The sequence below is a fragment of the Elgaria multicarinata genome, chromosome 13 (genome assembly GCF_023053635.1).
Source record: "Elgaria multicarinata webbii isolate HBS135686 ecotype San Diego chromosome 13, rElgMul1.1.pri, whole genome shotgun sequence".
Lineage (NCBI taxonomy): Eukaryota > Metazoa > Chordata > Lepidosauria > Squamata > Anguidae > Elgaria > Elgaria multicarinata.
In genome coordinates, this window is record NC_086183.1 from 28,925,664 (window position 1) to 29,038,261 (window position 112,598).

The 112,598-nt window shown below is 48.4% G+C and overlaps 1 protein-coding gene across 2 annotated transcripts; it reads right to left on the minus strand.

The window, feature by feature from the left end:
- Positions 1–22,436: 22,436 nt before the first annotated feature.
- BCAM (basal cell adhesion molecule (Lutheran blood group)) lies at positions 22,437–82,408 on the minus strand. 2 transcript variants are annotated; one of them, XM_063140453.1, is made up of 16 exons: positions 82,295–82,408; positions 52,728–52,855; positions 52,264–52,477; positions 47,210–47,280; positions 45,570–45,666; positions 44,156–44,338; positions 40,658–40,782; positions 39,019–39,184; positions 37,663–37,778; positions 35,010–35,151; positions 33,322–33,449; positions 30,553–30,688; positions 27,813–27,848; positions 25,561–25,708; positions 23,950–24,067; positions 22,437–22,690 (listed from the first exon to the last, which is right to left on the minus strand). In XM_063140453.1, exons 1-16 carry the CDS (start codon positions 82,368–82,370, stop codon positions 22,685–22,687), a joined length of 1,890 nt encoding a protein of 629 aa, XP_062996523.1. In that variant the 5' UTR covers positions 82,371–82,408; the 3' UTR covers positions 22,437–22,684. The 2 variants fall into 2 exon arrangements, with proteins under 2 accessions (XP_062996523.1, XP_062996524.1); XM_063140454.1 differs by lacking the exon at positions 27,813–27,848.
- Between the last annotated feature and the right edge of the window lie 30,190 nt (positions 82,409–112,598).

Below are 112,598 nucleotides of genomic sequence, written 5' to 3' on the forward strand. Positions count from 1 at the left end.
TTAAAAAGCTCCTTGTTTATTATGGATCCCAATGGATGTAAGGATCCTAGAAGAAAGAATAAACTCTGGCAAGCTGATACTTGCCATTAAAAGTTCATTGCTATTAAATATTCATCAAGAAATGTTGGGGTTTCATGTGACACCTAAATTTCAGAAGCAACATCCAAAAGGTTTGCAGGTTTAAGGTCCTCCATATTTTGGACCGCGCCTCTTCCTGTGCCTTTAACAGCAACCTGAGATGGGGAGATTTGTCGGGCGAATCGCCTGGGGCCTGCATTTTCTCTCCCCCCCCCCCCCGATCCACATGGAGGAGGCTCCTCCTCCGCCCCCCCCCCCCGCCCCCCAAGGCTTGCTCCCGCCTCCCTTAGCAAATATATCGATCCGTCTCCCCTGGGCGGAGGTGGCTTATGCCTCCGGATGGGTTGCTGAGATCAGCGCCTATTCCGGGAACTGCCGAGAGCTCAGCTCAGATCGATGTTCTGTGGCGGAATGGGATACAGCAGCCATGCAGAGCTCCGGGAGGTCCGGAGAGTGGGGGCGGAGAGCCCCACAGGGTGTAGGTCAGACACAGAGAGCGGTGCCCGTGCAGCCACACAGGCACACAGGAGGTCTCCGTGGTCACACGGCCCTGCCCAGGGTGGCAGAGGGCGACTTTTGTCACGAGGCAAGGTCAGGCAGCGGGTTTATTTAGCTTTTATTTATTATGACGTTTATATCCCGCCTTCTTTCCTCCTTGAGGAACCCAAGGCGGCCTGCAAAATCCTCCTCCTCTCCATGTTATCCTCACAACAACCCTGTGAGGTAGGTTGGGCTGAGAGTCTGTGACTGGCCCCAAGTCACCCAGTGGGTTTCCGTGCCCGAGTGGGGACTAGAACCCGGATCTCCCGACTCCCAGTCCGACACTCTAACCACTACATCATACCGGATTTGATGCGCTACGTAGGGCAGCAAAGTGGGAGACAGGCGGATCTGGTCCATAGGGCATCGGCAGCGGAGGCTGGTGGCTCCGATGTCAGTGGGGCAGAGAATCCGCTCCAGGTTTCACTCAGAACCCTAAAGGAGCTATCCAAGGCGGGGAGCACAAATGCCATCGACATGCAAGTTTGCTTTTAAAATTCAAATAGGGAAATGAGGCCAGAGGGGGGGCAGGAGGGGGGATTTAACCCTTCCCTCTCCCCCAGCTAAGGCCCTAATGATAACTGCCTGCCATCCCCAGCTGCTATTCAAAGGAAGCTTCACATGGTACCAAAATAGCGGCAGGTGTCTACAGCTCACCTCAGCACCCCATCTGTGGCTGAATATGTGCATTTAAGGGGGGCGGTTTTCACAGCTCTTGCCCCTTCTCCCTATTCCGGCGCTTGTGTTGTGTTGTTCTTTTTTCTTTAAATCCCCCCAGGCGTCCTACGCCCACCCTGCAGACAACTGAGCCAGCTGTAACCACGCTCCATTTCCCATCCAATTTCCCCTTTGTGAGAGCTGGAAGCAAAGAAAGGGGGGTGGGAATCCGTTTGGGAGAAATAGACGATGGATGGAAGTGTGGGCATCCCAAAATTGCTTCCTCCCCCCCCCCAAAAAAAACTGCCCAGCCATGCATCAGCACAGGAGTGGCAGCCGGATCTGAAAAGGTGATCTTCAGAATCTGGACTCAAAGTCTCCCACCTTGGCATGAAATAGGCCATGCCGCAGGATGGAGGGGAAGGTTTCTGGCCTGCAGACTGCAAAAGAGACCGTGATGAGAAAGCTTTGAGGGGGGGGGGCAGAGTCGCTTATCTATCTCCCCCCCACACACACAAAAAGTTTAAACTAGCACCCTCTTGTGGGCCTCATACTAACCACCCTTGCCCCTGAGTGCATCGGTAGGATTTGGTCCAGTTGGCAAGGAGACGGGAGGAAGGAGGTGGTTTCCATGGCGACAGATGAAGTGTCTGGCTTGGCCAGCTGATTTCAAGGTTGGGATAGATGGGGCTGAGAGGAAGGGAATCGGAGGGGTAACATTGCCAGGGGGGGAAACAGCACAGAGGAGAGTCAGTGAGGGGGAAAGACGGCGAGTGACAGAATTGGGGGTGGGGGAGGTGGCCATCAAAGAGAGATCACAGCCCCCGGGCTGCTTGCCACGTTCAGCACAAGTTTCCAGATGACCCTCAGTCATGCCTCACACAGACCACCTCCTCTCCCGAGGAGCAACCTCCAAATTTCCCTCTCCCTCTTGTCTCGTAAACTAGAAGAAACCCGGTTGCACGCTTGTGAGGCGTCCCGCCAGGGATCTGTATATCGACCTTGTTCATAAATCACTCACTTTACCGTCACCTGTTTGGATGCTGAATTCAGTGGCCAAGTTTCAACGAATTTCAATTGCCTCTGCCAATGGGAAACAAGCCCCTCCCCCCCCGGCATCCATCTTGCGTCCTTCCCGGAAGGAACAGAGATGGCAACCCTCATTTCTGAACTGCCAGTGAGGCCCACACTCTAGCCACTGGGAAAGACTGCCTCCCACCCATTTGCCATTGCTGGATCAGACCAAGGGTCCATCTAGTCCAGCGTTCTGTTCACACAGTAGCCAACCAGCAGCCCACAAGGAACCTATAAGCAGGACATAAGTGGAACAGCACCTTCCCGCCCATGTTCCCCAGCAACTGGTGCACACAAGCATACTATATTGTGCGCTGAAAATGGAGGCAGCATATTGCCATCAGGGCTAGTAGCTAATGATATCCTTCTCCTCCAGGGATTTGTACAATCCCCTTTTAAAGCCAGCCCTACATCTTGTGGAAGTGAGTTCCATAGTTTGCCTTTGTGTTGTGTGAATCTCCCACTAATCAGCTTCATGGCACGACACCATTAGGTTCTAGTACTATGAGAGAGGAAGAAAAACATCTCCCTTGCCACATTCTCCACACTGTGCATCCTTCCGTACACTGGTACCTCCCATTACTCGCTTTTCCTCTAAACGAAACACTCCCAGCCTTCGTAACCTTTCCTTATAGGGGAGTTGCTTTGGCCGCTTGATCATTTCAGTCGCCCTTTCCTGCCCTTTCCCCAACCCCCCTCCCTTGCGCCCATGCACAAAGGCGCACAAATCCACGACCTGAGAAGCGGGGCCCTTCTCCACACATGCCCTTCAGTGCCCCCCAAACGTCAACACCAGAGCCTGAGTTTTGCATTGGCCGTTGCTGTCCAACCTCTTGGTGGCTCCTCATGCTGGCTCTGGGCAGAGGGGGCCTTGCGGCTTGGCCCCTTGCGAAGTCGGCCCTAGGAGCCTCTCCACCGCCTCTTTCTCTCTCTCGTTGTCACACTCGGGCAGCCCCATGTGATGCTGAAGGGCCGGATGCCCGCCAGCGTTTATGAGGCCTTAATCGGGGTTTGGCTCCGTTCGGCGGATGCTTTCTTTCTTTCAGAGTCTATTAAACCGAGCTGGCTCATTACCCACGTTCACCAGCTTCCCCTGCCTGCTGGCCCAGCACGCAGAGCGAAGCCGCCCACACCTCTCCAAATCCACCTCTCCAAATCTCCCCCTCTCCAGTTTGCTCCCCTTCTGCTCTGGCCCAGGGACGTCCCCAAAACAAGAGCCGGAGAGAGGCGAGAGTGAGGCTTGCTGATGTCCTGCCTCCTGCAGCTCCCCAACACATCATGTGCCTTCCCTCTCTGCTCACCCGCCGCGCCTGCCCTGTCTCCAAGGTACCAGATGCCCATGCATCACGGGTGCCAGGGGACACCCCTTTTAGAAGCAGGTTGCGTGCCAGAATGAGCAGGCTTCAGCCCCGGTACTCTACTTTTTAAAACAAAAAGATCAACGTGAGTAGTTTCACCCACTGGTCTGGATCTGGCTGAGTTCAAAACATGTATCAGCCCTCCCCAAGCTGGGCCCCTCTGGTATGTGTTGGACTACAACTCCCATTATTCCCAGACCACACATCTGGAGGGACCCCGCTTGGGGAAGGCTGAAATAGGTCAGGTGTATTAGCTATCCCTCTACCAGACGAGGTTCAAAACTCGCAAACAAGCGGTCAGCAGGATCCAGGATCCGGCTTCCAGAAGAAGAAGGTCCGTCTGTGCATTTTGGGGGGGATCCCTCTCCCCCACAGCTCACCCATTCAGCAGAATCTTCTGAGGGGGGCTGGAGGGTCTGCTGTGAGAAGGAAAGGACGGGGAAGTCTATTTCCACCAGCTTAAATCCAAGTCAAGTGATGGGGGCAGGGGACACACACACACACACACACACACACACAGAGAGAGAGAGCAAGAACATTTTGCAAGCATCTCTAAAGGGAATGCCCTTTATTATATGTCTATTTTCTGTAGAGCTGTGATGTTCCGGGGGGGGGGGGACGGGGACAAGGGGGGGACATTGCCTTGAAATGAGCCATGCCTTTTCAATGAAGGGACATCTGGCAATCCTCCTCCCCTTGGGGCATAAACCTGACCTCCAGAAGAGCATCTGGGAGGGGTCCCTCACCCAGTATCCATTAACCTGACTCAAGCGCCTGCCTGGATGGGTTAGAGCAAAGGTCCATTTCTAGGCCACGACTTTGACTCCCAACAGCTGCCCCAGGGAGGGCCAGAGACAAACGCCTCCCTTTCTCTTGCTTGTCTGGAGCGTCTGGTGTTCAGAGGTACACTCCCACTGACCATGGAAGTTCTATTTCTAGGTCCGCCCCCGGTGATTCGCCACCAGCCCTCCCTGCCATTAACTTAACCTTTCAAAAATGCAAACTGAGCGAGCGGCTGCCATTAGGTAGTTGGCTTTTGCAAACATTATCATCCACAATCCGTACCCTTGTGGTATGTAGATCAGGGCTGGGCGACAGATACCGCCTCCCGTGTCCTGCATCCTCTGGTGTGGTCTTCTTTACCAACCGCCCAAAAGGAAAACGAGTCGACTTTCTCCTTTTTAATTCCCCGTGACTCTTCACTGCCGAAATTCGGTGGCAAACCGCCAATTTGGTTTTCTTTGGTTTTGTTGCTGACTCCGTCGATGCACCACCGAATCTTGGCGGAATGTCAGCAGGAGTGCAGCTTATGGGGCTGGGGGTGTTCAGGGGCAGAAATTGCCCCTCATGGACCCACCAAAGTTGCCCACCCTGTGGTAGATAAAGGGCCTAAGCCCACTAGCTGGAACACTGGGAGGAACGGCGAGGCGCTGCAAAGGTTTGGCTGTTTTTCAATTTGAAATAGTGGCCCCGTTCAGAAGACACCTTAAACCACGGCTTTAACCACGGTGGTTAAGCTAGAAAGCCGGGCTGTGTTCAGAAGACACCTTAAACCACGGCTTTAACCACGGTGGTTAAGCTAGAAAGCCGGGCTGTGTTCAGAAGACACCTTAAACCATGGCTTTAACCACGGTGGTTAAGCTAGAAAGCCGGGCTGTGTTCAGAAGACACCTTAAGCCACGGCTTTAACCATGGTGGTTAAGCCAGAAAGCCGGGCTGTGTTCAGAAGACACCTTAAACCATGGCTTTAACCATGGTGGTTAAGCCAGAAAGCCGGGCTGTGTTCAGAAGACACCTTAAGCCATGGCTTTAACCACGGTGGTTAAGCCAGAAAGCCGGGCTGTGTTCAGAAAACACCTTAAGCCACGGCTTTACCATGGTGGATAAAGCAAAAACAAACAAACTTATTCCCTGTGGTTAAAGCCGTGGTTTAAGGTGTCTTCTGAACACGGCCTGGCTTTCTGGCTTAACCACCATGGTTAAAGCCATGGTTTAAGGTGTCTTCTGAATGGGCCCTGTGAGTCCCATCTCAGGCTGTCGGGCTTTGGCAGTGCTACACACACACACACACACCGTCCCCCCTGACCATCATGAAGGGGAAGTGTTCTCTCTCACACTCTGCCCCCTCTGTTGGACCTTCGCACATGCCCCAAAGCCTCCGCCGCCCTCCAGCCTTGCTCATGTTCAAAGGTGCAACACCCTGCACACGCTCCTGGTTGCTAGGGAAGGCAAGCCAGATCCAGGGGAAGGAAATGAGCAGGCCTTCCCGCCCAGGCCCTTCCGCCCAAGGGGGAACCTGGATCAACTCCAGCCCATTGCTGCCCTGACCATCAGGAAAAGATCTCTGTGTGTGTCTGAGTGCACACACACTCGGAACACACCCAATTTGACCCTTTCACTGGCTTTTTGTGCTTGGGACTGGGATACTTGGAAATGTTGTAGGGAGGAAAACATGAATTACTCCACACCACATCACACCCCACTCCTATCCCTACTTTGGGGGCGGAATTCTAAGCTCCATGTGTGATTGCTATGTGGATCACCAACTTTTTATTATTATTTTTGGTACCAGCTCTGCGCCTGTGCTTTTGAGTGGAAGTCCACAACGCAAACAGTAGCTCTGCCCCTCCACTTATTGCCACACTAGGCAAAATTTCACCTACGAAATTTTTGTGAGTTTGGCTTCCATTAAAAGCAGAGGACTGGAGCCCTTGAAAAAAATGGCAAACCTAATTGTTTTGGGGGAGGGGGGAGGGGAGTGATGCCACCTTTTTCCAGGTAAGGCTCCCGTGCATTTAACACAGGGGTGGGGAACCCTTGGCCTGTGGGCCGGAAGTGGCCCACGAGGCCCTTCAGGCTGGCTTGCCTGCCTATCCTCCACAGCCCCGCCCCATCTACACTCCATTGATGGTTTCTCAGCAGCAGTCACAACTGCCTGCTGTCCCTGTGTAGCTCTGCTTCTCCACATACCTCTTCAACGTGGATTCCTTCATTCAGCAGGGGATTGGACTTGAAGGCCATGGCAGTTCCACCTTCCAAAACTTCTGGGCATTCATCACATGTGCCTTCAGGCACAGCAGTCAATGTCGGCTCCAGGTTTCAGGGGAGCCATGGGTGAGCCCTTGCTCCTGGTGATTCCACATGGACCTACGGCCCAATTGGAGTCCACCAGGAGAAGAGCCTTTAGTGTGGTGGCTAGGGTGACCATATTTGGGAAACCAAAAAAGAGGACACCTAGTGTGTGTGTGGGGAAGCAGCTTTCTGAGTCCTGCAGAAAGTACGTGATTCCCCCGCCACCTTAAAGAACCCGATTGGAGAGGAGGAGGGGAAAGGATTTCATTCTGCACCACCACCATCCACTCCAATTGGGGCCTTTTCTATAATGTCCACGAATGACCCACTTTCCCCTTTAAGACCTCAATTGGAGCTCGGGGTGGGGGAATGATGTGCCTCAAGAAAGCATGTCATTCCCTCCTGCCATGCTAATGGCAGCCTTAAAGGGGAAGGTGTGTCATTCCAGGACATTATTGAAAATTATAGAAAATCCCCCCTGACACAATGGAAAGAACAAAAACCAGGACAAATCCGGGGAAATCCTGACAGTTGGTCACCCTAGTGGTGGCCCCCTTCCTATGAAATTCCCTGCTTCTTTGGAGGTCAGGCAGGAGCCAACATCGTGCTGCTTCCGGCACCTCCTAAAACCAGTCCTGTTCCACGAAGCGTTCCTTAAATGACCAGGCACAGTCTTGATTGGTATTTTTAATCATTAATCATTTTAAGATGGTGTTTTCATCTTTCAACCTTTGTACTAGTGTAGCTTTTATGCTCATCATTCTGGAATCTGTATAGATGTGGAGCAGTATACCAATGTTGTCCATAAGTAAATGAATAAACAAAATAGGACACCCTCCATGGGGGCACTTCCTCAGTGAGTCAGCGTTCCCACCACCATCGTCGCCAGTCGCTATGGCTCTTCCACAACATGGCTTCCACTTGCTTGCTTAACAGGCAGAGAGACAAGGAGCAGGTAGGCTGCCGCATCCATGGCTCCTCCTCCTTCTCACCACCATCTTTGCCTCGGCCGAAGCGAGAGGCAGAGCAACAAGGAGGTTGCAATGGACAAGAGGGGGAGCAATTCCAAAGCGCTCTTGTCAGCAGGGCCTTGTGAGGTGTGGGCCCTCGGCACGTGCCCGACCACGCTTACCTTTGAACACCACTAAAGGTAATCGCCATGCCAACTTCATCTTGGCTGGCTGAGGTGAACCCCAGGTAGATGGATGGATAAATAGAGTGGCAACCTCCCCAGGGGTCCTGCTGCCACTGAAAGACCTGGGCATGTTAAGACTGGAGGAGAGAAGATTGAGGGGAGACATGATAGCACTCTTCAAGGACTTGAAAGGTTACCACACAGAGGAGGGCCAGGATCTCTTCTCGATCCTCCCAGAGCGCAGAACACGGAATAAGGGGCTCAAGTTACAGGAAGACAGATTCTGGCTGGACATCAGGAAAAACTTCCTGACTGTTAGAGCAGTACGACAATGGAACCAAAGACCTAGGGAGGTGGTGGGCTCTCCCACACTAGAGGCCTTCAAGAGGCAGCTGGACAGCTGTCTGTCAGAGGGATTCCTGCATTGAGCAGGAGGTTGGACTTGATGGCCTTATAGACCCATTCCAACTCTACTATTGTATGATTCTATGATTCTTTCCTGCTCCAGCCCTATTACTCAACCCAGAACCAGGAACAGAACCCCCAACTCTGATGGCGATGATCGCAACGTGCAATTAAGCATGCACAGGGTGCCGTTCACTCAGGCACGAGTGACCGCAGACAGGATTCCCGAAACTTCCACGGCATCCTTTTATGGGCTGGTTCAAACATCTCCCACCCCACCGATTTAGTCTTCGTTTCTCTCCGCTCTCCCTGGAAGGGATAGCAAAAGATGCCACACGCAGCGCATGGAAGCGAAACTCCCCCGGGGGGATGGAACTGGCATCTGCGTGTGCCATCTGCGCAGGGCGTGTCAAGGAACTGCACTGCACTGCGGCACAAGGAGGGATAATCCGCGATGATGAAGCAGGGGAGATGTCTGCGGGGCAAAGCCAAAGGGAGTCGTGAAATGGCCTGTTTGCACAAGCCTATGGCTCGCACGGGAGTGCTCCAGCGTCAAGCATGGCTGATGAAAGGGGCAGGCGCAGGTCCAAGGGCCCAGAAAGAAGCCATGCGCGCCATCTCAGAGCCAGGGTTTTCAAGGGTGCCAGCTCATACCTTCACCTGCAAGTCAAACAGGGACGAGATATTATCTCCACCTCACTGGAGAGCCAGGGTGGCGTAGTGGTTAGAGTCTTGGACTGGGAGTCGGGAGATCCAGGTTCTAGTCCCTGCTCACTGGGTGACTTTGAGCCAGTCGCTAACTCTCATAGAATCAAAGAATAGCAGAGTTGGAAGGGGCCTACAAGGCCATTGAGTCCAACCCCCTGCTCAATGCAGGAATCTACCTTAAAGCATCCCTGACAGATGGTAGTCCAGCTACCTCTTGAAGGCCTCTAGTGTGGGAGAGCCCACAACCTCCCTAGGTAACTGAGTCCATTGTCGCACTGCTCTAACAGTCAGGAAGTTTTTCCTGATGTCCAGCTGGAATCTGGCTTCCTTTAACTTGAGCCCGTTATTCCGTGTCCTGCACTCTGGGAGGATCGAGAAGAGATCCTGGCCCTCCTCTGTGTGACAACCTTTTAAGTATTTGAAGAGTGCTATCATGTCTCCCCTCAATCTTCTCTTCTCCAGGCTAAACCTGCCCAGTTCTTTCAGTCTCTCTTCATAGGGCTTTGTTTCCGGACCCCTGATCATCCTGGTTGCCCTCCTCTGAACACGCTCCAGCTTGTCTGCTTCCTTCCTGAATTGTGGAGCCCAGAACTGGACGCAATACTCTAGATGAGGCCTAACCAGGGCCGAATAGAGAGGAACCAGGACCTCACGCAATTTGGAAGCTATACTTCTATTAATGCAGCCCAAACCTAAGCCTAACCAGCCTAACCTGCCTCACAGGATTGTTGTTGTGAGGATAAATTGCAGAGGAGGAGGAGGAACATCTAAGCCACATTGGGTTCCTTCCAAGAAGAAAAAAAGCAGGATATAAATGGAGTAAATAATATTATGCACTGGGGGAGAACATCAGCCCAAAGTCTCCTAGAATCATACATGCACATGGGGCCTTGGAGACCAGAGTCCACCCCACTGCTCAGGAAATCCAAACCAGGGCATGTACAACAACAAACCAGCTTTCGTTTGAAGAACTCCAGAGGGCCCATCACTCCTCTGGGTATTCAGTTATATTATCAAACTCCTCTTATCATCACGGTGTTCCTCCTAATGTTCCACCGAAATCTACCCTCCTGTATCTTAAACTCATTCGACTGAATCCTGCCTTCTGGAGCACCATCAGCAAACAAGACTTTCCCCTCTTCTCTGCATCCCCAGCCCAAAGTATCTGGGACCGCACCAACCTGGCTGAGCAGACAGCACACGTAACGGAAGCAGCAGTTTGAGACTTGGGTTGGAGGGTGGCGGGGACTGGATTAATGCGCAAATTCACTGCCACTTACCTACGGCCCTTTCTGATGACATGATGCTGAAACTGGTTCCTAGTTCCTTATTTGTGCAAAATATGTTTGTTTTTGTAAAAAATCCATTCCATTTACATTTCACCGATTGTCAGGTGCCTTTCGTTCCAGTATCCACTCAACGATAGAATCAAATTTCTTCCTATTTCCTAAACTTGCACAAATTCATACTTGTGAAAATGCACAAAATTTGCAAATCCCTTCCAAAATGTGCATTTTGCCTATAGGGGAAATGTGCATTTTCTTTCATCATCATCATCATCATCGTGTATTTTTCTATGACGAAATTTGCACAATACAATGAAATTTGCGGATTTCTCTGACATCTCTGGCGCAGAACTTTGAAAGAGAGCTCAGTCGGTCCACTGAATAAGGACCTCATCTCATCTCTCTCTGTGATCAAGAGACTGTCCCCTTGAAGATAAACAATGATTTTCTCCAATCAACGCAAACATACTTCTTTTTTTACGCAAAACACATTCATGGTGGACATTTAGACCTTAGTTTATTGACTAGGCTCTCTTTCAAAGTTTTGCGCAACTAAGCTACCGATGCTGTTCCTGCCGGGTGTTATTTCTGATGGCGGGGACTCAGCGCCACACCTATGTCATCCAAGGAAAAGGGAGCGGCCAGTTTTGCTGAGCTCTGCACTTGATCGGCAGCCTGGGTTGGCAGTAGAAGCTGGTGGCTCTTCAGCTTGGATAACTCTGTTAAAGTTCTGACTGGTACTGGCCGAAACGCGGAGCGGATTCCCTGCCCCACTGACATCAGAGTCACCAGCCTCCACGGCAGATTGGGGAGACTATTTCTCCACATGACCTGCTGTCCTCTTCTCTTGCTGGGATTTTGGCCAAGAACTTCACCCCTGTCTGCTAAGTGGGATTTCTTTGGCTGGGGACTGATTCTGGGACCTTCTCAACTCAAAAGCCTGTGTTTTACTACTGAGCTACATCACACCCACACCCAGACCAGCTTCAGAGTTATTTCCAAGGTAAGTTGCCAATCGCCATTGTGTATCTCTGACTTGGCCAGCTCCATATATGCCACATGGAAACAGCCATGTAATGCTATCCAGGGAGCCAAATAATAAACTTTAGCATCCTGTCCGGAAGCACCCATAGAGTTCAGGAACAGGCAGAGTTACTGGGTACCCACCCTTGCATGCTTTCTTTCTCTTCCTGGAAAGCCTCCTCTAACAGGCAGGAATACAACCAGCGAAGCTTCCCCTTCGCCTTCTTTGCTGTTGAAAGCTGCACCAGTGGCATTTCTGCCCATGCCACCTTCCGAAAGGCACGGGAGCTCTACCGGGAAGAAACACTGGCAACCCTACATTCGGAGATGTCGTTCCTTAATGATCTTACCATGTTCTCATTTCATTTCTGCCTGTCAAAAGAACTCTGTGTTATACCGAAGCTTGTGTGCTTGTTTCCTGGCAGACATTGGCTTGATTTATTTTTTAAAAAATGAACGTGTTGCTTATAGGATCTCACATTGCAGATTGCACACACTGCATTATTGAACGCTGTAAAGCCAAGATCATAAATGTTCCTACATTATTTACTAGATTCTGGCTCCCCTGATAACTGTTAGGTAAATGTAATACACAGAGAAAGCTTTGGATTTGAGCATGGCTCTCTTACACTAGCAATTTTGCAGACACAGGGCTTACCCATAATAGGCTGCCACTAACCCACTGAGCTAGGAAACCCTGCAATTTAGGCCCCTAATGTTCCTCTGTGCCAAGGTTCTGCCTTGGAACACGCTATGTAATAAGCGCATTTAAGCATGTACGAAGTGCCGTTCTCTCTGGGTAGCCGCAAGCAACCCTCACCTATCCAGGATTGCAGCAGGAAAGGATTTTAGGCTAGAGAGGAGCCCTGCCAACTTCTTTTTTCCTGCCCCCACCTCCGCCCTGACTTTAATGGCTGGACAACACAAGGGAATTCAACGGGTCCGGTACAGAAACCTGGTGACGGAAACGCAGTTCACTTCTGAATTTCTCTTTGTGCAGCTACGAAAGGCAGAAACACTGTGCCAAAAAGAAAAGGGGTAGGAGAGAGAAAGAAGGCCGCAACCTTAATTAAAAATCCAGCATGAAACTTCAGAAGAGCAATGTTGTTTTAAAAAATAAAAAAATGTATAACCCTATGCAGTGCATTGGTAGAATTAGCTGTTCTCCCATCAGAGCTGGGGGAAAGTACATGGGAGCCCCTTCATCCTATAAACCCATCAGCATTCATAGAATCATAGAATAGTAGAGTTGGAAGGGGCCTCTAAGGCCATCGAGTCCAACCCCCTGCTCAATGCAGGAATCCACCTTAAAGCATCCCTGACAGATGATTGTCCAGCTGCCTCTTGAATGCCTCTAGTGTGAGAGAGTCCACCGCCTCCCTAGGTCACTGGTTCCATTGTTGTACTGCTCTAACAGTCAGGAAGTTTTTCCTGATGTCCAGCCGGAATCTGTCTTCCTGTGACTTGAGCCCGTTGTTCCGTGTCCTGCACTCTGGGAGGATTGAGAAGAGATCCTGGCCCTCCTCTGTGTGACAACCTTTTAGGTATTTGAAGAGTGCTATCATGTCTTCCCTCAATCTTCTTCTATCCCAGAGGCCCTCCAGAAGTTTTGGAGTAGAACTCCCATCATCTCTGTGGCTGATGGGAGCTGTAGTCCAAAACATCTGGAGGACCACATGTTGCCCATCCCTGTTATATGTCCACCACTAGGAAACACACACACACACACACCTCTTCCACCCTCCACATATATAGGAACTGTCTCACCCTTGTCAATGTCACTCAGTATGGTCAACACAAGGGGTGGGCAACTTCAGCCCTCCTAGGGGCTACTTGCCCTCCCTGGACCGCCCCTCCCCAAAAGGCCGCACTCCTAATTATTGTTTCCAAGCTAAACTCCTCGAAGCTCTCTGAAATTTCTATAATTCCCCCACCTTCCACGTCGTGCTTCCTATCCACTATGTTCATAGCACAAGACAATCCGTTGTAAATCATCTCTGCAGTCTTCATTACAAGTATGTAAGATTTGAATTGGTTTATCCTATTTAAATATATGCCTATGCCTTGCTGGCAATGTGCCCTATTAACTAGGGTGACCCTATGAAAAGGAGGACAGGGCTCCTGTATCTTTAACAGTTGTAGAGAAAAGGGATTTTCAGCAGGTGTCATTTGTATGCGAGCAGCACCTGGTGAAATTCCCTCTTCATCGCAATAGTTAAAGCTGCAGGTGCCCTCCTCTCTTTTGTATCTGGTCAAGAGGGCAGGACTCCTGCACCTTAGACTGTTATGATGAAGCCAAAATTTCACCAGGTGCTACATGCATCCAAACGACACCTGCTGAAATTCCATTTTCTATATAACTTTAAAGATACAGGAACCCTGTCCTCCTTTTCATAGGGTCACCCTACTATTAACCCTTTGTATTTAGCATTTAAATTGTTTATTGTTTACATGCCGGCACAGGCCTTGCTTGCAATGTGCTTTTCTAATTGCGGTGAGTGGGTTTTTTTGGGGGGAAAACCTGTTGTCTTATTCATGTCCTAGGTACGTTTTATTACAGCCCTTTGAAGAAGGCCTAATGAAAAGCAAGAGGCCAAAAAATTGTTCATAGCATCCTGAGACTATTCTCTCTCTTTGCGCAGTCACACCTTTGGACAGGGTTACTCACTTGTCTACACAAAGGGTGGGCAACTTCAGCGGTTCTAGGGGCTACTTGCCATCCCTGGACCTTCCCCTCCCCAATGGGCTGGTTGTTTCCAAGCTAGGGTGACCCTATGAAAAGGAGGACCAGGCTCCTGTATCTTTAACAGTTGTATTGAAAGGGGGATTTCAGCAGGTGTCATTTGTATAGATGGAGAACCTGGTGGAATTCCCTCTTCATCACACCAGTTAAAGCTGCAGGTGCCCTGCCCTCTTTTGTATCTAGTCACTCTAGTATAGCTCCTGCAGCTTTAACTGTTGTGATGAAGGGAGAATTTCATCAGGTGCTGCATGCATACAAATGATACCTGCTGAAATTCCCTTTTCTATGCAACTGTTAAAGATACAGGAGCCCGGTCCTCCTTTTCATAGGGTCACCCTATTCCAAGCTGAACTCCTTGAAGCTGTCTGAGATTTCTATATTTCCCCCACCTCCTTTCCCTCTATGTCCCATTCCCTCTCTCTCTCTCTCTCTCTCTCTCTCTCTCTCTCTCTCTCTCTCTCTCTCTCTCTCTCGTTTCACTGTCCTCTTCCCCCTGTCCCTATTTCCAGCCAGTGATGCTTCTCTTTCTGGCAGGGAGTCAGACTGAGTAGTGACATCTCTGGGACAGGTGGGTGGGAGGCAGGAACCCACCCACCTACGCTGCTTTCTTCAGCCCACCCCCGGGCCTCAGCCACCCCAAGGGCCTGTGGGGGAACAAGAAGGCAGGAGAAGAGCCCCCCCCCCCCCCAGCCACAGAAGGCATCTAGTGATCTGATTTCCATGCCCAGCAGCACCCTTTCCAGCCCCTTTCTCCCATGCCACCGACTCTAGGGATTGAATGGCTGCTGCAGGATCCTTCTGGGAGGTGCCAGGGGCCAGCGGTAGAACGCATGCGTTGCAGGGCACAAGGCCCCATGTGCTATGGCAGGTATATCTCCTGTTCCCAAAGGAGCAGGTAGGCAGGGGGGGGGGATGACAGGACTGCCGCACAAGAATCGCCCCAAAAGAGGAAATGCATCATCCGAAAAGAAGACAATTTGTACAACATGTGGCATGTGCTGCTCTACATGTGTAGATGCAAATCTAGAGATCATGATTGCAGCGCATCTCACCACACTGCAGACGACTGCGACCAGGTGACCTGTATACCTGCCTGTTTCCTTTGCTCTCCAGGTGCTAGTTGGTGTCGGACAACCATTCTTAGGGGGCAACCCTATTGATTGCACCCTTGATGGCTTGGAAAGGGGGTTGTATGAATTCCTGGAGGAGAAGGCTATCAATGGCTACTAGCCCTGATGGCTAGGTGCTACCTCCAGTATCAGAGGCAGCAAGCCTCTGTATGCCAGTTGCTGGGGAACATGGGTGGGAGGGTGCTGTTGCACCTGTGTCCTGCTTGTGGGTTCCTCCTCAACAGCTGGTTAGCCACTGTGTGAACAGAGTTCTGGACTAGACGGACCCCTTCTTATGATGATCAGGTGCCCCAAAACGATCATCCATGCAAGGTGGGAGGAGCAGCAGAGGTGATTTTTGCTCCCTGTTCTCCTTCCCTGTATATTTTACTAGATGGGCTTTTTAGCCCGTCTAGCGATGGTGCTCCAGAGAGGGAAGGAAGGAGGCTGGCAGGGACGCGGATAACTCATACCTTGGCCTCTCCAGTCTCCTCCCCTCCCTGCCCACTGGAACACGCCCTTCCCCCCCTCCAAGGTTGCTTTTCCAAGCTTGGAGAGCAGCCGACGTGGTTCTACAAGGTGGAGGGGGTGGATCTCCAACCCCCCCTTCCAAGGATGGAAGGCTCTCTCCGACCTCAGAGGAGGGCACTCCCAGTATCCTATGACCCTTCAGACAACGTCTAGGGGCCCTGGGATGCTCCCTCTGGGTTCTTTATCTTTAAACTGGAATTGGACAGGCCAGGCCTTCAAACAGAGGACAGTCCTTTGTAAAAGAGGGCAAATGGCCACCGTAGGTAGGAAAAGCCCCTCCATCTCCCAGGGCCCCCCAAAATTGCTGACAGTCAAAGGAGGCAGCCATACTGGGCTAGGTGGATAAGGAGTTCAGCCTGGTAGAAGACATCTTCTCTTGTTCTTTCGTCCCCTCTAACCCTGGCGACTTCCAACCTGGCAGACGTCCTGCCAAGCACACACGGTCACACCCTTATCCTTCCTTCTCAACTTGCCAAGTGCATTAATAGATTTCTTTCCCCTTTCCCAAAAACAAAGATGCATTTTTTTTGTTCAACAAAAAACAAAATGTATTCATGGAAAGTTCAGATTTGGGTTTTCTTTGATTTCAAACACGAGTGTACGTTGCTTTTCCAGAGAAGGCGAGATATTGACTGTGGCTAAAGGTATGAGCTGTGAATAAATCAGGATAGCGCTTGATGGAAGTAACATCTCTTTCACAAGCAAAGCATCCTTGCAAAATGCACAATCACACTATCCCAAAAACCTTAGGGAAGAAATTATGGTATGGTTGCCAACTGCTCAGGAGAAAAGAATAGCCTAGCCTGCTCCTGTGCCTTTATGCCGAAGCATGACCTGTAGAAACCAGCAGGTTGAAACTTTCCCCATCATGAAGTATGGTCGCTGGCTAATATCTGCAGAAAATTCCAGAGGGTTTGCCTGTTTAGTGGTTGCAGCAGAACAAGGAGTTTTGTCGATAGGGTGACCTTATGAAAAGGAGGACAGGGCTCCTGTATCTTTAATAGTTGTATTGAAAAGGAAATTTCAGCAGGTGTCATTTGTATATATGGGGAACCTGGTAAAATGTCCTCTTCATCACAACAGTTAAAGCTGCAGGAGCCCTGCCCTCTTTTAAATCTGGTCACTCTAGTATAGCTCCTGCAGCTTTAACTGCTGTGATGAAGAGGGAATCCCACCAGGTTCTCCATATATACAAATGACACCTGCTGAAATTCCCTTTTCTGTGCAACTGTTAAAGATACAGGAGCCCGGTCCTCCTTTTCATAGGGTCGCCCTAGTTTTGCGGCACCATAAAGCTGAACAAATTATTATGGCATAAGCTTTTGTAGACTGCGGTCCATTTTATCAGATGACAGAAGTGTTATCCTGAGTTACAAGTATACACACATGGTTGGAATTGGGGATTGTAAACAATGAGATCGGAGAGAAATGAAATGCAGGAAATACTGACAGTGATTGACAACCTGCTGCTAACAGTGACCATTCACGAAATGCTGATAACACAAACATAGGACAATTGATGTTATAGTGTGCTTTTTAAAAAATGAAACCTTTGTCTTTATTATTCAGTCCTCTGCATAATGAGTTACAATTTATCAAGAGATTCAATTATCTGAAAGACCGTATTCTCCCTTATGAGCCTGCCCGTGCTTTGAGATCTTCTGGAGAAGCCCTTCTTCCGGTCCCACCATCTTCACAGGCGCGCTTGGTGGGAACATGGGAGAGGGCCTTCTCGGTGGCTGCTCCGGTGCTTTGGAACTCTCTTCCCGGGGAAGCTACGCTGGCTCCCTCCTTGATGGGCTTTCGGAAGCAGGCAAAAACTTCTTTGTTTCAGCAGGCCTTTGGCGAATCATCTGGACCTCCATCTGTGCCAAGGACTTGTAAAATTGTCATGTATTTTAAATGTTGAATGTTTTAATATTGTAATATACATACATATATTAAAAAAAACTTTTGTATATTTCTTTTTATAGGTTTTAAAATGTATATGTTTTAAATTTGTAAAGCCACCTTGAAGTGATGATGATGATGATATCTCCAGAGGCTTGACTCAGGATAAGTGTTTTGGTTTTGGATTTTTTTTTAAATCACACTACATGTGTTAATTGGCTTACCCAGTGCTGGATGTTTGTGTTATCAGCTACAACTGTTTTGTGAACAGACGCTGTTAATAACATTGCCTGTTTACAATCCCACGCATTCACACACACCCTCAACCAAAGGTATATAGACCTGAAACACAGGATAACATTTTGTGCCTCTGATGACGAAAGTTGATGCCATCACAAATGTATTAGCCTTGAAGGTGCCACAGGACCCTTCGTTGAAATAGCTGCAGATCACTTCGCTTTTAAAAGCGCAGGAGCCAGGGCCACTAAGAAAGTTGGCAGAATTAGCAGAAGGAGACGTTCCTGGTCATTCCTTGGAAAAGAATAGGGAAGGGAAGGAGCGTGAGGAGCCCTTTGGGGGAAATGAGGAAGGATGCGGTGACTAATGAACAGTGCAGGAAGGAATTGCTCTAATTAGCACTTTCTGGGTTTTCCAGAGGCTGCGAGTCCCCAAGGAGCTGGTGCGAAAGATGGAAAATCTAGAAAGCTGCTCAGAAAACCCTGCACAGCTGCAGCCGTCGGGCCTCTGCCTCAACAGACCTGAACCCTAAGAATGCCGCACCTGACCCTACTTCGGTTGCAACCCCAGGACTTGATGGCAGCCCAGAACAGATGCACACAGGCATGAGCGTCCCTCGGGGAGGGCGGTGGCAGGGATACGCTTGTGGCAATGCCAGAAGGGAAGAAAAGGCAGATGAGAACCCTTTCCAAGAAGAGCTGCGAGCCGTTTTGCCCATCCTGGTCCTGCTCATGATTCAGGATGGAGCGCCCCCTCCCTTGTAGCTCACTTGCCCTGACTTGGTGCCTTCCGGATGTTCACATGGGACTTAGGATGGGGAAGTGCCAGCGACCATTGAGCGTCATCACACGGGGGGGGGGGGAGAATAGCGATTGGCCCATCAAGCATCTGCTGAGATACTTGCAAAAAATGTGGAACCAACTGGATCTTAGATCTCTGATCCTTGTTTTTAAGCAACAGTGAATATTCAAGGAGGAACAGTTAACGCAGGTTAATAACTGTTAAAGAGATCCGTAATTGGCACTCCTTGGCTTTTAAAAAATTTAATACACAGCAGCGGACCATCGGGAATCTAGAACCAAAATTATGTACGCCGCGCAAGGTGGAAGCCAGCCCACCCCAGATCATACTGACCACCTTGTGGGAGAGAAACAATAAAATAAACATAAACAACTCCCTTCTCGCGCTCAGCTGACATTTCCTTCCCTGGAGGAAGGAAGGCTGAAAGTCTCCCAAGCCAACGCCAAAAGGCCCCGGGAGCACCATGTCTGCGTGAGAGAGAGAGAGAGGCTGGCTACCTCCAACATTTCAAAAGCTCTGAATGGTACATCTCACGTAAGAAAAAGGTTGTATTTCAGAAATTCAGGGATAAGGGGTTTGTGGAAAGAGGGCACAACTCTCTACCAGGAAGCAGAGGAAGCAGAAGAAACAAACTCAGGAGCCAAACAGAGGTTACAATATTTTTAATTGCTAATGTACAGTGTAACCCAGGGGAAGGACAGCAGGCACCAGACACATCTGAAGGGCGGCACTGGAGCTATGGCCTTGGTGTGGGGCTGGCGGCATGACGGAGGGATGCAAAACAGCTAGGGTTGCCAGCTGACCTGCTCCTGTGTCTTTAACAGCAGCTTGGTCTGCAGGGGGTGGGGGTGGGGAATCTGTAGGCAAGCTTTTCATAGACCTGGTTTGCACATAAGAAACCTTTCCCAGAGTTTACCCATGATTTGTCTGCCAGATGATCACACAGAGCACAAGTTGTTGTTTTCAATTCCTGGGTTGTTTAATTCCCTACTCCTTTGCCGGCTCCCTCACTGTATCCAAATGCCTGTGCAGTGCTGTAATCCTGCATATAAAGTGACTGAATTTATTTATTTATTTTTTAAAAAAATACCACTCTTGCCCACTGCCTCTGTAGCCTGGCGAAACAGCCCATGGTACTCCGTTCACATGTAACGACAACCCATAATTAAAAGAACCCAGAGTTCCCGACCAAACAATAAACCATGGCTTCTTTTCTTGGGTTGCTTGTGGTTAACAATCCATAGCTAACCCATAGTCCCATGTTCCTGAGTATCGAGAACCCAGGACTCAACAACCCATACTCTGGTGGTGGTTGTGTGTGAACCAGGTCGTAGAATCATACAGCTGAAGGGCTCTTGGAGGCCCTCTAGTCCAACCCCCTGCTCGATGCAGGAAATACAGAACTAGAGCATCAACATGGGCCATTTCTACACCTGCCTTTTTCCCCTGGATCGTCCCCAGATCTTTCCTGTGCATCCAAATGCCGCACAGGGGATCCTGGGAGCAGGAAGGACGATCCCTCCATTTTCCTGGGATAACCCTTAGGTATAGAAAGGGCCACGATGGCGAGGAGCATTCTCAGCACCAAATGGCCTGCAGATCAAACTGCTGTGAAAGGCACAGAGAGCTGCAGGGTCTAGTTGTAAAATATATATATATATATTAAAAAAATGGTGGCAACCCTAAAAATAGCAGCAGGCAGGAGCAAAAAGGGGAATGGCAGGAAAACGGGGCGGGGTTTAAGGGGGGACGTTTCGGCCAATGAGGTATGCGAGACGGACATGACCCCATCCTTTATTACGAAAATACGGCGGAAGGAGAGTAAAAAAAAGACCGGGGGGGAGTCAAGGGGTTTTCCCAGCTGCCGTTCAAGGAGGGGAAGGGTGGCCCCCTCCCTGTGAAAATGCTTCTTTTTAAAAACATGGAGGCCAAGGATTAGCCCCACCCTTTTCCTGCCCTTGCTGCCCCCCCGCCCTCACCCCCATGCTCTGCCATAGCTACGCAGCTTTGCCCTGTTCTCTAGGATGCAACACCATTAAATATACTACACCTTAAAAAAAAAAAGATAGCCCCCAAATCCCCCCCCCCAATAAGCCAGTGTCTTGACCAGACAGTGCAAGAGAGAAAGGAGCAGAAACGCCACAGGGATTAGGGGAGGGGAGGAAGGCTGCAACACCCCCAAAAGTCTCTTTTTCCGGACAGACAAAAATGCCATGTAAAAACAACACATTTCAACGAAGAGAGTCGAAATACTGGAAGGGGTGGGAACAGGCCGCCCCCTGAAGGGGTGTGTGTGTGTGAGTGAGTGATCCTGGTCACAGAAGCATCAAGGAAGTGGCTGGACTAAAATGCATTAGCTGCCTATTGGTGAGACATGACGTTTGGGAAGGGAGGGGGGAATCCCGTAGGGCGGGAGGGATGCCGCTGGGCGCGAGCCTGCCTCGAAGCCCCGCCCCTCTGACTGGGAAGCCCCGCCTTCTAAACCCCAGGAGCTAGAGCTGGCTATACGGCGACGAATGTCGAGGGAAGCACATCGTGAACACGGGGCGAAGAGAGGCATTCCTCACCAGCCAACCATCAGGTAGAGAGGGATGAAAAGCATCGCCCTGCGGTGACATATTAGGAACCTGCACTCGAATTAAACCTGAACGGGTGCTGGTTTGTGTACGTGGCACATGGGTGCCAGAGGGAAAGATGAATGAGTCTTTTAGGGTTGCTGACAGGATGAGGGGAGAAAGCACATCCACACACATGCCCAAATCGACCTGGGCCGTTTCTACACCTGCCTTTTTTCCTGGGATTGTCCCGGGATCATCCCTGTTCATCCAAATGTCACACAGGGGATCCCGGAACAATCCCTCCATTTTCCTGGGATAACCCTTAGGTGTTGAAAGGGCCCTGGTCTGCTCCGGTGTCTCTAGACCTACAGGAATCGGGAGGAGAAACTTTTTTCCATGAGACCGTGACAGCGTTACCACTTGCTCATTGCAGCAGATCAAACAGCTGTCGGAAGTGACAGCCACAGGGACCCAGGACAAAAATGGGCCATACGTTGATGGACGTGTGTGTGAAAAGTGGGGATCTGTAAATGGACTGGGAACACAGATATGCTTCCTCGCTGGAAAAGGTACATGGGTGGTAGGTGTTCCTAGGATGGTGCGTGCACATGCATACAGACACACACACACAGAGCAAATTATCAGCATGTGTGTACATGTGGGTGTTTGGACGGGGCATATTCACACATGCATGTTACTGTGCACACATATATAAAGTACGGGCAGCCGTCTTCACTTCCATTGTATCCTCAGGTCAACCAGCATGAGTGCTTTCGTGCATGCATGGTGAGGAAGGGCATGCCGGCATATGTTCACTTTCGGTGCCTGTTTTACATTGAGGATACGGACGCTATGTGAACACGCATAAACATGGGTGCGCCCATGTCTTTGCGCAAGCTTGCCCAGCGGCCTGTGGCTGGCGAGAATCGCCTCCCAGTGACCAGACAGGAAAGATTTACAAAAGTTGGCTCCTTTTGGAGTGCAAGTGTGCTGGCAGAGAGGTGGCAAAAATAATAACCGAATTATTAAAGTAAGAAGGGATGAGCCAGTAACATTTGTGAATTGACCGTGTTTGCATGTTACTGACGTAAGTGCTTGCGTGGGCCGGTTCGCATCCACAGGTAGGCAACAGGCCCACAGGGACAGCAGGTGTGGGGATCCGTAAGAACCTCTGCGTCGACAAGGTGGCGTCGAAAGGATCTGGACACGGGTCAGTTTCTTTTTTAAACACAAAACAAAACAAAACCAGGCGTTTTTAAGGAGGAGGAAGTCATGGCAGCCCAACCCTTGCGCTTCACCCTACTTCCACAGCCAAAGTCCAGATGCAGGGGGATGTTTCCTGCCTCTCGCGGAAGGGAGGGGCTGGAAGGACTGCCTCCCCCTCGCACAATCCAGCCAGGGCATCCTCTTCATCCACGGTGGGTGGTGCAGAGCGGGCAGGGGGGTCTCCTCGGGAACAAGACAACTCCGGGCCGGCTCTCAGCACTGCAGGGAGAAGGCAGGAGATGAAAGAACAGAAGGAACACGTTCACCCAGCTGACCCTTCCCGAAATACCAAAACCAGTGTGGTGTAGTGGCTAAAGTGTCAGGCTGGAATTTGGGAGATCCGGGTTCTAGTCCCCACTCGGCTATGGAAACCCACTGGGTGACTTGGGCCAGTCACAGACTCTCAGGCCAACCCGCCTCACAGGGTTGTTGTTGTGAGGATAAAATGGAGAGGAGGAGGAGGAGGATTATGTATGCCACCTTGGGTTCTTTGGAGGAAAAAAGGGCTGGATATAAAATGTAATAAATAAATAAATAAATAAAAAGGAAAGGGCAGTGTTGCATCAAATATAATAATAATAATAATAATAATAATAATAATAATAATAATAATAATAATAATAATAATAATAATAGAGAAAAATATACACCACTGGCCATGGAAGTTAAAGAACTATGGCAACAGGAAAAGGTCACGATTATTCTGTTAGTCACCGGCATCACATCGAAAAGCTGCACAGAAAACCTTCAGAACCTGGGCCTACCAAAATACATCCACCCCAACATCCAAATAGCAGCCATACTTAAAACATGCTCAATTGTCAAGAAATCCCTGAATCTGTAAAAGAGATCATGGCCTGGTAAAGCCTGTCATGTCATGTCCATCCTGAAAAACCACCATGAGCGGGAAAGGGATAGAATTATTATTATTATTATTCAATACCACCCCGTAGCAAAAGCTCTCTGGGCAGTTTAATTATTTATTTTATTATTGCATTTATATCCTGCCTTTTTTCCTGCAAGGAACCCAAGGAGGCGTACATAATCCTCCTCCTCCTCCTCCTCCTCTCCATTTTATCCTCACAACAACAACCCTGTGAGGTGGGTTGGCCTGAGAGTCTGTGACTGGCCCAAAGTCACCCAGTGGGCTTCCATGGCCGAGTGGGGACTAGAACCCGGATCTCCCGACTCCCAGTCCAGCACTTTAGCCACTACCCCACACTGGTGTACACCACACAGTTGACAAAATTAAAAGCCATTAAAAATACAGTATACAAATTTTAAAATCCATTTACATAAAAACACACACACACAGACAACATATATCTAGAAAAAAACCACTTCCGAAAGCCCACAGCTTCATCAAGGTGAAACACTCCCCGAGGAAGCCCCAGATGACTTTGGGCATCACCTCAGGCTGCTAGCAAGAGGGGACCACCCACCCCTTCCCAACCACTCTTCCCGTCTTCCCCCCTCACCTCGTTTGTCCCTCCGCCGCCGCCACCACCTCCGGGGCTCAGCAGCCCCGTCTGCTCGTTCCGCTTGTCTGTCTTCATCTCCACCACCGTATCATCGGGGTTCCCTTCCCTGGGAGTCCTGGCAGGAGAAGGAAACCGACATCTGAGCACAGCATTCCCGGGACAGGTGGGAGAGAAACTCGATGGGATGGGGTTACTTGCCAGGCGTTTTTTTCATAATGTCCCCCCACTCAACCCCAAGCCTGGCCAGCAAATCCTTCATCCATGTATGGCTCTACAGCTGGAAAGGACTGGGCACAAGTTACATATTAAAAATTAAAACCTGGGATCAGAGACCGCTGGGACTCTGGACTACAGCTCCCAGCATGCTCCAGCATAAGAGAGTAGGAGCTGCATAAACCTCTGAATGGGGAAGCTAATTCTCCCGAGGTTGTGCAACCCTGGCGTAAAACCGCAGCAGCAGAAGTTTATACCGAGGAGCTGAAGTGATGCCTTCCACCACGCCGGTCTTCAACTTGTTCCCCCCCCCTCCCCACCCCCACATTCCAAGAGACTTCCTCTGGGAAGCTGAAAGGTGGGAGGAAGGCGAGGTTCTAGCATGGCAATAGTACGCTTTCAAATACTTGAAAGGTTATTATATATATATTTGTTCTGACTCTATACTGTTAGCTTCACCCTACCCGGTGCCTGTTTACACTTCCCTGTGCCTGTTTGCATTCTCTTCCCTCCTTATTGTTTACTGCAACTTTATTAGATTGTAAGCCTATGCGGCAGGGTCTTGCTATTTACTGTGTATAATCTGTACAGCACCATGTACATTGATGGTGCTATATAAAATAATAATAATAATAATAATAATAATAATAATAATAATATAGAGGAGGGCCAGGACCTCTTCTCAATCATCCCAGAGTGCAGGACATGGAATCATGGGCTCAAGTGACAGGAAGCCAGATTCTGGCTGGACATCAGGAAAAACTTCCTGACTGTTAGAGCGGTACGACAATGGAACCAATGACCTAGGGAGGTGGTGGGCTCTCCCACACTAGAGGCCTTCAAGAGGCAGCTGGACAGCCATCTGTCAGAGATGCTCTGAGGTGGATTCCTGCAGTGAGCAGGGGGTTGGACTCAATGGCCTTGTAGGCCTTATAGGCCCCTTTCAGCTCTACTATTCTGTGTAAATTGCATTGATTCTATAATTCTATGACCTTGCTCACCTAGCCATGTTTTTCTACAAAATTTAATGTGTTTCTTCCCCGTTCAGTTTCTCCACAGCAGGAGAATTCTACTAGACTCAATTCACAAGATGAGAGCAAGGAGACAGGTCATACACGAAACATTGGGGATTTTCTGCCATTACTGTGAAGCACAGCGGCTGACTTCTCAGTCACTGCTCAAGTTCCAAATCCAGGGCTTATTTAGGAGAGATCTTGCGTTACCGCAAACACCCAGGAACGTCAGGTTGAGGCAGATTCCTGCATCGAGCAGGGAGTTGGGCTTGATGGCCTTATAGGCCCCTTCCAACTCTACTGTTCTATGATTCTATGACTGGGGAGGTGGAAGGCACCGGGGCCGTGGGTCGGGTAGCTTGGCACCCAAGCGGTCACTCACAACGATCTCTTCTCGCCCCCGCCGCAGGGCAGCTGGCCACGGCGCTGCATGAAGTAGAAGAAGCCCACGATCAGCAGCAGCAGCAGGACGCAGACACACACCGCGATGACCGCCACCGTGCTGCCGCCCTGGCTCTCTTCGCTGTCCACTGTCGGGGAGAAAGACACAATGGTGAAGCGGCTGTTGACGTCCAACATCCAAAATGACTTGGCCCTAGGACACTGAGCTGACCGCCTTCCTATATAGACACCCAAGTCAACCCCTGAGACCTTCTGCGGAGGCCTTACTGGTCGTTCCATGGCCAATGGAGTACGGCCAAGTAGCAGTATGTAAGCGGGCCTTCTCAGTGGTGGCACCCACCCCTTGGAACATCCTCCCACTTGTGGTTCAAGAGGCCGAAACAGTGGAAGGTTTTAACACCTCTTGAAAACACACCTGTTCACGCAAGCTTTTCCTGACCTGTGAGGGACTCTGTTACCACCTTCTTCTATTGTTATGAGGTTGTAATATTGTTTAAATCTTCTGAATGTTTTTATTTATTATTTTTAGCTGGTTTCTACATTGCTATGTTGTATTTTAATGTGAACTGTATATGTTGCAGAGTTACGGTTCCTATGGTTACAAAGTCAGAGGAGATTCAAACCTATCTCCACCCTACTCTAAAAGAGCCAATGTTTTTAAAGAGTTTGCAAATTTGGGATGTCTTTATTTATTTCTCTTTCCTTCTGGCTGGAAGTGGGAGGGGGGAACATATTCCAGCTGGACATCAGGAAAAACTTCCTGACTGTTAGAGCAGTACGACAAATACTTCAAAGGCTGTCACACAGAGGAGGGCCAGGATCTCTTCTCGATCCTCCCAGAGTGCAGGACACGGAATAATGGGCTCAAGTTAAAGGAAGTCAGATTCCAGCTGGACATCAGGAAAAACTTCCTGACTGTTAGAGCAGTACGACAATGGAACCAGTGACCTAGGGAGGTTCTGGGCTCTCCCACCCTAGAGGCCTTCAAGAGGCAGCTGGACAACCATCTGTCAGGGATGCTTTAGGGTGGAATCCTGCCTTGAGCAGGGGGTTGGACTTGATGGCCTTATAGGCCCCTTCCAACTCTACTATTCTATGATTCTATGATTCTAACTGAAATAAGAACAGCTTTTACTTGAACTTGGGTAACTGTCCTCCAAGCTCTTCTTTTACGTACAGCAGAACCGTGTGACCGTATCACACGCATGCAAAACATCTAGGAAATTAATATACTCCATTCCCGATGGCGAAGCGGGATTCCATGGAGTGCATGATTGATTGATTGATTGACTGATTGATTGCATTTATATCCTGACTTTTTTCCTTCAAGGAACCCAAGGCAGCATACATAATCCTCCTCCTCCGCTCCATTTTATCCTCACAACAACAACCCTGTGAGGTAGGATAGGCTCAGAGTCTGTGACTGGCCCAAAGTCACCCAGTGGGTTTCCATGGCCGAGTGGGGGCTAGAACCCAGATCTCCTGACTCACAGTCCAAGACTTTAGCCACTACGCCACACTGGCTCCTTTTGCATTTCCCCCAATCTTCCCCGTTTTTTTCCTACCATGCAGGGTCGGGGGGCATAGGCGTGCGCAACGGATGTGCTGGATGTACCCAGGCACACCCTAATATCTCAAGCAATAAGCACTGAACTGAGGAGGCCATTGAGTAGGGGTGAAAAAGGAATCGCTCTGCTGGCAGCCTCTTTGCCGAGAGCCGCACTTCAAAGAGGCCAGTGCGGGGGGGTTTGAAGAACGTCCTCATTCCCACCCCTCCCACCTGCAACGGCCCTCCTGCGGTCAGGCAAGCCGTATGTAGAGTAGTGCATCAGTGTCTACAATGTTTAATAAATAAATGAATTAAAAATGTCCTTTTTGATTGAGTAATTGATTGCCTTAAAAAAAAAAATCCCTGGGTACACATCCTGTTGAAATGTGCTGCGCACACCTATGTTGGGGGGGGGGGGGGGAGAGCGGGGGTTGGAAACAGCAATAAACCAAAGCGAAAATGTTCCCTTTACAGAATTCCCAAGCCATTATCACCCACCTGTCCGGAGCTCAGGGTTCCCTGAGGCAGCATGCAGGAGAGGGAAAAAGCGGTTAGTGGGTAGAATCCCCGGCTCTGTCCTGCCCGCAAAGCCCACCCAGTCAAGTGCCACCCACGTCGCCAGGCCCTGCACATCCACCGTATTAGCAGCACCAGAGTCTGGGGAAGTGAAGGGAAGGACTTACCTGCTGGCCCCGGGGAAGAAGATGCTGTTGGGGAAACTACAGGGAGAGACAGGTCTATTAGACAAGGTCCATGGCGAACGCTTGCCAAGAACACCAGGTCCTTATTCCCAGAAGACTCCCAGGGCTGCCTGGATTCTACCATTTTGGAACTGCACGGCACAGCAGTGCTTGAATTACAAAATTGGTCGGGGGACGGGGAAAGGATTTCCCTTTTGTGATAGTCCCTTCATAGCTGGGAAACCATTTTGTCTACTTGTATGATTCCAGAGGGCTTGAAACAGGTTGGACATTTAAAGATGAATATCCCCCAAATCACTGACAGGCACTTTTGGGTGTCCCCTTTTTTGCGGGGAGGCGTTATTGAGAGGAGACCACATGCAATGAAATCTTCGAAGCAGAGGGATGAAGGGGCTGGCGCTGAGCACCATTTTGATTGCTCATTGCCCCGCTACAGGCCTAAGCAAGGCAGGACGGGGCAAAGGTGGGACTTACTGCCATGGAAAGGTGCATAGGACTGAAATAGAAATGATCCGAAACAAGCAAATGTACTCATATCTCTAGGATTTTCATATCTCTGTCTGTGCACATTGTGGGGTTGTGCAGAATTCACACAACCAGGGAAAAGTCTAGGACAGGGGTGCAGAAACTCAGACTTGGGGGCCAAAACCAGCCCCCCAGGGCTCTGAAATGGCTACACACCCATCCCTGGCTCTCCCCCAATTTGCTCCAAACACCAATGCTTTGATGCTCCCCAGGTTCTGTGCAGTTCCCTCCCCCCCCGGCTGCCCCCTCCCATTCAAAGAAAAATGAAATGCCTCTCCTAAGGTTTAGTTGCTGGCAGTCAGAACTTTAAGCTAAAATAGACTGGGATTATTTGGGATTTTGGCCCTGCCCACCACGAGAACGTGGAATTCAATCTCTGAAACGGAATTCGGGCCTTGGGCTGAAAGAGATTCTGCAGCTCAAATCCTCATCCACCCACCCCCATATCCTCGCAAGATTAACCTCCAAAATCAGAGCATGGGAGAAACAAGATGCTCAAAACGCATCAAGGAGTCCTCCTAAGCAGCTAGATCCATAGTCGCTCAGGCCCGTAGCCAGGCTTTTTGCGCTGGAGGCGCCAGAGTAAGCCACGTGAAACAGCAAAAAGCTAAACATGCGGTCGACCACATTTAACATAAACACAATTAAAGAAACGCTGCACGTCTGAGGATTAGGCAGGCCCAGCCAGCGATTTTACGGGATCAAGCAGAGGGACGGGAAATCAGCCTGCAATTGCCAGGAGCTGCCCGCTGCCACCTATATGCCCTAGGCAGGTGTGTTGAGTTGGGTGCTGGTTCTGCCAAGTCCAAGCCAGAACCTGATTGGCAGAACCAGAACCCCACACAACACAGCAGGCATCCTGTGGTTGCCCAGCAGCGGCTGGCGTGGGCTTCCTACCCCAGCCAAACGGCCTGCACCTGGCCAGCCGGGGGAGAAGAAGGCCGTGCAACAGCCAACACGCCCACCCCCCCTCCAGGTACGTTGCGCTTCATAGCTGGCTAGAGGACTGCGGGAGTTGAAATCCAACACACCAAGAGGACACCAGGCTGAGGGAAAGCCGTCATACATGCTGCACCCGGGCCAAACATCTCACCTATCCCAGCATTTCATGCATCCCCCGACCCAACTCCAAGGAGGCCCAAACTAGACGTCACATTAATTGAATGATTGCAATGCGTCGTGTCTCGTTTTTAAATAGCAGCTGCCAGGGGAGGGAGGGGGGAATCTGGACTGGACGGCGTCACGTGGGGAGGAGGGGTTGAAGCCTTTTATCTTGTGCTGCAGTTACACTGAAAATCCCCTCTCTCTCTCTCTCTCTCTCTCACACACACACACACACACACATACACACACATACACAGAGCTGCTATTCGCCAGACAAGGGAATCTCCCCCCTGGTGCCAATGCATGCTTCTCTCCTTGCGTGAATGGCAGCTCAGAGAGCAGAGGGAGATTTTCACTGGGGTCATAACATGTACGGGAAGGATTAAGCTCCTTGCTCCTGCATACTACAATCCACATCTTGGCTCTAGTGAAGCCCGTCGCTTGGAAATCTGACCCTTTGGAGGCCCGATGGCGTTCTGTTGCCTGCCCAACTCGGCTTGCATTCATGAGCCAAACCACGGGTTTTCCCAGCACCCCTGGGGGCTTTTCCCCAACTTAAAGCTGAAATTCGTGTGTTTTGCAGAACTTGCGGCCGTACTTTGCACAACGTGCGCAAATTACGCAAATCTGCGTAAACGGCGCCGGTCGTTTGGGCAATTTGAAAAACACGGAAACTTGCTGCAGACCGAGTCGGGCAGTTAGCAGAAAACAGACTGAAGTCTGGGGTGGGGTGGGGGGGGAGTCCGAGCCAACAAGGGTTCGTCAAGCTCCATCCCCCACAAGCGGCCTCCTCCGTCATCTATACACCTACACACACCCTGCAGTGAGCTACATTTTTAAAACTTAAGACACATTAAACTGCAATCGTGAAATGAAGGTCACATCAAGTTTGGCCATTCAGTGTGGTTTAGCCACAGGCCTCGCTACAAATCAACGGTGGTCAACAACAACAACAACAACAACAACAACAACAAATAATAATAATAATAATAATAATAATAATAATAATAATAATAATAATAATACATTGGCAACCTTTGCCCTTAACAGGAAAGGCATGAAAGATCCCTTGCTTCCCTCTGTGGCCACTCACCGATCTCTAGCTGGAACGTCTGTTCCGCAGAGCCGTAATTGTTCTCTGCCCGACACTTGACCCCGCTCTGAACCAGCTCGGGGGTGACCTCCACCGACAGGTCGCCAATGACTTTGTTCCCAGAGTGCCTCAGAGCCTGGAGGGAGAAGCAAAGAAGGAGGGGGACATTCGCATGGGAGGGGGCCTCCGTCCCCACCTGGTCCAGGCTTGCCTCTGGACGTCCCCTGCATTTTGGGGAGGATGCTGCAGGCATCCGGCATAGTAACACCCCTCCATGTGGGAGTTGTAACCAATAATAACAATCAAGAGCACTGATATAAATGTGTTGACTTGCAGTGGGCAAATGCAGGAGGGCTGAGGGCCATTTTTGCAACACTCAGGGCCGCATCGTCCTGCTCCCCCTGATTTCTGTATTTCGAAAAATCTGGCAGCAAACCAGCATGGAGCATTACAGAATGCTACAGGAGTTGAATTTAGCTTGTTTGCAAGCCCAATTTGACCCTTGCAGTGCTCCGTAGCAACTATGGAGTGGCAAATGGGTCAAATCTAGCTGGCAAACAAGCTAAATTTGACCTTGGTAGAACTCTGCAGTGCTATGGGTGCCATATTTTTCTTTGGATAAAATGGGGGGTGGGAGGGTTGCCAGTGCCGAATTTGGCAGCGTGGCGAGGACCAAACCAGGAAGGGGGGGGAGGGCAAATGAGACCGAGCTGTGAACTGGGTTTGAATTCCACCTCTGCCCAAAACTTGTGCTTTCTGCTTCAGCCTCCCTGCCCCGCCCCTCCATCTGTGTTGCAGGAATAAATACACACTGTCCTACCTTACAAGGTTGTTGTAAAAGTGTCAGAGAGCAGAAATAGACCCTGTCTTGGCCAGTGTGTGCCCTTACACCTACATTTGCCAAGACAAGGCCATATGTGGGGTGGAGGTGGCCGGTCTACTGCCGTCAAGAATTAACAGGCAGGGAAAGGGTCAAGCTGCACTCTCTCCTGCCAGTTCTCCACTGCAAATTCTTCCCCAGCGCTACATCAGAGTTATAAGACAAACACAGGGTTTATCTCAGAAGAAGTAGTTCCACCCCAGAGATAAATAGGAAGTGCTTTCTGAAAACTCTAAAGCCGGTTCTATGAAACAGGATTGTTGTTAATGAACAAATATAGTTCTTGGCTATGTGCATGCGCTCTTGGAAGGATTTAAAACACTGCCCCTTCTGATACACTGCCGATGGTGTACAGGCTGGAAGGAAGGAAGGAAGGAAGGAAGGAAGGAAGGGAGGGAGGAAGGAAGGAAGAGGGAGAAAGGAAGGAAGGAAGGAAGGAAGGAAGGAAGGAAGGAAGGGGGAGGAAGGAAGGGAGGAAGAGGGAGGAAGGAAGGAAGGAAGGAAGAGGGAAAGGAAGGAAGGAAAGAAGGAAGGAAGGAAGGAAGGAAGAGGGAGGGAGGGAGCGAGGGAGGGAGGGAGGGAGCGAGGGAGGGAGGAGACCTGGGAGAGAGACTGGGGCAAGTGGAGCTTGTCACACAACAAGGAGAGAAGCTGCACTGCCTAGATTCCCTCCTATTCTGGGCAACGGTTAAAAGCTACAGAAGCCCACATCCTCCTGTGCACCTGGTTTATTAATTAATTAATTCCATTTTTATACCGCCCAACAGCCGAAGCTCTCTGGGCGGTTCACAAAAATTAAAACCATAATAATTAAAACCACAAAAATTAAAACCACAATGACAGGACTCCAGAGCTGCATAGAGCACAGCCTTCCCCAGCCTGGTACCCTGCACTTGTGTGGTCCATGCTGGCTGGGAGCGATGGGGTTGCAGTCCTTAAGAACATCAGAAGAGCCATGATACTGGATCAGACCCAAGGGTCCCTCTAGTCCAACACTTTGCTCACACAGTGGCCCACCAGCTGTCGACCAGGGACCTACAAGGCAGGACATGGGTACAAGAGCACCCTCCCGCCCATGTTCCCCAGCAACTGGTGTAGATAGGCTTGCTGCCTCGGATACACGTGGAGCGAGCTAGGCGTGGAAGACTGAAAGGACTGCAAGCGCCCTTGGAGGGAATTCTCGGTGCTCTCTTATAAATTGCACTCGGTGGAAGAACGTGGGTGAAGCCGTGGCAAAGAGACAGAGCTGGTTCCGCTAGGTCCACCCGTGACCTTGGCTTCTTCTCGCACTCCCCGCCCCTCCCTTCATCTCCGCGCACAAAGAGACCACCCATGAAGCACTCTGCATGCTGCCCCCCCCCCATCTCATTTCAACAGCTTGAAAGCAGCTGGAGTTCAGAATGGCAAGGCGGGGCGGAGGCGGTGGAGGGAAGAACCCCTAAGTCAGTGGATGGCTTGGAAAGGGGGCTTTGTAAATCCCTGCAGGAGAAGGCTACCCATGGCTACTAGCCCTGAGAGTTGTGTGCTACCTCCAGTATCCGAGGCAGTAAGCCTGTGTGCACCAGTTGCTGGGGAACATGGGCGGGAGGGTGCTGTTGCACCATGTCCTGCTTTGTGGGTCCCTGGTCGACAGCTGTCTGGCCACTGTGTGAACAGAGTGCTGGACTAGATGGACCCTTGGTCTGATCCAGCAGAGCTCTTCTGATGTTCTTAGTGATGCTCACATTTTCTTCCTCCACGGAAGACTCTGGATATTGGTTCATCTGCTGAGGATCCCCCGTGAGCTTGCCAGGGAACCCACGCAGAAGATTTACAGATTTATGCAGCCCTGACTAATCGCCCCCTCCCCCTTTGTTTTCCTCGACCAAATCTCTCGCCGCTGCCCTCACCTCCTTGCCAGACACGCTCCACCTAATCTCCGGCTGAGGATGGCCCAAAGCTGAGCAGGTAAGCATCACCGTCTGGCCCAGACTGTGGTAATGACCTATGGGCTGATGTTGCTCTATCTCCGGCTTTCCTGTTTGTGGGAGGAAATCGAGACGTTACCACCAGGCCCATGTGGACCCTCTAACCAAGAGCTTTAAGTAACGCGACAAGTTGACGCCGAGTTGCTTCTCCCGTTTTGCAGAATACGTTCTGTTAGGGATGCAGAGGTTAAGCAGAGCATGGATGGCTGGGGCATGCTGGGAGTTGTAGGCCTTTTCTCTGCAGAGGACTGCGCCTTAAATAAACAAACTCGAGTTACCATCTGTGTGAACATGGCCATGTTCTCTGCAGCTATCTCCCGCCGCTAAAACTAGTTTGCTGCTTTAGGTGAAAATTGTTCTTGCTGTTGCAAGACAACAGGATCTGGGGCTGGGAACCATTTTTCTCTACCACCCCAACTGTTCCCAAGGACAGCTGCTTTCTCCTGCTCCATACACTTTTGCTTCGTTCCCTTAGGTCAGCCTTCCTCAACCTGGGGTGCTCCAGATGTGTTGGACTACAACTCCCAGAATGCCCCAGCCAGCTGAGGCATTCTGGGAGATGCAGTCCAACACATCTGGAGCGCCCCAGGTTGAGGAAGGCTGCCTTAGGTGAACTGAAGAACAAGAGGGATGCTGTCAGGAAAACCACAGCAGGGAAGCCATTGCCCACCCCCCTGCCCCCCACCCCCCAATTCAGACGCTTACAGGCTAAGTGTCTGCGGCAGGGGAGAGGGCCGGCCCAACCATTAGACAGAGTGAGGAGGCAGCCTCCGGCAACAGGTTTGCGATGTCACAAAAGAGCAGCAAATAGTTATCTAATTTGTTATTTGTTCTTCTATTCGGCACTGGTTAGGCCTCATCTTGAGGACCGTGTCAACACTTCAAGGATGCAGACAAGCTGGAGCGTGTTCAGAGTTGGGTAATGAGGGTGATCAGGAATCTGGAAACAAAACCCTACGGGGAGAGACTGAAAGAACTGGGCCTGTTTAGCCTGGAGAAGAGAAGAGTGAGGGGAGACATGATAGCACTCTTCAAATACTTAAATGGTTGTCACACAGAGGGGGGCCAGGATCTCTTCTCGATCATCCCAGAGTGCAGGATGCGGAATAATGGGCTCAAGTTACAGGAAGCCATATTCTGGCTGGACATCAGGAAAAACTTCCTGACTGTTAGAGCAGTATGACAAAGGAACCAATGACCTCGGGAGGTTCTGGGCTTTCCCACACTAGAGTCATTCAAGAGGCAGCTGGCACAACCACCTGTCAGGGATGCTTTAGGGTGGATTCCTGTATTGAGCAGGGGGTTGGACTCGATGGCCTTATAGGCCCCTTCCAACTCAACTGTTCTATGATTCTATTTTTATTGCAAGGCACGGGGAGACACACATATTTTTTGTTCCATGTGCCGACTTGATTGGCTTTAGATACTATGCGCCTTCACCTGGGGAGGGGCAGTGGAACGCTATTCATTGATGCCGGCTAGCAGGTTGGACCAGCCCTGTTCCCAGCTGCCCACCCAAGCAGCTCAAGCCTCCGCAGAGCCCCCATGATCCACCTCCGCCAGCCAATTTCTATGCCCACCTAGCTAGCTCTTCACGTTCCCCACCATACCTTCAACAACGACCTGGACAGATTCGTTCTGCTGCAGCCCTGGGATGCTGGGCACAGATGCCTGGCAGGTGTACGTGCCGGCCTTGTGGTAGGTCAGCGAATCCAGGACCAAAGTCTCCCCACTCCCCACCGGCTCCTTGCCCTGCAGGAGGAATGAAACACAACACAACATGAGTGAGGGAGGAAGTAGCAGCCAGGCACCTCTCCATCATGCCTGGGTCCAGCTCCAGCTGAGAGCCCCCTCCCTCCTGCTACCAACTCTCTCTGCAGAGACCATCAGTGAGGGAGGAAGCAGCAGCCAGGCACCTCTCCATCGTGCCTGGGTCCAGTTCCAACTGAGAGCCCCCCTCCCTCCTGCTACCAACTGTCTCTGCAGAGACCACCAGTGAGGGAGGAAGCAGCAGCCAGGCACCTCCCCATCGTACCTGGGTCCAGTTCCAGCTGAGAGCCCCCTGCCTTCTGCTACCAACTGACACTGCAGAGGCCACCAGTGAGGGAGGAAGTAGCAGCCAGACACCTCTCCATCGTGCCTGGGTCCAGCTCCAGCTGAGAGCCCCCTCCCTCCTGCTACCAACTGACACTGCAGAGGCCACCAGTGAGGGAGGAAGCAGCAGCCAGGCACCTCTCCATCATGCCTGGGTCCAGCTCCAGCTGAGAGCCCCCTCCCTCCTGCTACCAACTCTCTCTGCAGAGACCATCAGTGAGGGAGGAAGCAGCAGCCAGGCACCTCTCCATCGTGCCTGGGTCCAGTTCCAACTGAGAGCCCCCCTCCCTCCTGCTACCAACTGTCTCTGCAGAGACCACCAGTGAGGGAGGAAGCAGCAGCCAGGCACCTCCCCATCGTACCTGGGTCCAGTTCCAGCTGAGAGTCCCCTGCCTTCTGCTACCAACTGACACTGCAGAGGCCACCAGTGAGGGAGGAAGTAGCAGCCAGACACCTCTCCATCGTGCCTGGGTCCAGCTCCAGCTGAGAGCCCCCTCCCTCCTGCTACCAACTGACACTGCAGAGGCCACCAGTGAGGGAGGAAGCAGCAGCCAGGCACCTCTCCATCATGCCTGGGTCCAGCTCCAGCTGAGAGCCCCCTCCCTCCTGCTACCAACTCTCTCTCCAGAGACCATCAGTGAGGGAGGAAGCAGCAGCCAGGCACCTCTCCATCGTGCCTGGGTCCAGTTCCAACTGAGAGCCCCCCTCCCTCCTGCTACCAACTGACACTGCAGAGGCCACCAGTGAGGGAGGAAGCAGCAGCCAGGCACCTCTCCATTGTGCCTGGGTCCAGCTCCAGCTGAGAGCCCCCTCCCTCCTGCTGCCAACTGTCAACTAACTGCTGAACTTTGCAACTAAGATTGTAGTGCCTGAATTTGCTTTCCTTTTCCCCCTCCTTCTCCCTCCCAATCCCCTTTCCTTTTGTGTCATGTCTTTTAGACTGTAAGCCTGTGGGCAGGGACTGTCAAGAAATACTTTTGTAAGCCGCCGTGAGAGCCTTTTTTGGCTGAATGGCGGCATAAAAATCCTTAAATAAATAAATAAATAACAAGAGAAGGCTGCTCTGAACAGGTCTGGCTTTTGAAAATGTTGCCACCTGCCTTGAGTTTTCAAAAAGGGGAGAAGGTAAGTATCTAAAAAATAGAATAAAAACCAACCATGCGTGGGGAAGAGGCTGTTCTTGGCCTCATGGTCCACTGCCTGATGCAAAGGGAAGCATTTTTCATTAAAACTGGCATCAAGTTTCTGTCCCTAAGTGTTGCAACAGCATGTCTGAAAACCTCCAGACAGTGTTTTTTTTAAAAAAAGGGCTCTAGGATTCAAGGTTTAGCGTTTCTTCGCCCTGTGAGGGGACCGGCTCCACCCTTCTGGCCTTAGATGGTCAACAAATACACCCTCTTTTCAATTCAGCAGGAAAGATCTCCTTGCACAAGCTTTGTTAATACGAACAGGTGATATGCTACAGCACAGGTAGCACTTTTGCCCGGTTTCCGATCACACCGGTCAGGAGCGAGCAGCTGCAGTGACATAGAAGTTCTGAGATTTGGCCAATAAATCTGCTTCTTTGAGTGGGAAGCTGTAGGATTTTTTTGCTTGCTCTGCACATCAAGTTGAGTGAAGTTTCAGCTTTGTATCTTTTTAAGTTAGCCACTCGCAATTATGTGAATAAGATAAGGCTAGCAATAAGGAAAGTGGTATAATGGCAATAGGCAGGAAGAAAGAGAGATTGAGAAAGGGGAAAGCAAACTTTAAAATTACAGCCTGCCAAGGATGTTTGTGGCATTCCTGCTTTGCAAGAGAGCAAGGACGTGGGGCGAAACGCCAGCAATGTTTCAGAGAGATCCTGATAGCACAGGCAGGCTTTCTTTCGGGATTAAAAATGGGAGGCGCGATTCCGCTTCACTCGCCCAGCAGAAATGATTCGCTTTGAGAGAGTAAGAGCTGCCCGCTGTGTCTGCGCATGAGTCCCTGAAGGCAAGCCCAGCGCATCGATTCATGAAGAGATGCAGCAGTCAGCCTCTTTCAAGGATGGGTAAAATCTTGCCTCTCTGTGCCTCGAAAGCAAGGACATAGTAGAACGAGACAGCAGGAGATTCACAACTGGAAGACCCCCATGCACACATCCCTCTCCAGCAGAGATTTCATTGACACAGGCAGCGTTCCACTCACCTTCCACCACGACAACATGGGCGCCTGTGAGCCAGTACCCAAGCAGGTCAGTTTGAGGTTTGCGCTCAAGTTTGCCGTCACCATTTCGCTCGGATTCATGACCAGTGGATCCAGATCTGGGGGAGACCGGGGTGGGGTGGGGGGCAAGAAGAAGAAGAAGGAAGCGGTTGGTGTAGAGATGTGAAGGCCCAGAAAAGAATGGGGGAAATGTTGCTGATTTTTTTCATTTTTTCTTCAAGGTCTGTTTATGTTTTGTTTCAGAAACATTGGAAAAAATTGAACTGCTCTGGATTATGAAATACTTTCTTTTAGAATTTAACACAAAGTATTTATATCTTGTTATACAGTCTTTACTCCTAGCAAAATCATTTCTAAGAACTATGTAATAAGAACACATTTATAGAAAGACTAGAGATGAAAAAGTCTGGAAATAATGAAGCCATAGGGGGATTTTTTTTTAAAAAAAAATCCTCTTTGCAAGATTCCCTGTTAGTTCTTTCATTCCATCTTAAAATTATTGACCTAAAGTATATTTTACTGATAGACATTTATGGTCAGTTTCCCGACATGTGAGTAGAGTCACTATTTTGCATACTTGACAGTTTCTTGACTATTTTGCATACTTGACAGTTTTGTTCTATAGAACAGCCTTCCTCAACCTGGGGCGCTCCAGATGTGTTGGACTGCATCTCCCAGAATGCCCCAGCCAGCTGGCTGGGGCATTCTGGGAGTTGTAGTCCAACACATCTGGAGCGCCCCAGGTTGAGGAAGGCTGTTCTATAGAGTCCTGTGTTTGTGATGCTGTAGCAGTCATTTAATATAGTTTAATCCATTCAGTCAATAATTACAAATTTACTGAGTTTACTTTAATTTTTTTAAAAATATAATGATAATTTCATGAGCAAACTAAGTTATACATAAAATAACTTCAGGAATAGAAACGCTGCTTCATGTTCCTAAAGCAGCCCTCCCCATCCTGGGGCCCTCCAGATGTTTTGGACTACAGTGCCCAGCATTCCTGACCATTGGCCGTGCTGCCTGAGGTTGATGGGCGCAGGAGTCCAAAATAAAGTGCACCGGTTTGGGGCACCAGGTTGGGGAAGGGTGTCTTACAGCAACAAAGTGACTTTAGAACTGTTAAGAGCGCTAATAAAATAAGTACTGCTTATTTTTTAAAAAAAATCCAATTTCCCCCCCAAAATTGGGGGGGAAATGGGCTTTTCCCATGGCCTCAAAATGTTCAGAAATTTTACATTTCTAGGTTGCTGATAGAGAGAGTTTGCTCTCCAGCTCTTCCCCTGCCTCGCCCAGGGAGGCCTTACTGGCCTCTCTCCCAGCAGTCTGTGGGGCACTCACAGTTGACAAAGATGGTCACCTCCTGCTCCAGTTCCACCTCATCAGGACTGTCGAAGTCAAGCACTTGACACCGGTAGGTGCCGCTGCTGTCCTTGGTCACGCTTGGAAGGTGCAAGGTACCGGTGGGGCTGGAACCCATGTCCTGCTCAACTCCAGGAGTCAGTTTCTGCGGAGATGGGCAGAGGAGGCAAGAGGGAAAACGCCAGAGGGCAGAGGTCAAGAGCTGGGCCACCAGGCGCCTGCTCTCAGCACACGGGAGCCAACCCAGGCAGGCCGCGAAATGGACTCTGGAGAACGAGCTGCAGCCCCTCCCAACTTCCTGAAGGATACGCCTTTTCCGCATCGGCCATATGCACACCTGTAGGTGTGTCCTGAAAGCAGGGGTGGGCAGCCTGGTTGGGTAACTTCCCTTTGCCCGAACGGAAGGTGCCCAGGGCTGCAGCTATTACCAGCGTTGCCAAAATTTCCTCCCCGCTGCTGCTAATATCACCCCTGCTGAATTCGCTACAAAAACAGTGTCAAAAAGGCGTCTGTTTCCCTTTAAAACCGGGCAAAATCCCCCTCGGTGGAGGCTTCCAGGAGCACGCTTCTGCTTTCTGCACACCGTGCTTTAAAGAGGAATCGGGGCTTCCTTTTTTGCTGCTGTGGCCAATTATCGGGGGGGGGGATCATGTTCCCATCACCGACTTAAAGCATCTTCCGGCTTTTGCTGGGGGAGGGTCAGCAACTGGAGGCCCAGTTGCTGACCCCCATTGGGACCAAAAGGGAGCAGATATTTGAAAAGAGAAAGGCAAAGAATCAATGAAACGTGGCAACTGAGGCAGAGGCTATCTGGCCCTGCAGCTGCCATTCCAGAGGCTGAAGGAGGGTCAGCATGCCAGGGCCAAGGAGGGTCAGCAACTCCAGGTTTTCCAATGCATGGTCGAGAGGCCTCGGTCCATACGCATGGGCTGGGTAGAGGCTTGGTTTCTCTCTCTCTCTCTCTCTCTCTCTCTCTCTCTCTCTCTCTCTCTCTCTCCCACACACACCGCCTTCAGCTGACTCAGGCAAAGGCCAGGGCCCAGCTTCAAGGGCTCCGATCAGATGCCCCCCTCCCACACACACCCGGTTGGTGTGTAGGGCCTGACCGTGCCTCCCGGTGCTGCCAGACCTGTGGTGGAGGCTGCAGGACTTGTTGGAGTGTCCTCTGTAAGGCCTTAGCTAGACTAAAGGTTTATCCCGGGATCATCCCGGGGTCATCCCTGTTCATGTACATGACACACAGGGGATCCCGGGAGCAGGCAGGGATAACCCTGGGACAATCCCAGGATAAACCTTAGGTCTAGCTAAGGCCTAAGACAAGACAGGCTCCTGTTCTTAGCCAGGAGGACAAAATGAACCTCTGGAAGTCAGAGGCAGCTGTTGTCTCTCTGAAGCCCAGGATTCCTGGAAGCCTCAGACCGGCCGTGGTTGTAACACAGAACACCACTGGATTCCATCCAACGCAGCAAGCCTCAGGCCTCCACAAGGGTTTGGCCATCAACCGTCGAGAGAACGAGTAGTTTGTCCTCAGCTCTTTCCACAACTCAGGTGCCAAACCGACCGCCCACCCAAGAAGGAAGAGGCTGGGGCAACTGGCAGGGATTGAGACCAGCAGTACCTGCAATTTAGTAAAGAAGTACTCGGGTTCAGGGAACCCATCAGCCTTGCACTGCAGCCGCACGTCGTCGCCTTCCTTGATGACCTTTGGAGAATCCAAAGCAAAGTGCACATTCTCTGTGTAGTCTGGGGAGGGCAGGGGTAGAATGGGAAGAAAGGAGGAGGAAGGGGGTCACACTGTGGCACAGGATTGACACTTTATCTACACACCCCGCCTTTCTATATTTATTTATTTACAAGGTTTTTATACCGCTCGACTGCCGATAAAATACCCCCTGCGGTGAGCAACAGAAAGGGGAGAAATAATAAGAATGATAATGGAAATACATAATTAAAACCTTTTAATACAGGCTGGGCCAATAAAAAGCCTCATGTGGCGCAGAGCGGTAAAGCAGCAGTTTCTGCAGCTGAAACTCTCCCCACGGCCTGAGTTCGATCCCAGCGGAAGCTGGTTTCAGGCAGCCGGCTCGGGTCGACTTAGCCTTCCATCCTCCCGAGGTCGGTAAAATGAGTACCCAGCTAGCTGGGGGAAAGGTAATAACGGCCGGGGAAGGCAACGGCAAACCACCCCGCTATAAGGCCTGCCAAGAAAACATCAGCGAAAGCTGGCGTCCCTCCAAGAGTCAGTAATGACTCAGTGCTTGCACGAGAGATTCCTTTCCTTTTTCTGGGCCAATAAAACCATGGTTGGTTAATCAGGAGAGACTATAAAGTACAACCAAAACAGCTTTCTCACACACACTCCATAGGCGTTTGCGTGTGTGTGTGTGCACAAGCGTAAAGAGACACAAAGAAAATGTGTGTTTGTATGCACACACATTTTCTTTCTCTGTGTCTCTTTATGCACACACACACACACATAGGCCTATGCCTACGGAGTGTGCGACTGTGTATGTGGGGGGGGGGGGGCATGCCTAGACCAGGGGGGTATAGGGGGAGTATCTCGCAATATGCTGATCGCGAGATCCTCCCCCACAGTCTACATGTGGAGAGCGATGTCCCGGGAGGAAGAGGACATCACGCCTGCCATTTTGGGTTGTTTTTTTTTTTAATGAAAAAGAGCGCACGAGTGCTCGATCGCAAATGTAAATCTTTTTAAAAAACAAAAACAAAATAAAACCCCATGCTCCCCTCTTCAGGAGCTCTTTAGCTCCGTGCCCCGTGCCTAGTTCCCGGCTCTTCACGTTTACTCGCAAGGAGCCGGGAAGAAACCAGGGCGGCTGCCCACACGTCCCGCGGTCTCGGGACGGTCCCAAAACCACGGGAAAAGTCGGGATTAAGCCGTCCCGCTTATCCCGGGGAAAGGGAGGGATCATCCCTCCCTGCCCCCAGGATCCCCTGTGCGTCATGTGGACGCACAGGGATGATCCCAGGGCGATCCCCGGGATAAAACCTCGTCTAGACATGCCCAGAGAAAGAGAGGGAGTATCGACACATAAATTGCATCACATTGTAAAAGATAAGTTTGAAGCATCACACTAAAATGAAATATCCAACACCCAACAAGGCACCAGAAGAAATAGCAGCAAGTCATCAACCAAGATCACAGCAAAGCCTGCTGAAGGACTTCTTAGAAAGAAAGAAAGAAAGAAAGAAAGAAAGAAAGAAAGAAAGAAAGAAAGAAAGGAAGGAAGGAAGGAAGGAAGGAAAGGGTCCTCCCCTGCATCCCAATAGGAATCCTGGAGCAGCTCACAAGATCTAGCTTTTTAAGAAATAGACAAACAATTAAACTGTAACAAAGATGGCAGCAGCAGCAGCAGAAAAACGAACATATAAGCCGTGTTCCGGTTATACCACTAAAGGCTGATGAAGAGAAAGCCTGGCAGACAGACCCCTGGAAAAAGGCATTCCACTGTCTAAGAACCACACACACACACACACACACACACACACACGCACACACCTGATGCTGAAGATGGAACACGCTGGAAGGCCTCCGAGGCAGATCTCAAAACGTGGGCAGGTATGTACACGTTCGGCAGCAAGAACACTAAAAACCATTTCCCTGATCCACCACAATAGCGTTTAAGTGCCAGTGGGATTCCCTAACTTAAATGCTTTTATTTTGGTGATTTGCATTTCTGGAATTGCATGTTGATTTATCAGGATTGGTGTGTGTGTGTGTTGCATCTTGGGACATATATTGGAATGGCCATTGGCTGCACACAATAAATACGACCGTACTATATTCAGTGTGGAAAGAGGGATAGAAGATACTGAAACAGGCTCAGCCTCAGCACCAGGCACAATGGGGCCCTATGCCACGGCCCACCAGAACTGACACCAGCCTCACTTTTTAAATATATATTCTGCAAACAGAAGCAAAGCGGCTGACGGCTGCAGCTGCCGCCATCACAGAGAACGCCCAGGAGCACGGGGGGGGGGGGGGGGGTCGTGAAGATGACGGTGGCAGTTGTTGTGCCTGGCGCTTCTCCGCACAGCGCCACCAAGGCTAAGGGAGTGCCAGGCTGCAAAACCTGCACTGCTTTCAGCGCTGCAGCCCATCCTCAGCACCGCCCGGCACTACCGTCCGCCCCCTCTGCACCTAGTAAGCTTTCAGGGAGCTCACCGTTGTGGCACGGGGTGTGGGAGTGGCTTGGGACCACAATACCTGACAGAACGCCTCTCCCAATACAAACCTACCCATACACTGGGCTCAACATTTAAGGTCCTCCTCCGAGTGCCTACTCCAAGGGAAGCTCAGAGGATGGCAACAAAGGAAAGGGCCTTTTCAGTGGTGGCCCCCCCAATTATGGAATGATCACCCTGACGAGGCTCGCCTGGCGCCAACATTGTTATCTGTTCAGCGCCGGGTCAAGACTTTTCCCTTCTCCCAGGCAGTTCACAATATGTGCTGAGTTTGTTTGTTTTTAACTGACCCCAGAATAGCTGTTTTAAAAGGATATTGTTGTTTTTATGCTTTTGATAATTTTTTATATTTGTTTTTAATGTTCACTGTTTTTAACTTTTGTAAACTGCACAGAAAGCTTCGGCTACAGGGCAGTATATAAATTTAATAAATAAATAAATAAATAATTTATTATTATTATCATTATTATTATTTATTTATTTATTTATATAGCACCATCAATGTACATGGTGCTGTACAGAGTAAAACAGTAAATAGCAAGACCCCGCCGCATAGGCTTACAATCTAATAAAATCATAATAAAACAATAAGGAGGGGAAGAGAATGCACCAAACAGGCACAGGGTAGGGTAAAACTAACAGTATAAAGTCAGAGCAAAATCAAGTTTTAAAAGCTTTAGGAAAAAGAAAGGTTTTTAGCGGGGCCTACAGTTCCAGGTTGAGCTGCGGGCTCTAGTGAAGCCGGCGACAGGCCGCGACGGACCAGGCAAGACCCCCCTCCCCGACCTGGCTCTGTCGCCCCACGGGCAGCAGCGGCAGCGGCAGGGCCAAGCAAATAAATAAATAAATAAATAAATAAATAAATAAATAAATAAGACCTGCTCAAACCAGGCCCCGGCCCTCTACTCACAGTGCACCTTGAGCTGGAACGGTTCCGACTCGGCGCTGCCAACTTTTCCGTACGGCATCGAGTAGCTGACTTTGCAGAGGAACGTGGAGTCCTTATCGGCCTTGTTCACGCGCAGATACAGTGTGCTGGAAACGGATTGGAGGCCCGAGGCCTCTTTCACAGTCCGCGACACCACGTACAGATCTGGGGAGGAGCACAGAAATATGGGAGAGGGTGAAGAGGCGGGCGGCAGACCAAGGGGGTCAGCAGGAACTGGAGAGCTCAGGAAATAGGGTCAGAACGGAGGATATTCAACTCCTACTTTGGGTCATTTCAAAGAGATTCAAACCATGCCTTTAAAGGTCGTTTAAATTAGGATTTAGCAGCTACACAACAATTTTCAGCTGTGTGTCAGTTTTGTATTAATGCATTGATGGATTTGATTTGATTTGATTTATACCACACCTTTCCACACCCACATCCAAAAATGGCACGAACAGTAATAAGAACTAACACATTAAAATAAAAAAATGTGGTTTATGTTCTACTGTAGGCCACTATGAACACAGACATGCTTTAATAAGTACTGTATTTTCTGGCGTATAAGACTACTTTTTAACCCGGGAAAATCTTCTCAAAAGTTGGGGGTCGTCTTATACGGCCACTATAAGATGATTTTTTAACCCAGGAAAATCTTCTCAAAAGTTGGGGGTCGTCTTATACGCCCAGTCGTCTTATACGCCAGAAAATACGGTACTTTGTGACGATTCGTTAGATAGGCCTACATCGCCGGACCCGATCATTCCAGAGTGCAGGACATGGAATAAGGGGATCAAGTGACAGGAAGACCGATTCTGGCTAGAAAGCCTATGAAGAGAGACTGAAAGAACTGGGCATGTTTAGCCTGGAGAAGAGAAAATTGAGGGGAGACATGATAGCACTCTTCAAATACTTGAAAGGTTGTCCCACAGAGGAGGGCCAGGATCTCTTCTCGATCCTCCCAGAGTGAAGGACACGGAATAATGGGCTCAAGTTACAGGAAGCCAGATTCCGGCTGGACATCAGGAAAAACTTCCCGACTGTTAGAGCAGCACAACAATGGAACCAGTGACCAAGGGAGGTGGTGGACTCTCCCACACTAGAGGCATTCAAGAGGCAGCTGGACAACTATCTGTCAGGGAGGCTTTAAGGTGGATTCCGGCATTGAGCAGGGGGTTGGACTCGATGGCCTTGTAAGCCCCTTCCAACTCTGCTATTCTATGATTCTATGACTGTGATTTGAATTCCAAATTAGATTTTATCTGGAGAAGGGAGATTCACGGTGTTTCACAGCCAGAAACATAGAGACAACTGGTGTCTTTAAAGGTAGCAACAGCATGCTTAGCTCCTTATTTATGTATTTTATAGGCATGTAAACAATACGTAGTTTTCTTACCCTTATTACGCTCAGTGGAGGCATTCAGAAGACGGCCATCTTTGTACCAGCTGACGGTGGGCACCGGGTTGGCATTATTACTGTTGCACGTTGCAATCTGGGGAGGAAGGTAAGGCAGTGAATCGCTGCTACGGTTAGCACTGACAACTCTTCCCCACCCGCCATACAACTCTTGTCAACCCTTTCGTACCCTGGGATACTACCAGCCCTTATAACTGCTGGGCCCTCCGAAGCTCACAAGGTGGGGCTGCGTGTGTCGTGTGCTATGAAAACAAACAAAAAACCACCCTAAATTCTGCTTGGCGAAAACCTGGATTCCGCAACCCTGGAGAAGTAATGCAAATTAAGCAAATGTATTGTGATTCCTTATTTTGCATACCTTATTCTTTTTCTTAATAATGGGGGAGAGGCTAAGTTCTTACAGAGCCATGAAGGCCCACTCCTGACCCCTGAATGTCTTTCTCAACCATTTCTCTCGAGATTCAATAGGAATTCTTGCCCACGCTTCCTGAAACGTAAGCTGCTTTAAAGAAAATAATTAAACGTTGTGATTCTCAATCACCTGTGACACATGCCCTATTTGGGGTCTTTTCTGCATTCCTCGTGATGTTATTAGGGAGGCTCACATGAAAGAACATGCAAAGGTGTTGAAAGAACATGTGAGGGGGGTCCACGGAGCCACGCAGGCAAGCCCTGCATCTGTGTGGCACTGCAGCCATGCTCCCAGCCACCGTGGCCTGCAGGGGAAATGCTTTCCTGCCGTCCGTGTGTTCAAATGATGCGGGGAGAGGCTCTCCATGACATACTGAGATCCGGAGAGAGCACTTCTCCATGAGGAGGGTCCCTAACTGGGCAAGTTGAAGTTCCTTCCTCACCTGGAGGAGCTCTCTACATGCACATCGTTACACACGGAGATCCCTTTGTCAAACATTTTCCCTACAGGCAACAGCAGCAGGGAGCAGAACTGTAGCAGGGCTAGTTCCCGTGGGCCCCCTCACATGTTCTGTCAATGCATCTCCCTACTGGCATAGAGAACGTCCATCCTATGCCCCCCGCTCCTATGGAACTCCCTGCCTCTGGAGGTCAGGCAGGCGCCAACTTCGTATTCCTTCCGGCGCCTCCTGAAAAAGTCGTTGTTCCAGGAAGCCTTCCCTTCATGACCAGTCACGGTTTATTTTGCACTTTGTTTCTTTTAAAAATGTACTTTGAATGTGTTTCTACTCTGTTGTCATTCTATTTTATTTTGTCCACCGCTCCGAAATTCTGAATGGGGAGCGGTACAGAAATACTGTAAATAAAAATTAAAATAAATACATAAATAAATCTCGCCCTTGTATATCTCCTATCATTTTTCTTCAGTACCAGGAGCATGGCTGGAGAAGGGGCAATTCCTCTAAGCATGTACAGAGTGCCTTTCCCCCACACACTGCTAAGGGGGAACCCCCAAGCTCCAGCGGTCGGGAATCAAGGCTTCGAGGCAGACAGAAGCCCTGGCATTTCTCAAGATACATAGAAGTCTTTTTAAAAAAACAAACGGTGAAGCCGAGGGTAGATTTAGGGTGGATTCCTGCATTGAGCAGGGGGGTTGGACTCGATGGCCTTATAGGCCCCTTCCAACTCTACGATTCTATGATTCTCACCTCGGACGCATGGTCCTGGATCACCGAGACGGACCCGGAGTTTTGCACGAGCTCTGGGGGCTCAGGTGGGTCTGTGGCGAGAGGAGGAGGAGGAGTCAGACAGGTCTGCAGACAAGGCAGGAGAATCTCACAGAAAGCACACCGACATGGTTCACTTAAGGACCGCTTTCTCCAGCTGAAATGTCACCGCTTATTCAGTCTTTTCAACAGTGGCATCCAAATGGTGGCAACACTTTCTAAGGAGGTCTGTCTACCTCTACCTTCATTGTCAGGCCACAGGTGGAGGCCATTCTATTTCAGAGAGAGCTTTAGGGAGCTGTACTAAGCAACCATCGCTGATGCAGATGTTTCTAATTCTGCTGCTGGTTTGGGCTTTGCTGCCATTTCTGTTGCTGGTTGGTTGGTTTTGTGTTTTCGGTTTATTTCAATTCGTTAATCTTGTGGATTTATAGCAGGGGTGCAGAACCTGAGGCCTGCCGGCCAAATCTGGCCCACCTAGACTCCCTATCCAGCCCAATGGGGTTCTCCAGATTGCCTTGCCCCACTTCCCCTGGCCCCCTTCCCCCCCCCCCGCCCCTCGCCCACTGTTCAACAGACTGAACGGCAGGATAGTTTTACAAGGGGGCGGGGGTGGGGGTGGGGGCTTTTGCAAGAATCCCTGTAGTCAACCTGTGTGTTTTACACTTACAAAGCAAGAGGACACACTCATGATCTCTCCATCGCGATGGCATAAGTATTCTGTGTTAACTGATCCAGAGCAGCTACATTTGCTTTACTTTAAGTGCTATGCTGGGTCAGGCCAAGAGCTGGCTAGTCCAGCATATATATTTTTAAAATCCAAGTAAAGAAGAAGCACTTGTTGGGCCATCGAAAATTGGGCTGTGCTTTGCTTTCTGCTATTTCTGCTCTGCAAAGTAAGGTCCCGGTAGAACTGGGGGAAGGGGTGCCCCATTTTGTCTTAATCCATTGTGTTTGTGCATCCACTCTAGAGGCACAATCCAGCAAAAGGTTAGTGGCCCCTGAGGATGCAATCCTAGGCGCACTGGTGACGCTATGCCAGCAGTAAATCTCCCTGAACAAAATGAGATTTGCTTCCCAGGTAAACATGCATAGGATCAGACTTTCCATCTCAAATGAAATCAATAGAACTCCACTCACAATTAAGTCCCATTTCATTGCTTTCAATAAGGCTCACTGGATTCTGCCCAAGGGCTGCAAGATTTCAGCAGTACATTAATCAGCCAAATCTTTAGGCTGACTGACCGGGTGTGGGGAGATATTAATGGCTGGGTCTGAGAGATAATGGCACACGTCTGGAATTTTATGCTATTTTGATTCCAGTGTATTACTGTAATGGGGAATTAAAGACAAAGAAAACACTTTTAAAGACTATCTTCCCTTCTAACTTTTGTTCATTGGATGCTAAGTTCTCTTGTGCTTCCTGCAGTATCTCAAAAAGCCAGCTTCATCAAGGTTTTGGTAACCCGACGATTCATATAAATGTCATCAATTAAGTAAGTTAAAAGGCAGACCCACAAAAGAACAATTCCGTAGACCACTTCAACACACACCAATTTGTATTTGAAGTATAGGGGAGGAGAGTGATGACTTTCTTTCCCAGCACTTTCAGAATCAAGGGGGAAAATGAAGGGATTAGGACTGAGAAAATTAACGGGGCGCTCTGGGCAAAGTAAAATTCAAAACAATCTCAATCCAAAATACAAGCCCTTATCAGTGAAGCAAGGTTCAAAAGGAAACAAAACCCAGCAGCAGCGCATCAATCTGTGCTAGATTCCCCTGTTTTTCATTTATGGGGGGGCGGGGGGGGCGGGAATGAGCTTCCCGTTTACTAGCAAGGAAAGTGTAGAGACAAACACAGCTGCTTTCCCCTTCTGTTCCCATTTTGTGTTTGCAGCTGTGTCGGTGGAACTGAGTGTTGCTGCAAGTTCTGTGTACAACCAACCTGGCCCCTACGAGAGGGCCGCCCACGGTAGGTGCTGCTCTCCAGGTGTTTTGCCGCAGGCAGGGAAACCATTTCGCAAGCAAAGGAGTGACGTATCACGAGGCGAGGCAACGCCTGGTTGCTTGCGGGGGAAGAGACCGGTGGCCCAGAAGGCCTGCGTTGTGAGGGATTGTGGGAAATCTATACGAACGGACAGGGGAAATAAATGAGGGAGTATGGGCATTTCTGGGTAATGTGGAACAGCAGATGGGCTCAGGGACAGCTCCGGGCTTGATTGAGGGGGTCCCATCCGTAGAAGGCGGCAGCGCTTGGAGTGGCACTACAAGAAGCACCAGATGGCAAAGTCCGGCCGCCATTTTAATTTCCCACAATCCTCGGAGTGATGCTATGTCAGGGGCATAATGGGAAATTAATACATGCCAGTTGATGGCTCTGGGTTGAACTACCTCCCTGCAATGCTAAAACCTGATCCTCCGATTTCCCTGGTATTCTGATCTATTCCATGTATACCCTTATTTGTCTTTCTTGAGCAGGGCCAGCCCTAACCATGGGTAGGGTGATGCCGAGTTTGGGCAACTAGGAAAACCGCCTCGCAAATTAGTCCACCAATGTTTTACTAGCCCACTTGCCCATTATGTAACTCAGCTTTTCTAGGAATGATCATCAAAGCAGTGCAGGCAGAACAAGTATATGACAAATTACAGCACATGTTAATAAATAAATAAATAAATAATAATAGGTGGAAGTATAATAAAAACCAAGAACAGCAGAAATGATAGCAGCAGGTCGCAACTGCAAATTAAAAGCCTGCTATTGGCTGCATGTCTCAAAGGAGATAGAGGGGGAAAGCCTGGAATATCACCCCTGTCCAACAGACTACAAGCCGCCACTGAGAAGACCTACACTCTTATGCCCACCTGCTGAACCGCCACTGAAGACGGGACATGGAGAAGGGCCTCCAAAGCAGATAAGAAAACATTTTCGTGTCTGAGCTACTAGCAAATATGACCAGAAGCAAGGCAGGTATTTAACAACCCAGTGTTTTTTCCCTCCACTTGGCCTTAGTTTCTTCATAGGTCATTGTGGAGGAAGCAACCTATACAGGGGCAGCCCTATCATTAGGCAAGGTAAGGGTTAAGAAGTCTGCCTTAGGCGGCACATTTTACGGTACCATTAAGCTGTCAGTCATTTCATCTCATTCTTATGTAGTGGCTAAAGTTTTGGACTGGGAGTTGGAAGTTCTGGGTTCTAGTCCCCACTCGGCCATGGGGTGACCACATTACACCAGTTTTAAAATCTCTTCACTGGCTGCCAATTAGTTTCCGGGCGAAGTATAAAGTGCTGGTTATCACCTTTAAAGCCCTACATGGTTTGGGTCCAGGCTACCTGCGGAATCGCCTTCTCCCGTACAATCCGCCCTACACACTCAGGTCCTCTGGGAAGAATCTACTTCAGTCAACCAAAACTAGGCTGACGGGTATTACCCAGAGGACCTTCTCTTCTGCTGCTCCCAGACTGTGGAATGGCCTGCCGGAGGAGACTCGTCAACTTAACAGCCTTTTAGCATTTAAGAAAGCTATGAAGACTGATCTATTCCAGCAGGCCTATCCAGTGAAATTTTAGAATGTTTTAAGGATGTATTAATCATGTGTGTTTTATATTAGCTGTTGTTCCCCGCCTCGATCTAAGTGGAGAGGCGGGTAAGAAATAGATGATGATGATGATGATGATGACGACGACGACGATGATGATGATGATGATGGAAACCCAGTGAGTGACTTTGGGCCAGTCACAGACTCTCAGCCCAGCCTACCTCACAGGGTGGTTGTTGTGAGGATAAAATGGAGAGGAGGAAGATTATACGCGCCGCCTTGGGTTCCTTGGAGGAAAAAAGGCAGGATATAAAAGGTCTCAGACACTGGGAATGACACCAAACATGCCTTAGGACCACTGTGACCAAGGACAGTCATCTAGCTGGGATTATTGTTATTATTGCTATAGTGCCATTGATGTACACGGAACTTTTACCATTAACATAAGCAGGAAGGAACTTACAATCTAGACTTCAACCCTGGGGACTTAAATAAGCTGTTTTGATTAAGGAGGTGGACTAAGGATTTAAATCAAGGGTGGGCAACTGTAGGAGTTCTGGTAGGCTTTTTTGCCCCCCTGATGGGCCATAGTAGGTAAAAAAAGAAATTAATTAAAAATAATTTGGTGGCAAATTGCTCCGTAGCAATAAGTAGTTCTAAAATAGGGTGACCACAGGGCTTCTGTATCTTTAACAATTGTATTGAAAAGGGAATTTCAGCAGGTGTCATTTGTATATATGGGGAACCTGGTGAAATTTCCTCTTCATCACAACAGTTAAAGCTGCAGGAGCCCTGCCCTCCTTTAAATCTGGTCACTCTAGTATAGCTCCTGCACCTTTAACTGTGGTGATGAAGAGGGAATTCCACCAGGTTCTCCATTTATACAAATGACACCTGCTGAAATTCCCTTTTCAATACAACTGTTAAAGATACAGGAGCCCGGTCCTCCTTTTCATAGGGTCACCCTATCTAAGTTAAATTTAGCTCAGTTACAAGCTAAATTTAACCTTTTTAGCATTCTGTATTGGCAACTGCATACTAAAATTGATAAATGTAGCCTGCAAACAAGCTAAATGTGACCCTCCTAGAATTCTGTAAGAGTGTGGAGCATTATTTTATTTGTTTAAAAATGAACGAGGGAGTTAATTGGGGGAGCAGTGGCGAACACATGTGGCCCACTCTTGAATTAAACTAAATACTTCCTGAAGAAAGGGTGAAGGAAGGAAGAATATCAGGGCAGAGAAAGGCAACAGTTCCAAGCACAAGGAAGAGCCAGAGTGAAGCCATTTAAGCCAGCAAGGGACTCTGGGGCAGGCAGAAGGAGATGCAGGAGAAAATTTAGAGGCAGGGATGTATAGGGAAATAAGGGCAGAGAGATCAGGCAAGAAGGGCCTACAAAGAGCTTTAAAGGCAAGGGCAAGAAAGTTGTGTTGGTCCTGGAAAGGGACAAGAAAGCCGCTTCACGGTCTGAATGAGGAGAGACGCGACCGGAATCTCACCGTAGACCTTGAGTTGGGTCACTCCCATTCCATTCCCCGACGTGCTGGTCACCTGACAGGAGAAGGCTCTCTCGTCACTCACGGCAGCGGCTTGGATGACCAGGCTGTGGCTGGGGTCCATCGAGACGCGGTCAGTGTATTCCGTGGCTCTGTCCACCCCCTGGCGACCCTGGTCGCTGTAGGCCACACGGCGCTGCTCCCCATTCTTGTCCGTCTGGGGGATTTTTGGAGGGTAGGTAGGGAGAAAGGGTTGGTTACTACAGTGACCATCGGTGATCAGCGTGTGGCTCTCCAGACGGTTTGGCCTACATTTCCCATCAGACCTACCCAGCATAGCCAATGGTGAGAAATCATGGGAGCTGTAGGCCAAAAGATCTGTAGGGCCCCAAGTTGCCCACCCTGGCCCAAAACATTCCAGTTACCTCAATCACCACCACCCTCCTTCCGCAACCTCACATACTCACAATGAACCACTCCACCAGAAGGTAGCCGTCTCCCCCGGTCACAGTGTGGGTGCACAAAATGGACACCGGGTCACCTAGGAGAACATCCATCACAGCTGGGACAGATACCTGCACGTCTGCCTGGCATTCTGTAGCAAGGCAATGGGGCAGAGGGGAGAAAAAGAACAGAAGACGGTCAGGTGGGCCCACAAAACATCAACCGAAGTTGCTATTTTTGCCAGACGCTAGGATGACCCTATGAAAAGGAGGACAGGGCTCCTGTACCTTTAACAGTTGCATAGAAAAAGGGAATTTCAGCAGCTGTCATTTGTATATATGGAGAACCTGGTGAAATTCCCTCTTCATCACAACAGTTAAAGCTGCAGGTGCCCTGCCCTCTTTTAAATCTGGTCACTCTAGTATAGCTCCTGCACCTTCAACTGTTGTGATGAAGAGGGAATTTCACCAGGTTCGCCGTATATACAAATGACACCTGCTGAAATTTCCTTTTCAATGCAACTGTTAAAGATACAGGAGGCCGGTCCTCCTTTTCATATGGTCACCCTACCAGACGCCTACTCTGAGGGGGAAAGGTAGACCCAAGGCCTAGTTCCTTCCTGCCTGAGGGCCTGGCAACAGTTTCGTTACCACGGCCAGGGCACCTTCAATATCCCTCCTCTTGCCTCCAAGCTGAGGGGTTTCTTTCAGGGGGGCAGATTAGAGTAGGGGACAGCCGTGCTGACATGAGCAGTTCCTTCAGAGTAACCCTTACAAAACGTCCAATGCTGCTTCTCCCCTTCTGATGTGAACACAACGTCATGCTCAGCAGAGGAACACGGGCAACCTTGCCCTCGAGAAAGCTTGGCTGTGCAACCAGGACAGCCCCCTCTTTCCTCGGCTTTTCTAAAAATATCCGTGGCTGGTTCTGTCACTCCGGTGCTGTGCCTTGGAAGAGGGCAAGGGAGGGTCCGAGCGGCTCGGTTTTAAATGGAAAACACAAATCATTTGATTCTGCACTCACTCCCCACCAGAGGTCTGCCTAATGTTTCTGGCCCAGAAGCCACATCCTTCGCACACATCCTGCGGAGCAATCTGAAATTCTAAGTTTAAAGTCCCAAACGTATGTGGTCACAATCCCCAAGTTTCACTGTTTGAATAAATCCGGCGACGCGGAGTTGCGGTGTTTGGGTACTGTGCCGGTAAGCACCCAATTCTCCGCGTAGCATTGTCGCCAATAGGGGCCCATTAGAACCCACACACAGAAATATTTCTTCCTTTCGTACACAAGCCAGCAGCTTTGCTAGCCTATGCGAGAGGGTTTTTTTTCTTCTTCTTCCAATCCTGCAAGCAGCCAGTCAAAACTGCAGCTATTACATTTGTAGAAGAACAAACAGCAGCACTAAAGGGGCTTAGTTTGGGAATCAAGGGTGCGTGCCCGGCCTTGTTCACAGAGTTTTACAGGGGGTCCAGATGACAGCGACTTCTACTCGTAACCCTCTCATGGTTTCCCACCGCTTTATTTGTATTTTCTCTTGCCGCGTGTAATATGTTAAGCAAAGAAAGACGGAATAGTTGCACGATGCCTTCAGATTGGTTGCTTTAGGAGCCCTCCATGTGGAAGGAATCCAAAGGCATGTCTATACCTCCTGGCGGAGGGGAGAGGATCTCGTGATATGCTGATCGTGAGATCTTCCCTTTCAGTCCACACGCGGTGCGCGACTTCCAGGGAGGAAGGAGGACGTCACGCTCACCATTTTTTTATATATTGAAGATGAGCGCATGAGCGCTCCAACGAAAAGGTTAGTTTTTTAAAAAATGATCCCGCCCCCCCCCCCCACCCCTGACGGGCACGGTTCCAGGCTCCTTGCGTTTACTCGCAAGGAACCAGGACGAAACTGGGACAGCTGCCCACACCTCCCGCGATCTCAGGACGATCCCGAGACTGCAGGAAAAATTGGGCTAAAAGCCGTCCTGGTAATCCCGGGAAAATGGAGGGATCATCCCTCCCTGCCCCCGGGACCCCGTGTGTCATGTGGACACACAGGGACAATCCCAGGGCAATCCCTGGGATAAGGCATGGTGTAGACATGCCCCAAGTCTCCATAGCTCTGCTTAACTACCCAAAGGTCTCCTATTCTCTTAAAATACTCCACCCACTCTCCCTTACTGCCTCAGATGTTTGTTTGTTTTTTGCCAATGAGACCTAAGTACTTAAAAATTAAATATCTGCATGCATGCATTCCCCCCTTCCCTGCCTTTCTGCCCCCTCTTTCCACTATTCTTCAACTTACATATAGAGTATAACTTCCTCAGAGAACTGTTTAGCTTGTGCGACATACTAATATAAACAATACACTGGATTTTTATATTCTGAAAAATGCAAGAGTTCAGCAAAGAGCCGGGCGCAATTCAGATGATTTTCCAAACTTCGAACAAGCTGCAGATTCGCACGCGCCCTGCTCCCCTCCCACAGACATCTTCCCTCCCCATTTCCTGTTTAGAACTTACCATAGTTTAGGGCGCAATCGTATGCGAGCTTAAAGAGAGAGAAAAGTCCTACAACTCCCAGCATGCCCCAGCCAGCCATTTTTAGAGTTTTTGCCCTCCAAAGCAGAACTAGACATCACATTTGGAAGAGGGCTCCTAGGTCTGCTTTGGGAGAGCTTGCTGATTCAGATGTCGTGGCAAACTACGGTTAGTGCTAAACAGGGAATGGAGAAAGGAAGCTGCACTCAAGCGGTGGAGGGGAGAGTGTGTCCAAGACCATGGCTCACTTCCAATCCTCCAAACCATGGTTTGGAGGATCGTCTTTACTGAGCTGTGAGTTTTTTAGTCGTAACGCTAAACCATAATTTGGTGGTATGTGCAGGGACTGTAGCAAGCCTCTGGTCCGCATGGCTATAAGGAGGTGATTGGAAGCATCCACTGCTGCTTTAAACTCACTAAAGTTCCCCGTTACATCCAATGGTTAGCGTTCAGCAGTTTGTTCAAACAAGATGGGATTATTAACCCCACTTTGATCCTGGGTAGTTTGAATAGACCACAGTTTATAGTAACCACAGTTTCCCTGAGTTTGGATGTAACAGGGAACTGTAGTTAGTTAAAAATAAAATAAAAGGAAACTATATATTTTTTAAATTTATTATTGCATTTATATCCCGCCTTTTTTCCTCCAAGGAACCAAAGGCAGCGTACATTTCCATCTCCTCCTCCTCCTCACAGTTGTCCAAGGGGAGGAGATAAGAGGGGTGAGTATGTAAACCAGGCATGTTGAACCTTTCCACACGAGGGTTGGACTCAATTTTGCAGAAGTTCTCCGGGGTTGGTGGGGGCGAAGGCACAATAGGACAGGGCCAAAATCCCCAAAATCCCCACATATTTTAGCTTAAAAGTAATTAAGCCTTAGCAAAAGCACATCTTAATCTTTCAGAATGTGGGGGCCATGCTGTCTGGGGCTGATGGGAGTTGTAGTCCATCTGGAGGGCTGTGTTAAGCTGAAGTTTAGCATTAGATTACATGGTAATCAGATGTACACATTTCAGCCCCTGTTTTAAATATGCTTTTCTGGACTTTAGAAATACACATACATTTGACGTGAATATTTCCAAAATTCTTTCTAGTGGTAATATCCCGTTTCGCGTCCCCGTCCCCACACCCCTGACACGCCCCCCAATAAAAGCAGCTTTCTCCTTTGCTTGACATGTTGTGAACTTCTCATTCGCTCAAACAAAACAATTATACCCCCTTTTCCTCTGTCAAATGTCAGACAGTTATTATATGCCTTTGGCCTCACTTAAGGCAATCTTGAATAAAAAATGTGCAGTAGTGGGGGGCAGTGAGGCGGAGGGAGCAGGGCAGAAAAATAAAGCAGCTATTTGGTATTGTGTGGGTGGGGGTGTGAAGGGAGGGGGGGAATCCACGATATGAAAGGCTCACAGCAAAGCAAGCCAGCAGCTGCTTGGGATTCCAGGCTGGCGCTGAGGGCTTTGTTCCAGGATAAGCCCCTTCAAATGAGGGGAGGGGGAATGAGCTTTCATCTCTTGGTCGGGTAGGGGAAAGGAGGGGGTTTTTTTTGGCAAGTCTAAGTGCCCAGAAACTGCTAAACGCCAGAGAACCAGCTGGGAAACCAGGGAAAGAAAGAGAGATTGATTCACAAACACTGATGCACAGACAGAAGGGGTCCTCTTCATGTAACATCTCAAACCAAGACAGATTAAGAAACGGCGCAAATTGCTCCCCCCTCACCCACCCACCCTAGCAAAGACAAGCCCCAAGGGTGCCCAAAGTCAGACGCAGTAGCAAGAAAACGATGAGGCCTTCTGTAACAGACTTGCTGAGAAGGAAGGAACTTCGCCGGACTGCAGAACAGCCAGGCACACAGCCCAGTTACAGGGTGGCTGCAAAGTCTAAAGGATGTTGGATGGACCCAACCGTTAGGAGACAGACAGACGTTTTTCCAAATTGAAAATGGTGCAGCAGAGGCATCGCTGCCCTTGGCAAGGGATGCATGAGAATGCAGGTTAAACACTAAGCACTATTTGCACATTTCTTCATAAACAAGAAGGAAAGCACTCGAGATCGGAACATTTCGAATGCAGGGAAAAGCGAAATCGAAAGATCCGTCCATCCCATGACTTTGAGTGCTTCGCTCTTAAAAATCTGGCTTTGAATCCCTGTGTATTCAGCCATGTTTGTGGTTACAGGGTTGCCAACGCTTTTTCTCTGACGGGCTTCTCCACTTTAACAGCTGCAGGGCAGGCAGGTGCAACATTGATCTCTCCACGCTGGAAATAACTGTACTTATTGAATTCTGCCAGGGCAGATGCAGTTTCGGAAGACCATAGCTTGGTGGTATAGAGCACTTGCTTGGCATGAAGTAGGGCCCAGGAAGGGATTGGAAAATCCCGCTTGAAACCCTGGAAAGCTGCTGCAAATCAGCGTCAACGATACTGAGCAAGATGGACTCCGTATAAAGCAGTTCCCTGCGTTCCTAAAGATCTGGTAGCAAGACTGGGAAAGACCTTTGCCTGAGACCCCAGACTATACTGAGCCAAATGGACTGACGATCAGTCTCAGGAGTTTCATATGTCGATATAAGTTGCTCATTAAAGGGGGGAATATAACTCTAAGTTCGTTAAATGCAGAAAAATCCAGCCTGGCTTTTGGGGGGGGGGGGCGAGAAGAGGAGGTATGGATGAAAGACAGCAGGAAGACGGTGGTAGAAAAATAAACCCTTACAAGCCCTTTCCTCCCACAGGTTAAAACATGCCCCTCAGCAAGTAATTACCCCTGAGGAACCCAGATCCTGGTACAGAAACATACTGAACATTCCTGCTTAGTATACATAGAGTTGAAAGGCAAAAAGCCGTTTCTTCCTTTGACTGGATCCTCACACTCACTTCTAGAAGTAAAGCCATTGTACATTGACTTCCCAATCAACATCCTCAAGATCAGGATTGTATCAGGCAAACCCTGTGGATCCAGTCCTCATGCAAGGACATAATAATAGTACGAAGACCTTTCTAGCGTGTAGCATTTGTTCCAATCTGGTTTTGTAGTTGCAGAACCGAGGCAGGGGGGAGAGAGGGGAGAGACTTTTATTTTAGCATTCCTACCTGCAGAGAAAAAGCTCATGAGCCCAGATGACAGCACATTATCAAAATTCAGAAGAACGCCACATTTATTATGCATTCCAGAATCAGCTCAGTTTTTTGTTTGTAACACACAGTTGTCACATTACACCTCCTGGTCTCATGATTCTGAGTGGCATCCTGGTGATTTTGACCATTTAGGATTAGTAGCGTTATCATGACTCCGGCGGAATACAGATATCAACTCCAAACCATGGTTCTGGTAGCTTAATTGTGAGTTGGTATAATGTCTGAATACACAGATCAGGGTGTGCCACTGGCCAGCAAACAAGAATCAGAAACCATGGTTTGAAGTGGCTTTGCAAATTATGTTTTGTGCCAACTGTAGTTTGGTACAGCTCAGGTGACAAGTATTTGTTATGTTTATTGCTCCACCTGCAACCATCAGGGAGACAGGAATGAACTTTTATGAAGCTGAGGGAACAGAAAAATACAGGAGCCCCATCCTCCATTAAAAATGTCGTGCAAACTTTGTGAAAGAAGATTTGGAACACATTTTGCAAAATCTCCTGTTCTCTAAAATCAGCCATTTTTCTTTCTCTCTAGAGGTACTTTGGTTTATGAGAAAAATGATAGCAGGGGTGTAAATGCTGAACCTTCCCGAGCACAAAACAATCTCACATGTACGTAACAAGCAACTCCAAAGAACACCTAAGCGGGGGCCTTGCTTTTGGAAGTTACACAAAGGACTGTCACAGAAATGTTGCAAAATGTCTACCGGCTGTAGTTTCACACCCACCGAGCACATGCTAAATTGTATGCAAATGAGGTTAATTATGCCTAAATAACTCAGGCAGGTTAGCTGCTGCCTGCCAGCTTGCAATGCGTCGCCAATGTGGCTCTCGAAGCTGAACAAACGGTCTACTCCTGAGTTGGCAAGACTGGACTACAATATATAATATGCGTTATTACATTAATCTCTTCTAAACCCAGGTGGTGAAAACTGATGGCCTTAAAAAATGGCTATTAAAATCCTTAAATTATAGTTTGATAGTTTCTCTCTCACACTTTTGAACCTGTTTGTTATAGATAATTTCAAAAGACCATTCTGGCTACTAAATCAACCCTTTAAAAAAAAGGGGTCCTTTATTTTCTCCCTATCTGATTATGTATTAGAATTTAATGCCGAAATGAATCTGTGTTTCTATGAAATATTCAGGAAAACACTAATAAACATTACAGATAATTGAACATGGGTGGTTTTTAGTTTCAGTTGGATTTGCCGACATCCCTGGTACTCAGGACATTGGTTGGGCCTCCTGAGAGGGCAAGAGACATATGCTAGGGAGGTACTAACAGCCCCAGTGACTGGCACACTGAACAAGAAGGCAATTTGCCAACTTGCCGAAATGCAATAAGAGCCTGTGTGACCCCTATTCCTTGTAACAATAGCCAACCCCAGGAATCAAAGGAACAGCCCTTCTAATTTTCCTCAACCACCTACCACTTCCCTGGGGGGGTCTGTTCTCCCAGGGGCTTACAAGTAGGCTGTGAAACCATATGGGTCTGCTCCCCTTTTTCTTAGCTCTGCTGGTCTCTGTGGGCATTGTCAGGCGCACTTTGTCTAAGGATTATTTCATTGATTTGGGTGTGGAGGAAGCAGCACCCTTTAAAGGAAGGTGAAACCAGCTGTTTTTTCGACAAAAATCAGAGAATCTCTGGCCCACATCCAGAAGCTGTTTGGTCAAGCCGGGACGGTCAGGTCAAGCCTATGGATGAGAATCCATCACCGCTGCGCCCGGGGCCTTGCAGCCTCGAGAATGCAAGTGTGAGCTGACCAGCCACACTCCACTCCATGCACCCAGGAGGGAAGCAAGACATGCCAACCCTGGAAGCTTCTGCTGCTCCCTCAGCTTCTCCTCCTGGCTGCATTGGGAAAGAGACAGCACTAGAATCGCACAGCAGACCTCACTGGGATGGAATTGGTCATGTCTCTACACGAATGGTGTCTCAGCGCAATTCCCAACATGCACTCCCTTATCACAGCTCTATAGCACTCAAGAGAGCATAGGGGCACCAGGGAGAGTAATGCTCTACTAAGAGACTGTACTCTCCAAAACTGTTCCTCTTAGGGCATAATCCTATGCATGTTTAGACCAATAAAAGTCCTAAAAACTCCCAGCATTCCCCAGCCAGCATATAGGAGTTTTTCTATCTAAACATGCGTAGGATTGGCACCCTTAATTCAATACAGCTAGAGCACAGGTCAAGACAAACACCAATGAGTAAATGCCTACAATAGGATTTGAACCCAAGCAGATAATTCCTTTCCCTTGGACAGCTACACAAACCAGAATGGAAAAGAACGGTAATTCATGCAGATCAACAGTCAGGGCTCAACCTACAGCACCCCCAGGTATGTGTTTTTAAAAAAGTATCTCATGTGGCTAGACTGGTAAAGAACTCCTTCCCAAAACCATGGAAAACCACTAGATTTGTGTGTGTTTTTCCATCTGTGTTTGGGAAATTCCTGTGGAATAAGGGATTCCTCAATGTTTTGATTAGCAATGGTGTACAAGTTTCCCTGGGGGGTGTCTTGCAGGCCACTAGTACCAAGGATGGGGGACTCTTGAGTATACTTTCAGTTTGCACAAGGCCTCATCGAGGCCCAAAAGGTCTACGGCCAACACCATGTAGAAGTAATGCATGCACCCCAGAACTTGACTCGGATTTCTCTTCAACAAAAAGTGTTTTTTACGTAGGCTTTATTTCATTTTAAAACTTTTAAAGGTCTTTATATCACGTTTAATTATAATATTGTACTTTATGGTTTTTAGTTTTGTGAACCACCCAGAGAGCTTTGGCTGTTGGGTGGTAGAGAAATGAAATGCTGCAATCAGGAAAGGACTGGCTGCCTGCTTCTGTGTTTATTGCAAGGAAATCTATCCATGTAATGCCTATGTGTGCTGTTCGCAATTGACAGAATCATGCAAGGATTTTGCCACTTGTGCATATAACCTTTGCTCCCGAGTTTAGAAGCAAAACCAGCTTTAAGATAGCCCTTTTAAGAACACCCCACTCATTGTAAATCGTTTTTTGCAGGACAACAGTGTTCTTTCTGACAGAAGTACAAGGTACTTGTTTAGACTCCCCTTCTGGTAAAAGGTCACTGGACTGAATGTGTGTCTGTGACTGACTGCAAAATATTTTTTTGCCCCCTCTGCTGCATGTTTGTACACAAACAAATGAAGGAGAGCATGTGTACGTGTTTGCCAGTAGTGTGCAGTTAATCCTTCCTCCTCATCCATGTGTGTGGCCAAGTGAGAGAACTTGGAATGCATTTTGCGCTATGCCTACTTTGTAAAATGAGATGCATCATGGCTCTTTCATTTGGAGGCCCTGCACTGCAAACTCCTAGGTGAGGGGGGACCGGCTGCAGAGACAACCGCACTCTGCATGTACTTAGAGGCACTCTCTCCTCTCCACAGCCTGTTGCATCGAGGGGAAACAGCCTCGTTCACACTGGGGGTGTTCAGAAGATCAGCGGGGGAAACCACAGCGTTCATTGTTTCCCGTGCCCCCAAGTGTGCTGGTCGCATAACCTAATTACCTGGGCTGCAATATCATCCGAACCCAGCACGGTAGATTTTCACCCACCCTACAACCCCTACTTCAAGCCATGGGTTGTAGAGTGAGTGAAAAGTCACCATGGCCATGCCACGCGCTGGATTCGGACAACAAGGTAACTTGCGACACAACGTGGGTAGGGTAATCCTGTCTCACAGAGGGCAGGAGAAACAACCAACGCTGCGTTGTTTCTCCCACTGGTTGTCTGAACCCAGTCACTGTTTAGTACCATGATATGGTAGGTAATAACTCCAATATTGAGAACAATGTTTCAGTGCCTAAGAACTTGTGAGTATTGGCTATAAATAAGACCCATGTTTGTGTCTACCTTCTCACACAACCCTGGTCTGAAGAGATTCCCCAGCACTTGAGATTACGGGCTTTGAGCTGGTCACTAGCAGTATATCTGCGCCACAGACTTAACCTGGCTTAAATAACTATTTGCTCTCCCTGGAGAACGCTGAGAACTATGAGCAGTCAGTTTGCTCAGTGTGTGACCCTATACTGCATGTTTACCAAACTACAATTCCTAGGATTCTTTGGAAGAAGCCATGGCAGTTTAATTTAATATAAAACTGAGATCAATTTGCAGTGTAGTTATTCCTCTCTCCCTTCCTCACAGGGTTGTTGTGAGGGTAAAATGTGCTGGCAGGTGAGCGGGGGGGGGGGAAGACCCTGGTTGCCAAGAGACACAGAAATCCTTTTGTCAAAAACGTTTCTATGGAAACATATATCTTAAATCATCATGTCACCCACATAAAGCTGCATTAATCTGTACATCGAACAATTCACCGCTATTATCTCTGTTTTCTGAAGTATTTGGAGGAACATAACCAGTTCTTTTTCAAAGGCTGTGCTTGCCGCGCCCCCGTTTCCACCTGCATCCTTTTTGCTTATTTCCCCTCACGTTCAAATTGAAATAGCCAGTTACTTCTGATAGCTTAACAGTCTTGAGCAGGCTGGTGGGGTTTCAAAGACAAATTCTGAAGGAAGCTTCACTGCTCCAGTCAAACCTTGCTCCGGGAACCCCTTCCCCAGGGAACTACGCCAGGCCTGTCCGAGTCGCTTCAGCAGCATCTTAACATATTATTTGAAGAAATTGCTTTTCCCCTTATCAGGCTGTGGACCGTGGCCCACCTCAGCGATGCACACAAAAGCGGCCCTGCCGGCACATCTGAGCCCAACCGCCCACCCCCCGCCCGGCCGCCCCCATGTCTCCCGCTACTCTGTCTGGGTTCAGGCTGCCCTGTCCTCCCTCAGGCCGGGGAAGGGAAGCTGGAGTGACAGATTAGCCTCGTTAGCGGGAGTCCCGCCGAGGGGACATAGACCGGTGACAGCTGGGGCTGGGGACGCTCCCAGGCCACGAAGGGGAGCCCCACCCCGCACCTGTGCCAGACACAAGCCCACTGGCCAGGAAAAGGTGGATTAAAGCCCCCAGCCCACCCCCACGCCTGACTCTTTATTCATATCGAGGAGGGGGCATCTTTTTAGAATAACCAACGTCTCTCGTCTCAGAGCAGAGGAGAAAATGGGGTCTAGATTGAGAAAACCGACGCTGGGCAACGAAGCCACACAGATTATTATTATTATTGTTATTATTATTATTTATTTATATAGCAACATCAATGTACATGGTGCTGTGCAGAGTAAAACAATAAATAACAAGACCCTGCCGCATAGGCTTACATTCTAATAAAATCATAATAAAACAATAAGGAGGGGAAGAGAATGCACCAAACAGGCATAAACAAAGCAACCCAGGGAGAACTCCGTCACCATTATTATTATTATTATTATTTATATAGCACCATCAATGTACATGGTGCTGTACAGAGTAAAACAATAAGATAGCAAAACCCTGCCGCATAGGCTTACATTCTAATAAAATCATAATAAAACAATAAGGAGGGGAAGAGAATGCACCAAACAGGCACAGGGTAGAGTAAAACTAACAGTATAAAAGTCAGATCCTTCTACCAAGCAGGGTGGAGAATTGTACCCCATGTCAACTGGCAACGTTCAGCAAAATGTGGGGCAGAATGTCTGCTTATATGTATTCATTATTACATTTATAGCCTGTCTGTTCTTTCAAGGTGTCAAGGACAGCATAGATATCCTTCCCTAGGCCCCCGGCATGTTAACCTCTCAACAACCCTGTGAGGTAGATTAGACCAGCACAAGGATACCTAGTGAACTCATGGCGGAGGGGCAATTTGAATCTGGGCTTTCTGACTCCTAGTCCAACACTCCAACCCAGACTTTACAAAACTTATGCCCCTCCATATGTGGTGGATTAAAATTCCATCATTCCCAGCCAGGTGTCTGGGAATGATGGGAGTTACAATACACCACTCTGGAAGACACAAGTTTGAGAAAGGCTGCTTTGACAGCACTAAATCACACTGGCTCTCTGTGAACCTGAAAATCCCTCTGCTAGTACCCCTTTCTATAATCCGTTAAACCCTAAGACCCTCCACCTTCCTGCACTGAACTCCAGCTTTTGTTAACCCTGCTCCAAACAGGGTCGACAAAAGCTTTTAACCTAGCAAGTTTCAGAGTACCTGGATATTCATCCCACCAAGTTAAAATAGGACACCAAGGGGTTAAGAATATAGGCCCACTGCATATAACCATGAGGACTAGAAGCTACTGATAGCCTTCCCCTCGAGGAACAGCCTTCTCCTCCAGTGATTTTTACTCACTAAGAAGCCCTACTTTACCCTTCAAACAGAAGTCCTTGAAACTGAAACCGCAACAGACTGAAATTCACTTGGACCTGAAATCTTGCCTTCACCAAAAACAGAACCCAGGGACAATCATCCCCTGTAATAGGTTTTCTGCTTATTGCAGAGGCCCTGAAATGTGATCCGCCCGTAAAAATGAGGGATGGTGGCAATCCTAAAGCCCTGACTCCCCCGGCCAACGCTTCCAGAAGGAAGAAGATAACCCAGGAGTCCTACCTCCAAACTCAATAACCAAGATCCTTACCCTCCTCCACCCCACGCCACTGGAATTTAAATTTTACAGATAATTCAAGAATCCAGATTCCCAATCACCCTCTTCTAATTACTAACTTCTGCCCATAAGAGCGCCTCTCTAGTTCAGCTAATTTCCCTATTCCACATGTACCCTTTTTCCCTTTCAAGTCTAAACTACACAGTACACACAAATGCATGTTATGGAACCTGTCTAATATGGACACAACACTTTCAGAGGCGGCTATAGAAACTGAACAGTGGCAGGCAATGCTTTTCCCCACCTGCCACTTCCCTTATTCCTTCTCCAAAAAGGTCCTTCAGTTACATACATTAACATCCAACATGTAATTGGCTCTAAATGCCATAGCCAGAACTGTATGCTCATTGACTGCATACTACAAGTGCTAAAATAGTTGGTAATAGGCATGTAATGCAGCAGCCTGAACTTCCCTTTTTTAAAAAAAAAAAAGGTAAACTTAACCACACTTCCATGTGTGTGGGTAAAGCTGAGCAGAGTTTCAAACACTGGGGTCTGAATAGGATTTCCAGGGAGCAGGGGTTCATTGTCTTGCATAGCCTCTCTAGAGGATAAATTATGCCCAATATTGTACATGGATTTTGCTTCATTTGCACAAGTCTCAGAATCCAGTTTGCCTCGGTGAAGTATGCAATGCCCCATTCACTCCCTTGGCAAACTACAAATTATGACGATTAAACCTGCCCTCTTTAGTTCTTGTCTAGAGCACAACGGGTGGAGGAATGGATTCCATGAAGAGCAAATCAAAAAACGCCAACCACAAGGGAAGCTGCTCTCCTACGCCAATGAATAGTTGTAACACCTCTCTGTAATAATGTCTGCAAACCTAGACCAGGATCTCTCCAAATCGCTTTCTACAGCAGAGAAAAAGAATTCAGGTGGCCTGTCTGCTCGCAATCAAGCATTGATTTATTCATTAAAAAACATTTAAGAAAGCTGATAAACTGATCTACTCCAGCAGGCCTATCCAATGGAATTTTAGGATGTTTTTAGGATGTTTTAATAATGTATACTATGTTTTTTAATTCAGTTTTATGTATTTTATACTTATTGTTGTTCTCCGCCTCGATCCAAACGGAGAGACGAGTAAGAAAATAATATTATTATTATTATTATTATTATTATTATTATTATTAATAATAATTTCCTTCCTGTCTTGTCCTCAATGGCCCTGCTGAGCTCAGAGAAGGGTGCACAACCAGCAGAGGGGAAAGGCAGACACTGGTCAGCAACCCTCTGACCATGTATGCCCACCCCAACTAAAAAGAAGAAGTACAAGGTACTTCCTCACATTCTGAGGAAGCACAACAAGTTGTCACATACACAAAGTAATGAAGAAACTCTGTTGCTGAGAAAAGGCATGGGTGCAAAATCCAGCCATTACAACTCACACCCTCCTACCCTGCATTAATGAATCCAGAATTACCACTCCAATCACCAGCACAGATTAGGACCCCAAATTAATCCATTTAGATCTGTACATTAATCATCAAATTGGCTGGCTAAATTTTAATGGACGGAAGGCCATGCATGCTAGCTTGTGGTTTTAAAAGCTGACTTTGCTGAAGTGTGCTTAATGCATTAATGGAATGAAAGAGAGACTACAAAAGATAGCTTTGCTTTCAGACAACAAGTTGTAGCAACTTTCCTTTTGTTTATTAAGTGATGATAAATGTAATTCCTACAAATATCCCCAATTAGTCACTTACCTGAAAGTTTTTGTCATGTGCACATTTATTAAATATGCACTGAACGCATGAGAAAGCCGCCAACCCTCTTGTGAAGCAGTCCACAGCGGCTAAAGGTTTTCAGGGTGTTACATTCATGGGGAGGGACTATACAGACGGTCTTCTATGCATATTGGAAACAGTCTTCCCTAACCAGGTGCCCTCCAGATGTGCTGGACTACAACAATTGGACATGCAGTCTCAGAAAGTTAGGAGCTGCAGTCCGACACATCTGGAGGGTACCCGGTGGAGGAAGCCTGCTCTAGGCTCTGCCACTAGAGGAACAAGCTGTGATGTACGGTGGAAAAATTCCCAGTGCTTAATTTTTCTGCAGAAAAAAATTCCATTTCATAAATTCATTAGTAAACAATGAATGGATGCCAACTGCAAATACAATATTAGCCAAGGTTGACAGTTTCAACGCTGTAATTATTCTTTTTTCCAGGTGATTAGGCCTAGGATGAAGTATGTGAGAGAATACATAAGGGTAGTATAATATCCAACACTGCACTATGTAAGTGATGTTGCACTAGTGCAAACTATCTCTACCACAATGCCAGTAGCCTGTCTAGGGATACGGTAGCTTCCTGTGTTAAGGGCACAGTCCTATGAATGTTGAGACAGAAAAAAGTCCTTCAACTCCAGCATGGTGGGTGGAAACTGCTTGGAGTTATAGGGTTTTTTCTGTCTAAACATGGACAGGATTGCACCCTAAGTTAGCTTTCCCGAATAGGCACCCAGATATGGCTTCATGCCACATTAGAGCAGCCTTCCTCAACCTGGGGCGCTCCAGATGTGTTGGACTGCATCTCCCAGAATGCCCCAGCCAGCTGGGGCATTCTGGGAGTTGTAGTCCAACACATCTGGAGCGCCCCAGGTTGAGGAAGGCTGCATTAGAGGGATGGCTGGAGAGGGCAAACATGTAAGAGAGATGATTCCCTAGACATACATCTTGAAGATGTATTTGATGGAGCTAAGACTGCCTGCCCATAGCACCGAAAGATACTTGGGATAAAATCTCTTCAGTTACGGAGGCCCCACTTACAGGGAGCACATTTATAATAATATTATAAACAAATCTTGCCTTTCCATTTTATTTCTAAAGCTACCGAAGCTGTTTACACAATAAAACAGATAAACCCACAAATATTAAAACAAACTAGAAACGCAGAAGATAAAAGGCATCTTTGAAGGATAAATATATTATCAGCCAAGTACACCCAAGTCCTGCCGGAACAACCAGGCCTTCGAATTGCATCTGAACACCAATAAAGAGGGTGCCAAGAAAAGATATCCTGAGGCAGGGCATGTCTAGACCTCACGGCATTCTGGGAGGGAAGGGGGAAGATCTCGCGGTATTCTGCTCGTGAGATCCTCCCCATCAGTCCACACATGGCGCACGACGTCCCGGGAGGATGGAGGACATTGCACCCACCATTTTGTTTTTTATTGAAGATGAGCACACAAGCGCTCCATCGAAAAGGTCGGTGTGGTTTTTTTTTTAAAAAAACAACCAGCTCCCCCCTCCCACCCCCAATGGGCACGGAGCTCCTTGCGAGGAGCCAGGACAAAGCTGGGACAGCCTCCCGCAGTCTTGGGACGATCCCGAGACCGCGGGAAAAGTAGGAATTAAAGCCGTCCCAGTTATCCCGGGGAAAGGGAGGGATCATCCCTCCATGCACCCGGGTTTCCCTGTGCGTCATGTGGACGCACAGGAATGATTCCGGGGCGATCCCCGGGATAATGACTTGTCTAGACATGCCCACAGTGAGTCTCCTAAGGGATGAGGCATGGGGAAACCTAGATTCAAACAAAACTCAGTAACAGCAGATCAAGTGGTAAACCTGTCTGGTCTATACTAGTACAGACTGGAGGTAGGGTGATCACATGATTTAAGGCTTTTTCATACCCAAATTCTCCCAGCCATGAATATAGAAAGTTAGCGTGTCAGGGAGATGGTTCTTTACAACTTTCTATATACAGGAATTTGTTGAATGCTCCTCCGTTTAAAAAAACGATGTGAGCCCCCACCCTCCAGCCCAAAGTGGTATAATCCAGACAACGGTTTATCATCTCATCTACTGTTTGAGAGAACTACACCCAAGTTTAATTTTAATTGGGTTTCCCCATGTCTCAACCTCAGCATCTGATCGAATGCATCTCATCCATTCACCAAGAGTGTGCCAAGGAACTGTCCTGAGAAAATTCAGGTCCCTTTTCATCTTAGAGCACCCATCATAGAAAAGGCTCTCTTCCCAGCTCTTGGGAAAGAGCAGGGCTTAGTGGTTTCAAAAGCAATAGGGCTGAAGTAACAGAACACCCAAGTGTTTGTAAAAAAATAAAACAAAAAGATCAAGAAAGCAACAGCTTACAAAAGGAGAAGTACAGGACTCGCGGGACCTATCCTGGGAGCAAACACAAGAGCAAGACAGGGTGGAAGGGTAGGCTTCAAACCAACATTTCTAGATCTTATTTTCTGGCTTTGCAACATAAGCTCTAGTAAATTCCAATAGGAGCAAAAAGATAGGATCATAATGAGATGAAAGCAGCAGTATAGAGTTGGATTACAGGGGATCCTCTCTTCGTAGATCCACTGAATGTGGTGTTAGGAGCAGGGATCCCTCACTGGCCACACAGGTGCCGGATCATCCTTGGGGACAGTGGAGAGGAAGGGGTTACAAGGCCACTGAGAAAGGGGAGGCTGATTAAACAGTAACAGGTGCCGCTGACCCAGGGAACAGCTGTCTCCACCATGGAAAAGGAGCCAGGGACAACCAAGGAATCAAAACAGGGAGGGGAGGGAGACAGACCAGGGCCCGTAGGGAAAGGCCAAGCACCAACAGAGACGCAAGCAGCAGAGAACTAATGGGAGAACTGTGTAGACATGGTGGGCATATTCTGTCCCACTGTCAGTTTGGCTGGCATTTGATCACCAGTTCAGAACTTGGGCCTCCTGGGATTCCAACCCTCTTTTTATTAAAGAAAAAGGAAAGCTTCTAGGGAAGCCTTGCAGCATTTGGGGAAATATCAGAAGCCAGAGACAAAGGACAAGAGGGGAATTTCAATCTCTTGAACAGTTTTCTGTTTCACTCTCTGCCACAGGTTCCCCAGTAACAAAGTCCCTTAGAAAAACTGGCTTCGGAAACAGAATAAGGAAATGTATGTGCATCTTTTTGTGCAAGCCACTCTGGTTAAGTCATACAATGTATGAAAATCAATTCATTTCTACTATTTATTTCTAGTTACAGAAAAATGAGGTTTCCTTGCTACCGATGTAGGATAATAATATTTTCCACATGCCCAGGCTACACAATGAAGCAGGCCTGGTGTGGGTCACAAACATTCTGACCTACGTCAAGACTTCTTTCCTGTACTGCAGGGGTGGGTAACTTGTGGCCCACCAGCGTTTAATCGCACGCCTGTCATGCTTGGTTTGCAGTTCTGCAGCACGGTACTCACAGGACGCCGTGCCTGTCCTGCAGTCACCCAGCCTCTTCCCCTCCATTTTCTGTGTTTTTCTAGAGTGGGGAAAGTCCGGTTTATTTCCTCCATGCAGGATTAACCCGCCCTTCCATTCCCATGTATTGCTTTCCTCGCGCTATGTCCTTTGTTGGGGGTGGGGTGCTTTGAAGGGAGGTCCTGCTGATGAAAGAGGACGAGGCGGTTCTCCTCCAGCATGCCATGTCGAACGAACGGACTCGTGCTAAGTTGGTTGAACGGACTTTCGCTGCTCCAATCCCACTCGCATTGCCCACAGAAATGGCACCCAGCCGATGAAACATTAAATTGGTAAAACGCTAGACAACAAAGCCACAGCAAGGGAGGGGGGAAGGAGCCCACGCCCGTCACAATGTCACAACCAATGAACTGGAAGGGGAAGGAAAGGGGGTGGGGTGGAGCGGGAGAGTAAACAAGCGAAAGGAGGTTTCACCGGTACAGTGCCGATACCACAAACCCACGTGAAAGGGACCATTAACTTGACGCGCTAATGAAACGGAGGTGGAAATCACAGAGGCAAACCAGGAAAAAAGTAGGTGTGATGGAGCCCACAGTCCAACACATATGGAGGGCAGCAAGTTGCTGGAGGGTGTTTTAGAATTTTGCACCAGACCTCTATGGTAGGGTGACCCTATGAAAAGGACAGGGCTCCTGTATCTTTAACAGTTGCATAGAAAAGGGAATTTCAGCAGGTATCATTTGTATGTATGGAGAACCTGCTGAAATTTCCTCTTCATCACAACAGTTCAAGCTGCAGGTGCCCTGCCCTCTTTTAAATCTGGTCACTCATCACCTTTAACTGTTGTGATGAAGAGGGAATTCCACCAGGTTCCTCATATATACAAATGACACCTGCTGAAATTCCCTTTTCTATGCAACTGTTATAGATACAGGAGCCCTGTCCTCCTTTTCATAGGGTCACCCTACTCTATGGGCCTGTTCAGACGACACGCTAAGTCACGATTAGGCTGCTAACCCTTTTGCAGCAAATGGTTAGTGAGTGTGTTTAAACAGTGGTTATGTAGCCACCATTGTTAGGAATGGTTCACACTATATGCTAAGTCATGGTTGCCATGACACACTAAGCCATAATGTTTAGCTCAAAATGCTTAACCACCATGGTTTAGCATGTCATCTGAACAGGGTCAAAGAGGTTCCAATTCTGGCTTGAAGAGCCAACTCTGGCAAGCCCATCACCCCAAGCATCACTGTTCCAGAAGAAAGGAGCTGAGATGTTGAGCTTCCATGTGGACAGATACAGGGCTTTTCATTATTTCTTTATTTCTTTATTTATTCATTATGTATTAATTTAAGCAGATTTATATCCCAACCTTGTGTTTCGGTCACAAAATTCAGGGCAGCTAGCAACTTTTTAAAAAATCCTGGCTCAGATTAAGCCTCTACTTCACCATGAATTAAGGACACACCCTGCACACAAAGAATACATGAAAGAGAATGCCAATCTTCGCCTGAGCATGCAAGGAGTTACATGGGGCCACAGGGGTGCAGTCATTCAAGACAGTCATGATAACACAGGATTCGCTGCAATAAAACAGATTAGACTGATTACATGTGTGAGGGGCAGAAAGGAGCTCAGCTTTGGCTCCCACTTACAGTTCTCTGTCTAGTGTTGTTGAGCTTAAAAAGGCCTGCCTGTATGTGGGTGGGTCTTGGAACAAAGACCCAGAGGAGCACAGTTCCTGCCAGGAACTTTGGCAATATCCTGCTTCTGCTGCAGGTGCTCCTGGAAAGGGAGGAGGGAGGATTGCGCTCCTATCCTGCAGGGAATCCCGTAAAATGGGCTTTTCCCTCCACAGCTCTCGTCTCCTCCTGCGGGGAGATATAGATGAAAGTGAAGCCAGGTTGTTTGTATGCCTCTGAATACCAGCTGATGCTATTGCATTCATGTCCTACTTGTGGGATCCCACAGGTCCCTGGTTGGCCACAGAATTCCTGGAACTAGATGGACCCCTGCTCTTAACTGGAAAGCATTTCTTATTCTGGTTTGCTTCAGTAGTTTTTGTTATAACTGTGAATTGGGCAGAAGCGAGGAGTGACTGTACTCAGGTTTGCCCATACATCCTGATTCTGTGTAAGCTTACGGAGAAAATTCAACTTTCTAAGAAGTTCAGCTTGTTATGTTCCTGGTTTGTTCCTCTTCATTTGTTTTTGTTTTTAAAGAAAAGTAACAAGATTCTTGCTCTAATGGCTGTGATGATATTAAAAGCACATCGGCAATCTCAGAATCCAAAGCATTGGATGAGAAAGACCTCCAGCGGTTAGGGCTTAGTTTTGATGCCTTACAGCCTCCCCTGTAATTGGCATAATCGGAATTTTACAAAACGGTAGAAATAAATTATGCAAGAGGGGAAAAAGCTTGCCTTACCCATCATGGTTAGCATAATGTACACAGGTCACAGAATTCAGCTCATCTTCTTGCAGCATTTGCATTATCTTGGCAGAGATTTTAAAAAAATATTAGCAGAGTATACACGCCGATGGTAGAGTCCCCCTAAGGCACATGCACAAGAGTGTTTGAAGGTACACTTAGTGGCACATGTGTCTGAGTGACACACACCTCTCGGTACGCTGGGCCACTTTCAACAGTTTGTGTGAGCTTGCAAAGCTCCGGGACACAGCTTCCCTGCAGCATGTGTGCAAGAGTGTTGCATGGCACATCCAGTGTGTACAGAAGCAGGTTCCTGGCATAGTTAGCACATGCATTCCAGAGGGTGGGAGTGGGGACTGGAATCCCACGAAGCTCCTTTGCTCTTTAGTGTCACGTTCAGAGTAAACGCCTCCTCAGATCCCGGCTGCCATGAGAAACTCTGGGAACCAAATGCCCAGCTATGAATAGCTTCAGCCCTTGGCTGGCTAGGGAGACTAGGCCCCAAATCCCCGGAGAAACTAAAAAAAGGCCCCGGTCTGCAAATAACCATGGAGCAAAGACTTCCGTGCTCTCTTCCCCTGACTCTGCCGTGCCTATCTAAGGATGAAAGAGAAGGCAGTGCCTTGGGGCACATTGTTTCTCTCCCTGACTCCCAGGGCAGCAATAAGAGCAAAGAATCAGCTCAGCATCCCAGGCGCGCTTGGGCACCCGCAGACACGCTTAACGAAGCCAGCTAATTAACATGGGGGTGGGGAACTAGAGCTTGCCTGGGATAAGTGCCGCCAAGTAGAGCAAAGAAAGGTGGAACTTTAGAAACTTCGAGGTGTGTGGGGGGGAGGACAAGGAGAACCGAAGTCCCCAATAAGAATTAGAACCAGATTTCCAGGGTTCTTGCCCCAGTTCTGAGAAGAAAACATAAGTGAGTGACACCATGAAGCAAAACCTGGGAGTCAATTCTCATCTAAATACATCTGGGCTCCAACCTGCATGTTGACCATGGTCTCAGAAACCCAGCCCCCTAATCCTAGATGTGTGCAGAAACAGCTGGCTATGGTTACTCAGTAGAACGATAAAAGCCCTCTATATATGCTCAGAGACACTACAGCACATGGCCATGACAATTAAAAAAAAAGTCCCATGGCCTAATATCTAAATCCTAGATATAGAGTAGACAGTTAAGAAAGTCAGGATTTAAAGCCAGGACTCCAGGGTTCCCCAGGATAATACAGGAATCTGGAAGAGTTTAGAACAAAGCCAAAATACCCGTAGGAGTCAAAATCCCTGGATTCCACTTTCCACTCTGTTGTTGTCTGACAATAAGTGACTCCTCTGAGTTCCTGGGGAATCTGTGTCCAAACTCCGCCACGGCCGTGTGTACTAGCAAAGAAAAATCATTAATTTCTACTCCACGATTTGAAAAGGTTACACGCTTCGCCAGATAAACACAATGCGGCCAGGGGGGGTGGACAAGCGAAGGAGTCACACAGAGTGAGAGAAATGGAGGGGGGGGGACACACAAACGGAGAGAAAGGGAAAGAGAGAGAGAGGAAAAGAGCGCGAAAAAATAGGCCTTGCTTCAGGGAGAAGAGGAGCCGGGGGCAGGTGCCAAGCAATGAAAGGCGTTCTTGTGGGACGGGAACAGGTCTCAACACACCTGAAACCACAGCCCTCCTACATAAAGGGGCTTTTAGAGGCCTTGATAAAAAAAAGGGGGGGGGGGGGAAACAATGCTAGGGGGATTATAAGCTTGCCAAGAGAACATGAGAGAGGGAGCGAAGTCCTCATGTAAGCCCCTGAAGGGCAAATTAGTGGCGTCCCCTTCTCCAAGTAATGTTGCCCCCAGCGGCTATAAGGGCCCCTTGAAGTGGCCAGACCGGTTGTCTGCCTTTGCCTGTTCAGGGATACCTAAGAGATGTTATCAGAGAAACAGGCAGCCAGAAGCGGAAGGGGGAGAGACGCGCCCGGGCCATGAGCTGACAGGATGGCACAGTGATTGCCACAGCAAGCAGGCCTTGGGCCTCCTTCACACGAACAAGCAGCATAGACGTGTACAGCACCATGCACGTTGATGGTGCCAAATAAAGAAATAATTAAAAGACACCGCACTCCATTCGCACCATCCTGGCAAGTGATCCATGGGGAGCAGAGAGAAACAGACACGACTAGGGTGACCATATGAAAAGGAGGACAGGGCTCCTGTATCTTTAACAGTTGCATAGAAAAGGGAATTTCAGCAGGGGTCATTTGTATATATGGGGAACCTGGTGAAATTTTCTCTTCATCACAACAGTTAAAGTTGCAGGAGCTATACTAGAGTGACCAGATTTAAAAGAGGGCAGGGCACCTGCAGTTTTAACTGTTGTGACGAAGAGGAAATTTCCCCAGGTTCTCCATTTTTACAAATGACACCTGCTGAAATTCCCTTTTCAATACAACTGTTAAAGATACAGGAGCCCTGTCCTCCTTTTCATATGGTCACCCTAGACACGACAGGCCCGACAAAATGGAAATGAGAGCAGGGGAGCGATGATATGATCCTGTTTTGCAACGACAGGCCTTGGGTCTACACGGCACCACTTGACATTGCCCAGAGTCCACGTGGCAATTTGGAACAGCACCAACCGCCACCACACTGTCTGTCCGCATGCTGCCCCCTGACCATACACACAAACACAGAATGGAGGCCACGGTGTGCGAGGTCTCTACACATGAATGTCTCGCCTCATGGAATGGCTGCCATGCAAAGGGAACTGGCCCCAAACTTGTTTCCTTACTTGCCCAACACAGCCAAGCTCTCACACAACATGAGCCAAAGCAATTTTCACACCTCATATGTTACGCATTGTGCCCAGGCAAAGCCAGCAGGCTACACCACCCTCATTCACAATACCCTCAGGCCAAGACACTAAGAGGCAGCTCACGATAATCCAAGCGCTACCTTTCCCCACGCCAAATCACTACCTTGCTTAATTCTATCTCCCCAGGCAGAGATATCTCAGCTTGGTATCATATTGGCCTAGTTCACAGACAAAGGTAAGCAGGGATTTATTTGTTTTTAATGCATTATGTCTGAACGCAGAATTCTGGCTTGTCTCTCCTCTGACAACCCAGAGTTGCAACCCAAGAACAGTGCCTGGATTACTACTCTGGCTTGTGGGGAAAGAGACAAGTCAGAGTTCTGAGTTCGGACAGAGCTGACCAAGCCAGGAACGGAGCATCCCTGGCTTGTTTAGTCACGCCCATTGACAAGAGGAACCAAGTGGGAATGATCAAGCCAGACACATTTTTTTAAAAAAAACCTGAGTTTCCTTTGCATGCCAAATAGGCCATTCCCATATTTTTCATCCTCTCAAAGCCAAATTAGCCTTTAATTTTTCCTCCTTTTTAAAATAAAATAAAAAAGCAGACTAGAGAGAGAGGCACTGGACAGATGACAGACTGGGCAAAGATGTTGAATTGGATGAAGGCAGGTGTAATTCCCTGAAATAACAAGAAGAAGATTAATTGAGGGAAATAGTAGAGTAGCTATCAAGGAGCAGAAGAGTTTACAGACTGCCAATGAATTTCTCCTTCTGGTTTTAAAGCTTTTCTACATATGTATGAGGACTAGAAATTCAGTTTTTAAAAACACAAATTCTCCCAAAAGTGTATGTTTTACTCTTGATTTCAAACATTTATATGCCGCCTTTCCTAGTAAAATCATATAAAAACATCACAGCCTAAAAACACAGCAGCAAAGCAAAATAATAAACAGGAGGCTTAAAAAATAAAGCGACAAGGAGCAAACGCAACCATCTGTCTGTCAAAAGCTCGATGGGCCCATCAAAGATAACACTTCGTGCTTCTTTGCATTCGCCACCAATTGAGTACCTGCCATTCAATTTAGTATTACCCTTTTTAACTTCTGCCATATGTATGCATTGAATGGGTAGGGGGAAAATATCTGTTTACCTCTTTAACCATCTCAGTTGGAGTGGTACAAGCAATCATTCACCAAGTGGTAACTTATCATGGCAGGCATATGACCACATAGGGAGCTGGCCATCTGTAGTATTTCCCCACACAGTTGGGGAGAATTTTACAACACATCTGCACCCCATCAGTAATCTACGCAAGCAGGAGAATGATAAAAACCCTCACAACACAAAAGAACAGCTCCATCCACGGTCCAAAAATTAAGTCACAACTTGATGCTTAAATATATTCACCATCAGTAGAGTACAAAGGGACTGTTAAAGGATGTTAACAGCAACTAATCCATTTTAAGCAATCTTGACTATATGCCCTTACGCTGTGAATCCTTTGAAGAGATTAATCCCTCTCTTTTTATCCAGTTGATTTAGATATTTATCAGTTTATAGCTCACTTTTTTTAACTATGTCTCCAAAGCAGTGTACAACACTGATAAAATACCTCCCCACACACATTGAAAATTCAGCATTAAAACCACGAGGAAGTTATCTAAATTAGGGATGTGCTCCGCTTCTCGAATCGGAGAAGCAGGAGCGGAGCGGGGGGCTTCGCCTACCCTAAAGGCGGAGGCGAAGAGGATTGGGGGGCCAGCGGAGCGTTGCGGAGCGGATCGAGGTGAAGGCGGATCCTTCGGGCGGCAGCGGGGCCCGGTAAACCCCCCTCCCTCCTTTCCCTTACCTGCATCCGTCCGCGGTCCCTCGGCTTCTTCAATTGAGCCCGCTTGCGGCCCAGACTTCCTGGTTGAGCCATGGGCTCAATTGAAGAAGCCAAGGGACCGCGGACGGATGCAGGTAAGGCCCCCCTCCCCCTTGGTCTCTGCAGGTAAGGGAGAGGAGGGAGGGGGGGCTTACTTGGAGCCACTCCCCTCCACTGCGGAGCTCCGATTCGGAGCCAGAGCTCCGCGGCGAAGAGGAGCGGACTATGGGCGGAGTGGCACGGAGCGGAGCGGGCCGATCCGAAATTTTCGGATCGGCCCGCGGGGCAGATCGGGGGGTCCGTGCACACCCCTAATCAAAACACAAAATTTATCTCCTTGTCTTGGGCCCTTCTGATAGACTAGGGCTGTGAATACAGATGAAGAAGGTAGGAGTAACACCAAGTATACGCTATGCCACGAAAGGCCTGTAAAAGGGGAAATGAAACCAGGGAGGATTCCTAGGGTCATCCAACTTCTCCACATGGGCAGGGCCAGCATAAGAATCTGGCAATCTTGTTCCAGACCCCAAGTGCCACAGCAGTGTCCACCACTGATGTGTGCCATAGCGCCTCCTACAGTATATATGGCGCTCAGAACAACCCCAGGCAGCTGGGTCTAGCAGCCATTCCCCACAATAATTTATGTATTTATTTATTTATTTAAATAGCCGGAGCTCTCTGGGCGGTTCACAATAACCCTATCATACCACCACTTGGGAGTACAGTGAGAAATTAAAAGATGTGGCTACGATCAATTGCCCACTGCTATCTGGAGCGCTGCTGTCCACCAAAAGATAAGCTTGCCGGGACCAATAATGGAGGAGGCGGGCCGCCAAAAAGCCCTTTGCCCAGGGCCTCCTCGAAGCCTGGAGCTGGCCTTGCACAGGGGCATATTCCACACCTCTTTCCTTGTATCCGGTTGTTGAGAGATAGGAAGGAACTGCTGTATCTTTCTTCTTTCAATAAACATTATACGAAAGGGTGAGATCTTTGGAGGAGAGTGAGGAAATGCAGAAGTTGGAAAGAGTACATGAGAGCTTAATCCAGTGCCAGCCCTACCGTTAGACAGAGTGAGGCAGTCGCCTTGGGCAGCAGATTTGGGGTATCATAAAAGGGCAGCAAATCATTAGTTATTTACTTGGTTGTTGTTGAGGTGCTCATGGGATGTTCTCCCTCACATACTGAAATAACTTGGCCAGGTGTGGATGCTATGAAATGGTGAGTACGCCATTTTCTGCTCTGCCTCAGGCAGCAAAATATCTTCAGTTAGTCTGGCTCAATCTCAGACAGTTTTCAGTTCTGGAAGAGGTATAGAGTGTGGTTTTGAGAATGTGCAGAGTGTACTTCTCACAAAAACCAGAAACCAGGACAAACAGCCTACTCTCACACAACCCGAACTGGGGACAAGATTTCCAAAATACTACTACAGTGCCATTCTGAGCCTGCAGAATTCAATTCAGAGAAGATAGGCCTGGACTAAACACAGCATGCTGACCTGGAGAGGCCTATGGTCCAATCCAGCAGGGCCCTTCTTACGTTCTTATACAAAAGGCAAGTCTACACTAAGGGAGGGGAGGGGCAGGATCTCGTGATATGCTAATGCGAGATCCTCCCCTTCAGTCCACATGCGCCACGCGAAGTTCCGGCCATCGCGCCCGTCGTGGCAGCCATTTTAAAAAAATAAACAAGAATTGCTGGAGGACACTCGTGCTCCAGCAAAAATTACAAGGTAAAACAAAACCAAAAAACCGCTCCCGCTCCCCTCTTCACCCCCAATGGGCACGGAGCACCTGAAGAGCTCTGTACCCCGTTCCTGGCTCCTCGCATTTACTCGCGAGGAGCCGGGATGAAACTGGGACGGCCGCCCACAACTTCCGTGGTCTTGGGACCGCAGGAAAAATTGGGCTAACAGCCATCCTGGTTATCCCAGGGAAATGGAGGGATCTTCCCTCCCTGCCCCCAGGATCCCCTGTGTATCATGTGGATGCACAGGAATGATCCTAGAGCGATCCCCGGGATAAGGCATGGTGTAGACATGCCCATAGTTTCTACATAGGCTCGAGCCCCAGAACTCCTCCTTTTACAAATTGAGCCCTAGATAAGAAAGCTTGCGGAGGGCATGTGGGTTTAGAAGACCATAAAAACAGTCTTTTTTGACCCCAAATCTCTAATAAGCTGCCAGAGATTGCTTCTCCCTGTTGCAAGGTAGGAATTGCCCTGCAAGTTGCTTGAAGTGGCAAAAGGAGTGGTTCCTTGCAGACAGAGCCCAGGAGGCTGGGAAAAGCTAACGCAGGGAACCTGGAATGCAAGAGGCAGGGGCTGAGCAAACAACCAGCTGGGACATGTTTGGGTAAGAGCATCCCTCCCAGTACTCCAAGCTGGGGGAGGGGGCTGGTGACTAAGGAGTGATTTACAAGCCACCCCTACTCCTCCTGCTGCCTGGGCATCCTCTGCCTCATTCCAACCTCCTCCCTCCCACACCCAACATACACCACTTTGGCATCCAACCCTACTCAACCTTCTAAAGAACCAGTTATATAAACATTTTCCCTTACTGCCAGCCTCTGGCATCTACAAGATCCGGTGCCAGAGGTCCATGACCCATGGTATTCTGGAGCCCTGAGAAAGAGAAGTTAAAACGAGTAGAAACGGAGCTGGTGGCATTAGGGAGCCCTGGGTTCTCTCGCTGGCTAGGAAGGAAACTTAGAACTCAGAGAAAGCTCTGTAGAACCAGTTTTCTCTGTCTTGAGTGGGGATCAGCTCTTTGCTCCTATTCTTTGCTGATGACTGAAAACTAGGTTGCATCTCTTGGTTGATCCAAAAAGGGGGGGAAATGAACTGCTGAGGCTCAACCCAGCATGGAAGCCACACCATCTGAGATGGTCTGTGGTCCCTTAGAGATGAGAAACTCTGCCCATGCCAGATGACACTCTTCTTCAGTATTAATTTACATACTCCAGACAGTGCTCAGTCCTGGCATACCAAAAAAAAAAAGGCTCCCTGCAATGAGAATGTTCATGAGGACTAGACTAGATAGCACTTAGCAGTCTTTACAATCCAGATCATTACAGTGTAGTATTTAAAGGCTGAGCTCCTTAGGGGGATGTTTTAAATGAAAGTTTCCAGATGGGGGGGAAGGTTCAAAGCTGCGCTAGGCACGCTATATTCAGAGACTAGGGAGCACAAGTATGGAACCAGAGTTTTGTATTTATTCCATATTAGCTAACCTGAAATTAAATAGTCATATCTTGTATATGTGATGTTACTCGACTGAAGCAGGTGTAGGTAGGATAGGATCCGAAAAACCACCATTCCCCACTGTTTCTATTACCCATTTGGGGAAAGGATGTTTAGCAGAGGTTTATGGAAGGGTTACTAATGGTTACAACCTTCCACCCCCAAACACACACACACACACACACACACACGTACATTTCCTCATTTAATTATGTTTCAAACAATTCTTTCTCATCTCATCACATCACATCAGAGATGACCATGAGTCACTTAAGACCGATCAAGTCATTGCTGAGCAAGGAAATGCCAGGAAAAGAGGGGTGGTGGCCAAGATATGCAATAATATAAGTTCGGGAGGGGGAGAGTGGATGAGAAAGGGGAAGAGCAGAGGGCAAGGTGTCTGCAAACCCCCTCCTCCATATTATCTTAAGACTCTGACCTTGCAGACATCCTGACTGCAACCTCCAGACAGTCTCCCCATCCCCCCCCTTCCGCAACCTGTTTTTTGTAACATCTTGCCCGATGAAGAGATCTGGAGATCTCGAAAGCTTGCACATTTGTCTTTGTGATCTTTGAGTTGGCCTAATGAAGCGATTATACCAATATGGATTATTGTTCTTTTCCTTACGGCCAACACCGCTGCCTTTGTTTTTTGGTATGACTTACTGCTACAGTATCCTCATTGGTGTCCTTAAATCTCGCAGAGCGGAAAATATTAATTGGAGAAGTGGTGTGCAGAGAGGGGTGGGGAAAGGAGGGCAGAACGGAGGAGGCATAAGGAAAAAGGGCTGCAACCAAGCCCCAGCCCACACCGGGACTCCCATGCGAGCGCACGCATGAGCACCAGAGCGTTCAAGAGGCTACACTGCCAAAGTTCCTAGAAGACATCTCTCAGACATGCACTCAAAAACACGCACTCTCTTCAGTTCCGCTGCGCCCGGTCGCCTGTTATTACACCCTCACACCCCAACCAGTCTTTCCCACCATCTCCAGAACCGAGCCCAGCCTTCGCCAGCCCTGCCCCACCTACACCCCCATTCATTTCTGCCTCTCTTTGGGGACTGGGGATGAGAAAGACTCCTGCCCCCCCCTTCCTGGCCACTAAAAGCCATTTGTTCAGCAGCGACCTGGTCCTCTTCAGTTGACTCATAAGCACGGGCGATGCGATGAGAAAAGATGGCTTGAAACGGAATGAAACGAGGAAAAAGTAAGTGCGTTTATTTGGGGGCGGAGGCTTGTAGCCTGAAGTAACGCTTCCACAAACCTCTGCTAGCTACCCTTTCCCCAAAACAAAAGGGACCCTCCACGGCACACAGAGAGACACTTCTCCGGGGTGAGGAGGCAAGTTGCCGACTGGCTATTCTCGGGAAGAGTGGGGAGGGGGGCCGGGGGGAAAGGCAGATCGCAGGTGCAAAGCACGCGCCCCCCCCCCCAAATCCTTCCTTCCCTACGGCAGAAGAGGAAAAGTTCTCGCCCCAGAGTATTGATGGGATCGGGTTCTCAGAAACCGGGGAGGGGGGCGGTCATGGCAGGGTGGGTCAAGAGGAAGGGGAGGAGCTGTAGCCACGGGTGGAGGGGGGGCAGCAGGTGAATCGAAGGCGTTTAAATCGGGGAAGGTGGGAGGAAGGGATGGGGCGAGGCGAGGCGAGGGGTTGGTCGCCTTGAGCAGTTGGCCGAGAGTTCGGCTCGCCTCCCGCCCAGGGCGCACGGAGCCCTCTGGAGGAGGGTGGCCATGCCCTGGGGCGCGCGGATCTCCGCCGGCTCCTTCCCCGCCCGCGGCCGCCTTCCCTGCCCTCCCGGTCCGCAGGGGCGAGGGGGCTGCCCTCCGCTCCTTACCTGGGCAGGCGAGCAGAAAGAGCCACAGCAGGAGGCCCTGCAAAGGGAGCGTCTTCGGGGAGCCGGCGGAGCCCATGATGCGCGCTGTCGCCGGAGGAGCGCCTGCAACTCGACTCCAGCAGCAAAGCCGCCGCCGCCGCTCACTCGCCCCTTCTTGCCCGGCTCCCCGGCCCGCCCCCCGGCCCGCCCCCAGCGGCTCAGCCCAATCCCCAGCCGCACCCCCCCCCTTTCCCTGCCTGCGAGCGAAATCTCCTCGGCCGGCGGAGGGAGGGGATGGAGGAGGACGCCGTTCTCGGTCAGCCATCCCCAAGAGTGACCCGGCCCTCGACGAGACCGCCGACCGACCGACGGGCGCTCCCTGTCTTCCTCCATCAATGGTTACTTGCTTTGTAAAATGAGAGGTGCCGGGGCTTACTTTGAGTCACTGCTCAGCCAGTCCTGGCTGGCACGTCTTTTCATTGCTTCGATTGAGACTGATGCCTCTGAGCGCGTGCAGAGCGCCCTTCTCCTCGCCACCCACACCAGAAATTTAAAGCGTGTGTTTGTTTGTTTATTTATTTATCTAGATATTGTACCTTACCTTTCAGCTCAGGCTATAAAAGCCACACACAAAAACATCCAATGACTTATAACAACCACAAAACAATTAAAAAACGGACGCTATCAGGCTAGAAAAAGTTGAAATATGTCCATAGCAGAGAGAACAGGAAACTCAGATCAGAACAAAGACTTTTTCGCCCTTCCCTGGAAATAATGGAAAACCAGTTGGGCTGGTGGGTAGAGAATGTGGGAGCCCCACAATTTGGGAACAGCATTGGGGCATAGAACAAAGTCATTTTCCCAAAACGTTTTTGGGTCAGTGGGCACATTTGACCAGGGCTACCATGGGGGTGGGGCTTACCATGGTGGCCATGGCCAGTTCCCAGAAGGCAACTGGTGAGACTAAGGCCTTCGCTAGACCTAAGGATTATCCCAGGCAAATGGAGGGGTCGTCCCTGCCTGCTCCTGGGATCCCCTGTGTGTCATTTGGATGCACAGGGATGATCCCGGGACGATCCCAGGATATAGGCCTGGTCTAGCCATGGCCTGCGAAAACTAACCTGTCCAAGAACAAGGCAGAGGTGAGTCCTGGGCAGGATCTACACTACTGATTTATAACCGTTTATAGTAGTTTTGACAACTGCTCAGGCCCAGGACACATTACAGATACCGTTTTCAAACCGTTTTCATAGTGTTATATCCTGCTTGGTGTAGATCTGATCCTTTCAGCCCATCACTTTGCAGTGTGCCTCCTCCCAGGTACAACAATAACAACACCTTCGGAAACTGGGCCTTCCAAAATACATCCACACCAACATCCAGAAAGCAGTGATACTTAAAATACGTTCTATAGTCAGGAAATTTTTGAATCAGTAAAAGAGCATGACCTGGCAAAACCTGTCACGTTCATCTAGAAAAACCGCCACAAGCGAGAAAAGAGAGATGATGGTGGTGGTGATGATGATGATGATGAAGAAGAAGAAGATTTAATAAAAATCAAGATAGGCAGGGACTGGGTACCAACCTGCACCATTTGGGAGGCCCTAGAAACAAGGCCTCAGTTTACAAATGTAGTAGGCAGACTAGGCTCACGTGGGAGGAAAGTGTCTTTCAAATAACCCGCTCCCAAACTGTTTTAGAGTGTTCTAGGTATTAATGAGCACTTTGAATTCCACCCAGAAAGAAATTGGCAGCTGGTGCACGTTGAACCAAAGCAGAACAATATGTTCCAAAATGCCAACCCCAATCAACCACACCGGCTGCTGTATCTTGCCCTGGCTGAAGCTTCCCAGCACTTTCCAAAGGCAGCCCCACGTAGAGTGCACGACAGTAATCAAATCTGGACGTGATCAAGGCATATGTGGCAGAATCCAGATCTGCTTCCTCTAGGAAAGAGCACAGCAGCTGGCACTGTAACCGAAGATGTGCACATTCACTTGCAGCCACAGCCGTCACCTGAGCACCCAGGAGCACATGCACAGCCATGCTGCAAACCTAATCCTTCAAGGGGAGGGCACACCCACCCACAACAGGCCGCACAATGAACATGGAGTGCTTTTACTACTGCCCAACAGCACACTTCTCTAGCTTCTTCTTCTCCAGATTCTTGGCTTGCAAACCCACATCCAGCCCATCGCTACCACAGGCCTTTATTCTGGACTTCCACAGCCTCTGTAGAAAAAGAGAAATAGGTCACAACTTTCTAGAAACTCTGTAGTTATGCCGCATTGGGGAAGGGGAAATATATGGAGTAAAATGATTAATTGGGCAGAGAGAGAGAGAGAACATTTGTCACACATCTGGGATTAGAGATAAAAGTCTGCCATGTCAGAACATGTGAGTTTCAGGATGGCTGCCTTAAAGACTTTTTAGTTTCATAATCATGAATCTTCCAGGAGTCAAGCCTTCTACATTATCTCAAAACTCAGATATGTTGAAGAATGCCATGGTCTCACAGGGGTGCAAGTCGTACTCTGCATTTGCTCAGGTGCAGTCTTCATTATTGCTACTTTACACACACACACACCTCTCACCCCCCACACACACACACCTCACCCACACACACACACACTGTTGATTCCTGCAAACCTCCCAACATAGACTAACTTCATCATAAAAGTATTACCCCATATGGATTTGGGAGTTTTGTCTAATGGCCGATGTGGGTGCCTTTGTTTTTTGGTGCAACTTCATCACTGACTCCCTACATATCCATTCTCACAATTCTTCACTACCGCTGCCTCCCCTCCGTTCCAACCCAGCCTCCACAGCAGTGCCTTTTAAATGTTTGTACCTTTCAGGAACCCGTCTCAGAATTAGTCATTGGACAACGAACTCCTGAACATCTGTCATAGAGGGAATCCCTGCACATTGCAGAAGGGCATATTTTAGGATTTACACCCAGGCTAGATCTACACCAAGCAGGATATAATACTTTGAATGTAGTGTGAAAACGGTATATGGACTATGTCATGGGCCCCAACAGTTGTCAGTGCACTTCAATCCCGTTATAAAGCAGTAGTGTAGATCCTGCCTCAGTTCATGCAAGATGCTGGCGGTGGGATGTGTGTGTGGGATGTGTGTGTGGGAAGGACGTTGGATGGCACAAGATCATCCCTACCTCTTTGCAGTGTCCAAAACAGAAGACGTGTAAGAAAAATTTGACTAGAAGCCTGACAAGTCCTATCTGCAACAAAAGGTTGCAGCGTGGAGTGCTGCCATTCAGGGTTTCCAGCCAACCAGCCAGCCTCTTTTCCAGGATATTCCATTACATTGCCCCCATGCCACCCCGGTTTTCCTTGTCTTGCTGCCCAACACTCAGCTTTTGCTGCCCACTGAGCATGCTCAGTCACCCTTGGCCTTTTGGCCAGGGTGGGGCGGGGTGGCCCTCTTCCCCTTGCTGTTGTTTTCTAAAGATGTTTTGCACTTCTTCAAACCATGGGGCTTCCCCGAGCCTGTGGATACCTCCCCCCTCTTGTGCACAGATGAGTCCATTTTGGCTATATAATGAGTTCACTATTGATATACACTCTATATTAATAGTGAATTCATTCTCCAAGTGTGGATCCTTATATAGAATACCCTTTTCCATCCACAGCTTCCTTCCTCTGAAAACGGACTCCACGGACCACACACACGGCTTTCTCCCATCCACACCTCTCCTTGTCTTGGTATCCCGTCAAGCTGCTTGGCTCCATTGCAAGGTCAGAAGCCGCTCTTAGCCTTCCCTATCAGGCCCAACAGGATCAACGGTGATTTAATTCCTGCCCGCAATGAATCCTATGGCAAACAGAGAGCCCAGCTGTCCCAACCAGATAGGAATGGCTGAAGGTCAGCCAGTCAAAACAGAAAGGAGGAGGGAGAATGGGTAAACAGAGCAGGTTAAAGGCCTGGGGAATTCCTGGCAGGCTCTTGTACGGTGCCTGTATTATCTTCTTCTTCTTCTTCTTCTTCTTCTTCTTCTTCTTCTTCTTCTTCTTCTTCTTCCTCCTCCTCCTCCTCCTCCTCCTCCTCCTCCTCCTCCTCCTCCTCCTCCTCCCCTCCTCCTCCTCCTTCGAAAATGGAGCAAATAGCAGCTTTGTGGAGAGAGCACAGGGGAGATAGAACGCGCCATCTATCAGCACTGAGCTTGGATCAAAATTGGAGCGCTGCTTTGAAATTACACACACACACACACATACGGCAATTTGACCATGCATCCTACTTTGCCGCCTCCACACCCATCCACACCCAACTCAATGTTATTCTGACAGCTGAAAGCTGGAGGCGCAAGCTTTGAGCTGAAAGCCCCGAGTAGGGTGGCCAGGTGTCCTCTTTTGTAGAGGACAGTGCTCTGTTTGAAGGGCAGCAAAGTCCCAATTCCGGTTTAAAGAAAAAGAACCATCAGAAGAAAGAGATGGGCCTTGAAGGTGCCCATTAACAGCACCTGAACAGGCAGGCACACAGTTCACCTGGTCACACTGCTCTGCACTATGGGGAGAGAATAATAATAATAATAATAATAATAATAATAATAATAATAATAATACCTGCCTCTCCCTCTGGATCGAGGCAGGGAACAACATCAAATACAAAAATACTATAAAATACATAAAACTGGTTAAAACATATAAATGCAATGTATTTCTATTTAAATTATAATTAATTATTTCTAAACATCTGTCTGTCCTATCTATCTATCTATCTATCTATCTATCTATCTATCTATCTATAGTAGCATATGTCCATTTTATGCAAATCATCCTCTTTTGTCGTCATTTTTGTTGATTCACAAGTGGCCACTTCTAAGGTCTGGCTTCCAGTATTTTAACTACTACTGTAGTATACATAACACTAGCCTGGTTCAGACAACACGCTAAACCATGCTTGTGTTGTCTGAACCAGGCCAGTGTTGATTACTTGTACTGGCCATGTTTTCAGGGGGAGACCACATAAAGTCAGACCATTAGTCCATGCAACGCACCGATGTACTAAGAAGACTCATTCCCAAACCTGCTGCTTGAAATGCTGCATAGAACAACCAGGACTGAACCTAGGCCCTTAACCATGCAAGGCATGTGCTGTACTATTGCACTCCTCCTATGACACCAGTGTGTGATGTGAGTTGTACACCTCAGAATCTCCTGAAATGGCCCAGAGCAGAGGGGAGGGAATATGGCTATTCTCTCTACCTGCTTGCATGCAGCCACACATAACCTGAGAATTTATCAACCTCTGTGGCATTTGCAAGGGATCGTGGGGCCAAGCTCTTCTGTCATGCTGCACAGTCACTTAGAAGAGCAAGATGTTGGGGTCAGCCTCAGCGGGAATTCTTTGACAAACAGCTCACCAGGTGGTTCAGTAAAACTCTGTTCCTGGACTGGGCAGAGGATTGATGATGGAACATGTACACACACACACACACACACACACACACACAAAATTTAAAAACAAACAACTCCCTGCACATAGTTTTCAAAGTGTAGGCATTTTTTTCTTGAAGAAGTGTCCAATCATGGTATGACAAATATGCAGTCTGTAGAGGTACAATCCAGGAACAGTTTTTCTCCACAGGATGAGCTGTTTAGAGTGGGAGTAAGGAACTTTTTTCTTATTGTGGGCCATATTCCCTCAGGGTGGTCGCATGCCAGTGCTGGGTGGGAGTACCCATTTGCTCTCTGATGCCCCCTCTGTGTGACACCCTCTCTCTTCCTGATGCCCCCTATCTCTTTCTCTCTTACTCACTGACACCCTCTCTCTCTCACACACACACTCTCTCTCTCTTTGTGTGATGTCCTCTTTCTCTCTCTGATGCCCCTTCTCTCTCACTTTGTCTGACACACTCACACCCACTGATGCCCCCTCTCTGATTTTCTCTCTCTCTCTCTCTCTCTCTCTCTCTCTGACACCCCCAGGACTGGGGCTACCATTAGGCCAACTAGGCAGCCACCTAGGGTGCAGACCTCAGAGGGGCACAGTACTGACCTTTAAGGGTCACAGTTTTACACAAATTAGCTGTTTTTTGCCTAGAGCACAAAATAGTCTGGCACCGGCCCTGGACACACACACACCCCAACTCTCCTTCACTCCCTCCCCCCACTCGCTTTCTCTTCCTCATGCCACAGACTGCTGTGGAAGGCACATATCAATATCGCAAGAGGTTTGAACTGATAGCTTGAAGAGAGCTTTTGCAACTCGGCAGAGGGTTGCCCACCCCTTGTCTAGAGACCTCTTAGATCCCAGAAGGATCACGGCTCCCCAACATCCTGCTTGAAACGCAAGTCAATTTTCCTAAGCGGTTGGGACAGAGGTCCATTCTTAACTTGAGCCGGTCCACAGCCTTTAGAATCTCTTTTTAATCATGGCCTGGTGTTGGACCATCCAAAGTGATGGGAGTTTCTGAGCATGTGCATTGCCACATTTTTTTTTAATTTAGTGAGGGGAAGGAGGGCTTCCAGACAGACTTGGACACTGCTGGCATCATAGCTTTTGTTGTGTTGTTGTAATTAACCATTTGCATTAGGCATGTTCCTGAAATTTTTTGCACTAGACCAATTTGACTCCCACCTCCAAGTGAAGTGTCCTTGTGGCCCAAGTCATTACCTTGAGAGGTTCTGGCTAGGACACCAGTTCTAATTCAAATGTCTCCTTCCTTCTTCCATTACCCAGCCTTTAATGACGGAGGGAAATTTCCATCAACATTGGAAAACGTTACAAAGAGAGGAAGGGGGGGGGATATTCTTTGAAGAGGGACGCTTCTTAGGAAATAGCAAGCAGGTGGCAAACTAATTTTGCCAGTTCCGAGATAGCTACACTTTCTGTTCCTGTATCTAAATAGCACCTTCAAAAAGGGTTGGGTGTTTTTTTAGTCAGTCAAGAGCATTTATATCCACTTGCAGCGTCAACTAAGGTAAACAGTGTCATCTCAGGAAGTGGAAAGATTATGGCTCTTCCACTCTAAAAAAGGGACGATTTTTCTCATCATGGAAGAGGGGTTACATTACCACACAAGTCTCTTCCTCTAACAATATGCTTCTCACGTGGACAAGGCCACCCTACCATTAGACGGATGGTATTTCCAGACCAGACTTTTATGATGCAATCACCATGCCTCATTCACATTGGTGTTTTTTCCTCTAGAGGATCCAAACGTCTTTCGTTTGTAACCCTCTTGCGTTTTTCCACCCCTTTCCTCACATATTTCCTTTCCACACAAATTTTGATTCATGGTTCTTGCACCCCATCTGGAAACACCCAGAGTGAGCCGAGTTGCCTCAGACTCTGGGGGTATTTCATGTATTTGTTTATTTTCCCAACCATGGGAGTGGGTGTGTGTGTAACATTTTGGGGTTTTGGGCCTGAGGTGCCAAAATGTCTTGAGCCAGGTATCCGCAGGAGAGGGTTGTGTGTGTGTATGTGTGAAACAGCTCCTGAGAAACCTCCGAATCAAATCTGAGGGGAAAGTGCGCATTGCTCTCCCCTTGGTTTCTCTAAATGAAGCTGTTTGCATGACACGACAGCCCACTGTGGGTTATTTAACCCACGGTGAGGCTGGTTTACACGGAATATGCAACCCCCACTCAGGGGTTGTCGTGTTGTGTGAACCTGACAAGAGTGGATTAAGCGAGGGTTAAACAATCCTCTCATAATCCATGGTCTGTTTCCAGGTTGTTTAACCCTCACATAACCACGCTCGCTGGGTTCACATGACATGGAACCTGGTGGCCACGGGCGCATGGCTCATCATGGGTTAAATAACATGGTGTATCATCCAAACCCAGTCAATGTATTAAGCTTCCCTTCTCTCATACACTTGAGGTGGCCTAAGATATTTAGCTCCCTGAGACAAAACATCCAAATGGTGCCTCCCCTCTAAAGAAGTGAAAAAAATTGATAATTTGCTGCTCATTACTGCTACTCCAAAATCAGCTGCCTGAAGCAGACTTTCTCAGAGCCAACTATCCAGTGTGTGGGCCAGGACAGACAAGATTAAAAAGAAAAACTAGGCATTGCATGCAGGCAAATCCAAATATTGAGGCACAACAGTGGCTGATGAACTGTATGTGTGCCTTGAGGTAGCCTTCCCCAACCAGGCACCCTCCAGATGTGTTGGATTGAAATTCCCAACATCTCCAGCCAGCACATGGGAGATGGAGTCCAAAACACCTGGAAAGAGTCAAGTTGGGAAAGGCTGCTGTGGACCGCAGGACTCAGCGTCTTCTGTGCTGAAGGGTTCCATGATGGACACTCAGGGCAGGTTTCCTGGCAGTCAGTGTGGTGTGGAAAAGGAGCCCTGAAGGGACATGTTTTGAAAACCACTTATCTTGATGTGTGAGCAGAAGCCAGGAGGCGTCAGGGGGGCTCCAGCTAAGCCATGACCTCTCCTTGCCACTAGCAGGTCAGCGCTTGCCGCTTACCTTCCCGGCCAGCAAGCAACCAGAGCCTGCATTTTCCACATTCCAGTGATGTTCCACTGGGTTGAAGCAATGACCCCCAACCCCCCCACCGATGTCGGGGTAAAGGTCGCTCTCTTTGCAGACAAGATGGAGGTCAGGAGGAGGACTTGGTATGGCAGAAGGCGATTGTCTCAAGGGATGTCAAACACGGCACTTTCCCCAAGGTCTTTCCTCCAACCGTACCTTTTCTCCTCGAGGAGGAGGATGTAGGAAGTTTTTTGCCTCCTTTTTTGATTAATCACAGTTTAGCATGAGGTCCAAACCCTAAACCATGGTTAGCCTTACCCGTGGCTTGTTGTAACGTCAGCTTCATAACCCATGGTTTGAAGACGCCTTGTGTCAGACAAACCACGGTGAAAATTTATTTATTTGCCATATTTATACACATATTTATATACATCTCAAAGTGGTTTACAAAAAGAATTCAATAGATGCACAATGGTATTATGTTTCATGTTGGTTCAAAGACAGCTAAAGTAAACAGAGACATTTTCAAGTAAATGCCTAATACACACCAGCGTGGAGGCCTGACAGACCTCAGAGAGGGGATCATTCCACAAGGTGATGGATGGTACGTACCATAGAGAAGGCTCCTCTTTTGGACCCAGAAATCCGCAGGTCGTGGCACAGACACCAAGTCCTTACTTGAAGATCATAGTGGCCTGGGAAGTTGGAGAAGGGCAGACATCCCTTGAGGTAACCTGGGCAAAACTGTGGTTAATCAAAACTGGAAATGAAAGTTTCCGATCTCCTGAAGCCTTTCCCTTGGTTGGGAGAGACTGCTGTGGAGTTCTTGCCAGTCACATTAACCCATAGTTCATTGCGATGCCTGAACTGAGCCATTGACTTATAAGCTGGATCAGCCCCCAGCTAAATTTATTTATTTATTTATTTTATTTTATTTGTTACATTTTTATACCGCCCAATAGCCGAAGCTCTCTGGGCGGTTCACAAAAATTAAAACCACAATAAAACAACCAACAGGTTAAAAGCACAATTACAAAATACAGTATAAAAAGCACAACCAGGATAAAACCACGCAGCAAAATTGATATAAGATTAAAATACAGAGTTAAAACAGTAAAATTTAAATTTAAGTTAAAATTAAGTGTTAAAATACTGAGAGAATAAAAAGGTCTTCAGCTGGCGACGAAAGGAGTACAGTGTAGGCGCCAGGCGGACCTCTCTGGGGAGCTCATTCCACAACCGGGGTGCCACAGCGGAGAAAATAAATTTATTTATTTATTTATTTATTTATTTATTACATTTATATCCCACCGTTTTTCCTCCAAGGAACCCAAGCTGACGTACATAATCCGCCTCCTCTCCATGTTACCCTCTCAACAACAACCCTGTGAGGTAGACTGGGCCGAGAGTCTGTGACTGGCCCAAAGTCACCCAGTGGGTTTTCATGGCCAAGTGGGGACTAGAACCCAGATCTCCCAACTCCCAGTCCAACACCTTAGCCACTATAACACACTGGCTGTGGGGCCAAACTAAACGTTCTTCAAATCTGCTGTGTGTGCTTAGCTTATTTAGCTCAGCGTAAACACATACTATCCTGATTCGGATCAAAGGCCTGCCGGAACAGAAAAGGTTTTGCCTGCTCCGAAAACACATCATGGAGGGAGCCAGACTATCTTCCCTGGGAAGGGAGTTCCAGAGCCCTGGAGCAGCCACCAAGAAGGCCCTCTCCCATGTTCCCACCAGGTGCGCCTGTGAAGTTTGTGGGACTGAGAGAAGGGCCTCCCCAGAAGATCTCAAAGCACAGGCAGGCATGTAAGGGAGAATATGGTCTTTCAGATATCCTGGAACCAGATAACCGTTTTTTCCTTTGGAAACATTTTTTCTTTTCTTTTTTAACAACCCTCCCCCACACCCTTTGCAGGGTGTGTGTGGAATTTCACAACAAAAATGTGAGGAAGCTTAGAATCCCAACCTCCCTTCCCAAAGTGCCACAGTTCCAGTCTGAATCGGGGCCACCCACGCTTGCACTGAAATAAATAAGCCAATGATGCATAGCTCTGCTATGTGTGATTTGAAGAGCGCTTTAGTTTGGCCCTAAATCCACCTAAGAGTCTTTTGCTCACCACTGAGTAACCACAGACAACCTTCGCAGAGCTGGGATTAGGGGGGCAAGGTTTCCAGGTCAGATTCCGGGAGCACACGTACTCAGCCGGGGCACGCCAGTTTGCAATAAAACAAGCTTTATCTTCACTAGAAGATTATCACAGACTGTGCCGTGCACCAAACCGAAGTAGATTTCATGCACGATAACAGTTCGTCCTGTTTGGGATTTGGATCCCAGAGCTTTGCTGTTGTAAAATTCTGGAGACTCCCATTACATATCTGCGTGTGAGGCATTCATTATTTGACAGTTGGTGTCGCTTAATGGCTTACAGGGCAATCAGGGCACTTGGGAGTCCCTGGTTCGAATCTTAGAAGACCCACCGCTTCAGTAGGGGGCTTTGGCCCCCCCATCAGTAAGGGGATTTAGGCCCAAATCTATAAAAATTGGGATGATGTCAGTAATAGTACTGGCCAACCTCAAAGGGTTGTTGAAGGAACTGCTGCTTTGATTGTGTCAACTGAAGAGCTTTGATTGCTTGAACTGTGCTATATAGATGCTATTACTTGACAATAAAGTTGTGCAAATTTATGGTATCTAACTACAAGTGAAAAATGCACTGTGATAAACCAAACCTTTGCTCTCCTGCCCTGAACGTTTTTAGAAATATTTTTGAACACAGAGCATGGCCATCCTTGACACCCAAATTTACATCTCTACACTTCCCTGGCTCGCTTGACAGTCTCATCTTCTTTCCCCCAGTAATTAAGCAAGAAGGACTACAGAAATCACCTGGAGAATGCATGGCCAGGTCTTAAGAACAGAAGAGCCCTGATGGATCAGGCCGGGGGTCCATGTAGTCTCTGTTCCCACAGTGGCCAAACAGCTGCGACCCACAAAGCAGGATACGGTGCAACAGCACCCTCCCACCCATGTTCCCCAGCAACTGGTGGATACAGGCTTATTGCCTATGTATTGGTCAGTTTGAATTTCCGTCCCTTGGAACTGCCCAGCCCCATAGAAACATTTTGGGCCTTTGTGGTTTTCAGATATAAAAAAGGGCACGGAAAAGGTGATGGCGCAACCTGTGAGGAATAGAGACAAAAGGGTGTCTTGAAGCCTGTCCTACCTCGCAGGGTGGAGGTGCAGAGATACAGGTTTGTCACGGACACTTTCTGTGTTGCAGGAAAAATGCAAGTAATAGAAGCGCAGAGAAGAAAGAACCGCGTGGATCATTTGGTTCAAATCTTCCTCTCCTTCCCCTCCTCTTTCTATCCTTTTATGAGAATATTTATTAGAACCATGTCTATCCTATCTTTCTACTTATCAGCCTAGTGCCCAAAGAACAATAAAACAAACACCAACAATTAAAGCATTTAAAACCAAAACCCAGAAACAGCATGGTAAATAATTAAAGCGTCGGAGCCAGCTAGCTTAAAAATACCTTCCCCTTCCTTCGTTCCCTCCTGAAATATCTGCCTCTGGTGAGGGCGGAGATCAAACCGTGGCGCTCGGAGGTAACCCTCAGGAGGGCTGGCTTTGGCCTGTTCCCCCATTTAGTTGACCACCCCGCGCCCTAGGACAGGCCGGTTTTCAGGGTGTATCGCCAGGCGTCTGCGGAAGAGGTTGGCTCATTTTGCCCTCTCGCTTTCGTGCTGCTGCTTGCCTCTTTTCCCCCCACCTCACGTAGAACAAAGGCTCCTGTTTCCTACCTGGCCACCCCACCCCCCCGCCCTGTCAAATCTTGGAAGGTATGTAAATATCAGCTCCAGACTAGGCCCAGAATATTGCTGGGTCGTAGTGATGGCATGTGTAGCATTCGCTAAGTGTTGCTGTTCCAGCCAGGCTGCACCCTCGCTGCGTAGGCTTGTTGGGCCTGTGCCATGCAGGGTGGGCATGCACTGGGATTAGTGGCACAGCGCTTGGCACCCTGCCAGTCACATGGGCTGGTTCTTTACAGGAATCTCCCCTCCGCTGGGCCCTCTTCCCAGCTACGGCTGTCTCCCAGGGGATGTGCCTCGCACATTTCTGGGTCTGCTCCCCCCGCCCCCGCGACTTCCCTGACCCAAGGATTAGTTGCCTTCAAGCTAGAACCACTTTGTATGAGGGGTGGATTTCAGGAGGGATGGTGTAACGTGAGCCACCCCAACCCACAGGGCACGGGGCGGGACGGGGAGCGAAAAGGGCAGCGACCGGGAAACGTGAGCGAGGCTTAGCGTGAACCGGCACAGTGCATGTTTTGTGCTTGCAGCTGGGGCTTTTGTGCACGTGTGTGTGTGTGCATATGTGTGTGCTGTGTGGCTGCTTGTGCAACCTGTGCATTGTACACTCTGCACACAGTGTGTGAGTGCAAGTGTGTAGAGGGCGCGGAGAGAGCGAAGGCCAGCATTAGCTGGCTGGCAAAAGGTTCAGGAAAAGCAAACGGAAATACCTTCTTTATGCAACTCTGGTAGCTCAGTATGAAGAACAGGTGTGCGGAACCCCAGGCCCGGGGGTCATATCTGGGCCTCGGGGGGATCCCAATCCAGCCTCCGCAATTCCCCGGAAGGCCGTGTCCCCTTCCCTTCCCTGTTTTTTGTGCAGTGTTTTTCCCCCATTCAAAATTGCTGGGGCATACTGGGAGTACAAGGCCTTTTTTCTGCCTAAACATGCCCAGTATTGTGGCTTTAAACCAGTGTGGTGTAGTGGCTAAAGTGTTGGCATGGGAGGCAGAAGATCCGGGTTCTACTCCCCACTCAGCCATGGAAAGCCACTGGGTGACTTTGGGCCAGTCACAGACTCTCAGCCCAACCTACCTCACAGGGTTGTTGTTGTGAGGATAAAATGGAGAGGAGGAGGATTATGTACGGCAGCTTGGGTTCCTTGGAGGAAAAAAGGCGGGATATTAACGCTGTAATAAATAAATAAAATAAATTTGCTGTATTTTGGGGCCATGTTTCCTTTGGCCCTCCTGCCGTTGAAAGGTGACGGCAATTCAGCAATTGGGCTAGAAGTGGTTCCGTTTCAAAACGAACCATTTTCATCTGCTGTTTTAAACTTTTGATTATTTTATTTCTTAAGTTCACCGCTCTCCGGAATCTACTTTAGATATGGAGCGGTATTTTCTCAGTAGTTTAACACCTAATTTAACTTCAATTTAAACTTGCTGTTTTAATTCCCTATTTTAATCCATATCAGTTTCTGCTGTGTGGTTTTATCCTGGTTGTGCTTTTTATATTGTATTTTGTATTTGTGTTTTTAGACGGTTGATGGTTTTGTTGTGCTTTTCAGGGTTTTAATTTTTGTGAACCGCCCAGAGAGCTTCGGCTATTGGGCGGTGTAAAAATGTAATAAATAAATGAATAAATAAATAAATAATATATAACTGTTTTGAATAAATAAATAAATTAAAAATAATACCCCTGATGTAGAACCGATGTTTGGGGCCAGAGATAGGAGAAGCTAGGTCCTGTGGCAGCAAACTGGAGGGTTTTTGGGGGGGGCGGGTGTCTCCCTAGACAGCACCCCAGCACATAGGAAGCTATGTGCGTTACAAGTGCCTTTGGTTGCAAGGAGCAGTTGGGGTTCTGGCTGAGAGGTCTGTGGTCTAAACAGGCGATGGAAACCTCTGGAGCAGTGGGGAAGAGAGTGCGGTGTTATCTGAGTATATCTGCTTGCAGATATAACAGCCCTGGCCAGGAGGCCCAAGCCACATATGTTGGGGGTTTTATTCCGAGTGCGTGCCCCACCCCAAGGCCCAGGAAGCAGCCCGGCCTGGTATCAGACATCTCCTCCCCCAAGCCAGGCCTGTCAGCAGCTGCCGGTGCTTCTGATTCAGCCCAGGGGACTGATGGATGGAGGTGGATGGTGTCCGTCGAGGCAACCCATAACTCCCACTCTCCCGGCCTTTCCCTGGCCTTCACCACATTCCTCACCCACAAGGTGCCTGGTGCGCCCAAGAGGGAATTGCTCAGCTACTAGAGTCCGGGATTTCCCTCCCATAACAAAAGCCAGACCTGTTCGCTCTTACAGGTGGTGACGGTGGGGTTTGTGTGTGGACGTCCCCCCTGCCCCAATAGCTTCAAATTACGGGTTTCTTTTTCACTCGTATTTGTAAACTGTTCTCCTTTCATGTATCTGTAAATATATTGATATAGGGTTGCCAACTGATCAGAAAAAGGCTATAGTTGGGGGCATTTTCGTTGCATGTAATAGCTCCCAGGTTCAATCTGTGGCATTCCCAGGTAGGATCAGAGGGGAAAACCTCGGCTTAAACCCTGGAAAACCAGAGCCGGCCCTACCATTAGGCAGTGTGAGACAGCTGCCTCAAGCTGCAGGAGCTGGTGGGGTGGATAGCAACAGCAGTCCCCTGGCTGTTCCTCCTGAGCTTCTCCTGCCCTGGTGAAATTACGCATGTACCAAGGAAAGAGAGAGAGAGAGACTCACCAAAAAAGACGGCACTGACTTGCATAACATTTGCATATGCTTATTTATATGTACAGATGCAAATTTAAAAATAATTGCACTGTAAGCTTTACAACAACCGACGTTGCTGCTTAAAAATAATCATTTGGGTTCCGGGAAGAGCTCCTTAAAGGGATGGGGAAATTTTATGTAATGGAATAGAATTCCTTGCAAGACCTGAGATAAGATAAATTTTGGTAAACCTGAGCTGTTAGGTAGCTCAGCTCTTAACTCCATTGCCAAAAATGCTAAGCAGGGGATATGTAGCTTAGAATATACATCTAAGGTGAAGTAATAAATAGCTTAGAAATGCAGGAACGCTTGCCGTTGCGTCAATTTCATGTATAGATCTCATTGATTGCAATAGACGTTAATCAACTAAAATCTAGTTTATTAATTGGTAGAGGCTAATTTTAATGGGTGACATTGAGAGGTAAGATCACTCTTGTTTATTTTCTGAGGCTATTTTGGGTCTGGCTTTCTGCAAGTGAAGCAAGCAAGTGATACCGACTATGAGAAAGAGGATGTGGAGCAGCTGGTGACCGTGGCCGTGAGAAGGTGGACTCACACAGGGAGGGGGGGCAGGGAGGGTCACCTCCCCATGAAGGCCCCCCAAAAACTGGAGCCAGCATTTACTCTTGTTATCATTCCTGATCTGCAGAGATAACACTCAAATGCTGTTTAGGACCAAGTCAATTTCCAGTGAAGGGCTGCTTAAGAGTGTTTGATTGTTTAATTTGTTTGTGGTTAAAGGGCTCCAAGTTGGGAGGTTCATTAAGGTGAGATCAACTTTCATTGTGCAAAAAGGCAGCTCCAAAGTGCTCCAAAGCCACAGGTTGGGAGCTACCTGTTCAACAATGTGCTTCGTTCATTGAAAGATGGTGGTGGGTGGGTGTTTGCAAAAATTAGAATCCCTTCCTCAAAAGAGCCCCTTGAAAATGGGGACAAACGCCATGTGTGCTATTTCGAAATTGCCAACCCAACTGCAGCAATACATTCCACATTTTATATACCTAATGGATGGATTTTCCTAAATGTTGAACGGCAGTAAAACTGCCATTATCAGAAACTTGATTCTCCAAAAGAGATTATTGGGGCTGGACATGTTCTGTGTGTCTGCATGTGAAGCACTGGAGCCAGACTTCTAAATCTGATACATAATTTGCTTTCTGATAATGTCTCTTTTTTTCTCCTCTAAAGGACAATCATCTGCATGTTTAGACAGGAAAAGTCCTACAATTCCCAACATGCCCCAGAGGGATGCTGGGAGTTGTAGGATTCCCCCCCCCCATCTAAACATGTGTAGAACTGCACCATTAATCACTAACTTACTTGTCCTTGTGGCTCCAGGGAGTTTGCAGTGGGGATTAGGTGGTATATCTTCTGGCAGAGCAAAGGAGTAAAAAGGGCTTTAGTGTCCTTAGCCAGCTTCTACTTCAATGGCTGCTTTGCTGTGAAGTCACAGAATGTTCAAAAACATTCTAACTGCTGAGGAGGAAAGACTCAATCCCGGAGTATTGATGTCCAAAAGCAGTTCAAACATCAAAAAGAAGCATTGCTGGCTTTTACGAATAAAGTGGGAGTTATGGGTCAGGATCGGGGGGGGGAACCCTGTGTAACTCATTTTCTTGTGCTCTGGGAGTCATGCCATGCGGCAAGCCATTTTTGAAGCTGAGGCCAGTTTCCCAAAATAATTTATGATATGGCAGAGGGGGATCTGTTCTTCAAAGATACGAAGTCAGAAATCCAAGTGGCCTCACCCAAGGCTTCAAGCTCTCACTAAAGTAGCTCTTTGGATTCCAGCCACAGATCTCATCTCTATTTCAGTGTTTGGATGTGCTTTCTGTGGAGCCGTTGTGAGAGAAGCGGAGAGACCGGTTGTGCCGAATTTCACACATTGATCCAAAATGCCTGGCTGCATGCTTGACCTCTGGTCTATAGTTCATTGTACTATTTTATTTTCATTTTGATGCTGTCCATCTCCTGCTGAGAATTTTAATTTTTTTGACTGCCGAAGGATGCTGATCATAAAAAGTATTTGGGGGCAGCAATATTTCTGAAAGATTTCCTTAGCTCAGCATCATCGCCCCTTCCAAACTTCTCCTCCCTCCTCGCAATCCCATGCCAATTCCCAGTGAGGATGCTCTTGCCCAGAGGCCTCTGAGTCCTGTTGCCACGTGTGAGAATCTGTGGATCAAAGCCACTGATTTATTTCTAGAACACAAAGATGTTGGAGTTTCGGTCTGTCTGTAAACATGGTCCTCTGTCATGCGAAGCACCTTGGATAGCTCCTTTAGAGATCTGATTGGTTCTGACTGAAACCCTGAACGGATTCATCAAAGCCACCAGCCTCCATTGCCTCCTTGAGTGATCTAGGCCAGTGGTCTTCAACTGGTCTAGATCCAAGACCCACTTTGGACTCCCAACCTGCAACATGGGACCCACTTTCACAATCGCCTAACACGGTGACAACAGCTGTGCCGCGACCCATCTGGACTGATCTTGCGAGCCACTTTTAGGTCCTGACTGAGTCCCACCAGTTGAAGACCACTGAAGATTCCAGGGTAGGAATTGAATGGTTCATTCTCCTAGCTGCAGATTGCAGAGTTTCCTCTTAGGGCAGCCTTCCTCAACCTGGGGCGCTCCAGATGTGTTGGACTACATCTCCCAGAATGCCCCAGCCGGCATTCTGGGAGATGCAGTCCAACACATCTGGAGCGCCCCAGGTTGAGGAAAGCTGTCTTAGGGTCTTCAAAAGAGACAGATGGTCCTCAGCTACTACGTTACTTTTGGGAGCAGCAGATTATTCCTGGAGACCCACCATGACCCACCCCTCCGCTGGGGCTGCCACTCACAGCTTCAGAAGGTAGGTTTTAGAGGCAAACTGGCTTCCTGGAACGTGAGCTTCTGCAGGTAACGCCCCAACTTTATCAGGTGCATCATATCGATTAAGAAAGGAGGTGTGTTTGCAATGGCCCTGTAGAACATGTTTCTTCATTCTTGTTTTTTTTAACACAGGAGGGGAAACGCAGCTTCCCACTAACGTACTGTGGTTGGCAGAGGAAGGTTTCAACAAACAGGGCAAAGTGGATATGCTTGCTAAACTTCCTGTGATCAAAGGCATGTCCCTTGTTTTCAGAGCATGCCGGCCCCATCAACATCCCATATTCTCACGGCCGCGTTGTGCTGATGTATCTGTCCCAGAGAATGGGCCTGGGCATGTAGATTTTATTGGAGCAAGGAAGCGTGTGTAAAGTTTTGAGTCATACTGATCTCTGCATCAAGTAGGATTGGAGCAAGGAGTTTGTGTGCAAGATTTGGTGATGGGGTGTCACACCGAGCTCTTAATCAAGTTTTTTTTTTTTTTGCGGGGGGGGGGGGGAAGGAAGCTTAGACTGAACTGCAGAGGGCATGAAGTTATAGCTTGGTATAGACTCATCCCAGGAAATAAGAGCTGAACACACGTTCATGCTTCAAGGCATAACCATGTGACTCACAGCTGAACGACTTCTGGGGTGAAGCATTGTGTCTCAGGGAAGTGCAACGGCCAAATCCATAGAAGAGGATTGGATGAGTCCAACTTGTCACACAGAGTTGAGAAAAGCTTCCACAATTGTTGAAGGCCGTGGAGGCTAGTGGCTCCAATGTCAGTGGGGCAGTGAACTCGCTCCAGGTTTCAGTTACAACCACTCATAACTCCAAAGGAGCTATCCAAGGTGCGGAAGGTTCTGAGTGAAACCTGGAGCGGATTCACTGCTCCACTGACATTGGAGCCACCAGCCTCCACTGGTTTTTAGGATTCTCCTGTTAGTTCCCCCCAATTTTTCTTCTTCTTCTGCCAACCTTGGGGTTCCCCTAAACCTACCTTTTCTCTCTTGTGCAAAAATGGTACTGTTTTGGTTTCATGTGGAGAATGACTTGGAGAATGAGCTTGTGATTAATGTATAGCAATCTTCTCCAAGCTGACATCATGCAGCTGTGCTCCCACATCTGGAGCAATGGTGCAGTCAGAGGTGGACCTTGGGGCCAAAATCCAGAGCCCCAAATCTTGGGGGACAGGGGGAAGATGACCAGGTGTAGAAGCAAACTCCGTTTTATTTCTGTAGTTATTGTGGTGCTAGAATTTAAGTGGGTTTAAAATGCAAAACTGTACACATGGTCAGAGTGGTGTGATGTTGTTGTTTTTAAAAAATAGATTTGGCAAAAGATGTTATTGTTGTTGTTCTAATGTATCGGGAATGTGGAACCAGTTTTAAAGTATAGGAGCAGTGGGAGAGGGGAAGATAAATGTTACTTGTGTGTTTTACACGTAAAGAACTACACATGGTCATCTAAAGGGAGCTCCAGAAAGCCATTAAGTTGAGGGTCTAAGAGCCTTTCTACATGAGGCTTTTATTGTGCACTTGTGATTCGTCAGTCATAGTGGTTTGTCACCATTCAGTTCCTCCCCCATGCTTTGTAACCATTATCACAGGGTTTTTTTTCATAACGAAGGAAATCTGGTATTATTTAGAAATGGCAGAATGAAAGTCTCATGTCATTGTGCAATTGTGCTATACCATAGTGCCATCTAGTAGCTGTATAATGAAACATATAGAAAAGCAGAGAAAGAAAAACCTCGGGGCAGGGGGGAGTACGTGTAAAGGAGCTGATCTTAATCCCCTAAAGAATCCGGAAGCAGAAGCCTCAATAAAGGTGCAGCATAAAAATCAGAAATCCAAGCTGCCTCACCCAAGCCTTCAAGCTCTCACTGAAGTAGCTCTTTGGATTCTAGCCATGTATCTCATCTCTATTACAGTGTTTGGATGTGCTTTCTGTGGAGCCGTTGTGAGAGAAACATAAACGGAGGGACAGGTTGTGCCGAATTTCACACATTGATCTGAAATAGCTAGCTGCGTGTTTGATCTCTGCTCTATAGTTCATTATATATATGATGCTGACTATATCATGATGAGCTTTTTTCTTTTTTTTTAACTGTCAAAGCTATTTTGGGACAGCAATACTTCTGAAAGATCTCCTTAGCTCAGCATCATCGCCCCTTCCAAAATCCTCCTCCCTCCCCGCAATCCCATGCCAATCCCCAGAGAGGGTGTTCTTGCACACAGGCCTCTGCATCCTGTTGCCACGTCTGAGGACCTGTGGATCGGGGCCACTGCTATATTTCTCGATCCTGCAAAGAATCCAGAAGCCTCAATAAAAGTCTGGGAGAAAAGCCTCACGCTGAAATGCCTTAGACGCACAACCGATCTGGCTGGTCTATGGGATGGGAAGAGGGCATCTGCAGAGGCTGAGAAATGTTCCCTTCAGCAATCTGAACCCTGTGACCTGCATGTCCGCCATTCTTCAGAACATGCCCAGCACACCAGCTGGGGAATCACAGGCTGTGGAAGAGCCACACCGTCCGGGCAGATGAAGAAATTCTGCTGCCGTGCGGAACCCCGTGTCGTTTCGTGCTCCGTTTCCTGTTTTGCCGTCAACAAACCAGGGGTACGGGAAACCATGGTACACAACCCTCGGCGCAAGTCAGATCTGTGGGGCGATAAACATTCATCAGGTGACCAGATACTCCTCCAAATGCCAGGAGCAAACTTTTCTAGTGACACCGAACTCTCAGGAAGGCAGAGAATCTTCGGTAGAGACAGTGTCTCAGGCATGGCCCTGGGAGGCCCGGCTTTCACAATCCCTACTCCATGATAACGTTTGCTGTGGCTTTGAGCAAGCAGGTCATCTCTCAGCCTAGCCTGGTTAACTGGGTTGCTGTGTGGATTAGGGTGACCATATGAAAAGGAGGACCGGGCTCCTGTACATTTAACAGTTGCATAGAAAAGGGAATTTCAGCAGGTGTCATTTGTATAGATGGTGAACCTGGTGAAATTCCCTCTTCATCACCACAGTTAAAGATGCAGGAGCTATACTAGGGTGACCAGATACAAAAGAGGGCAGGGCTCCTGCAGCTTTAACTGTTGTGATGAAGAGGAAATTTCACCAGGTTCTCCATATATACAAATGACACCTGCTGAAATCCCCTTTTCTATGCAACTGTTAAAGATACAGGAGCCCAGTCCTCCTTTTCAAAGGGTTACCCTAGCGAGGATCAAAAAAGAGGAGGAGGATCCCTGACTTGAGAATGATTTTATCTGCTGCTGATGTGTTTTGTCGGTTGTTTATTTTAAACCACTGACTGTACAGTATCTAGTCAAGGCCAGTGGCTCTGCTGTCAGTGGGGGCAGGGAGTCCGCTCCGGGTTTCAGTCCAAACCAGTCTGAACTCTAAAGGAGCTCTCCAAGGTGCTAGCTCCTTTAGAGTTCTGACTGGTTCTGACTAAAACCCGGAATGGATTCACCTCCCCCACTGACAGCAGAGCTATGGGCCTCGACCAACTGTATAGCGCATTTATTTGTTCGTGCCTCTGTGTATAGTATTGGCTGTACTTTGAGGGCTATCTGAAGAAATATATACTCAAAATAAATAATCTCTCATACGTCAACCTGAGCTCTGAGGAGGAACAGTAGGAAACACATGTCTTAAATAAAAATAAATAAATTGATAGGTAAGGGGGAAATATGAGAGTGCCTTGGACTGCAAGAAAATCAAACCAGTCCATACTCCAGGAAATCAAGCCAGACTGCTCACTTGAGGGAATGATACTAAAGGCAAAACTGAAGTACTTTGGCCACATAATGAGAAGACAGGGTACCCTGGAGAAGAGGCTGATGCTAGGGAAAGTGGAAGGCAAAAGGAAGAGGGGCTGACCAAGGGCAAGATGGATGGATGATATTCTGGAGGTGACAGACTTGACCTTGGGGGAGCTGGGGGTGGCAACGGCCGACAGAGAGCTCTGGCATGGACTGGTCCATGAAGTCACGAAGAGTCAGAAGCGACAATAAACAACAAAACAACATATACTGCTAAATGTACAATAGCAAACACGCTGTCCTAAAATGCAAGAATCAACACTGTCATGAGCTAAAAAGGGAAATATACATGCACACACACACACACACACACACACACGTTATGGGATGAGGTTTGGTTAACTATCTTCACTTTATTTATTTCATTTCATTTCATTTCTATACTGCCCAATAGCCGAAGCTCTCTGGGCGGTTCACAAAACGTCTTGGTAACTGCTGCTTACTATCTGTGTAAACCAGCCTTCTCCAAGCTGGTGCCCTCAAGATGTGTTGAGCTGCAACACACATAATTCCCAGCCAGCACGGGAGCTGCAGTTCATCGTGTCTGCAGGGCACCAGTTTGAGGAAGCCTGGTGCAAACAGACAATTGGCCAAATCTACACCTTGTGTCAAATCATAAGAACATTAGAAGAGCCCTGCTGGATCAGACCAAGGGTCCATCTAGTCCAGCACTCTGTTCACACAGTGATCAATCAGCTATCAACTAAGAACCCACAAACAGGACATGGTGCAACAGCACCCTCCCACCCATGTTCCCCAGCAACTGGTGCACACTTACTGCCTCAGATACTGGAGGTAGCACATAGCCAACAGAGCTAGTAGCCATTGATAGCCTTCTCCAGGAATTTATCCAACCCCCTTTGAAAGACATCCAAATGGGTGGCCATCACTACATCTTGTAGTAGTGAATTCCATAATTTAACTCTGCACTGTGTGAAGAAGTCCTTCCTTTTATTTGTCATAGATCTCCCACCAATCAACTTCATGGGATAACCCCAGGTTCTAGTATTTTGAGAGTGGGAGAAAAATCTCTCCCTATGCATAATTTTGTCCACCTCTATCATGTCTCCCCTTAGCCTCCTTTTTTCAAAGCTAAACAATCCCAGTTGATGTAACCTTCCCTCATAGGGGAGATGCTCCAGCCCCTTAATCATTTTAGTCACCCTGTTCTGCAGTCTTTCCAGCTCCATAATACCATTTTTTAGGTGTGGTGATGAGACCTGTACACAGTATTCTAAGTGTGGTCACATGATGATCCCATTATGGTAACATTATTTCCCTCTTCCATATTAGGACACACAGTAACATTTGTTGCGGTATTTGGGATGATGGGGAATAAAAAGCAGGAAACCACACTCTGAAAGAAATATATGGAAAGTGCCATGTGCTCAAACAGTTATCAGTGTCCTTCAATTCCGCTATGAAGCAGTTGTGTAGGCACTCCATCAGACAAGTGTTTTATTTATTGCATGCTTGTTGCTGGGCACTCACGGATTTTCGTGGGTCCTTCTCACAACGTCGTCTGCCTCCCACCCCTTCTAGCCTTCTTCATGGAACAGAAAAACACCCCAGGAAGTCTGACTTATTTTTACAGACGGAAGTTGCTGCTATCTCCTCCTGTGTGCAGGAGAAGCAGCGGGATCAAAACAGCCCACTGAATGGGCCATGTGCACATTGTTTACGTCCTCTTTCAAAAGAGGAAGTAATGCAGGACAAATGAAGGAAAAACAATGGTAAGGAAATGTGAATTCCCATCATGCGATGACGCTCTAGATCTAGCCATTTTTTGAGCTCCATCCGATGAGCGTTTTATTGCACGCTCGTTACTGGGCAACTCACGGATTTCTTGCAGGTCCCTCCCATGACGTCTGCCTCTTGCACACCTTCCAACCGTTCTGGCCTTTCTTGCACCACAAGAAAAACCAGAAAAAGTCCGGTTGCTGCTCTCTCCTGCTGTGTGTGGGAGAAGCAATGCAATTACAATGCCCGACTGAATGGGCCTTGTGCTCCTTGTTTTCTTCCTGTTTTCAAACCAGAGGTAACTGAGCAACGACGGAGAAGCGAAGGTAGCCAGCATTTCTTCCTAGGTGTGATGGAGCTTTTCATGGCCAGCCCAGTACCAAATGTTCTAGAAAGCTTAAACCGACCTCTCTCTCTCTCTCTGTAGAGCACCAGTGACACCTTGTGGTGAGAATTCAGAATACACCGTGACATCTCGATAACCCATTCAGGAAACTATAAACGCCCGGGGTCTCCACCTTTTTCGGCTCTGAACAGCAGCTTGGCCAGAAAGACCTCAAAAGTTTTGCCTTCCTTCCTTCCTTCCCCCTCCCACCACTACCAGCAGGAAGACGAAGTGAAGAGAGAAAAGCTGCTCCGGTTTAGTTGCTGCCTGTGGCATGTTGTTTTGCAATTTCAAGTGTCTAAAGTGCCTTGAAAGCATTACCCAGTTGTAATCCATACAACAGCCCTGTAAAGTAAGTCAGAATTGTTATTCCCTTGTACTGCAGATGGGAAAGGGACTGAGGGCAAATTCCAACATAAGTCCTACTTAGAGCAAACCCATTGTAATGAAGGGAACCTCACTTAGTCGTGATTCACTTAAGTTTATTTATTTATTTATTTATTTATTTTATTTATTACATTTCTATACCGCCCAATAGCCGGAGCTCTCTGGGCGGTTCACAAAAATTAAAGTTCCATTTATTTCAATAGGTCTACTCTAAATAAGATTTGTGTTGGATTTTGCCCTAAGGTTGAGAGTAGCTTACTTAAGGCCGCATCTTGAGTCCGTGGCAGAGATGAAATTTGAATGGGGAATGTCCTAATTCACCACTCCGCCCCTTTATCCAGTTGGCTACTAGTGGGAGTGGGGCACTGTCTTGCAGTGGTTCTAGCTGTCGATATTTTTTATTTTATTTTTTTGCAAATGCTGGAAATGCTCTGCAGTCATTATCTCAATTAGAACTTCTGCAAATTAGCCCTTTGGTCTCCAGCCACAGATTTCTCCTACACTTGTCATTTGCGCTGAATTTCACACATAGATTCGGCCGTGCCAGGGGCGGCGTGGGAGGGAGTAGCGGCACCCAGCTTCATATTTGGCTTCAGGTCTCTAGTTCATTATATTTTCCAGCTAATTTGAATTTAGATCCCCAAAGAAAAATGCCAAAGTCCGTATTAGTGTGATGCTTTTATTAGGGCCAACTCAGAGGTGACAAAATACTGCAAGGGTTTGGGTTCTTGAAAACGCTTCATCAGGCAAGATGAACAAATTGAAAAGGATAAGGAATGGCTGATAGTAAAGCCTAGGGTGACCCTATGAAAAGGAGGACAGGTCTCCTGTATCTTTAACAGTTGCACAGAAAAGGGAATTTCAGCAGGTGTCATTTGTATATATGGAGAACCTGGTGGAATTCCATCTTCATCACAACAGTTAAAGCTGCAGGAGCTATACTAGAGTGGCCAGATTTAAAAGAGGGCAGGGCACCTGCAGCTTTAACTGTTGTGATGAAGATGGAATTTCACCAGGTTCCCCATATATACAAATGACACCTGCTGAAATTCCCTTTTCAATACAACTGTTAAAGATACAGGGGCCTGGTCCTCCTTTTCATATGGCCACCCTAGTAAAGCCGTAACATCTGTGTTTGGTACAAAAGCTTTCCTCTACCTGGTGTCCTCTAGTTGTACTGGGCTACAACTAGTGGAGGCTGGTGGCTGATTTGTCACAATTGCAGTGGAGTGGTGAATCCACTCTGGGAAAGGGCCGTTTCCCCTTTTATGGCTGCTGTAGTTTACAGCCATAGATATAGTAAAAATAGAGAGCCCCCATGATGACTTTAAATCATGGCTCGGCTCTCAGGAGGACACAATTTAAAGGTAAGTCCTGGCAGCAGTGCCTCAGGGGGGAGGGGCTGCAAGGAGCTGGGAGCCCAATGAACTCCTGATCGGCCTTGCACACAGGTTTCCTGAGCGTCAGCCACGTGGACGGCACTTAAGAATCCGCATGGCTGACCTGCTTCGGGGGTGGGGGGAATCTTGCTTTGGTGCCAAGAAAACACGGGCACCCGCCAAAGCGCCCTGACTTGCCTCGGACTGAGCTGGTACTGCCTTGGATTCAGGAATTTGACCCGAGGGCCTGCACAGCCCTAATTTTCAGTGCAATTCAATATTGCTATAAAGCAGTAGCGTCGATCTAGCCTAAGCTTTCAATTGTTTAGAGGGGGGGTGCCACGACACAGGCTCTGAACACCAGACCTGGCCGCAGCTACTCCCTGCTCAAGCCAAGCACCACCGCTTGATACTCCCGAGGCAAGGGATAAAAACCACCTTCCTCCAAACTATGTGGAGAAAGGGGTTAAATGGAGAAGGATTTCAATATAAAAATAAAACACTGTGAGTTATAAGTGCTGAGGTGAATGATTGTCAGAGTGGGTGCTAAATGTGTGCTAAACTTCAGATGATAAATGACAAACACACGTGGGATTTTTGTGGTAGTAAAAAACAAAATAATTAAAATGTATTTTTAAAAGTTCACAAGCTTTGTTTCAAATAAAACATTTGAAAACCTTTTTGAAACCTTTCATCCAGTCCTTTCACTCATTCACATACATGCTTTCCTTTCCCTCACACAATCACTTGAGCTTTCTTTATTATCTGTATTGATTAATATACATCAACTAGGTGCACACCACTCTCTACTCTGAACCTCAAATTTCCCAGAACTTAAGTACTCTAAACACAGAGAGCACTAAAGATGCTAAGAGTACCTAAAAAGTCTCCCTCAATCCCCTCGGTCCTTCCCTTATATATCACTCCTCCCCCTCCCCAGACATCCTAACTCTACCCACTCAGGCCCACATTCTAAACTCACCCCAGACTTACAAACTGCAGACATACATTTGGGAACTGACTTGTGGGGTGTAACACCACGGGGGGGGGGGGGCTGTACGAAAGCCAAGAAATTGCCATTCTGGGGAAAGGGGATGGGACAACGGCACATGTTCATCGGGGGAAGCAGATTGGCACCGAAGCCTTAGGGCACCTCAGGTTGATTCAGGGTGGTACTGGGCCGCTCCGCCCCATGCCCGGGAAAATTGATGTAGGGCTGGCTGTGAGCCCAGGTGAGTCCTGACTCACCTTCGTCTCCCCCCAGGGTGAAAGTTTGACAACCTCCTATATGTGCTCAGGCCAGGAAGGCAGTGATCTTCGTGGAGAACATACAAAACGGAAACTCTTCAAACTGTGTGAAAAACCAACCAACCCAGAGAGAGTCAAATACACACCCCAGCATTCCTGGAACCACTGCCTAAGCCCATCAATTCAAGACTGCGCTTCTGGCAACAACACCTCACACCACCCATTTGCGGAGGGGGCCAATGAACCTGTGGAAATGGGGACATGCATGCACACAGCCTGCACACTCCCCTGCACCACCAGACACACCGCCTACGAAACGACACCACCGTGGCCCCAATCCGTCAGCCGCAGTGATCCGGCTAGCGACGACCCTGAGAATGCAACTCTCATTGCACCTCAGATGGCACAAACTGCGTATAGGATTGCCAGCTCTGCTAATTGCTTGGTCCTGAAAGGACCTTGTAGCTCACCATCTGGAAGAGACAGCGGTCTGTTGTGGAATGTGAGAGTGATTATTTCTTCACGTTTTACATTCTCTTTTGAGAATAGATACTTTCAGTCCGCCCTGTCTATTTCCTTGCCAGAGAGAGAGAGAGAGAGAGAGAGAGAGAGAGAGAGAGAGAGAGATTCAATAGCATGTTCTCCATATCAGACTGTAGATGTTAAAAGATATTTCTTGTACTTTATACGCTGGTGCTGACTTAACAGAAAGATTCGCTTTAATGGTCTTTCTGGCATTTCATTGACTTTCTGTAGCAGTTTGTATCAGAATGGGAAGCTCAAGTTTTGCTTGTGAGTGCTTCTCTCATTTTTCTTTCGTGAGGTTGATACACGTGTTACTTTTAATATCCCTGTCTTTCTTTCTTTCTTTCTTTCTTTTTTTGCTTTAAAATTCAGCCACAAGACTTTAAGATGTCAATGTTTGCCTTTAAATATCTCTCCAAATCAAAAGCCCCAGTTCCAATTGTGTATTTGTTAGGGACGTTTCCAGTCCCCCCCAAAATGCCCCTGCTGCTCCAGCTGAGTTCTGTCAATAAAGTCAGCTCTGCAGGCGCTTTTGAGTGGTGCGGCATTTACTGAGCAACACCATACATCAGCTGTCCTCCGTCTGATGCCCTGGACCATTGGCTCAGGGCTGGGCAATCCCCCTGGGCAAAGTGGCTTGATTTTTCTGTTGTCGATGATGAATTTGCCCAAAGAAAAGCACGTAAAGCATTTCTGAATGTGAAGAAGTGATGTCTTATATACATCTTGAATAAAAGTGCTTGCCATGACCTTTTTAATAAATCGTTCTAATTCATATGTATTTCGAACTGATTAAAAAATACTTAATGAACAGTTTGAAATGGGGCCTACATTTCCCATCTGGCCCAGGCTACCAGTTCTGCCTGGCCCTGCATTGGCTATGTGTGATGAACAATGCTGGTAATTAGGGGTGTGCACGGACCCCCTGCTCCATCCTGCGGGCCGATCTGAAAATTTTGGGTCGTCCCGCTCCGCCCATACTCTGCTCCTCTTCGCTGCGGAGCTCCAGCTCCGAATCGGAGCTCCGCAGTGGAGAGGAGTGGCGCCAGGTAAGGCCGGGAGAGGAAGGCGGGAGGTTTACCGGGCCCTGCCGCCATCGCTGCCCGTGCGGCGACAGCGGCAGAGCCTGGTAAGGGACCAAGGGAGAGGGGGGCCTTACCTGCCTCCGTCCACGGTCCGTCGGCGTCTTCAATTGAGCCCGCGGTTCAATTGAAGACGCCAAAGGACCGTGGACGGAGGCAGGTAAGGGAGAGGAGGGAGGGGGGGTTACCGGGCCCTGCCACTGTCGCTGCATGGGCGACAGCGACAGCGGCAGGGCCCGGTAAACCCACTTACCTTTCCGGCGGAGCTCCGAATCGAGGCAAAGGATCTGCCTTCACCTCAATCCTCTTCGCCACGCTCCGCCGGCCCCCCAATCCTCTTCGCCTCCGCCTTAAGGGCAGGCGAAGCCCCCCGCTCCGCTTCTAATTTGCCGGTCCGATTAGAAGCGGAGCACATCCCTACTGGTAATAGATTGTACGGACTATGACCAGGATCCTGTCTCTGCAAGCTCCCAGATTAAATCACTGACATCTCCAGGTAGAGCTGGGAAGACCCTTCATCCGACAAGATACAAAACAAGCTGAACGGGGAGGGTGGTGGCAGCTGTTAGTTAAGCCACGGAGTCTGTGTTTGGTCCAGAACCCTTCCCCTACCTGGTGCCCTCCAGGTATTTTGGACTGCAACCAGTGGAGGCTGGTGGATCCTATGTCAGTGGGTGGTGAATCCATGGATTGTGGCATTTTGAAGGTGAGTATACTGATCTATTGCTGGCGGTTGGCATCAAAGATAGGCATGGCCAAGGGCCCATGACCCAGCAGGGGTTTATGGACCAGATCCCCCTGAACGTGTTCCTCCTCTTCACCATGGCAACCTGCTTCTTCATCTGCCTCTTGCTCTGGCTCGGACAATGGTGGCAGTGAGGAGGAGGAGGAGGAGGAGGAGGAGGAGGAGATGACACAGCGTACTTGCTAATTGCTTCTCTGCCTGTCAAGCATGAAAGTTGTAGCTATGATGAGAAAGAAGGCCAGGCACAATAGCCACTGGTGACAATGACAGTGAGGACATAGACTCCCTGGGGGAGGAGGCCCATTTAAGGTGTCTTGCCCAAGTTTTCATCTTAAATGTATAATAGCCAAAGGGTGTGTGTTTAAGGTTTTCTATAATCACGACGAGAGTGGATACAGAGAAGTCAAATTTCAGCCTTGTTAGTCTGTTGCAGCAAAACAACAATAGCCAAACCCCTGGGTTTCATCACATGCTGTTACCCGCATATTATCGTGCCTTCTAATAGCAAGCTCAGGTGGGGAGTGTCAACAGCAGTGAAGGCAAAACAGGGCTGCCAAGGAACGAGAGATAAGTATCAGCATGCTTGGTGGAAGCTGGGGTATGCAGAAGGACCCCCTCTCAAAAAAGTTTTAAATTAAGATGGGGTACCACCCCCAAAATATGAGGACTGAGCATGCTCAGTAGTCGTATGATGTTGAGAATCATCTGCCAAAGGGAAATGGGGCGTGGGAGTGAAATGTGTATATTTATTGTTTTATATTGTATAATTTTATCTGTACACCGCCCTGATATAGGGTGATATAGAGTGCTACTGATATAGGGTGGGATACAAATGTTTTAAAGAAATAATTAAATTAAAAAAATAAATGTCCTGTTAGAACCCATTACAGATTATAGTATCCTGGAGAATGGCATGGCTGCATGACCGGCAGCCTCAACAGAAACCCTCCTTTTAGGGCTGATGGTACACTGCAACATTTAGTTGCAGCATTTGTGTGTGTGTGTGTTTGTGTGAGTATCTATTTACACATAGCCCCTGTTCAGATGACATGCTAAACCACAGTGCTTAAGCATTTTGAGCTAAACGACTTAGCGTGGCGTGTGGACCGTTCCTAACCATGGTGGCTATATAA

Bases quoted from the DNA above. Each gene is read 5' to 3' on its own strand.
- BCAM (XM_063140453.1), bottom strand. From the start codon at position 82,370: ATGGGCTCCGCCGGCTCCCCGAAGACGCTCCCTTTGCAGGGCCTCCTG. The intron at 44,339-45,569 runs GTAAGAAAACTA...GCTCCTCCCCAG, and splicing joins CTCCACTGAGCGTAATAAGG to ATCTGTACGTGGTGTCGCGG. The intron at 27,849-30,552 runs GTGAGTGGCCAC...CTCTCCCTGTAG, and splicing joins GACGTTCCAGCTAGAGATCG to TTTCCCCAACAGCATCTTCT.